General features: G+C 39.1%; 12 protein-coding genes and 1 pseudogene across 20 annotated transcripts in view; 4 read left to right on the top strand and 9 right to left on the bottom strand.

The window, feature by feature from the left end:
- Window positions 1–3,544: 3,544 nt before the first annotated feature.
- Window positions 3,545–6,032, bottom strand: LOC145482936 (uncharacterized). The gene is made up of 3 exons (XM_081461575.1): window positions 5,839–6,032; window positions 5,001–5,051; window positions 3,545–4,713 (listed from the first exon to the last, which is right to left on the bottom strand). The coding sequence occupies exons 1-3, from the start codon at window positions 5,990–5,992 to the stop codon at window positions 3,932–3,934; spliced, it is 987 nt and encodes a 328-aa protein (XP_081317701.1). The 5' UTR covers window positions 5,993–6,032; the 3' UTR covers window positions 3,545–3,931.
- A 7,229-nt stretch (window positions 6,033–13,261) lies between these two features.
- Window positions 13,262–17,483, bottom strand: LOC145487402 (uncharacterized). The gene is made up of 3 exons (XM_081466171.1): window positions 17,321–17,483; window positions 14,990–15,283; window positions 13,262–13,890 (listed from the first exon to the last, which is right to left on the bottom strand). The coding sequence occupies exons 1-3, from the start codon at window positions 17,400–17,402 to the stop codon at window positions 13,262–13,264; spliced, it is 1,005 nt and encodes a 334-aa protein (XP_081322297.1). The 5' UTR covers window positions 17,403–17,483.
- A 6,498-nt stretch (window positions 17,484–23,981) lies between these two features.
- LOC145482946 (uncharacterized) lies at window positions 23,982–27,165 on the bottom strand. Its single transcript, XM_081461581.1, has 3 exons — window positions 27,022–27,165; window positions 25,942–26,235; window positions 23,982–25,510 (listed from the first exon to the last, which is right to left on the bottom strand). Exons 1-3 carry the CDS (start codon window positions 27,101–27,103, stop codon window positions 24,876–24,878), a joined length of 1,011 nt encoding a protein of 336 aa, XP_081317707.1. The 5' UTR covers window positions 27,104–27,165; the 3' UTR covers window positions 23,982–24,875.
- A 963-nt stretch (window positions 27,166–28,128) lies between these two features.
- On the top strand, window positions 28,129–28,806 carry LOC145461172 (uncharacterized). Its single transcript, XM_081445665.1, has one exon. It carries the CDS (start codon window positions 28,129–28,131, stop codon window positions 28,804–28,806), a length of 678 nt encoding a protein of 225 aa, XP_081301791.1.
- An 8,896-nt stretch (window positions 28,807–37,702) lies between these two features.
- LOC145487256 (uncharacterized) lies at window positions 37,703–43,494 on the bottom strand. The gene is made up of 3 exons (XM_081465997.1): window positions 42,702–43,494; window positions 40,396–40,689; window positions 37,703–39,297 (listed from the first exon to the last, which is right to left on the bottom strand). The coding sequence occupies exons 1-3, from the start codon at window positions 42,781–42,783 to the stop codon at window positions 38,669–38,671; spliced, it is 1,005 nt and encodes a 334-aa protein (XP_081322123.1). The 5' UTR covers window positions 42,784–43,494; the 3' UTR covers window positions 37,703–38,668.
- A 6,181-nt stretch (window positions 43,495–49,675) lies between these two features.
- Window positions 49,676–55,984, bottom strand: LOC145482958 (uncharacterized). Its single transcript, XM_081461589.1, has 3 exons — window positions 55,745–55,984; window positions 51,338–51,631; window positions 49,676–50,313 (listed from the first exon to the last, which is right to left on the bottom strand). Exons 1-3 carry the CDS (start codon window positions 55,824–55,826, stop codon window positions 49,676–49,678), a joined length of 1,014 nt encoding a protein of 337 aa, XP_081317715.1. The 5' UTR covers window positions 55,827–55,984.
- An 866-nt stretch (window positions 55,985–56,850) lies between these two features.
- Window positions 56,851–58,199, bottom strand: LOC145464300 (uncharacterized; annotated as a pseudogene).
- A 502-nt stretch (window positions 58,200–58,701) lies between these two features.
- Window positions 58,702–62,463, bottom strand: LOC145465265 (uncharacterized). Its single transcript, XM_081449362.1, has 2 exons — window positions 62,304–62,463; window positions 58,702–59,527 (listed from the first exon to the last, which is right to left on the bottom strand). Exons 1-2 carry the CDS (start codon window positions 62,461–62,463, stop codon window positions 59,115–59,117), a joined length of 573 nt encoding a protein of 190 aa, XP_081305488.1. The 3' UTR covers window positions 58,702–59,114.
- A 504-nt stretch (window positions 62,464–62,967) lies between these two features.
- LOC145487383 (uncharacterized) lies at window positions 62,968–67,257 on the bottom strand. Its single transcript, XM_081466151.1, has 3 exons — window positions 66,591–67,257; window positions 64,909–65,202; window positions 62,968–64,526 (listed from the first exon to the last, which is right to left on the bottom strand). The coding sequence occupies exons 1-3, from the start codon at window positions 66,739–66,741 to the stop codon at window positions 63,844–63,846; spliced, it is 1,128 nt and encodes a 375-aa protein (XP_081322277.1). The 5' UTR covers window positions 66,742–67,257; the 3' UTR covers window positions 62,968–63,843.
- Window positions 67,258–70,678: 3,421 nt separating this feature from the next.
- On the top strand, window positions 70,679–80,138 carry LOC145482969 (E3 ubiquitin-protein ligase CCNB1IP1-like). Its single transcript, XM_081461601.1, has 12 exons — window positions 70,679–71,707; window positions 71,813–71,828; window positions 74,079–74,138; window positions 74,216–74,286; window positions 75,025–75,099; window positions 76,465–76,579; window positions 77,063–77,083; window positions 77,480–77,571; window positions 78,143–78,165; window positions 78,492–78,604; window positions 79,051–79,101; window positions 79,312–80,138. Exons 1-12 carry the CDS (start codon window positions 71,645–71,647, stop codon window positions 79,479–79,481), a joined length of 870 nt encoding a protein of 289 aa, XP_081317727.1. The 5' UTR covers window positions 70,679–71,644; the 3' UTR covers window positions 79,482–80,138.
- Window positions 80,139–80,745: 607 nt separating this feature from the next.
- LOC145466223 (acid-sensing ion channel 1-like) lies at window positions 80,746–86,415 on the bottom strand. Its single transcript, XM_081450259.1, has 10 exons — window positions 85,870–86,415; window positions 85,239–85,490; window positions 84,059–84,208; window positions 83,621–83,673; window positions 83,244–83,326; window positions 82,705–82,770; window positions 82,191–82,380; window positions 81,661–81,752; window positions 81,041–81,064; window positions 80,746–80,882 (listed from the first exon to the last, which is right to left on the bottom strand). The coding sequence occupies exons 1-10, from the start codon at window positions 86,413–86,415 to the stop codon at window positions 80,746–80,748; spliced, it is 1,593 nt and encodes a 530-aa protein (XP_081306385.1).
- A 1,974-nt stretch (window positions 86,416–88,389) lies between these two features.
- On the top strand, window positions 88,390–121,424 carry LOC145487502 (low-density lipoprotein receptor-related protein 4-like). Of its 8 annotated transcripts, XM_081466320.1 has the most exons (25): window positions 88,390–89,015; window positions 93,299–93,410; window positions 94,549–94,603; window positions 99,291–99,396; window positions 101,629–102,028; window positions 102,293–102,717; window positions 103,200–103,325; window positions 103,995–104,394; window positions 104,612–105,021; window positions 105,607–105,732; window positions 107,305–107,710; window positions 108,855–109,261; window positions 109,459–109,593; window positions 110,525–110,930; window positions 112,051–112,451; window positions 112,796–112,927; window positions 113,294–113,705; window positions 113,807–114,204; window positions 114,904–115,020; window positions 115,348–115,791; window positions 116,503–116,543; window positions 117,179–117,261; window positions 117,688–117,929; window positions 118,732–118,876; window positions 119,334–121,424. In XM_081466320.1, the coding sequence occupies exons 4-25, from the start codon at window positions 99,339–99,341 to the stop codon at window positions 119,809–119,811; spliced, it is 6,192 nt and encodes a 2,063-aa protein (XP_081322446.1). In that variant the 5' UTR covers window positions 88,390–89,015; window positions 93,299–93,410; window positions 94,549–94,603; window positions 99,291–99,338; the 3' UTR covers window positions 119,812–121,424. The 8 variants fall into 8 exon arrangements, with proteins under 8 accessions (XP_081322446.1, XP_081322454.1, XP_081322467.1 ...); XM_081466328.1 differs by lacking the exon at window positions 93,299–93,410; XM_081466310.1 differs by lacking the exon at window positions 88,390–89,015 and having other exon boundaries at window positions 89,028–93,410.
- An 8,606-nt stretch (window positions 121,425–130,030) lies between these two features.
- The window catches only part of LOC145487572 (low-density lipoprotein receptor-related protein 4-like), a 50,494-nt gene continuing 42,805 nt past the window's right edge, over window positions 130,031–137,719 (top strand). For both annotated transcript variants that reach the window (XM_081466402.1, XM_081466408.1), the window contains exons 1-5: window positions 130,031–130,310; window positions 132,080–132,205; window positions 133,506–133,905; window positions 134,717–135,147; window positions 135,544–135,666. In XM_081466402.1, the coding sequence (XP_081322528.1) occupies window positions 130,130–130,310; window positions 132,080–132,205; window positions 133,506–133,905; window positions 134,717–135,147; window positions 135,544–135,666 (1,261 nt within the window). In that variant the 5' untranslated portion in view covers window positions 130,031–130,129. The remainder of the gene's footprint in view (window positions 130,311–132,079; window positions 132,206–133,505; window positions 133,906–134,716; window positions 135,148–135,543; window positions 135,667–137,719) is intronic.

The following is a 137,719-nucleotide window of genomic DNA, read 5'->3' on the forward strand; positions in this document are numbered from 1 at the left end:
ACTTAAGTTGTCTTGTCCATTGAGTGCTGGCTGTTTGGGACTGACTTTGTACACCGGAGTGCCAACAGAATGGTTAGGCAATCTCTGTTCGATTTCGTGACCTCCGAGAAAACTGTTTCCTACAAAGGCTGGCCATAAACCTCGGGAGCCTTGTAGAGCAAAAGGCAGAAATTAATATGGAGAACTGACCCATCATGATTCACATACATTTTTTACATATATTTTGAATAATGATTTTTAATGAGGGAATCCAACTCGCCGGTTTTCAGTGGGGCCCTCAAAAACAAAAAAAGAAAGAAACATTATTCAATTAACAAAATTTAAAACAGCTTAATTATCAAAATAGATAACTACAAAACATATCGAGGTTTAAAATTCATTAAACTTAATGAAAATCGTATAAAAAGGTATTAAGTTTCGCTTTAAAAATAGATTTTAAAAAATTGTCTTTAACGTCAATTGAAAGACTGTAAGGTGTTTCAGAAAGACACTCAAATTGTCACTGAAACTTTCTCGCCATCATATTTTCATTATTTTATTTGCCTTTCTAACGTTTCTGAAGGTATTTATTATGAATGCTCTTTCCGTGCATGAAATGACACTTACCGGTTCCAGAGACTTGTTTCGAGGATACAGCCACTGCCAGTGTAATGGCGACAACAACGAAAAGCCAAAATTTTCTTGCCATTCTTGTACTTGGTTTAAAATTCTACAGATCCAAAAGCGATATTGCTTTCACATATGGAATAAATAAAGCTACCGACATTATAGAGCAACTTATTAGACTGAACGGAGAAGTACTTATTTTTACAACGGTAACATATTCTGTCCTAAAAAGCGTTCTTTCGGGCTTAAAAGTTCTATTATAAGTGACAATGCATTGAAGGAGTAAGATAGTTTAAACAGAAGTGGAAACGGGTACAAATTTCTTAGCTTCTTCTTTTCGCATGTTAAGAGTCAGATTTTAAGATTCCATTGTCAATACTTTTTCAGAGAAAATTGAGCAATTCATCTTCACAATTAGAAAACTTGGGTACAAAATATTTCTCCCTCTTTTCATCTAGCTACTTTATTTGGCTGCAACTAAACTTGGATTTCTCTTACCCAGAAACAAAACACTCTGATTTGAACAACAAATAATTTACCCTAACACCTCTTAAATGAATTTAAGTGCAAGGAACTCAGAATAGACTTTCGTATGGAAAGTAACTTGGACACTGTTTCTCTTGAGGCTGATGTAATGATAATGCTATTGAAATTGTGAAATCAGCTAAGATATTCGGCGTCACTGTAAGGAATGACCTTAAATGGAACGATCATGTCGATAATATTACTACGAAAGCGTCTCGACGAATTTACTTACTTAAACAACTCAAGCGCGCTGGCATAGACCGTAAGTCTCTAATTCAATTTTATCGTGCATGCATACGTTCCGTTCTAGAATATGCATGCCAGGCTTTCCATTCTAGCTTGCCAGCCTATTTGTCCGACCAAATACAGAGGGTTCAGAAAAGAGTCTTAAGGATCCTATTCCCAGAGGTTTTGTATTGCAAGGCCCTGGAAGATACGGGCTTAAAAACACTCTTTCATAGATGTGAGGAATTATGTAGCATTCTGTTTAAACAAATTGTAGAGAGTAATGACCAGCACAAACTAGCTGGCCTGCTGCCCGCGCGCAATGACAGTGAGAGATATAATTTCAGGACTAGGCGTATGTTTTCAATCCCGAATGTAAAAACAAAGAGGTTTAGAAATACTTTTCATAATGCACTATGCAAATAAACAACAATTGTAAATAGAATTTTATACTAGTTTGATGTATTTTATTATTATATAAATTTTTTTATGTATAGTTAGGAATTTTTATAGTTTGAATTTTTTAAACATGTAGTATATAACACAAGTAATTCAGCTTATAGTTGCAAGTTGTGAGTTTAATAAACGATTTATCAATGAATCACAATTTTGTACAGGCCTATATTAAGAGAAATACTTCAGTTCTCTTGCCTATATATAATTATATATATTGGAATAACCAAAGATGGGAACAGGAAAATGGGAAGGTCGAAGTTACCTGCTCTTTCAGTGAAACTCTAGTTTTGATGTAGTCAGCTTCTCTAGCAATAAACGCCCAGCATCACAAGATCCTTTCCAGAAAAATAAGAGTCCTTTGGAGGAACAGGTCATTTTTACTCAAAAGCACTGCGAGAATGGCACGTCTGGGTGCCCACAATCTTTTGAAACTGGTGTTTTACCAGTGGCACAATCTTCAACGACATCTCCTGCTGCTTGGCAGAGTTAATTTTTTAAAAGTGCTCTTTTTCTCCTTTCATTCTACCAAAAAGACACGAAGAGCCACTTTGCTTATTTTATATGCACATTTAGGCATCAGTCCCGCCAGAAATCAACTATTAGAGATGAGAAAATCTACTCATGTGGGTCATGTCAAATCCATTATTGGTATGGGAAGTGCATGCTTTATTTAAGACCTCTTGCGATTATCAGCAAGACGCGCCCTCAAGAGCAAAAGGTCGGTCCAAACGAGAACTAAGGCTCGGCCTTCAATATTCCAACTATAGAATATGATGTTGTGTTTACCCAATGTAGCTCACGTGACCGCGAAGCTAAAGAGGTCTATTCGTTTCTTCGTGCCTGCGAATGCCTGTTGAGAAAACTCCGTGCATCACAGATAGACTCCCTTGTTAGATATTGTATGGATCAAAAAATGAGAGTCGCGCGTTGCGTTTACGGACCGGTTGGTATTGACCAGATTTTATAATTTGAAGTAAGTTACCTAAGAAATTCACTTAAATATTTTCTGTGCATAACTCTTTTTCAGTCCCTCTCCATTTCATGCATAGAGTCAGAGAAATCTGAAGTTCAGTAATTCATCTTTTTATAAATATTAGTCATTGTTCTCGGGAAGTTGAAAAAAGGTACACAATAATTTATGGCCAAAATGGCTACCCTCTGAACATAAACGGAGAGGTCGTTTCAACGGCGTTGGTAAAAAAAACTGAGGCCCAGTAATGGTAAACATTTGTACCAAAATAATGCATGAAGGCGGTCAGTGTAAGACTGCAGACTGGGGGTAAAATGGACTGAGGGTAAAATACAGACTGCAGACTATACAGACTTTTTAAGTATCTCGAGTTATTTTTGATTCAGTTTTGTTTCATAATTAGTTACCTAGTTCAGACCGATGTCAAAGGCATTGTGAAAAGCTTTTAAAGGTGGTCTTATCGATAATGATGAAAAAGAAGCTTCTTCTAAGAAAAACAACCGATTTCAAGACAAGAGTGCAAAAACCATACCCTATTTGAGAGCAAAATGACCAAAATCGATACCTTTTTTGTGACCAAAACGGCTAACAAACCAGATACGCTTTGGGGCCGCACAAACCGATGGAGCTCATATAAATGTAAGGGAGTAATCCTCCCCCCGGGGGGGGGGGGGAAACAACAAGTAAGAGGTAGACAATCAATTTGAGTTAACGTATATCCACACGTAATATAAATTACATAACTGTGTGTCAGGGAATATTGCCCGGCCTTGCTTTTGTTTAATTGAATAATAACTTTTTCTTGGCAAAGAGTATAGACACTTCAGTGTTTATTTGCTTGAGAGAATAGTTTGCGTGATCCAGTTTTTTTTTTTGAATTAAAATTCTCGGCATTTGTTCAAAATACGGCCTAGCTAATGCTTTACATGATCTTGATGAAGATCTGACAGTTTGCATCGAGTGATTGCTCACTCAAACACATAGTAAATAAAAAGATGATGTTGCACTACTGAATTAAAACTTTTTCCACTTCAGGGAGTTAAACATGGTTTAAAGATATTTGTCTCAACTTCAGCTTAATATACGTTTTTCAGATGAATAACCAGGGCTATTAATTTTACTGGTACAGCAATTAGTTACGATATCAGTTTATCCCGCGCTTGGGCAAATTTCAGAGAGTTTATATGGGGCTTCATCGCATGCTTCTCGAAAGAAATTCAGTTCGTTCATCATTCCTTCGCAGAAAATCTCAAGAGCAATGCCCTCATCAAATGCGGTGACATTTTCGTCAACGAACCTCTCCGTTGAGCTTTGTGTTCCCGGTGCACGCAGGTTCTTCACAAACCAGTCTTCATAATACGGGTTTTTCTTGTCAACTGCTTTGATGAGGTTGTCAGCCATCCACGGCCAGAGCATGGTGCATGGTAACATGGCTACTGGTAGATATCTGGGATGTTGTTTGACCACAGCCTGCTGATAACCCATGTACGCTTGGACTGCTGGCCCCTCATGCACCGCCTCGGCACTTTCAAGAGCCCAGGTCTTGAGGAACTCTTTGTAAGAATCTTCGTACTTCGCAGCCTGACTTCTGTAAAAGAAAGCAAAGTCAGGTTTGCCTTGCTCTTCCATCTTCTGAGCAGCTTCAGAGTACACTTTGTTTGCATTGGCGAGGTAGGCAGTATCTTGTACCATGTAGCGTCCATACTGAGTGGGTTTAAGTGAACCTACAGCCATTCCTTGGATAAAATAGGTTTGCAACGCATGTTGGCGGATTGGAACGCTCAATCGAACATTTTCAAACAACACTTTGCTGAAAGACCGTGACGACCGGGGTCGCAAAACCTTCTTGGAAATGTCTTGGGATCTTTCTTGAAGAAGAGTATTTAAGTTCAATCTGATTCTGTTCGGAGTGTATGATTGGTCCTTGTTTCCTGAAAGACAGATGGATAGAGCAAAGATTTAACTAGCTCAAAACTGCTTTGAAAGGTATTTGTCATCGATCGTACGTTTTGGACACACACACACTCCTAAAGAGAATGTAGAAAAAAAAAAAATGCTTCTTCCTTGCACTTGTTATAATGTGAATTCTTACTACTCAATGATCGTGTCGAGAGGAACAACAAAGCTATTAGCCGTTAATAAATACTTAGAGAATTGTCCCAGTTTCCAGTGAACTCTCTTCGGTTAATCGGTCTATCGAGTGTTGGCCCTTCGTTACCTGGAGTGCCATCAGAATGGTTAGATAATTTCTGATCCAATTCTTGTCCTCCTACAAAAGATGACCATTTATTTCGGGAGTATTAGTATGAACTTTATTTGCAGAGGAATTTTTTACGGATTCATGAATTGCTTTGGTAAAGTGAAAACAGAAATTTAAAATGCCACCCAAGTGATTGCAGGTAGACTTTCCAGTGTGCCCTGCAAACCAGAAAATCCACATCTCGTGTATATAGCGTCGGTGAGACGAATTCGGTTACTTTTTCACAAAAGTAAAAAAAAAAACAGTTTCTTAAACCAAGATTAAAGCACGTATGTTTCAGTAGAACTTATTGAATAGGTCAGCGAAAGAATGAAACTTAAAATTGCAAATGGTGGAATAAAATGTCATTTAACAATGCTCTTCGCTCTACTTCCAGCAATGCCGGCGACGCCGGCGCAGAAATGGCTGCAAATCGGGCTTGAAACCTCTGTCATTTTAGTTAGAGTTTGGCGAGATCTATTCGTTTCTAATAAGATTTTCTGATTAGTTATCGTTCAATTCAAAGATCAGAAAATTATTAATTATGCAAATCCGCATTCCTGTCAAGGAGCTCTTAGTTCAGTGACAGACACTACCCTGCAAGTCCCCTCTAAGCCGCTGTGGGTCGGGATGAATCCACTCAAATTTGCAATTAGGAATCAATTAAATAAACATTCAAGACTGAAAAAAACTAGTTCGTAGAGATTAGTAACCAATGGAATTGATTGTGGCGTAACAAATGCTTGAACTGTCCGGAGTTCTACTTAGTTGTTTTACTTTGTTTAAAAGTGTGTAACTCAAATATAATAACTCATACCGGTTCCTGAGTCGACTTGTCTTGAGGATACAACTGTAGCGACTGAAACAGCGACAACTAAGAGAAACCAAACCTTTCCCACCTTCATTGTACTAGGTTTGAAAGTCAGCTTCAAAATGCGAAGAATGACTAAACGTGTATTGCTTAAAAGCATAGGCTAGCGGGCCAATATAAGAATGAAAATTTACTTCTATATTTAGACTGAGTATCATGTTCGCCCACAAGTTCTTTTCCATCTAGACTGATTTTAATTCAGGGGAATAAAAACGAAAGCAAAGAAAAAGAGGTCAGCTACTCATCAGTCATGTCATTTCTAATGTTTTTTCAAAAGAAATAAATATTAAAGAATACAATTTAGCCGAGTCTACTGGAAAATGATTGTGAATGAAAAAAACCCCGTCATGTTAGCGTGTTGCAATTAAGTCTCAAACCAGTTGGGATAATGGACCTGTTGTAAATAAATAATGTTGTTACACAATGACCCATTCGTCAAGATTGTTTGAAGAATGACGTTTTTATGAAAGACTTGCAAGCTCTTTTAACTGAATTGTTGACAAAGCCTCTTAATCTTAAGGAGAAAGCTCGAAAAATGTTTACTTTCAAATTGACCTCGTTTATAAGGGTTACATTGTTAAAGAACTCTAAGAAAGTCTTTAAAACACCGATATAGATTTATAGAATCTATTCATATTTACGTAAAATTTAGCCAAGTTCAACTAAGTTCGCTGTTAGCCCAAGATAAATAACTGCTGTGACTGAAAGAATCAACAGCTTAACTTCAGGACCTAGTTTATCGTTTGAAAATGACTTAGTAGTTAGGTAAATACCTCTGAAATGACGTTAAGTGGTCGTGGTGTTAGAAATTTCTTTTATTCCAATAAGTCAATAAAACCTGCTTAAATTCTCTTTTAGCAAAGACGCTAAAACCGTATACCTCTAAAATGGGGACTGCGAAAAGAAGAAAAAAATAAAGAAAGTAGGCGAATTATCTTTAAACTGATTTAATAATATATTATTGAACAACAACAGTTAGATGCATCGTAACACCTCTTAGAAACGTTCTTTAGCTCAACAAATAAAATATCAAAGTTGTTAATAACAGAAAAAATGTTTTGATGACGGACTGAGCCTTTTTTTGGCCCGGAATAAAGTTGTCGTAATAACAAGCTGTCCGTATGAGCGGGCTGGCCGTAGGGCGGGATTCCACTTTCTTGGAATATTTCATAACTTTTCATGTCTTTACATCTTCTACCTTTTTAACGATATTTTACAACCATGGTGATGCAGCATTTCAGCGTTACAGATATGCTACATGAGACAAATCTCTCAATTCCGACAAAGGTCGAGTAACAGTTTTGCAGGTTTTTAAGTTACTTAGAAAACTTGAAAAAAATCAACAACAAAACCACTGGCATTGCAATGTATTGTCAAGGTATGTTGCGCTGAAATCATCCCACACCTGGTGATTTTTAACGCCACGATGTGGCAATAAAAACATTCCTAAAAACTCTGTATCTTAAAAAGATTTTAAAGAAAGGGTAGTTTGAGACATGGAAAATTGAAACAATAAACAATTTGGATTATTGGAATTTGAATTTGTGGGCCTCATTGGGAAGGCAATAGTTCGAAGCCAAGAAACTGGTGTGCCCTTGTCAAAAAAAGGCTTAGCACGGTTTTTCTTACAATCACTCCAGAAAACAGAATCACCACCTGTTTTTTTCACCTTCCTAGCCATTCACATCTTGGTGCCTACAGTCTTTTGTAACTGGTGTTGTGCCAGTGGCAAAACCTTCAACAATACCTCCTGCTGCCTCCGGGTTTAAAAATTTAAAAGTACAAAGTCACAAAGAACTGATAAGATATTTGCAAAGAAAATCGTCCTTTTGCTAAATGTGGGCTGGCGAGAATCCCTAGCAAATGAAATATGAAGCCCTCGAAGCGTGTGAAAGAGTGTGCTGTGTGAAAGAGTGGGTATGTACATTCGTAGGCAGAAGTTAAAACAGCTCCAGTGCAGCACGTTCCTCCTAGGTCGCTATCGCGGGAATGCTGTACAAAACCGCCGATATTTTAGTTATAACTTAGCTTTATAATGTATAATGTCCCTTTCGTGTCATCCTTTACTTAATAGTATCTACATTCCTGGCACTCCTGACCATAGGCGTACGGGCCGCGGGCGGGGGCGGGGGGGCTGCAACCCCCCTCAGTTACAGAAACTTTTGAATTTTTTCGGGCAAAAAGTTGATGATTCGGGCAAAAGTACTTGAGAGAAAACAGTCTTGAAGGTAGTCAAAGCCAGGTTTGTAGGCTACGTTCTCTGACGTTTGCCTTGTCAAGACGGAGTTAAGGTCAAATGATCTAATGATCCAGGAAATCTGTTTTGAAAAAGCCATATATCGTTTAAATGTGTGTCATGGAAATCCACGAGATAGATATTATTTCCAACGACAAAACAATGAAAAAAAAAAAAAAATTAATAAAAGCAAACGAATACCAAGACTTTTTGTGGTGGCTCTGAAAAGGGCCGTTTTAAATGGCTCCACAAAGCTAGAGCCGTTTTAAAATTTTCTAGCACTTTTCGTACGGAGAAATTTTTTTCTTTTTTAAGTTTCTGATTTTGCTAGGCTGTCGATCGAGGTCATAGAGTGTGCGAGGTTTCAAAATAACTATCCTCGGAATGACAACAGTTTCATAGTTGACGTGTGAATTGTGAGCGTTCTTGTTTTCACTGCGATTTGAGTGCGTTTGAACAACACTCACGCTTTCGTGCATCGTGTAATTTTTTTCGGGCAATAAGGTCACGCTCCCCCCTACCCCCCGCCACCCAAGTCCGATGGTGACCTATGTGAGTTCAGATATGGCAGTCAAACCTGCATGCAGCTGAGGGAAATTTTATCATAGGAACAAAAAGTCAAAACCATTTACCTAGGATACTAGAACAAAGTTGACAAAGGGAGAAATGCTAAGAAATGACTCATCTTTAAACGGATTTAATCGCACTTAATTGATTAGGACTGTTACTCTTAAGTAATGTTTGCCAACCGCAAATTCTGGTAGCCTTCAAATGGCTTAAATGTCGAGTCGGACTGGTGTGAGCTTGAGTCATGAAAGGCCGGGAGCACCCCGCAAAACGACACGGAGTGACCTGTCCTTCTATTTCGGCACAGCTAAGGAAAAAGGACGCGCAAACACTAGGGGCGAGACTCAGTGTTCGCGCAGCCATTTTCCTCTCTCGACTGTTTTCGGTTTCTCACTCGACGAGTTAAGGAAAACGACGTTCTGCTCCGGTAACCTAGAACTACGACAGAATGTCTCGAGTTGAATGAATTTTCATGGTCGTGCTGGTGTAAACCTGTAGGTGGTTATATCGAAATGCTATCTATCGGATAAATTACCACGCAGTGGATAGTATAGTTGGCTTTGTTGACACTTTTTACTCATTTATCTGCTGGACAGCGCTATCCATTTTTTTGACTGGAACAACAATGCTCAGGTTAAATGCGACAAGGGAGACCTGAGGCAGAACGCTAAGCGCAAAATACAAGCCACAACCCGGAAATAGATAGCAGTTATCTGGTGTGTTGCGCTGTCGAAGACGTTTATTCTGCTTGCTCATACACACCGCGTGGATGTGCGTGCTTTCTGGATTTGCATAATGAGCTAGCCTACTTAAATATGCGTACACAAAATATAACATGCAATAAAAGAATCTTGAGAGACTGGGTTCAGTTATTATAATACACGGACGGCGGACTGCGGACTACCGACTAGGTATAGCACACGGACTGAGGTACAAAACGCGGACGCAGTCCGCAGTCCGCAGTCCGCAGTCCGCAGTCCGTGTTTTATATTGACTGAACCCAGTCCCTCAAAATTCTTCTGAGTGCTCGGTACAACTCTAACCATCTAACTCCATATCTGACTTCCGATTAGTCGAAATCTCGATCGAGCGATAATCGATACCCCTGCTGTTCGATATGGCATTGCGCTCAGGGAGTCAGACAAAACCTTCCAAGCACAAACTTTAACGTGCATAGGAATGAGGCAATCGGTTCTATTTTAGTCGATTCGATCGGGGAATTCAGAGCTCTCATGTTCTTGAGATCGGTCGGTTTTTAGACTTGTTCCGCAGGGTTTATTATCCCTGTGATGTTTAGTAACACATAAGTTCGGGGGGGGGGGTGGAGGGGGTGACTGACATATAAAAAGGACGGTTACCAGTCTCAAACAAAATGTCGCCGGAAGGAAAAGAGCAGTTGCCCTTCGTTTATCAAGATAATTGCATCTTTAAGCCTTACGAATTGTTTTTGATTATTGAAACTATCTGCCGGGCAGAAATGAAACCAGTGGCTCGGAGGTTTGTCCTTTTTCCGGATCATTTTGTCCGTGAATGTAAGTTTGCAGACGATCGATGAGGCATGTGCATAGCGACTTCCATGTGGCTTGATTATCTGCCTCCCCCGTCGCCTTAGGGCTGTTATAGCGAAGGCACTTTATAACAAGATAACTGACTAACATTAAAAGCTATTTTAAAAGTTAAATGTTAATATGGATTGGAATCTGGTGCTTACTCAACAGACCTATCCATTATGCTACGACACTCGTTGCGTTGTTTTCCTACTCTGAAATATAGCACAATTTTGTCCATCAAAATCTCATGAACGGTTTAAACTTTACAGACTTTTTTTTTTGCTTATATTTATTAACCGATAAAGGCTTCATAAAATAGTAGGTAAAGAAACTTTTGAAATAATGCCGCATCGGCGATTTTCAAACTTATTTTTACCCTTAAGTCTTTTCCGCTCAACACCTCCTTCCGGGCATTAGTTTTAAAATGCGTGTGTTAGTAAACCACCAAGTCATTTGAAATCTCAATGGCATCATTGCAGTCTAATTACATGATATTAATTACACCAGCGTTTTGAGCTGGAAAGGTTAAATGCTTTTAGAAATATTTTAGTCAAAAATTGGGTCAAAATATGGTTAATTTTTGACCTAAAACCGATCATGAACACGTTGACCGCGATATCTCTTAGACGTTAAAGAATGTTGTGATAATATTCTACCCACTGCATTACCACCTTATTATGTAACCCTACGAAGAATCTGAACAAAATCTGAGAGGGTCGATGTAGACTCATATTTTAATACTGCATGGTTTTCAAATGGATGCTCTTCTAAGACTTAACAAAAAATAAAAGTAATGCTGTCATCGGCACGCAAAATGTTCATAATTTATAATTTAGATTGATGATTATAATTTAGAAGTAGATCATAATTTAGAAAGGCTCTTGCTGCTATAGCCCATGCTAGTGGATCAAAACAGGACACGACTGCTTTGCTATGTGAAAGACGTTGGTTTTCTTCATTCGTAGGCAAAAAATGAAACAATTCTAGTGCAGCACTTTTCTCCTAAGTTGCCTTCACGGGAATGCAGCATTAAACCATCGATATTTTAGTTATCCCTAATTGAATTGAAGGCTATCGAAATTCAACGTATTTTTGATGAGCATTCGAACCTTCATGTGTTGTTTCTTCAAGTTGCATTTTAATCTCCAAGGTAGTTAAGTACCGTGGAAAGGAACATTGATAGCTTACTATGTCTAGCATGGTGGGTGGGGCTATCATGTTCTCCCACAAGCTAATCGCTGTTAGTTTAAAATTTCAAATGGCAGAAATCCTCACTGGAGCGAATGAATGAAGGTTGGGAAGAAAAGCTTGAAAGTTTTTATTATAGCTCAGTATTGACTGGAAAATATAGGGGAAAACGGTGGGAAGATGATGAGGATTGGGAGAATTGCATTGGGAAGGGCAATTAATTTTTCCCTTGAACTAATGAATCAATAACTTCTCGCAAACCAATTTAAAAGTACAAGGTCAGGTCAACGATCCGTTGTTTGACTGGTATAGCTTCGCTTTGTTATATATTGTCGCTTTCGGGTAATCATCTCCTTAGGCCAAGTTCAGACGCCGTACTTCACATGAGCCGAATCGAATGCTAATGAGGGAGAACAAAGGATTTTTCTCAATTGCATTCGATTCGGCTCATGTGAAGTACGGCGTCTGAACTTGGCCTTAGTTGTATTTCTTAGAGGAAGCCCTCGGGGTATACAGCCAGCCATCTTCTTGAAAGAGTAGCATGTCGCACTCCTGGCTGCTTCATTTCGCGGAAACGAAATCACCGGCGCGTGTACGTAGCCCGTTAGGCAGCTGCCCTCCGATGAAGCTTTACTATATCCTTAAGAAGAGATGATATTAGTCGAATCCGACAAAAATGTAGATAAACGTACGGTCAAATGTATTATTGGGTGGTAGTCTAAAGGATTATTTTGCACTCGAATGGCATCCCGTTTTCTTATTACCCTCTTCCGTCGTTGGCACTGTTCACTATTAGAACAATTTTACACTTTTTACCCAGGAAGTGAGGCCTGGGTTAAAACTTCGGCTCTTTTTTTTTCCTCGTTCAGTCACAAATCGCCGTCTGGTCTCTAAAGCGCATGCGTCACCTGTGTATGCGTGCAGCATATGGAAGTTTACAGAAGTTGTCGTCGTGAAAAGTTAGCGCGTATTTCATGATTTCTAGGGCGATGAAATCACATTCAAACGAACACACCGTTCGCGGTAGACCAACACTAAAGGGCGTTAATGGTTTTCGGAACGAGTTGGTCTGCAAGCCTTACAAGAGATCAATTTACGAGCGAACGTTTTGAGTGAATTTATCAAGAATCATGTTATACCAAAAGAGCTATCCGCATAACTCTGCAATTCAAAATGCCTGGCTTGCTTGAGAAACGCAAAAACAACAACAACAACAACAACAACGACAAAGGCTAAGGAAAATAGACTAAAACGTTTATAGGCTGATGTTAAGACCTTGACTCATTTCACACCCTAAAGGCCGGCAAACGAGTAAGAAGCAATCGATTCCAAGAAATGTGATCAAAGGTGGAATAGCTTGAGCACATCGATTCGATTGAACTTCGTACGACTTCAAATGCAGAACATTTAGCTCAATTGCAATATGGCTAGTGCTTCTCAGTATAACGACTGCCTGGGTACACGCAGCAAGGCGTCTAGTCTTATTATTCCTTTTCATTTTATCTTGCTTAACCATCCAGTTACTACTCCTCTGACGAAGGAAAGCATGCTGGTCTTGGAAACGATAACTTTATAAGCTGATTTGGCGGCAAGAAAAGCCGGCAGCTTATAATTAGAGTACTATGGAATGAGTATATTATAAAATGGGAATTATTCCTGGGAACATGCCTGATGACGATTTAAACAGGACCAAATATTCTAATAAATGTAGATGTGTTCAATGATCCCTTGAGGAACCGCTTTTACATGTCCTTAAGGTTTATCTCATCTCTCGTGCTCAGCTTCTTCCAACTTGGCAAACTAAATACTCGCAAACTGTTTCGACTTGCTATTGAGGCAGTACTATATCATTCTCAGCACGTCGACATTTTTTATTCCCTGGAAACAAATTTACCGCCTTCAAGAGTGGTGGTCTAAGGAGCCTTTCTAACTGAGAAACGCTCATCTCCGTCTGATGCAACAAGGCGCCGTCATCCATGTTGTTGCTCATGACCGCAAAGGACTCCGCTTTCTTCGCTACCCACAATTTTCCTAAATACTTGCCAGGTTCTGCCCAGACACAGCAGCCTGCTGTCCACACAGCACGAGGAGTGACAAGTTTTACATTTCCAGGGAAATTTTCCCTAGGATAAGGCAAAGCTGTGGTAGTGTCCTGCACAGGACTGCCGCCCTGAATCCGCACTCCGTAGTCAGATTTTCCTGTTAAAAGATACAGGGTTCCACCTCGAGGACCACACGTATTCTTAGCGTAATTACGTATTCGCGTCTCAAATGCGTGCCAGGGTCCGACGTTAGATGTCTCAAACTGTGGTACTGCGTTGGAAAGAGTGAATGTAGCTTTCATGAAACTTTTGTCGAACGTATTCAGCGTCAAGGGGTTCATGTGTCCTCGGCTTAGCGGACTTACAATCGTGTCCGTAATTGCTGTAGAGTAGGCGTCGTCCAGGCCACGGACATCTGTGAACATAAATATAACGTTAAGAGTGCCTGCCTGTAAAAATCAGACAAATTCTTAATTTCGCGGGAAGGGTCGAAAATTCGATTTCGCTCATATTTTAATAGCCGACGTTTCGGCGTCATCGTGACACCATTCTGAAGGCAAAGGGAATAAATTAATGCGAAGATTTGATTTCTATACTATACAGTCTCTACAAATAATATAATATAATATAATGACAAAGGATCACAAGTTCTTCAAGTGAACACCTTTGCGCGAATCGAGTCTGTTTGCACGTTTAGGGATGGTTTAAGTTTTTGTTATAAAAAAGCATCTCCTTAATGAGGCAGTTAAATTTGTTCGAACATTTAGCAAGCACGTGAAATTGTTCTGAAAGACAAGGAAATCCCCGCAAGCGTCTGGTAAGAGGTAAGAGGACGAAAACTTTGAAGTTAAAACACCGTTATATCCATATATATGCAACTAGTTTTTCGCGGTGTTACGGAAAAGCTGTTAATCTTCATTATATGTGAAATTTAGAGTGGAGCAATGTGGAGTTCTTGTAAAAGAAGCAGTGGAAACCGAACTTGGTTAGTGATATAAAGTGGGACAAATCTAAATTCGACACCGTCTTTCTTCACTCAAACTGGAGCAGCTTACGACGGTAATATTTAAGCAAAATTCCAATAGACATAAACGAGTTGAGTTGTGGACCAAAAATATAACAAATTTCGGGAATTTTGGACGCCTTTTACCCCGTGCTACATCCGCAAAAATCCACGCAGCATGTACGCGCGTGTGCCGCATGCGATGGCGCAATTTCTTCTAAAAATAGAAAAATTGTCCCATATCATAGGGACAGCCCCAATACTAGAAATGGCGCGCGCTTACGGTCTCCGTCCCCGATTATGGCTCCTGATACAGGATATTGCGGCGCGGTGCTAAGCCCATAGCCTTGAAATGGAGTTTTTTTTTCCGGCTGGCGTGCACTTGCGAGGAAACTTGCGATTCTCTTAGGCCCGCCAACGCAAGTCTCTACGCAAGTTCAACTTGGGACTTTTTGCAACTACTTACGAGTCTGTTTGACTAGGGCCTTAAGAAAACTTTCACAGGAAATACCTGGATTCCTCCAGTTGTAGACTTTGATATCGTTCATGCTAAACTTTCCAAGATCTGTAGCCTGCTCAGGAGTAACTTTGTACGCTGAATAGAAAGCGGTGTTTTCATCCAGATCAAAACACGACACAAAATAAGGAGGCTTTTTAGCAGGATCGTTAGGTAACTTCTGTTGTATTTCCCTTCCACGAGTAGCGATCCTCGAAAGGCCTGTGGGACGCTTGTTTCCTGCGAAAAATGGGGAGACGCGGTCGCCCCACAACATTCTGCGAACTCTCTTCCATTTACGTGGGGATCCTTGTAAATGAAAAAGTGAAAAAAAATAAAATAAAATAAATAAATGAAAAATTCAATCAATAAATGGCATTGACAAAGTAAATTAAATTTGATTTGCTGAGATAAAACGAAGGCTACAAAGTGAAACTGGGAAAGCTGCAATCCAGCTCGCTGGTGCCGGTCCAGGTGGCCGTTCGGCGAGACAAAGGCTATATTACTGCAATTTCCTTAAGCGAGGAGGGGTCTCTTGACCTTTGTTCTGTTTCCACAGAAGCCGGGAAATTTGTTAACTTTCGACTTTTCTTCGATTCTATCTCTGTACAGAGAATTAGGCTACGCTAAGAAGTGAGTCGCGTTGTAAAGGTGTTTCTTTTTCACTTTATAGGAAAACGACAAAAGATTTTGCAAATTAAGCAATTTTGCCGATTTTGCCGTTATATTTTCCCTAAAAGGAATTAATATCGTATAGGGCTTAGAGAAGGCGACTTGACTTTTTTCCCGCAGGTCACTCACAATAATAATGATAATAATCAAATTTCTATAGCGCTAATTATATAAAATATTCATAAGCGCTTTACATTTTAAAATATAAAAATGTAAAATATACATATTTATAAAAATTTAAAATATAAAAAGTAGCATTACAAATAAAAAAAATAGATGAAAGTAATAAAATTTATCACTGAATGGTATAGGCTTCTCTGAACAAACATGTTTTAGCTGTTTTTTAACAGAGTAAATGTTTGACGCCTTCTGAATGGGCTTTAGAAGCTTGTTCCGCATTGATGGCCCTGCATAGGCAAATGCCCGATCACCCAATGTCTTACACTTCGTTCGAGGCATAACTAACAACGTGAGATCGTTAGATCGCAAAGCGCTTCGAGGAGATGACTTCTTCCTTATAAGATCTGAGATATAACGAGGAGCCATACCATTCAACGCCTTGAACACAAATATTAAAACCTTAAACTTTATCCGGAACTCAACAGGTAGCCAATGAAGGTCAATTAAGTAGGGGGTGATATGATCAAATTTAGGCACTAGGCATACAAGTCTTGCTGCAGCTTAAGAAATTTTGTAGGCGGTTCAGTTGATATTGTGGCACTCCAGAGAGCAGTGAGTCACAGTAATCTAGGTGCGACGTCACAAAGGCGTGAACTAAAATTTACGAACAACAATTTATGTTGGAGATATTAGCTGTTCAAAGGTATTAGGTTACTCTAGCTTCCCCTCTTATGCCGTGTTTCACGAGAGAGGTTTACTACGGTTACTGCTTACCGAGGTTTCGTAACTAAACCGTAGTTGTCAGAGAAGCTGTTTCATACACGGAACTATAAATTAACTAAAGTAGGCCTCTTACAACGGGCGGTTTTAGGTTTCCACGGAAAGCCAGTGCTGAAATGTCGCACAGAGGCTATTGGAAAATTATACAATTTCTGACTTTACTCCAATGCCCAACGCAGGTCGTTGTCAATTTGTAGGCAGCTAAGTGATGTCGAGCCAAACTCTCCATAAATGTAAAGCTTTGTAGATGAATAGTAGAAAGAAAATTTTGATTTCTTGCTAAGCCTCTTCCCGCAAAAAACCTGCCGGCATCTGCCGCGGAGCCCGGGCTACGTAGATGTTTACCGGTACTTACGACAACGTCTGCTTTTCCTCGGCTACTGAGCTACGCCATGCCTGATGAGGCGTTTAGCTGTCCACCTAGGTTGGCTCACTTTGATTTTGCCGCCATTTACCGAGGTTTGCTACTGTGTTTACATGATTAAAAATTTCACTTCAGTAAAGTTAAAACAAAACCAAGGGAAACATTTCTCGTGAAAAATAGCCCACCTAGTAATTCATCAACTGTTTTCGGTTGTTATCGCGAGGCCGAGCAGTTTATAGGGTTTAATTAATAGTCAAGGGAATAAAGATAGCAGAGTTGGATTTATCACAGAAATCAGGAGTTTGTAAACCTGCTAACGCACACGGAATTTGCTGTAAACTGATTTGTAGGTTCGCTCTTATCTATCAACGTTTTTTTCCAAAAAACTATGTTTACAAGCTACCACTTACTTTTTCCACAAGTTTCCTTCGAGAATACAGCCGTAGGCACTACAACGGCAGCGATAATGAAAATTAAAACTTTTCCTTCCATCACTGTGCAGGGTTAGAAAGTGCTAAGAATCGAGACGTTTGTTCTTTATTATGTCATGGAATTTCAGTGAGAAACTAACGAGGCCAGTATAAGACCCTTACAACATCGTGTTGTTATAAGCTTTTAAAAAGCCAAGTATCGTGTTCTCCCACAAGTCAATTTACTTGAAGCGTGAAAGATGTAGTGAGATTCATTGAAGGGAATCAAGTGGTATTAAAGACATAAAGATGTGGTCATCTTGGTAAAGAAAGCCTGAGCGTTTTCTCGATTTTGCCGGTTGAGGAACGAAATTACAAACTGATTCTGGTGGTGTAGAAACACAGGCGGCCAAGACGTTGTATACGATTAATACGTGACATTATGCTGTTGGCGATTGCGTTACAATTTTAGCCGTTTATAAGACAATGTATGAGAATGCTTCGAAAATTACTCTAAATGCTACGGGTAGAAAATAATTTGAATAAAATGGCTTACCTTATGTTTGCAATGCGTTGTTTTGATGTCTCTGGGTTCCTGGAGGTGGTTTAGAGCCATTTAGGCGAGTTTTAAAACTCTCTTATCTTGATAATCTCTTGATCTAGATCAAACAAAAGTTTGTAGCCTAAAATGTTAGTATACCTCATCTAACGATTTATTCTAAATGCTTACTAGTAATTAAAGAGTAACAAGAGAAAATGAACCCTTGGTTCATGCCCTCACTCTTTCTTCTGCGGGATCATTTTTAGTCTCTACGGTTTTCGTACAGTTTGACGATTCGAAGCATTTTACTACCCAAAACGTAGTAGTTTTACTGCGTTTGGAAAACCTGTCGTATGGTAGGTTGGTCGTATAGTTGAATCTTGAACAGGTTGACGTTTAGCATTGAGAGTGACACCATTTTTGGATGTTCCGGTCAGGAGATAGAGGGTTCCCCTTCGAGTACCACATCAGCACATACTTTGAGCGTACTTCTTTAATTTTGTTTCAAATCTCTCCCAGGGTCCGCTGTTCGGCGTTTCATATTGAGGTAGAGCATTAGTAAGAGTCATTGTAGCTTTCATAAAGCGTATATCAAACGTATTTATTCCTAGAGGATTCATGTGGCCATGTGGCATCTGATTAGTGGTTCTTCGTCCGTTGTAATAGCTTCCTTGTAAGCGCTGTTAACTTGGATAGTGCTAGGAGCACCTGTAAACGTAAATAGATTTGGTTTCAAAGTGCCCAGTAGCGCCGGCTACCGTTGCTGATTAAGAACAAATAATTGGCATGCAAGGAAAGTGCAAGAAATTTTCACCCAAAATTAGAAACTTGTTATTCTAAACCCAATCAAGAAGGTAGTCGTTTATTAGAGTGGAGCCTAAGTAAAGTGTAAATATTTGGATGGGTGGGTTGGGGAGGAGGAGGCGTAGGGTGGAGGGTGTGGATGTAATGGGTGTCGACCCTGCCCATCCCAATCCAATCGTACCCCCTCTGCTGACTTGCTGAAAATTGCTGATCGAATTCTTCAGGCTATGCCAGAATTTTGGTCTATTTCCAATGTTCACCAAGATCGATGAGGCAAAGTAAATAAGTGGAATGAACCCTCGAAGAAATTTGTCGAAATTGTCATCCAGGAGGACAAGGGTTTCACTCGCATTTTTAGTATGTAAAGAATTCATAAGAATATGACTTTTAGTTTTCACGAATTTGAAAATGAAGAACGAGTCACTGAAACGTCATTCGAAATTATTATTGCTGATTCTTTTAAATTGTTTGTCCAAAGCATTCGTTATTAGAATAACGTGGTCATTATATCTAATATAGCCGTGACCAAGAATTTCACTAGTTCGATCTTTCGCTTCCTGTTACACTTTTTCTATAACGTCTTCAGTGGTTCCCCAAAGTTCCCAACATGGCGAAAACTTTCACGTTAAATCTTGTATACTCAGTTCTAAACAATAACGATTTTACATACCTTTAGGTCCCGGAGTCCCTGGAGGGTTTCTCTAATTGTTGGTGTCGATGGCATTTCTGGAATTTTCACCCAGATCTGCAGCTTGTTCTGCCGTCACTTTGTACGCGGAATAAAAATGGATATTCCTGGTGGGATCAAAAAGTGAAAAAAAAAAAATATATATATATAGGGAGAGGTGCCTGGAGGGTCAGTAGAAAGTTTCTGCTGTATTTCTCCTCCGGTGCCAGTGTTCGGAAGGCCTTCAGGACGCTGATATCCTACAAAGAAAGGCGGAACTGCGGTTCTGCGAGTTCTCTGCCATTTAGTTCGGGATTCTTCTAAAATAATAATAAAAAAAAGACAGAAAGACTCAAGCATTTTTTAATATGCTATCGGTAACAAAAATATATTTTCCCTATTTGATTAGTGGTCTTACAAAACAACATTGCTTCTTATTATGTGGTCGGTGCGAAACAAGAACGAACTGGTCGCTTTTCCTTCAGGCCTTTTCTTGTCTTCCAAGCTAGATTTAATCTAAATAATCTATCACATTAAGTTTAGTAGTCAAGAAAAGAAACTTTCCATACAAGTTATAAGAATATAATAATAACCTTTATTTTCCCTCGGCAGTGTTTATCACAAAAAGACTAGTGGGACCGAGCAAACAACTAAAGCAAATAATTCAAATTGAACATAACATTGTTACGGAATTCACCCGTATCCTGAATAAACTGTCTAGTGGCCGGAAGTTGTGTTAAACGTTTTAAATGGTCTAAAGGCTCAAAAGTTTTGCCATCAACTAACACTTACCGATGCTAGAATCTTCATTCAAAGATGAAACAGCTGTAGCTATTGAAATTTCGACAACAATGAAAAGCCAAACTTTCTCTAATAACATCCTGCCAAGTCTTACGCGTTTGAAGTTCAGCGTCACAATACGTAACCTCTAAATGGTGCTTATAACATAAAATGCTCCTTTATTTCTTTCTTGAGTGTCTGAAACTCAATCTAATACCAATTAGTAGAATTCTACTAGTATATTAATGCAAATGATGCAATCTGATTGGCTGAGCTACTCGTATACTATCAGCCATTATAGTTCACCACTAAATTTTCTCCGATTCTTATTGGTTTAAATTGATCACGTGACGCGATAGTGTTCATCCGTGGAGACACACTATCAGCCCATAGTGCCCGTCCGAGGAAAATACCCGGATGGATAGTACTCGTCCGTGTAAATGTTTCTGTAAAGAAGCGGGCTTACAGAAAGTAACCAATTGAAATGTATTAAGTGGGTTTTTGTCTGTTTTCCTTGTCAAATTTTACATTTGGCTTTAACGACCTTTCACGGCTTTCATCTAAAAAAGTTGAAAATAATTCACTATGAATTTTGAACTGGCGCGCGTAAGAAAATTTAGTGGTGAACGATAAAGACAATAGAGTGTTTATGTCTCGAAACTATCGGTCTGATAGTTGTCCCTTGGAAATTCGATGTTCTTAAAACTAGCATATTTGCCCTCGAAGCTTCGCTTCTCGGGCAAATATTTGTTTTAAGAACATCAAATTTCCGCGGGGCAACTATCAACCGATAGTTCCTCGACAGAAACACTCTATTGTTTAATTAGAGTGCAGCGGCTGTCGGTCGTCCACAAAATGCAACGTTTTTATCGTTTTTCCGAAGTTTTGGGAGAAAGTTTAGATGTAAATGGATAATTAAATTCCTGAAAAGACTAAAAGACGGACATTAGCGGTTTCTTGACGTTAAAAGCTTGAAACTATTGAAAAAACGGGTGCGCGCCTAAACAACTGCAAATTTACCAAGGACAAGTCAATGCGTGCGATTTTGTTAAAGCGTAAAGTTCAATAATGCGTAGAAAAATAATTAGAAACCATTATTTGCGTTTATTTCAGTTAGAATTACCTGCGGCGTCATCAACTATCACCTCATAGAAATTTCGAGCTCATGATCTAATTGTTAATTAGAGGTTGCATATTTTAATCTCCGTTTTTCTTTTTCTCCATATAACAGTTTGTCAAAGCCTTAATTAACTAATTAACCTAAACGCATTTAACTTGTGGGAGATCATATACCCACGCCCTAACGAGCTAATGTTAGATTCGCTTGTGATTCAAATACTGATTTCTCATAAAGAATATGACACGCTTTTAGGATAATGTGAAATTTAGCAATTTTACCGCTGTCGTAATCTTTGTGACCCTTTAATTTTTATTATTTTCCTCTTTGCAGTTTTGACTCCTGAAAACCCGGATTTCTCTTTCAATGTATACCTGTGTCATTGACAAAAACTCATCTTCACGCAGTTGAAGTTATTATTTCTACACTCAACAAGAATGAGAAATTAAATGCTTGTTTTACGAACATTCTTCAATATTATTAATAAAAAGAAATCATTTCAGATAGAAAACTATTTTTCTCTACACGCTAGATGAAAAGTGATTATTAACAATCACCGGTTTGAACGAGGAGATAAGACCTAGGAAAGATTTTCTAAAAACTATCTAAACAAATGACCAATTGAATTGTATAATAATGTTATTTAATTGAAAATGGCAACTAATAAAATGGTAGCCCAAAACGTTTTGTTTTCATCAGCCATTTTTACACCACCAAAATCATTTTGTGATTTCATGCCTTAGCCAAAATCGAGAAAAGCCTGAGGCTTTCTTTACTAAGATGACGATTATATCTTTATGCTTTTAATACTATTTGATTCCCTTGAATGATTTTCACTAAATCTTTCACACTACAAGTAAATTGACTTGTGGGAGGTCACAATACTCGGCCTTTTAAAAGCTAATATCAACACGATGTCGTAAGGGTCTTAGATTGGCCCGCTAGTTTTATTAAAATTCCATGACATAATTAACAACAACTTTCAAAGCCTGCACAGAAATGGAAGGAAAAGTTTTAATTTTCATTGTCGCTGCCGTTGTAATGCCTACGGCTGTGTTCTGGAGAAAGTAAGTACTAGCTTATAAACAGAGTTTTTTTTAAAACTTTGATAGATAAGAACGAACTTACAAATATTTACTGCAAACTCTCTGCGCGTTAGCAGGTTTACCAACTCCTCATTTATGTGATAAATTCAACTCTGCTATCTTTATTCCCTTGTCTATGATAAGGGAATAAAGATAGCAGAGTTGACTGAGCTCTGTCAACTGTTCGGCCTCGAGATCACATCCGACAACAATGGATGAATATAGATGAGCTATTTAAGAGGGGAAGCTAGCGTAACCTAATACCTTTAAACAGCCTGAATATCTCCAACATAAATTTTTCTTTCCACTGTGGGAAAAAAGTCCATTCCCCTTCTCTAAGCCCTATACGATATCAATATTAATTCCTGTTAGGGAAAATATGTTAACCGCAAAATCGGCAAAATTGACATAATTTGCAAAATCTTTTGTCATTTTCCTATAACGTGAAAAAGAAACACTTGAACAATGTGAGTCACTTAGCGTAGCCTAATTTTTTGTGCAGAGATAAAATCGCAATTCGAGCAAATTTCTTAAAAGAAAAGTCGAAAGTTAGGAAATTTCCTGGAAATAGCAGCGATATCTTGTCTCTCCGAACGGCCACCTGGACGGGCACCAGTGAGTTGAGTTACGTCTTTCCCAGTTTCACTATGTAGCCTTTATCTCAGCGAATCAAACGCCATTTATTGATTGAATATTTTTATTTTTCCACTTTTTCATTTGAAAGAATCCCCAGGTAAATGGAAGAGATTTCGCAGAATGTTGTGGGGCGACCCCGTCCCCCCACTTTTCGCAGGGAACAAGCGTCCCACGGGCCTTCCGAGGACCGCTACTCGAGGATAGGAAATACAACAGAAGCTGCCTAACGATCCCCCGAACACGCTTCCTTCTTTTGTGTCGTGTTTTGATCTGGATGAAAACACCGCTTTCTATTCAGCGTACCAAGTTACTCTTGAGCAGGCCAAAGATCTTTGAAAGTTTAGCCGGAACGACATCAATGTTAACAGCTGGAGAACTCCAGAAAAACAAACGTGGTGTCGATACAGCGATCATTTTATTTTGTCAATGCCCGCACTATCTGTGCTGTATTTTTTCATAAGTGAACACAGTGTATTTATGGTTTTAGCTTTTTATGAGAAATGTATGTTAGAAAGATAGCGATGCAAAGAAAACCGCCATTCGCAGATTTTTCTCTGTTACCGAAAGAACCCATTTAAATGCAGCGCATGCGTAGTGAGTCAAAAAATTGCGATTGAATGCGGAATTGATTTCTCGGAAATAAGCCTATTTCTCGAGAGCCACTCATTAGAATTTCACGAAATTTGACGCGAAATACTTTACAAAATGAGTAACTGGAGTATTGAAAAAAAAAGAAAAAATTAAAAAAATAACAAAGGAAATTCTAGATATTCCAGTTAACCTCCTACAAGGGACAATTAAAGATTTCTCTGTTAAACTATAATTAAAATGGTGTTAACTTGTGAGCATCGTTACAAGCTTGTTGCATGCAAGTGATAAAGAAAATCTAATGACTAGATTTTCTGTAAATAAAGAAAACCGATTTTAAAAGCCTCTTTATATTTATACATGTTGCTGTGGTAACGGCACGTGCGTCACCTTAACTATCAAAAACACGAAGTCTGTGTTGTTAAATTGCGTGTTGCCATTTCTGGCGACCAAAGGATCAAGGGTTTTAGAGTAAAAGGTGAATGAAACACGGGTATCAAATATTATGTTCAGCAACCTTAAGCCCTGGTCAAACAGACTCGCAAGTAGTTGCAAACAGCCGCAAGTTGAACTTGCGTATAGACTTGCGTTGGGTGGCCAAAGGGACTCGCAAGTTTCCTCGCAAGTACACGCCAGCCGCAAAAAAAAAAAAAAAAAAAAAAATCCATTTCGAGGCTATGGGCTTGGTACCGCGCTGCAGTATCCTGTATTTCACTGGCTAAAAGGTTGCTATAGCAACGAATGGACGACACTCACCTTGCACTGACTTGGGTTGGGTGGCGAAACGGTGACTGAAAAACTTGTGTCTACTTGCGTGCAAAGTTGTTGTGAACCAGATAGTCAGATTCAATCGGTGCCAAGTTATTCATATAGTTTTTTTTTTCTTATAGTATTTTATTATTTTAACACTTACACTTACATTTGTGTTTACATATTTTATCGTTGGACATTCTCACGATCTAATTTGTACTTATATATGTATATTTCATTCGCTTTTTCTACAACTTGAAAATGATCTCAGGGGGATCAAAACGTCGGTTTTTATCGCTAGTTTTATTCTAAAATGTGTGTCGAAAAAAAAACTACTTATAAGACTTATAGGATAAGTAAATTATATAACAGGAATTATGGGTTACGCCATTCCTGGGAACATGCCTGATGACAATATAAACAGGGCTAAAAATTCTAGTAAATATAGAGTGTCCACTGATTCTTTGCGGAACCGCTCTTTTATGTCCTTCAAGTCTATCCCATCTCATGTGCTTTTTTTAAAACGGGTTCTTCGAGGTTGGGAAACTAAATGCTCGCAAACTGGTCCAAACTGTATCGACTTGTTATTAAGGCAGTGCTATATCATTCTCAGCGCGTCGACAATTTTCATTCCCTGGAAACAAATTTACATCCTCCAAGAGTGGTGTTCTAAGAAGCCTCTCTAACTGAGACACGCTCATCTCCGTCTGATGCAACAAGGCGTCGTTATCCTTGTTGTTGCTCATGACTGCAAAGGATTCCGCTTTCTTCGCTGGCCACAAATTTCCTAAATACTTGCCAGGTTCTGCCCAGACACAGCAGCCTGCTGTCCACACAGCACGAGGAGTGACAAGCTTTACATTTCCAGCATTTCCAGGGAAATTTTCCCTAGTATAAGGCAAAGCTGTGGTAATGTCCTGGACAGGACTGCCGGCTTGAATGCGGACTCCGTAGTCAGACTTTCCTGTCAGAAGATACAAGGTTCCACCTTGAGGACCACACGTGTTCTTTGCGTAATTACGTATTCGTGTCTCAAAATCCTTCCATGGTCCGCTGTTAGATGTCTCGAACTGTGGTACTGCGTTAGAAAGAGTGAATGTAGCCTTCATGAAACTTTTGTCGAACGTATTCAGCGCCAAGGGGTTCATGTGTCCTCGACTTAGCGGACTTCCAACTGTGTCCGTAATTGCAGTAGAGTAGGCGTTGTCCAGGCCGGGGACACCTGTGAACGTAAATGCGATGTTAAGAACTAACTGACTACTAATGTTAGTAACATCTAATGTCGTGGATCCTAAAAATACTAGGCCTCAGATTGTCTTAGAAGTTCGGTTAAACCCGGGGGTAGCTCCCGATGAGGGAATATACGACGAGCCTCCAAATGGTTTTCTTTTAGGCTGGAGGTGAGCGAAAAGGTAGGGTTTTCACAAGTTGAGGTATAGGAAAGGGTAGGGAAAACGACGGTCATACAGACGCGCTTAAACGGCTGATTCGGCCAAGTTAAATGAAAAATTTAATAAAATTCGCTCGATTATTTTAATTCTTAATTTACAGTCGCATCAGTTCAGGTCTCCACGCAAGTTCAACTTGCGGCTATTTGCAACTACTTGCGAGTCTGTTTGACCAGGGCCTTAAGAAAACAGTCACAGGAAATACCTGGAGTTCTCCAGCTCTTAACATTGATGTCGTTCCGGCTAAACTTTCCAAGATCTGTAGCCTGCTCAGGAGTAACTTTGTACGCTGAATAGAAAGCGGTGTTTTCATCCGGATCAAAACACGACACAAAATATGGAGGCGTGTTAGCAGGATCGTTAGGTAGCTTCTGTTGTATTTCCCTCCCTCGAGTAGCGGTCCTCGGAAGGCCCGTGGGACGCTTGTTTCCAGCAAAAAATGGGGGGACGGAGTCGCCCCACAACATTCTGCGAACATTCTCCCATTTACTTGGGGATTCTTGTAAATGAAAAAGTGAAAAAAAAAAAAAGATAAATTGAATCAATGAATGGCATTGACAAAGTAAATTAAATATGATTTGGTGAGATAAAACTAAGGCTAGAAAGTGAAACTGGGAAAGCTGTAACCAACTCGCTGGTGCCCGTGCAGGTGGCCGTTCGGAGAGACAAGATATCAAAGCTCAGTATTTCCTTAAGCGAGGAGGGATCTCTTTACTTTTGTTCTGTTTTGGCAGAAACCAGGAAACTTCGTAACTTTCGACTTTTCTTTTAAGAAATTTACTTGAATTGCGATTCTATCTCTGTACAAAAAAATTAGGCCACGCTAAGTGACTCACATTGTAAAAGTGTTTCTTTTTTACGTTATAGGAAAATGACGAAAGATTTTGCAAATTTTGCCGATTTTTCCGTTAACATATTTTCCCTAACAAGAATTGATATTAATGCCGTATTGGGCTTAGAAAAGGGGAATGGACAGTTTTTTCACACAGTGGAAAGAGAAGTTTATGTTGGAGATATTAGCTGTTCAAAGGTATTCGGTTATTCTAGCTTCCCCTGTTAAATAGCTCACCTATATTCGTCAATTGTTTTCGGTTGTTATCTCGAGGCCAGGCAGTTGATAGGGCTTAATTGATAGACAACAGAATAAAGATAGCAGAATTGAACGTCTAACAGAAATGAGGGGTTGGTAAAGCTGCTAAAGCGCACAGAGATTGCAGTAAATATTTGTAGTTTCACTCTTATCTATCACCATTTTAAAAAACTCTGTTTATAAGCTAGTACTTACTTTCTCCAAAAGCTTCCTTCGGGAATACAGCTGCAAGCACTATTACGGGAGCGACAATGAAAATTAAAACTTTTCCTTCCATCACTGTGCAGGGCTTGAAAGTCAGTTTCAAAATGGTAGCTAAGAATCGAGACGTATGTTCTTTATTATGTCATGGAATTTCAATAAAACTAACGGGCCAATCTAAGACCCTTACGACATCGTTTTGATATAAGCTTTTAAAAGGCCGAGTATCGTGTTCTCCCACAAGTCAATTTACTTGTAGTGTGAAAGATTTAGTGAGATTCATTGAAAGGAATCAAGTGGTATTAAAGACATGAAGATGTGGTCATCTTAGTAAAAGAAGCCTCGATTTTGGTTAGGGAACGAAATTACGAAATGATTCTGGTGGTGTAGAAACGGCTGATCAAAGCAAATCTCTTTATCTATTTTCCGGCTACCATTTTATTATTTGCCACATTTCAATGTAAATGAATAACATTTTTATCAAGGCAACTGCCGATTTGTTTAGATAGTTTTTAGAACATCTTTCCTAGGTCTTATCTCCTCGTTCAACATGAATTTTAATAATCTCTTTTCATCTAGCCTGTAGAGTAAAAATATTTTTCTAACTGAAAGGATTTCCTTATATTAATAACGTTAAAGAATGTTCGTAAAACAGGCATTTAATTTCTCATCCTTGTTGAGTGTAGAAATAATAACTTCAACCGCGTGAAGAAGATTTCTTGTCAACAACTGAAAAAAAAAAAAATCCGAGTTCAGTTCTAGGAGTGAAAACTGCAAAGAGGAAAATAATAAAAATTAAAGGATCACAAAGATTACGACAACGATAAAATTACGAAAATTTCGTCCTTCAAGCGTGCCATGTTCTTTATGAGAAATAGAATTTGAATCACAAGCGAATGTAACATTAGCTCGTTAGGGCGGGGTATCATGTTCTTCCACAAGTTTGTTATGGTTCATTACGTCATACTATTATGTATTGCCCGGATGTGAACCCGCAGTCTTGTACACGTGAGAATACAGTTTGAGTTCCGCCATCTTGTGTGTTGTTGTAGTTGCATTTCTCATTCGAAAACATAACATTCTGGCAACGAGGACCGGATAATGCCGAGCCTAGGTAAAATAGAAGAGTTTGATCCAGACTCAACGAACATCGATCGCTATTTGGAGCGACTGGAACAGTATTTCGTCGCGAATGGTGTTCCAGCAGATTCGACAGACAGGCACAAACGCCGAGCAACACTGATTTCTGTTATGGGCGCCAAGGCCTACGATGTCCTTTCGGACCTATGCTCTCCGTCGACTCCTTCACAGAAAACGTACGCTCAGCTGGCAACTATCCTGAAGGACCACTTCGCACCCAAAAAGCTGGTAATTGCTGAGCGCTACAGATTTCACAACTGCACGCAACGCGAGGGAGAAAGCGTGTCTTCGTTCGCAGCCAACCTAAAACATCTGGCGGACACATGTCAGTTCGGTGCTCACCTCAGCGAGGCCTTGCGCGATCGACTCGTCTGTGGACTTCAAGGTAAAGAGATTCAAAAGAAACTCCTGACAGAGGAACACAATTTTGATGAAGCACTGAAGAACGTCCTCAGCCTTGAAGCTGCTGAAAAGGATGTCGCTGCGTTCTCTCACGAAGGCTCGACTCCAGTAAACAAACTCGGCAAAGGAAACCGCCGACGCTCCCGTCCACCCACACATCCAAAGTCTCCTGGCAAGGGCCAAGGCAAGTTAAATTCTCTCCAAACAACTCACACAACAGCACTTCAGCATGTTTGAGCTGTGGGAAATCTGGTCATCCACGATCGCAGTGTAAATACAGGCAGTATACTTGTCATTCCTGTGGAAGATCTGGTCACATTGCTGAGGCATGCAAAAGCAAATCTGCGAAGGTTCACAAGGTTGAAGAGCCAGAGCCACCCCAGGGCACTTCTGCATCTGATTCAATGGATCCATTTTCGTTCTCATTGTACAACCTCTGTACAGAGAAAAATGGCATTGAAATACCAGTTCAGCTCAATGGAGTTAACCTCTTCATGGAATTAGACACTGGGGCCGGAGTATCTATCATTTCACAAGAGACATTCAACAAGCATTTCAAGGGAACTCCTCTCAAACCTTCCAGCACTCGTCTACACACCTACACTGATCATCCAGTCCAGGTCACTGGTCAATTTCATGTGCACCTCAAGTACCAAGACCAGAGTGCAACCTTGCCACTGCTAGTCGTGGAGGGTTCTGGACCGTCCCTTTTTGGGAGAGATTGGCTGACCCAAGTGAAACTCGACTGGAAGAAAATATGCAGCATCCGTGTCTCTGACTCTGACCTGTCACAAGCTGTGAGGTCGAAATTGCACACTACAATTCAGTCCCACCCCAATGTGTTTCAGCCTGGCCTGGGAACAATCAAGGGTATCACCGCTAAGCTAGAAATGAAGCATGATGCTCAGCCAAAATTTTGCAAGGCACGCCCAGTACCCTACGCCCTTCAAGAAGCAGTGGAAGCAGAGTACAGCCGCCTGGAATCCGAAGGCATTGTCGAAAGGGTAGAGTTCAGCGATTGGGCCACGCCTATGGTTCACGTTCCAAAGGCTGACGGCACAACACGGTCATGTGGTGATTATGCTGTAACTGTCAACCCACAACTCAATGTTCCACGGTATCCAATCCCACTACCTGAGGACGTTTTCGTCAAATTGCGTGGAGGTAAGCGATTCACCAAATTGGATCTGAAGAGTGCATACCAACAGCTGCCATTGGACCCGGATAGTCAGCAGTATGTCATCATCAATACCCATCGGGGTCTCTATCGCTACAAAAGGTTGCCCTTTGGTATTGCTTCATCCCCTGGTATATTTCAGCGCACCATGGATATCATCCTCCAGGGTCTTGAGAATGTAGCAAGTATCCAGGACGACATCCTTATCACAGGGAAGGATGATGAACAACACATCATGAACTTGAACCTTGTTCTAAAACGCCTGGATGACTACGGGCTGAGACTGCAGCTTAACAAGTGTAAGTTCATGCAGAAGTCGGTCACCTACATGGGCTGTATCATCTCCGCAGAAGGTATGTCACCAACTGAAGACAAGATAGAAGCCATCAAGCAGGCACCTCGCCCCGAGAATACCACTCAGCTGAGAGCCTTCCGCGGTATGGTTAATTACCATGGCAAATTCATTCGCAATCTTAGTTCCATTCTCCAACCTCTCAATCAGCTGTTTCAGAGGAATCAAGAATTCATATGGCCCCCCCAATGCGAGGAAGCCTTTAATAAAGCAAAGTATTCACTAACATCTTCAAACGTTTTGGTTCATTATGACCCCAACTTACCAGTGGTTCTGGAATGCGATGCTAGCCAATATGGCATTGGTGCCGTCATTCTCCACCGCTTCTCGAACGGGGACGAGAAGCCAATTGCCTATGCATCAAGATCGTTGAATTCTTCAGAAAAGAACTACAGCCAGATCGAGAAGGAGGGTCTTGGTATCATCTTCAGAGTCACCAAGTATTACATGTATCTCTTTGGTCGCAAGTTCGTACTTCAAACTGATCACAAGCCCCTGCTGAAGATCTTTGCACCGGACTCGGCTACACCAGTGTTGGCAGCAGCAAGGCTTCAGCGATGGTCACTCCTGCTATCCTCTTACCATTACGAGATCGAGTTCAAGCCCTCTGCCGAAGTAGCTAGTGCTGATGCTCTATCAAGGCTCCCGCTGAGGTACAAGAAGGATGCAAGTGCTGAAGAGGAAATATTCCATGTAGCCAGCCAGCAGCTGAATAAGCACCCGATCTCGGCTACAGATATTGCTAGAGAGACTGCAAGGAACCCAACCACCGCGAGGGCCTTGTCTCTGACTCAGCATGGTTGGCCTAACAACTTCTGCACTGACCCTAACCTCAAGCCATACTTCCATCGCAGACACGAGCTCTCCGTCGAGCAAGGCTGCCTTATGTGGGTATGCGAACCATCGTACCACCAACCTTACGACAACCCATCTTGGATGAACTGCACAGAGCACATCCCGGAATCGCACGCATGAAGGCAACAGCACGCAGTCATGTGTAGTAGCCAGGAATAGACAGCGACATTGAGGAGACCGCTCGCAGATGCCAACAGTGCATTAAGACAAGGAAAGCTCCCCCAGTTGCACCACTATCTCCATGGTCATGGCCCACCGCTCCATGGCACCGTATACACATTGATTTTGCTACTCATCAATCCAATCATTATCTCATCGTGGTGGATGCACACTCTAAATGGCCGGAAATAATTGGTCCTATGAAAACTACCACTGCAGAAAGCACAGCCAACGCCTTGCGCAGCATCTTCGCAAGATACGGGCTCCCAACTCAAGTAGTAAGCGACAATGGTCCACCCTTTTCTTCTGCTGAATATGGAGAATTCCTGCAGAAGAACGGTGTTCAGCGAGTACTTGTCTCCCCTTATCACCCATCCTCCAATGGATTAGCAGAGAGATTTGTTCAGAACTTCAAGCACGCCTTGGATTCATCAGCCTCGGATCCTGCTCGCTCTATACAGCAAAGGATACAGAACTTCCTACTATCTTATCGCAGTACACCACACGCCACCACTGGAACTTCACCATCCAAGCTTTTCTTGCAGCGAGAGCTACGAACAAGGCTGTCACTCACTAAGCCAGACCTCAGTAGTCACGTGGCTACACAGCAAGGCAAGATGAAGTTTTACCATGACAGGCATACCAAGTCTAGAGAACTGTCTGTGGGCGACACTGTTCTGACACGTGATCACTTATCAAAGCAGAAATGGCAGTCAGGTACAGTGTTGAAGCACAGTTCCCCACATTCTTATCAAGTCCAACTGGATGACGGCCGAATTTGGAGACGCCATGTGGATGACGTTCTTCAGAACAATCCCACCGCTAAACCAGCAGAGCCTCCCACATCATCTCCGGATGAAGTACTTCAACCAAGTTCTGTTGTGGAAGTCTCACATTCTCCAACCACTGTTACACCTGAGTTTAATGTTCCAGTTCAAGAAGACTCGACCTGGATGGAGTCACCACCCATAGCTCCTGTCGCTCCCGAACTACGGAGGTCCACACGTGTTATAACACCTCCGCAGAGACTGATTGAACAGATGTGACATTACTTAAGTAAAAGAAAACTTTGCTTCGTTTCGTGACATTGCTCAAGAAACTTGTTTAGTTGTTTGAACTGAGCCTGACTTGCAGCTAGGTTATTTGTACAATCAGGAAGACTCACAAGGACTGTCTTAACTCTTATTTATTTCTTTTGTTTTTCTATGTTACTTGTACAACATATCTCAGTGGAGAGGTGTTATGGTTCATTATGTATTGCCCGGATGTGAGCCCGCAGTCTTGTACACGTGAGAATACAGTCTGAGTTCCGCCATCTTGTGTGTTGTTGTAGTTGCATTTCTCATTCGAAAACATAACAAAGTTAATTGCTTTTAGGTTATTGTATCTAGAGAAAAAACGGAGTTAAAAATGTGCAACCATAGCAATGGCTGTAGGTCATCTTCGAAATTGCGACGTTTTTAATACTACGTAGAGAAATTTAAAATCGTTATTTAAAACAAATTTCAGTTTTCACAACATAGAAACGAGAGTCAATAATTAATTGTTTACTTAAATAGTACACGCAGCCTCCTTGCACTTGTTTTGGGGATGTAGTGGCAACAAATTAACAATGAATAACCAAACCTTCTTGCAATGTGACCGTATTGTGGCCAAAATAAGACAGGGTGTTATGTTCTGCCACAAGTTCTCTCCCTTTTCCTTCTTAACTAGAGGGAAAACGTTATCGAGAAATATTATTCTGTTCATCACTCAGTCATAATTCATTCAGTCTCTAATCCTGATTTGGTAAAGGGCAAATTAACGAATGAAACTAAACCTAGAGGCTGCTATGGTAGTTGAAAATAATTGTAATTTAGAAAATATATTCTTGGCCTTTGACTTGTTATAAATTAGTATCCACGAGATGGATATTATTTCCAACAACAAAACAATGAAAAAAAAAAAAAAATTAAAAGCAAACGAATACCAAGACTTTTTGTGGTGGCTCTGAAAAGAGCCGTTTTAAAATTTTCTTGCACTTTTCGTACGGAGAAATTTCTTTTCTGTTATAAGTTTGTGATTTTACTAGGCTGTCAATCGAGGTCATAGAGTATGCGAGATTTCAAAATAACTGTCTTCGGAATGATAACAGTTTCATAGTTGACGTGTAAATTGTGAGCGTTCTTGTTTTTACTGCGATTTGAGCGCGTTTGAACAACACTCACGCTTTCGTGCATCGTGTAATTTTTTTCGGGCGATAAGGTCACCCCCCCCTCCCCCCACCCAAATCCGAAGGTGACCTATGTGAGTTCAGATATGGCAGTCAAACCTGCATGCAGCTGAGGGAAATTCTATCATAGGAGCAAAAAGTCAAAACCATTTACCTAGGATACTAGAACAAAGTTCACAAAGGAAGAAGGGCTAAGAAATGACTCATCTTTAAACGGATTTAATCGCACTTAATTGATTAGGACTGTTACTCTTAAGTAAATTCTGGTAGCCTTCAAATAGCTTAAATGTCGAGTCGGACTGGTGTGAGCTTGAGTCATGAAAGGCCGGGAGCACCCCGCAAAACGACACGGAGTGACCTGTCCTTCTATGTCGGCACAGGTAAGGAAAACAGACGCGCAAACACTAGGGGCGAGACTCGGTGTTCGCGCAGCCATTTTCCTCTCTCGATTGTTTTCGGTTTCTCACTCGACGAATTAAGGAAAACGACGTTCTGCTCCGGTAACCTATAACTAGACAGAATGTCTCGAGTTGAATGAATTTTCATGGTCGTGCTGGTGTAAACCTGTCGTAGTTATATCGAAATGCCATCTATCGGATAAATTACCACGCAGTGGACAGTATAGTTGGTTTTGTTGACACTTTTTGCTGATTTATCTGCTGGACAGAGCTATCCATTTTTTTGACTGGAACAGCTATACTCAGGTTAAATGCGACAAGGGAGACCTGAGGCAGAACGCCAAGCGCAAAATACAAGCCATAACCCGGAAATAGATAGCAGTTATCTGGTGTGGTGCGTTGTCGAAGACGTTTGTTCTGCTTGTTCATACACACCACGCGGATGAGCGTGCTTTCTGGATTTGCATAATGTGCTAGCCTACTTAAATATGCGCACACAAAATATAACATACAGTAAGAGATTCTTGAGGGACTGGGTTCAGTCACGGACCGCGGACTGCGGACTACGGACTGGGTATAACACACGGACTGAGGTACAAAACGCGGACGCAGTCCGCAGTCCGCAGTCCATGTTTTATACTGACTGAACTCAGTCCCTCGAGATTCTTCTGAGTGCTCGGTACAACTCTAACCATCTAACTCCATATCTGACTTCCGATTAGTCGAAAGCTCGATCAAGCGTTAATCGATACCCCTGCTGTGTGATATGGGGTTGCGCTCAGGGAGTCAGACAAAACTTTTCAAGCACAAACTTTAACGCGCACAGCAATGAGGCAATCGGTTCTATTTTAGTCGACCCGATCGGGAAATTCAGAGCTCTCTTGTTCTTGAAATCGGTCGGTTTGTAGACTTGTTCCGCAGGATTTATTATCCCTGTAATGTTTAGTAATACATAAGTTCGGGGGGGGGGGTGGAGGGGGTGACTCCCATGTAAAAAGACGGGTACCAGTCTCAAACAAAATGTCGCCGGAAGGAAAAGTGCAGTTGCCCTTCGTTTATCAAGATAATTGCATCTTTAAGCCTTACGAATTGTTTTTGGACATTGAAACTACCTGCCGGGCAGAAATGAAACCAGTGGCTCGGAGGTTTGTCCTTTTCTGGATTAATTTGTCCGTGAATGTAAGCTTGCAGACGATCGATGAGGTATGTGCATGGCGACTTCCGTGTGCCTTGATTATCTGCCTTCCCCGTCGCCTTAAGGCTGTTATGGCGAAGGCGCTTTATAACAAGATAACTGACTGACATTAACAGCTATTTTAAAAGTTAAATGTTAATATGGATTGGAATCTGGTGCTTACTCAACCGACCTATCCATTATGCTACGACACTCGTTGCGTTGTTTTCCTACTCTGAAATATAGCATACTTTTGTCCATCAAAATCTCGTGAACGTTTTAAACTTAACAGACTTTTTTCTTGCTTTTATTTATTAACCGATAAAGGCTTCGTAAAATAGTAGGTAAAGAAACTTTTGAAACAATGCCGCATCGGCGCATCGGCAAACTTATCTTTACCCTAAAATCTTTTCCACTCAACACTTCCATTAGGGCACCACGTGATTTGAAATCTCAATGATATCATTGCAATTTAATAACATGATATTAATTACACCAGCGTTTTGAGCTGGAAAGTTTAAATGCTTTTAGAAATATTTTGGTCAAAAATTAGGTCAAAATAAGGTTAATTTTTGACCTAAAACCGATCATGAACGCGTTGACCGCGATATCTCTTAGACATTAAAGAATGTCGTGATGATATTCTACCCATTGCATTACACCTTATTATGTAGCCCTACAAAGAATTTGAACAGGGCGATGAAAAGTGCAGTTTTTGTCACACCTCCTCTGAGTCAATAATTCATCTTTTTTGGTCATGCTGCCAAACATCTCACTTTTGGAATAAACTTACTGAATGGCTGAAAAACTTAAATTTACTTCCTAGAGATTATGCTTTGACAAATATTACAGCTTTGGGTCTGAGGCCAGATATCTCTCAATTTGCGCTTCTTATAAATTACTGCTTTCTCTTAGCACGATATCACATATGGCTCGCTAAAACAAAAGATGATCATCCAAATCTTACGCTTTTCATATGCACACTAAAATCACAATATGAGATAGAAACAAAAAGTGGAGACACGAAGAAATAGAAACCTCTTACAGGATATATGAGGATTTAATTAATATTTTAGATTATATTTTCTGTAGGGTTATCTATCTCCTACCCATTAATCTATTTCTAATCTCCTGTCAGATGCATAACTCATTTTACCTTTAATGTACCACATGCCTTTGGTCTGTTTTTTATGTTTCTGTACTACAACCTCAAGCTGTAATGATAACTAGCTAGTTTTCTTCTCAGTTTTTTTTTTCTTTGCCCCTTGTCGTCACTGTATTCTTAATTGTGTAAGTCGTGTAACTGTATTTGTTAGTAATGTAAGTCGTTTAGTTATTGTAATTTAAATAGTGTAAATAATTAGAGCAATATAATGTAAATAGAGTTAGTGTTATAAGTAAGCATTGGTTTGTGCTATTACAAATTAAAAAAAAAAAAAAAAAGAATTTGAACAAAATCTCACAGGGTCGACGTAGACTCATATTTTAATACTGCACGGTTTTCAAATGGATGCCCCTCTAAGACTTCACAAAAAATAAAAATATTGCTGTCATCGGCACGCAAAATGTTCATAATTTATAATTTAGATTGATGATTATAATTTAGAAGCAGATCATAATTTAGAAAGGCTCTTACTGCTATACCCCATGCTAGTGGATAAAAACAGGAAACGACTGCTTTTGCTATGTGAACGACGTGGGTTTTCTTCATTCGTAGGCAAAAGATGAAACAATTCCAGTGCAGCACTTTTCTCCTAAGTTGCCTTCACGGGAATGCAGCATTAAACCGACGACATTTTAGTTATCCCTCATTGCATTGAAGGTTTTCGAAATTCAACGTATGTTTGATGAGCATTCGAACCTTCATGTGTTGTTTCGTCAAGTTGCATTTTAATCTCGAAGGCAGTTAAGTACCGTGGAAAAGAACATTGATAGCTTACTGTGTCTAGCATGGTGGGTGGGGCTATCATGTTCTCCCACAAGCTAATTGCTGTTAGTTTAAAATTTCAAATGGCAGAAATCCTCACTGGAGCGAATGAATGAAGGTTGGGAAGAAAAGCTTGAAAGTTTTTATTATAGCTCAGCATTGACTGGAAAATATAGGGGAAACGGTGGGAAGATGATGAGGATTGGGAGAATTGCATTGGGAAGGGCAATTAATTTTTCCCTTGAACTAATGAATCAATAACTTCTCGCAAACCAATTTAAAAGTACAAGGTCAGGTCAACGATCCGTTGTTTGACTGGTATAGCTTCGCTTTGTTATGTATTGTCGCTTTCGGGTAATCATCTCCTTAGGCCAAGTTCAGACGCCGTACTTCACATGAGCCGAATCGAATGCTAATGAGGGAGAACAAAGGATTTTTCTCAATTGCATTCGATTCGGCTCATGTGAAGTACGGCGTCTGAACTTGGCCTTAGTTGTATTTCTTAGAGGAAGCCCTCGGGGTATACAGCCAGCCATCTTCTTGAAAGAGTAGCATGTCGCACTCCTGGCTGCTTCATTTTGCGGAAACGAAATCACCGGCGAGTGTAGCCCGTTAGGCAGCTGCCCTCCGATGAAGCTTTACTATATCTTTAAGAAGAGATGATATTAGTCGAATCCGACAAAAATGTAGATAAACGTACGGTCAAATGTATTATTGGGTGATAGTCTAAAGGATTATTTTGCACGAGAATGGCATCCCGTTTTCTTATTACCCTCTTCCGTCGTTGGCACTGTTCACTATTAGAACAATTTTACACTTTTTACCCAGGCAGTGAGGCCTGGGTTAAAACTTCGGCTCTTTTTTTTTTTCCTCGTTCAGTCACAAATCGCCGTCTGGTCTCTAAAGCGCATGCGTCACCTGTGTATGCGTGCAGCATATGGAAGTTTACAGAAGTTGTCGTCGTGAAAAGTTAGCGCGTATTTCATGATTTCTAGGGCGATGAAATCACATTCAAACGAACACACCGTTCGCGGTAGACCAACGCTAAAGGACGTTAATCGTTTTCGGAACGGGTTGGTCTACAGGCCTTACAAGAGATCAATTTACGAGCGAACGTTTCGAGTGAATTTATCAAGAATCATGTTATACCAAAGGAGCTATCGCCATAACTCTGCAATTCAAAATGCCTGGCTTGCTTGAGAAACGCAAAAACAACAACAACAACAACAACAACAACCACGACAAAGGCTAAGGAAAATTGACTAAAACGTTTATAGGCTGATGTTAAGACCTTGACTCATTTCACACCCTAAAGGCCGGCAAACGAGTAAGAAGCAATCGATTCCAAGAAATGTGATCAAAGGTGGAATAGCTTGAGCACATCGATTCGATTGAACTTCGTACGACTTCAAATGCAGAACATTTAACTCAATTGCAATATGGCTAGTGCTTCTCAGTATAACGACTGCCTGGTTACACGCATCAAGGCGTCTAGTCTTATTATTCCTTTTTATTTTACCTTGCTTGACCATCCAGTTACTACTCCTCTGACAAAGGAAAGCATGCTGGTCTTGGAAACGATAACTTTATAAGCTGATTTGGCGGCAAGAAAAGCCGGCAGCTTATAATTAGAGTACTATGGAATAAGTATATTATAAAATGGGAATTATTCCTGGGAACATGCCTGATGACGATTTAAACAGGACCAAATATTCTAATAAATGTAGAATGTGTTCAATGATCCCTTGAGGAACCGCTTTTACATGTCCTTAAGGTTTATCTCATCTCTCGTGCTCGGCTTCTTCCAACTTGGCAAACTAAATACTCGCAAACTGTTTCGACTTGCTATTGAGGCAGTACTATATCATTCTCAGCACGTCGACATTTTTTATTCCCTGGAAACAAATTTACCGCCTTCAAGAGTGGTGGTCTAAGGAGCCTTTCTAACTGAGAAACGCTCATCTCCGTCTGATGCAACAAGGCGCCGTCATCCATGTTGTTGCTCATGACCGCAAAGGACTCCGCTTTCTTCGCTGCCCACAATTTTCCTAAATACTTGCCAGGTTCTGCCCAGACACAGCAGCCTGCTGTCCACACAGCACGAGGAGTGACAAGTTTTACATTTCCAGGGAAATTTTCCCTAAGATAAGGCAAAGCTGTGGTAGTGTCCTGCACAGGACTGCCGCCCTGAATGCGCACTCCGTAGTCAGATTTTCCTGTTAAAAGATACAGGGTTCCACCTCGAGGACCACACGTATTCTTAGCGTAATTACGTATTCGCGTCTCAAATGCGTGCCAGGGTCCGACGTTAGATGTCTCAAACTGTGGTACTGCGTTGGAAAGAGTGAATGTAGCTTTCATGAAACTTTTGTCGAACGTATTCAGCGTCAAGGGGTTCATGTGTCCTCGGCTTAGCGGACTTACAATCGTGTCCGTAATTGCTGTAGAGTAGGCGTCGTCCAGGCCACGGACATCTGTGAACATAAATATAACGTTAAGAGTGCCTGCCTGTAAAAATCAGACAAATTCTTAATTTCGCGGCAAGGGTCGAAAATTCGATTTCGCTCATATTTTAATAGCCGACGTTTCGGCGTCATTGTGACACCATTCTGAAGGCAAAGGGAATAAATTAATGCGAAGATTTGATTTCTATACTATACAGTCTCTACAAATAATATAATATAATATAATGACAAAGGATCACAAGTTCTTCAAGTGAACACCGTTGCACGAATCGAGTCTGTTTGCACGTTTAGGGATGGTTTAAGTTTTCTTATGAAAAAGCATCCCCTTAATTAGGCAGTCAAATTTGTTCGAACATTTAGCAAGCACGTGAAATTGTTCTGAAAGACAAGGAAATCCCCGCAAGCGTCTGGTAAGAGGTAAGAGGACGAAAACTTTGAAGTTATAAAAGACCGTTATATCCATATATATGCAACTAGTTTTTCGCGGTGTTACGGAAAAGCTGTTAATCTTCATTATATGTGAAATTTAGAGTGGAGTAATGTGGAGTTCTTGTAAAAGAAGCAGCGGAAACCGAACTTGGTTAGTGATATAAAGCGGGACAAATCTAAATTCGACTCCGTCTTTCTTCACTCAAACTGGAGCAGCTTACGACGGTAATATTTAAGCAAAATTCCAATAGACATAAACGAGTTGAGTTGTGGACCAAAAATATAACAAATTTCGGGAATTTTGGACGCCTTTTACCCCGTGCTACATCCGCAAAAATCCACGCAGCATGTACGCGCGTGTGCCGCATGCGATGGCGCAATTTCTTCTAAAAATAGAAAAATTGTCCCATATCATAGGGACAGCCCCAATACTAGAAATGGCGCGCGCTTACGGCCTCCGTCCCCGATTATGGCTCCTGATACAGGATATTGCGGCGCGGTGCTAAGCCCATAGCCTTGAAAAGGAGTTTTTTTTCCGGCTGGCGTGCACTTGCGAGGAAACTTGCGATTCCCTTCGGCCAGCCAACGCAAGTCTCTACGCAAGTTCAACTTGGGACTTTTTGCAACTACTTACAGTCTGTTTGACCAGGGCCTTAAGAAAACTTTCACAGGAAATACCTGGATTCCTCCAGTTGTAGACTTTGATATCGTTCATGCTAAACTTTCCAAGATCTGTAGCCTGCTCAGGAGTAACTTTGTACGCTGAATAGAAAGCGGTGTTTTCATCCAGATCAAAACACGACACAAAATAAGGAGGCTTTTTAGCAGGATCGTTAGGTAACTTCTGTTGTATTTCCCTTCCACGAGTAGCGATCCTCGAAAGGCCTGTAGGACGCTTGTTTCCTGCGAAAAATGGGGAGACGCGGTCGCCCCACAACATTCTGCGAACTCTCTTCCATTTACGCGGGGATCCTTGTAAATGAAAAAGTGAAAAAAAAAAAAAAAAAATGAAAAATTCAATCAATAAATGGCATTGACAAAGTAAATTAAATTTGATTTGCTGAGATAAAACGAAGGCTACAAAGTGAAACTGGGAAGGCTTCAATCCAGCTCGCTGGTGCCGGTCCAGGTGGCCGTTCGGCGAGACAAAGGCTATATTACCTCAATTTCCTTAAGCAAGGAGGGATCTCTTGACCTTTGCTCTGTTTCCACAGAAGCCAGGAAATTTGTTAACTTTCGATTTTTCTTCGATTCTATCTCTGTACAGAAAATTAGGCTACGCTAAGAAGTGAGTCGCGTTGTAAAGGTGTTTCTTTTTTACGTTATAGGAAAACGACAAAAGATTTTGCAAATTAAGCAATTTTGCCGATTTTGCCGTTATATTTTCCCTAAAAGGAATTAATATCGTATAGGGCTTAGAGAAGGCGACTTGACTTTTTTCCCGCAGGTCACTCACAATAATAATGATAATAATCAAATTTCTTTTGCGCTAATTATATAAAATATTCATAAGCGCTTTACATTTTAAAATATAAAAATATAAAATATACATATTTATAAAAATTTAAAATACAAAAAGTAGCATTACAAATAAAAAAAAATAGATGAAAGTAATAAAATTTATCACTGAATGGTGTAGGCTTATCTGAACAAACATGTTTTTAGCTGTTTTTTTAACAGGGTAAATGTTTGGCGGCTTCTGAATGGGCTTTGGTAGCTTGTTCCACATTGATGGCCCAGCATAGGCAAATGCCCGATCACCCAGTGTCTTATACTTCGTTTGAGGCATAACTAACAACGTGAGATCGTTAGATCGCAAAGCGCTTCGAGGAGATGACTTTTTCCTTATAAGATCTGAGATATAACGAGGAGCCATACCGTTCAACGCCTTGAACACAAATATTAAAACCTTAAACTTTATCCCGAACTCAACAGGTAATACGTAGGGGGTGATATGATCAAATTTGGGCACTAGGCATACAAGTCTTGCTGCAGCTTAAGAAATTTTGTAGGCGGTTCAGTTGATATTGTGGCACTCCAGAGAACAGTGAGTTACAGTAATCTAGGTGCGACGTCACAAAGGCGTGAACTAAAATTTACGAACAACAATTTATGTTGGAGATATTAGCTGTTCAAAGGTATTAGGTTACTCTAGCTTCCCCTCTTATGCCGTGTTTTCACGAGAGAGGTTCACTACGGTTACTGCTTACCGAGGTTTCGTAACTAAACCGTAGTTGTCAGAGAAGCTGTTTACACGGAACTATAAATTAACTGAAGTAGGCCTCTTACAACGGGCGGTTTTAGGTTTCCACGGAAAGCCAGTGCTGAAATGTTGCACAGAAGATATTGGAAAATTATACAATTTCTGACTTTACTCCAATGCCCACCGCAGGTTGTTGTCAATTTGTAGGCAGCTAAGTGATGTCGAGCCAAACTCTCCATAAATGTAAAGCTTTGTAGATGAATAGTAGAAAGAAAATTTTGATTTCTTGCTAAGCCTCTTCCCGCAAAAAACCTGCCGGCATCTGCCGCGCAGCCCGGGCTACGTAGGTGTTTACCGGTACTTACGACAACGTCTGCTTTTCCTCGGCTACTGAGCTACGCCATGCCTGATGAGGCGTTTAGCTGTCCACCTAGGTTGGCTCACTTTGATTTTGCCGCCATTTACCGAGGTTTGCTACTGTGTTTACATGATTAAAAATTTCACTTCAGTAAAGTTAAAACAAAACCAAGGGAAACATTTCTCGTGAAAAATAGCCCACCTAATTCATCAACTGTTTTCGGTTGTTATCGCGAGGCCGAGCAGTTGATAGGGTTTAATTAATAGTCAAGGGAATAAAGATAGCAGAGTTGGATTTATCACAGAAATGAGGAGTTGGTAAACATGCTAACGCACACGGAATTTGCTGTAAACCGATTTGTAGGTTCGCTCTTATCTATCAACGTTTTTTTCCAAAAAACTATGTTTACAAGCTACCACTTACTTTTTCCACAAGTTTCCTTCGAGAATACAGCCGTAGGCACTACAACGGCAGCGATAATGAAAATTAAAACTTTTCCTTCCATCACTGTGCAGGTTTAGAAAGTGCTAAGAATCGAGACGTTTGTTCTTTATTATGTCATGGAATTTCAATGAGAAACTAACGAGGCCAGTATAAGACCCTTACAACATCGTGTTGTTATAAGCTTTTAAAAAGCCAAGTATCGTGTTCTCCCACAAGTCAATTTACTTGAAGCGTGAAAGATGTAGTGAGATTCATTGAGGGGAATCAAGTGGTATTAAAGACATAAAGATGTGGTCATCTTGGTAAAGAAAGCCTGAGCGTTTTCTCGATTTTGCCGGTTGAGGAACGAAATTACAAAATGATTCTGGTGGTGTAGAAACACAGGCGGCCAAGACGTTGTATACGATTAATACGTGACATTATGCTGTTGGCGATTGCGTTACAATTTTAGCCGTTTATAAGACAATGTATGAGAATGCTTCGAAAATTACTCTAAATGCTACGGGTAGAAAATAATTTGAATAAAATGGCTTACCTTATGTTTGCAATGCGTTGTTTTGATGTCTCTGGGTTCCTGGAGGTGGTTTAGAGCCATTTAGGCGAGTTTTAAAACTCTCTTATCTTGATAATCTCTTGATCTAGATCAAACAAAAGTTTGTAGCCTAAAATGTTAGTATACCTCATCTAACGATTTATTCTAAATGCTTACTAGTAATTAAAGAGTAACAAGAGAAAATGAACCCTTGATTCATGCCCTCACTCTTTCTTCTGCGGGATCATTTTTAGTCTCTACGGTTTTCGTACAGTTTGACGATTCGAAGCATTTTACTTCCCAAAACGTAGTAGTTTTACTGCGTTTGGAAAACCTGTCGTATGGTGGGTTGGTCGTATAGTTGAAACTTGAACAGGTCGACGTTTAGCATTGAGAGTGACACCATTTTTGGATGTTCCGGTCAGGAGATAGAGGGTTCCCCTTCGAGTACCACATCAGCACATACTTTGAGCGTACTTCTTTAATTTTGTTTCAAATCTCTCCCAGGGTCCGCTGTTCGGCGTTTCATATTGAGGTAGAGCATTAGTAAGAGTCATTGTAGCTTTCATAAAGCGTATATCAAACGTATTTATTCCTAGAGGATTCATGTGGCCATGTGGCATCTGATTAGTGGTTCTTCGTCCGTTGTAATTGCTTCCTTGTAGGCGCTGTTAACTTGGACAGTGCTAGGAGCACCTGTAAACGTAAATAAGATTTGGTTTCAAACTTCCCAGTAGCGCCGGCTACCGTTACTGATTAAGAACAAATAATTGGCATGCAAGGAAAGTGCAAGAAATTTTCACCCAAAATTAGAAACTTGTTATTCTAAACCCAATCAAGAAGGTAATCGTTTATTAGAGTGGAGCCTAAGTAGAGTGTAAATATGTGGATGGGTGGGTTGGGGAGGAGGAGGCGTAGGGTGGAGGGTGTGGATGTAATGGGTGTCGACCCTGCCCACCCCAACCCAATCGTACCCCCTCTGCTGACTTGCTGAAAATTGTTGATCGAATTCTTCAGGCTATGCCAGAATTTTGGTCTATTTCCAATGTTCACCAAGATCGATGAGGCAAAGTAAATAAGTGGAATGAGCCCTCGAAGAAATTTGTCGAAAATGTCATCCAGGAGGACAAGAGTTTCACTCGCATTTTTAGTATGTAAAGAATTCATAAGAATATGACTTTTAGTTTTCACGAATTTGAAAATGAAGAACGAGTCATTGAGACGTCATTCGAAATTATTATCGCTGATTCTTTTAAATTGTTTGTCCAAAGCATTCGTTATTAGAATAACTTGGTCATTATATCTAATATAGCTGTGACCAAGAATTTCACTACTTCGATCTTTCGCTTCCTGTTACACTTTTTCTATAACGTCTTCAGTGGTTCCCCAAAGTTCCTAATATGGCGAAAACTTTCACGTTAAATCTTGTATACTCAGTTCTAAACAATAACGATTTTACATACCTTTAGGTCCCGGAGTCCCTGGAGGGTTTCTCTAATTGTTGGTGTCGATGGCATTTCTGGAATTTTCACCCAGATCTGCAGCTTGTTCTGCCGTCACTTTGTACGCGGAATAAAAATGGATATTCCTGGTGGGATCAAAAAGTGAAAAAAAAAAAAAAAAATAGGGAGGGGTGCCTGGAGGGTCAGTAGAAAGTTTCTGCTGTATTTCTACTCCGGTGCCAGTGTTCGGAAGGCCTTCAGGACGCTGATCTCCTACAAAGAAAGGCGGAACTGCGGTTCTGCGAGTTCTCTGCCATTTAGTGCGGGATTCTTCTAATGTTTATCACAAAAAGACTAGTGGGACCGAGCAAACAACTAAAGCAAATAATTCAAATTGAACATAACATTGTTACGGAATTCACCCGTATCCTGAATAAACTGTCTAGTGGCCGGAAGTTGTGTTAAACGTTTTAAATGGTCTAAAGGCTCAAAAGTTTTGCCATCAACTAACACTTACCGATGCTAGAATCTTCATTCAAAGATGAAACAGCTGTAGCTATTGAAATTTCGACAACAATGAAAAGCCAAACTTTCCCTAATAACATCCTGCCAAGTCTTACGCGTTTGAAGTTCAGCGTCACAATACGTAACCTCTAAATGGTGCTTATAACATAAAATGCTCCTTTATTTCTTTCTTGAGTGCCTGAAACTCAATCTAATACCAATTAGTAGAATTCTACTAGTATATTAATGCAAATGATGCAATCTGATTGGCTGAGCTACTCGTATACTATCAGCTATTAGAGTGCAGTGGCTGTCGGTCGTCCACAAAATGCAACGTTTTTATCGTTTTTCCGAAGTTTTGGGAGAAAGTTTAGATGTAAATGGATAATTAAATTCCTGAGAAGACTAAAAGACGGACATTAGCGGTTTCTTGACGTTAAAAGCTTGAAACTATTGAAAAAACGGGTGCGCGCCTAAACAACTGCAAATTTACCAAGGACAAGTCAATGCGTGCGATTTTGTTAAAGCGTAAAGTTCAATAATGCGTAGAAAAATAATTAGAAACCGTTATTTGCGTTTATTTCAGTTAGAATTCTACTAAAACAATTAGATTATTCGCTCACGATTTCTATGAGGCGATGGTTGATGTAATGGGTGTCGACCCTGCCACGCCAACCCAATCGTACCCCCTTCTGCTGACTGATAGTTGATTCGGCCTGCGGCCTCATCAACTATCACCTCATAGAAATTTCGAGCTCATGATCTAATTGTTAATTAGAGGTTGCCTATTTTAATCTCCGTTTTTCTTTTTCTCCATATAACAATTTGTCAAAGCCTTAATTAATAATAATAATAAATAATAATAATATTTAATATTTCTAAGGCGCAAATTAACATGTGAATATGATCAAATGCGCCTAACAAACCATATGAGTAATATAAATTAAACGATATGCTAAACGCATTCAACTTGTGGGATCATATACCCCCGCCCTAACGAGCTAATGTTAGATTCGCTTGTGATTCAAATACTGATTTCTCATAAAGAATATGACACGCTTTTAGGATCATGTGAAATTTAGCAATTTTACCGCTGTCGTAATCTTTGTGACCCTTTAATTTTTATTATTTTCCTCTTTGCAGTTTTGACTCCTGAAAACCCGGATTTCTCTTTCAATGTATACCTGAGTCATTGACAAAAACTCATCTTCACGCGGTTGAAGTTATTATTTCTACACTCAACAAGAATGAGAAATTAAATGCTTGTTTTACGAACATTCTTCAATATTATTAATAAAAAGAAATCATTTCAGATAGAAAACTATTTTTTTCTACACGCTAGATGAAAAGTGATTATTAACAATCACCGGTTTGAACGAGGAGATAAGACCTAGGAAAGATTTTCTAAAAACTATCTAAACAAATGACCAATTGAATTGTATAATAATGTTATTTAATTGAAAATGGCAACTAATAAAATGGTAGCCCAAAACGTTTTGTGTTCATCAGCCATTTTTACACCACCAAAATCATTTTGTGATTTCATGCCTTAGCCAAAATCGAGACAAACCTCAGGCTTTCTTTACTAAGATGACGATTACATCTTTATGCTTTTAATACTATTTGATTCCCTTGAATGATTTTCACTAAATCTTTCACACTACAAGTAAATTGACTTGTGGGAGGTCACAATACTCGGCCTTTTAAAAGCTAATATCAACACGATGTCGTAAGGGTCTTAGATTGGCCCGCTAGTTTTATTAAAATTCCATGACATAATTAACAACAACTTTCAAAGCCTGCACAGAAATGGAAGGAAAAGTTTTAATTTTCATTGTCGCTGCCGTTGTAATGCCTACGGCTGTGTTCTGGAGAAAGTAAGTACTAGCTTATAGACAGAGTTTTTTTTTAAAACGTTGATAGATAAGAACGAACCTACAAATATTTACTACAAACTCTCTGCGCGTTAGCAGGTTTACCAACTCCTCATTTATGTGATAAATTCAACTCTGCTATCTTTATTCCCTTGTCTATGATAAGGGAATAAAGATAGCAGAGTTGACTAAGCTCTGTCAACTGTTCGGCCTCGAGATCACATCCGACAACAATGGATGAATATAGATGAGCTATTTAAGAGGGGAAGCTAGCGTAACCTAATACCTTTAAACAGCCTGAATATCTCCAACATAAATTTTTCTTTCCACTGTGGGAAAAAAGTCCATTCCCCTTCTCTAAGCCCTATACGATATCAATATTAATTCCTGTTAGGGAAAATATGTTAACCGCAAAATCGGCAAAATTGACATAATTTGCAAAATCTTTTGTCATTTTCCTATAACGTATAAAAGAAGCACTTTTACAATGTGAGTCACTTAGAATAACCTAATTTTTTGTGCAGAGATAAAATCACAATTCGAGCCAATTTCTTAAAAGAAAAGTCGAAAGTTAGGAAATTTACTAGCTTCTATTAAAACAGAACAAAAGGTTAACAGATTTAAGGAAATAGCAGCGACATCTTGTCTCTCCGAACGACCACCTGGACGGGCACCAGTGAGTTGAGGTACAGCTTTCCCAGTTTCACTATGTAGCCTTTATCTCAGCGAATCAAACGCCATTTATTGATTGAATTTTTTTATTTTTCCACTTTTTCATTTACAAGAATCCCCAGGTAAATGGAAGAGATTTCGCAGAATATTTTGGGGCGACCCCGTCCCCCCACTTTTCGCAGGGAACAAGCGTCCCACGGGCCTTCCGAGGACCGCTACTCGAGGATAGGAAATACAACAGAAGCTACCTAACGATCCTCCGAACACGCTTCCTTCTTTTGTGTCGTGTTTTGATCCGGATGACAACACTGCTTTTTATTCAGCATACCAAGTTACTCTTGAGCAGGCCACAGATCTTTGAAAGTTTAGCCGGAACGACATCAATGTTAACAGCTGGAGAACTCCAGAAAAACAAACGTGGTGTCGATAGAGCGATCATTTTATTTGGCCAATGCCCGCACTATCTGTGTTATTTTTTTTATAAGTGAACACAGTGTATTTATGGTTTTAGCTTTTTATGAGAAATGTATGTTAGAAAGGTAGCGGTGTAAAAAAAACCGCAATTCGCAGATTTTTCTCTGTTACCGAAAGAACCATTTAAATGCAGCGCATGCGTAGTAAGTCAAAAAATTGCGATTGAATGCGGAATTGATTTCTCGGAAATACGCCTATTTCTGAAGACCCACTCATTAGAATTTCAAGAAATTTGGCCCGAAAATACTTCACGAAATGAGTAACGGAGTATTGAAAAAAAAAAAAAAACATTAACAAAGGAAATTCTGGATATTCCAGTTAACCTCCTACTAGGGATAATTAAAGATTTCTCTGTCAAACTATTATTAAAATGGTGTTAACTTGTGAGCACCGTTACAAGCTTGTTGCATGCAAATGATAAAGAAAATCTAATGGCTAGATTTTCTGTAAATAAGCAAAACCGATTTTAAAAGCCTCTTTTTATTTATACATGTTGCTACGGTAACGGCAGGTACGTCAGCTTAACTATTAACAACCCGAAGTCTGTGTTGTTAAATTGCATGTTGCCATTTCTGGCGACCAAAGGATCAAGGGTTTTAGAGTAAAAGAGGAATGAAACACGGGTATCAAAAACTGTGTTCAGCAACCTTAAGCCCTGGTCAAACAGACTCGCAGGTAGATGCAAATCGCCGCAAGTTGAACTTGCGTAGAGACTTGCGTTGGGTGGCCAAAGGGACTCGCAAGTTTCCTCGCAAGTACACGTTAGCCGCAAAAAGAAAAAAAAAAGAAAAAAAAAAAACATTTCAAGGGTATGGGCTTAGTACCGCGCTGCAGTATCCTGTATTTCATTGGCTAAAAGGTTGCTATAGTAACGAATGGACGACACTCAACTTGCATTGACTTGGGTTGGTTGACGAAACGGTGACTGAAAAACTTGTGTCTACCTACGTGCAAACTTGATGTGAACCAAACAGTCAGATTCAATCGGTACCAAGTTATTTATATACTTTTTTATAGTATTTTATTTTAACACTTACATTTTAGCGCTTGTGTTTACATATTTTATCGTTGGACATTCTCACGCCCTAATTTGTACTTATATATGTATTCGCTTTTTCTACAACTTGGAGATGATCTCAGGGCGATCAAAACGCCGGTTTTTATCGCTAGTTTTATTCTAAAATGTGTTTCGAAAGCAAAAAACTACTATAAGAATTATGGGATGATTACATTATATAATAGGAATTATGGGTTACGCAATTCCTGGGAACATGCCTGATGACGATATAAACAGGGCTAAATATTCTAGTAAATATGGAGTGTCTACTGATTCCTTGAGGAACCGCTCTTTTATGTCCTTCAAGTCTGTCCTATCGCACGTGCTCTTTTTAAAACGGGTTCTTCGAGGTTGGGGAAACTAAAGGCTCGCAAACTGGTCCAAACTGTATCGACTTGCTATTGAGGCAGTGCTATATCATTCTTATCGCTTCGACAATTTTCATTCCCTGGAAACAAATTTACCTCCTCCAAGGGTGGTGGTCTAAGAAGCCTCTCTAACTGAGACACGCTCATCTCCGTCTGATGCAACAAGGCGTCGTCATCCTTGTTATTGCTCATGACTGCAAAGGATTCCACTTTCTTCGTCGGCCACAATTTTCCTAAATACTTGCCGGGTTCTTCCCACACACAGCAGCCTGCTGTCCACACAGCACGAGGAGTGACAAGTTTTACATTTCCAGCATTTCCAGGGAAATTTTCCCTGCGGTAAGGCAAAACTGTGGTGGTGTCTTGGACAGGACTGCCGGCTTGAATGCGGACTCCGTAGTTAGATTTTCCTGTCAGAAGATACAAGGTTCCACCTTGAGGACCACACGTGTTCTTTGCGTAATTACGTATTCGTGTCTCAAATGCCTGCCATGGTCCGCTGTTAGATGTCTCGAACTGTGGTACTGCGTTAGAAAGAGTGAATGTAGCTTTCATGAAACTTTTGTCAAACGTATTCAGCGTCAAGGGGTTCATGTGTCCTCGGCTTAGCGGACTTCCACTCGTGTCCGTAATTGCAGTAGAGTAGGCGTTGTCCAGGGCGGGGACACCTGTGAACGTAAATGCGATGTTAAGAACTAACTAACCGTTATGTAAAGATGATGTTGATGATTACACGATACTGCTAATGTTAGTAACATCCAATATCCTGGATCCTAAAAATAGTGAGCATCAGATTGTCTTAGAAGCTCGGTTAAACCCGGGGGTAGTTTCCCATGAGGGAATATACGACGAACCTCCAAATGGTTTTCTTTTAGGCTGGAGGTGTGTAAAAAGGTAGGGTTTTCCCAAGTTGAAGTGTAGGAAAGGGTAGGGAAAACGACGGTCATACAGACGCGCTTAAACGGCTGATTCGGCCAAGTTAAATGAAAAATTTAATAAAATTCGCTCGATCATTTTAATTCTTAATTTACAGTCGCATCAGTTTACATGCAATTATCCTTTTTACTCACGTCCACATTTCTCTGAGGGGCATGCAGCGGGTATATTATTACATAGTACGTTTTGTATGCCTTCGTCTATATTATATACTGAAACTGAACTTTCAATATGAATTAGTATTTCAGTGAAAACAGCGAGATTGTTTACCGAACTTCTGCATTCTTTACATTTTGTTTTGTTTGTTTATTAACTATTCTTAACAGAATGGGGCATAAAGTCCTGCCCAAACGCACTCACAAGTAGAAGCAGTCTACTTGCAACTCTGTTTGGCCTGGTCTTGCGTACACTCGCTTTGACATGCTATGACCTGCGCTCACTCTTTGCACGCAAGTAGAGACAAGTTTTCAGTCACCGTTTGGCCACCCAACCCAAGTCTTTGCAGGTCGAGTGACGTCTATTCGTTACTGTAGTAACCTTTTAGCCAATAAAATACAGGATATTGCAGCGCGGCACTATGCCCATAGTCTTGGAATCGTTTTTTTTTTTTTTTGCAGCTGGCGCGTACTTGCAGGGAAACTTGGGACTCCCTTTGGCCACCCAACGCAGGTCTCTACGCAAGTTCAACTTGCGGCCATTGCAACTACTTGCGAGTCTGTTCGACCAGGGCCTTAAGAAAACATTCAAAGGAAATACCTGGAGTTCTCCAGCTGTTAACTTTGATGCTGTTCCGGCTAAACTTTCCAAGATCTTTGGCCTGCTCAGGAGTAACTTTGTACGCTGAATAGAAAGCGGTGTTTTCATCCGGATCAAAACACGATACAAAATATGGAGGCGTGTTAGCAGGATCGTTAGGTAGCTTCTGTTGTATTTCCCTTCCTCGAGTAGCGATCCTCGGAAGGCCCGTGGGACGCTTGTTTCCAGCAAAAAAAGGGGGGACGGAGTCGCCCCACAACATTCTGCGAACATTCTTCCTTTTACTTGGGGATTCTTGCAAATGAAAAAGTGGAAAATATAAGATAAATTCAATCGATGACTGGCATTGACAAAGTAAATTAAATATGATTTGCTGAGATAAAACTAAGGCTAGAAAGTGAAACTGGGAAAGTTGTAACACAACTCGCTGGTGCCCGTCCAGGTGGCCGTTCGGCGAGACAAGATATCAAAGCTCAGTATTTCCTTAAGCGAGGAAGGATCTCTTTACCTTTGTTCTGTTTTCGCAGAAGCCAGGAAATTTCCTAACTTTCGACTTTTCTTGTAAAGTGCCACTGAAACGAAATTTTCGTACTCTCTTTTATTATCCCAATCTATAGTTTCAAACGTGCTTAAAGTAATGGTGAACTTTATTTCTGTCAAATCCTAACGGAAAGTGCTGTTTTTAGCTGTTGAAATCGACTTTTTGGAGCAAAACTGTGTCCGGGCTCTGGAACCGAGTTTAAGGGCCTTGTGACGTCACTGGTTGTATTTACGCAAGAAGCGCCATAGATTCTCTCTTGTTTTCACTTGATTTTTTCAAGTTTATTCTTCATACTGTCGATACCTACTAGTTTTCTACCTTGTAATTTCAGTCCAGCCTTGACAGGAAATACACATCATAAACATTGGAGGGCGCCAGAGAGTGTAGATTCATCAAAATAAATGCTACAGATTAGAATAGCTCAGTATACTTTTCGAACATCTTGAATACTCGATTGGAGATTTCGAAGACGAGTGTGGCAACTTTTATCTCACATCCTGAAGCCTAAACACGATATTTCGTCGTCTGTTTTCAGCCTGGTTCTGAAATTTGGATTCTCACGTTTATCTAAGGTCTATTAACAAGGTTCGAATATATCCTCGGCAACTTTACTGCATTAAAAGCCGTAAGCGCGTCAGCCATCCGCACAATCACGAAGTTATTAACGGTCCACAAGCTTTGAGTCGAGTACTTCTTTGCACACAGAGGGCATCTTTTTATGATACTAATAAGTGAGAGTTCTTGTGGTAGACAAAATGTATCTTTGAAAATTGTGATCCGCAGCAGGGTTTGCTTTATCGCCGCATACGGATCAACCTAAACAAAGCGGGAATTTTGCTTCTCTTTTACACGTATCTCCCAATTGCAATATTTCACGGCCGATGGATTACTTTGAGTTCTTTAGCACATACTTATGTCTATGATCTTCATTTAATAGTATCCAAGTTCAAAACAATTCGTTAAAACGTCACTAGTTTACACTCCTTTCGAAGGTTTATTAAACAGACTTTGAACTAATTTGCATATATGACCTTTCGCCGCCGACATTGTCACGCTTTCTCTCGTTTCCTGAAAACATACCTGTAGGGTCATGGCAGCTTAGTTTACCTTTATAGTTTAAATTCGCTCCCTCGTGTAAAAGAAGAAGGTTTCTTAAGTTGTTGTTGTTGTTGTAATAACTTGTAGGATGTAGCAGATACAACTGGACTAAAGGTCACTGTGGCACAATCTCGTCCGCTGTGAAACTCACAAAGTGTCCAGTTTCCTAGAAGCGAAGCGACTCGAAAACTCGAAGCGTTGTTGCTGCGATTCTTGCAGCAGCAGCAGTCCGGATAATATTTTCAAAAGCCGCTTTCTCTTGTTTTCATGTCTTTTTTTCTTTATGAGTGTAGATATTGTTTAATTGAGTGCTGGCCATTTCACCAAGAGTCCCGATCATTTTGCGATCTAAGAACTCCCACTCGTTTGCTTGCTTACATAAAATATCCTGCAAATATCCAATTAAATAGACTGGAAAGCCCCAGGATCGACTCTCCACCTCTTCATGTCTAAGGCTACTGTTATTATCTGCTTTACAGCTCTGAGATGTCCTTAAGATGTTTCTTGGGAGGCTTCGAACAGTAATCTCTTCTCCCATAATCACTCTAAATTTTCAGCGCGGCATGAGAGCAATACAACCAGTGACGTCACTAGGCTGTTTTGGCCGCGCCAAAATGGCCGCCAATTTTGGGCTTAACCAGCCAACTTCGAACGGCTGAAAAAGCAGTTTTCGCTCACCGTATGCGAAAAAAAGGTTTGCAGTATTTCCAAGTAAGGTTGAAACTTTATTACTAAGCAAAAAGCTCACATACAAAAATTTCGTTTCAGTGGCACTTTAAGAAATTTACTTCGAATTGCGATTCTATCTCTGTACAAAAAAATAGGCTACGCTAGTGACTCACATTGTAAAAGTGTTTCTTTTTTACGTTATAGGGAAACAACAAAAGATTTTGCAAATTATGCCAATTTTGCCGATTTCGCCGTTATATTTTCCCTAAAAGGAATTAATATCGTATAGCGCTTAGAGAAGGGGAATGGACTTTTTTCCCACAGGCCACACACAACAATTTATGTTGGAGATATTAGCTGTTCAAAGGTATTAGGTTACTCTAGCTTCCCCTCTTATGCCGTGTTTTCACGAGAGAGGTTTACTACGGTTACTGCTTACCGAGGTTTCGTAACTAAACCGTAGTTGTTAGAGAAGCTGTTTACACGGAACTAATAGAGTGTGTTCACGTGACGTCATCAAATTCTCAAATCCAAAACTAAAGAGTCCCTGAAGGTTTCATCCTCATCAGGCACAAGAGGTACTAAATTTATCTGTGTTTACAACTTTCCAGCTCAATAGCGTCCTTCGTTTGAAAACCAGAGCATTTTGAATTTCGGAGTTATGGCGGTGCGTGACATGAAGCTAAGATCGCGTTTGTCGAAAAATATGCACTTATCTCGTGACTTTTAGTTATTTTAGGAGTTAAAGTACTAGGAAAAGTGCTTGTGTAAATGTCCTTTGGTTCGGGTTAGATAATCAGTTGTCTAGATAGCCAAAGCAAGTTCCAGATGTTTACACTATTTTTCAGCCGCCATATTGGAGGGCTAGGCTCTGTAATTTTGCGCGGAACATTTCGACGAATATCTCAACTTTGGGACAACGCACACACCTTAAACTTGGAGAACTGTCTTCTTTATTTATCGTCTATAATATTACAATTTCTTGACTTTATCCCCTGAATGGTTTTTGATTTTATTTTCTATTGCGTGACAATGCACACACTCTATTGACTTAAGTAGGCCGTATACAACGGACGGCTTTATGTTTTTCACGGAAAGCGAGTGCTGCAATGTTGCACAGAAACTATTGGAAAATTATACGATTTCTGACTTTACTCCGATGCCGAACGCAGGTCGTTGTCAATTTGCAGGCAGCTGAGTGATGTCGAGCCAAACTCTCCATAAATGTAAAGCTTTGTAGATGAATAGTAGAAAGAAAATTTTGATATCTTGCTGAGCTTCTTTCCGCAAAAAACCTGCCGGCATCTGCCGCGGAGCCCGGGCTACGTAGATGTTTACTAGTACTTCTTCTCCTCGGGGCCGCTTTAAATTCTAACATATGCTTTTTTTCTCCATAGACCTCAAGTATGATTTTTTTTTCTGTCACTTTGTGGCAGGTCTTCTTCCAGTTCCGCCTGCATGTACACTGCTACTAAGCTACTGAGCTTCTAACTGAAAGAAAACGCTTACGACAGTTGACGATGAACGGGAAACAGCAGTCCGGGATTTCTTTGTCTAAACATGAGTTAATTTAGCTTTTTTTGCCCGTTGATTTGAAACCTACTTTGTTAGGAGGAATCTTTGTCTATTTTTCTCTTCTTTCGCTCTGAACACGGGAGCAATTGCCGCAAAGATATCGCGACAATGTCTGCTTTTCCTGCGTTACCGTCGGTTACTGAGCTAAACCATGCCTGATGAGACGTTCAAAGGTTGGCTCACTTTTGATTTTGTCGGCATTTACCGAGGTTTGCTACTGTGTTTACACGATTAAAAATTTCACTTCAGTAAAGTTAAAACAAAACCAAGGTAAACATTTCTCGTGAAAAATAGCTCACCTAATTCATCAACTGTTTTCGGTTGTTATCTTGAGGCCGAGCAGTTTATTAACAGGGTTTAATTAATAGTCAAGGAAATAAATAAACATAGCAGAGTTGGATTTATCACAGAAATGAGGAGTTGGTCAACCTTGCTAACGCGCACAGAGTTTGCAGTAAATATTTGTACTGTCGCTCTTATCTATCAACGTCTTTAAAAAACTCTGTTTACAAGCTACAACTTACTTTCTCCACAAGTTTCCTTCGAGAATACAGCTGTGGGCACTACAACGGCAGCGACAATGAAAATTAAAACTTTTCCTCCCATCACTGTGCAGGGTTTGAAAGTGCTAAGAATCGAGACGTTTGTTCTTATTAACAACGTTTATTATGTCATGGAATTTCAATGAGAAACTAACGGGGCCACTATAAGACCCTTACAACATCGTGTTGATATAAGCTTTTGAAAAGCCAAGTATCGTGTTCTCCCACAAGTCTATTTACTTGATGCGTGAAAAATGTAGTGAGATTCATTGAAGGGAATCAAGTGGTATTAAAGGCATAAAGATGTGGTCATCTTAGTAAGAAAGCCTGAGCGTTTTCTCGATTTTGGTTAAGGAACGAAATTACAAAATGATTCTGGTGGTTTAGAAATGGCTGATCAAAGCAAATCTCTTTATCTATTTTTCGAGCTACCATTTTATTATTTGCCACACTGTTATGCAATGCAACAGCCGATTTGTTTAGATAGTTATTGGAAAATCTTTCCCAGGTCTTATCTCTTCGTTCAACCGATGAATGCTAATAATCACTTTTCATCTAGCGCGTTGAGTAAAAATATTTTTCTATCTGAATTTATAGATTTCCTTTTATTAATAACGTTAAAGAATGTTCGTACAGTAAAACAATTTGTCATGATGATTTCTTGTCAACAGCTGATGACACAGGCATACATTGAAAAAAATCCGAGTTTTCAGGAGTCAAAACTGCAAAGAGGAAAGTAATAAAAATAAAAGGGTCACAAAGATTACGACAACGGTAAACGTCGCGCGAGAAACATCCTCGGAAGAACTGGGTATTATGTCTAAAAATACCTTAAGAGGGATTACCTTTGGTATAAGGCCTATATGGGGCATTCACTCTCTTATCTTGATAATCTCTTGATCTAGATCAAACAAAAGTTTGTAGCCAAAAATGTTAGTATACTTCATCTAACGATTTATTCTAAATGCTTACTAGTAATTAAAGAATAACAATGAAAAATGAAACTTTGATTCACGCCGTCACTCTTTCTTCTGCAGGATCATTTTTAGTCTCTACGGTTTTCGTACAGTTTGACGATTCGAAGCATTTTACTTCCCAAAACTTAGTAGTAGTTTTACTGCATTTGGAAAACTTGTCGTACGGTAGGTTGGTCGTATAGTTGAATCTTGAACAGGTCGACGTTTAGCAGTGAGAGTGACACCATTTTTGGATGTTCCGGTCAGGAGATAGAGGGTTCCCCTTCAAGTACCACATCCACACATGTTTTGAGCGTACTTCTTTATTTTTGTTTCAAATCTCTCCCAGGGACCGCTGTTCGACGTTACGTTTTGAGGTAAGCATTGGTAAGAGTCACTGTAACTTTCATAAAGCGCGTATCAAACGTATTTATTCCTAGAGGATTCATGTGGCCTTTGCTTAGTGGTTCTTCGTCCGTTGTAATTGCTTCCTTGTAGGCGCCGTCCACTTGGACAGTGCTAGGAGGACCTGTAAACGTAAATAAGATTTGGTTTCAAACCGCCCAGTTGTGCCGTCCACCGTTACTGATTAAAACCAAATAATTGGCATGCAAGGCAAGTGCAAGAAATTTTCACCCAAAATTAGGAACTCGTAATTCTAAATCCAATCAAGAAGGTAGTCGTTTATTAGAGTGGAGCCTAAGTAGAGTGTAAATATGTGGATGGGTGGGTTGAGGAGGAGGAGATGTGAGGTGGAAGGTGTGGATGTAATGGGTGTCCCTGCCCACCCCCACCCAATCGTACCCCCTCTGCTGACTTGCTGCAAATTGCTAATCGAATTCTTCAAGCTATGCCACAATTTTGGTCTATTTCCAATGTTCACTAAGATCGCTGAAGCAAAGTAAGTATTGGAAGCGGTCCTCGAAGAAATTTGTTGGAAATGTCATTTACGAGGACGAGAGTTTCACTCGCATTTTTAGTATGTAAAGAATTGATAAGAATCTGACTTTTAGTTTTTGCGAATTTGAAAATGATGAACAAGTCATGGAAACGTCATTCGAAATTATTATCCCTGATTCTTTTAAATTGTTTGTCCAAAGCAGTCGTTATTAGAATAATGAAGTCATTCTATCTAATATAGCTGTGACCAAGAATTTCACTACTTCGATCTTTCGCTTCCTGTTACACTTTTTCTGTAACGTCTTCAGTGGTTCCCCTAAGTTCGCGACCTGGCGAAAACGTTCACGCTGTATACTCAGTTGTAAATAATAAAGATTTTACATACCTGGAGGTCTTGGAGGCCCTGGAGGGTTTCTCCAATGACTGGTGTCGATGGCGTTTCTGGAATTTTCACATAGATCTGCAGCTTGTTTTGCCGTCACTTTGTAGGCGGAATAAAAAGGGATATTCCTGGTGGGATCAAAAAGTGAAACAAAATAGGGAGGGGTGCTTTGAGGCTCATTGGGAAGTTTCTGCGGTATTTTATCATTTAAGAAAACGTGGATTTATTTGGACTGATCGATTTAATTCATAACTGATATATTCTGATGATCAAGTCGGGTGAAAAGAGTCTTTTCCCTTTTTGTCGTTCGCCTGGTCGTTCGTTACTCATTTCGTCAACTGTTTTTAGCTTGACCAAAGGCATTAAGGTGGCTGAACACAGTTTTTGATACATGTGTTTCATTCACCTTTTTCTCTAAAACCCTTGATCCGTCGGTCGCCATAAATGGCAGCAAGGAAGTTCACAACACAAGCTTTGGTTTTTTGATAGTTAAGCTGACGTATGTGCCGTTGCCATGGCAACATGAATAAATAGACACAGGCCTTTAAAATCGGTTCTGTTTATTTGTAGAAAATCTAGTCATTAGATTTTCTTTATAATTTGCATGCAACAAGCATCTGTAATTTAGAAATTTATAATAGCCTCTACTCGGATTACCGTAATTCAGATGGGCTAATAAAGCAAGTTTGGCTGGGAGAAAAATTTGATGTTCTTAAAACAAAAATTTGCCCGAGAAGTGAAGCTTCGAGGGCAAATATGCTAGTTTTAAGAACATCAAATTTCCAAGGAGCAACAATCAGACCGATAGTTCAAAAACTCTGACATCCATAATAAAACAACTAGATGCTATAACTGATCTAAATTGAAGCTGTCCTCGCTACAAGAGATGCACGGAAGGTGGCTGGACGTTCACCGTAAGAGCAATCGAAGAACGGAACAAGCTAAATGGCGATCTTAAGCGTAGTCTAAGCACCAAGCATTTGAAAGGATCACTTTTTAAATCAATTTTAAAAAATAATTTACTACTCAATCATTTATTAGTATCTAGCAGTTTTACATTTTTACAAATTACATATTGTAAATTAGTCATATTTAGAAGTTGTACATAGTGATTTTAATCAATTTTCTTTTTGTGTCTATTTCGAGGGCCACTTCCGCTACCACTACCGCTACCGCTGCCGTCGCTGCTGCTGCTGCTTCTCCTGCTGCTGTTACTCCTGCTGCTGCTATTCCTCCTCCTGCTGCTGCTGCTCCTGCGGCTACTGCTGCTGCTACTGCTGCTGCTACTCCTGCTACTCCAGCTACTCCTGCTGCTACTCCTGCTGCTACTCCTGCTGCTCCTGCTGCTCCCGCTGCTCCCCCTGCTCCTCCTGCTACTCCTCCTGCTACTCCTGCTGCTACTGCTGCTACTGCTGCTGCTACTGCTGCTGCTCCTGCTGCTCCTGCTACTGCTGTTACTGCTGCTACTGCTGCCACTGCTGCTACTGCTGCTGCCTTCGGCCTCATCAACTATTACCTCATAGAAATCTCGAGCTCATAATCTAATTGTTAATTACAGGCTACATATTTTAAACTCCGTTTCTTCTCTCCATATGACAATTTGTCAAAGCCTTAATTAACTAATTAACTGTAATTAACCTAAAAGCATTTAACTTTTGGGAGAACATGATACCCCCGCCCTAACGAGCTAATGTTAGATTCGCTTGTGATTCAAATACTGACTTCTCATAAATAATATGTCACGCTTTTAGGATCATGTGAATTTTAGCAATTTTACCGTTGTCTTAATCTTTGTGATCCTTTAATTTTTATCATTTTCCTCTTTGCAGTTTTGACTCCTGAAAACCCGGATTTCTCTTTCAATGTATACCTGAGTCATTGACAAAAACTCTTCACGCGGTTGAAGTTATTATTTCTACGCTCAACAAGAATGAGAAATTAAATGCTTGTTTACGAACATTCTTTAATATTATTAATAAAAAGAAATCATTTCAGATAGAAAACTATTTTTCTCTACACGTTAGATAAAATGTGATTATTAACAATCACTGGTTTGAACGAGGAGATAAGACCTAGGAAAGATTTTCTAAAAACTATATAAACAAATGACCAATTCAATTGTATAATAATGTTATTTAAATTGAAAAGTGGCAACTAATAAAACGGTGGCCCAAAACGTTTTGCTTTGATCAGCCATTTTTACATTTTATCACTTTGTGATTTCGTACCTTAACCAAAATCGAGAAAAGCCTGAGGCTTTCTTGACTAAGATTATGGCTATATCTTTATGCTTTTAATACTATGTGATTCCCTTGAATGATTTTCACTAAATCTTTCACACTACAAGTAAATTGACTTCTGGGAGAACACGATACTCGTTCTTTTAAAAGTTAATAGCAACATGATGTCGTATGGTTCTTAGATTGGCCCGCTTGTTTTACTGAAATTCCATGACATTATTAACAACAACTTTCAAACGCTGCTCAGAAATGGGAAGAAAAGTTTTAATTTTCATTGTCGCTGCCGTTGTAGTACCTACCGCTGTCTTCTGGAGAAAGTAAGCGCAAGTGCTAGCTTATAAACAGAGTTTTGTTTTAAGACGTTGATAGATAAGAACGAACCTACAAATATTTACTGCAAACTCTCTGCGCGTTAGTAGGTTTACCAACTTCTAATTTAAGTCCGACTCTGCTGTATTTATCCTCTTGTCTATTAATTAAACCCTATCAACTCCTCGGCCTCGAGATAACAACCGACAACAGTTGATGAATATAGGAAGCTAGCGTAACCTAATTTTTCTTTCCACTGTGTGAAAAAGTCCATTCCCCTTCTCTACGCCCTTTACGACATCAATATTAAATCCTGTTAGGGAAAATATGTTAACCGCAAAATCTGCAAAATTGACATAATTTGCAAAATCTTTTGTCATTTTCCTATAACGCATAAAAGAAACACTTTTACGATGTGAGTCACTTTGCGTAGCCTAAATTTTGTACAGAGATAAAATCGCAATTCAACAAATTTTTTAAAAGAAAAGGGGAAAGTTAGGAAATTTCCTGCCTTGTGGGAAAACAGAACAAAGGTTAACAGTAGAACCCTCCGCGCTAAGGAAATAGCAGCGATATCTTGTCCCGCCGAACGGCCACCTGGACGGGCACCAGTGAGTTGTGTTACAGCTTTCCCAGTTTCACTTTGTAGCCTTAGTTTTATCTCAGCAAATCATATTTCATTTACTATGTCAATGCCTTTTATTGATTGAAGTTTTTTCTTTTTTTTTCTCTTTTTCATTTACAAGAATCCCCACGTAAATGGGAGAGAGTTCTCACAATGTTGTGGGGCGACCCCGTCCCCCCATTTTTCATAGGAAACAAGCGTCCCACGGGTCTCTCGAGGATCGCTACTCGTGGAAGGGAAATACAACAGAAGCTACCTAACGATCCTGCTAAAAAAGCCTCCTTATTTTGTGCCGTGTTTTGATCTGGATGACAACTACCCTTCTATTCCGCGTACAAAGTTACTCCTGAGCAGGCCAAAGATCTTGGAAAGTTTAGCTGGAACGACATCAATGTTAAAGGAGAACGGAAGACGAAAACCGATTTTTTAGAAAGTCGTTCTTACGAAAGCCCACGATACGTCGTAATCAAATCGCTATGTTTTAGGATGTGAACTAACTTTTTAACCTGATTGTAACAGCGGAAAGCTCCGTACCTGAACAATGTGAACGTCCGCCATTTTGGAAGCCATGTTGAAGGCTTGGGCGCACAGCATGACGTCACTGCGCACATGGAAAAAACACGCGAATTTCAAGTACTACGTTTTAACTGAGATTTTCGTCACATCGAATTATATATGGCACTGTAGAGCTTGAAATGGTACGTTTGTGCATAATTAAATCCTATGTTGGAGGATTAACTGAGCTCAACGAAACGCTCGAAATAAATCTCACAGCTGGCAAATTATTTGTGACCATTTGTATACATAAGCTTTCATGTTATTTAGTTCTCTTGGTGCTCTCATTCCGCGCACTTGACACAAACCCACGATAGCGATCTCTAAGACTTCACTTTGGAAACAAATCGTTTGAAAGAGAGGGTGCTGTGTTATACATCTAGAAGTCGGTTGAGCTGCATCTTTGTCTGAACCAAAATAATATAAACAGGTTATATCGCAACCATTTCGCTGCCATGTGAGCCTGGCACTCACGCCACGACAAAATACGAAATCAATGAAATAAATCAAACAACACTTTCTTCCCACCGAGTCCATGGCTGTTTATTAGCTTCCTAGTGCCAAAATAATCGACATCTGCTGAATACAAAAGTCATATTCACCTCAACTTGTATTCTTTTTACGGCTTCCTCAATCTCCTTGCAGCATAAACATCCTTTCTCTAGCTTGTTGCACTTCCCAGTTCGCACAACACTCGCATACACACCACGATGTATTTCCTCTTCGGCACTCATCTTGACTCTCGTGAACATCGTCTTCCGCCGACTCTGAACTGTCTCGCATAGGTTCAAAAGAATAAGGTTCGATCTCAGACATAATGCAAGCTAAATGCAGGTTCGACTCAAGATCGATTCTTCACAAATTTTGTTGACATTAAAAAATGCATGTGCGTAGTGACGACACAACATTTTATGGAAGTAACCGGAAGTGAAGATGTCTAAAATCATCGGCGAACGTTCAATTTTGAAAAATGACCACGGGTTTAGGACTCTTTTCGTCACTTTCGAAAGGCAAAATTCACGTTTTTTTGCTTTTTACTACAAATCTAAGCTATTTAATAGTTTTAAGCTCCCATATAAAATACGACTGCTAGTCTTCCGTTCTCCTTTAACAGCTGTAGAACTCCAGGTATTTCCTGTGAAAGTTTTCTTAAGCCTTGGTCAAACAGACTCGCAAGTAATTGCAAATAGCCGCAAGTTGAAATTCCGTAGGGACTTTGGGTGGCGTTGGGTGGCCAAAAGGACTCGCAAGTTTCCTCGCAAGTATGTACACGCCAGCCGCAAGAAAAAGTCCATTTCAAGGCTATGGGCTTAGTGCCGCGCTGCGGTATCCTGTATTTCATTGGCTAAAAGGTTGCTATAGTAACGAATGGATTACATTCAACTTCTATTGACTTGGGTTGGGTGGCCAAACGGTGACCGAAAAATTTGTGTCTACTTACGTGCAAACTTGCTGTGAACCAAACAGTCAGATTCAATCGGTGCCAAGTTATTTATATAGTTTTTATAGTATTTTATTATTTTAACACTTACATTTCAGCGCTTGTATTTACATATTTTATCGTTGGACATTCTCACGCCCTAATTCAATTTGTACTTATATATGTATTCGCTTTTTCTACAACTTGGAAATGATCTCAGGGCGATCGAAACGTCGGTGTTATCTCTAGTTTTTATTCTAAAATGTGTTTCGAAAAAAACTGCTTTTAAGAATCTTATGGGATGAGTACATTATATAATAGGAATTATGGGTTACGCCATTCCTGGGAACATGCCTGATGACGATATAAACAGGGCTAAATATTCTAGTAAATATGGAAAGTGTGCACTGATTCCTTGAGAAACCGTTCTTTTATGTCCTTCAAGTATATATCATCTCACGTGCTCTTTTTAAAACGGGTTCTTCAAGGTTGGCAAACCAAATGCTCCCAAACTGGTCCAAACTGATAAAGGCAGCAGGGGACTTGAGATTTGAGAAAAGTACGAGATCGAGTACGAGAACGACTTCATAATTCTAGTTTGCAGGTTTCACATCATCAAATCACATATCCATCTCATCCCATGAGCTACCCTCTCTACCTAAAACCAACATGGACAGCGAGGACTCTGGAAATGTCACTGGTTTGAAATTCGAAAATCGTACTCAATCTGGTATTCGTAGTCAAATCTAAAGGTCTCTAGTGTTATATCATTCTCAGCGCGTCGACATTTTTCATTCCCTGGAAACAAATTTACCTCCTTCAAGAGTGGTGGTCTAAGGAGTTTCTCTAGCTGAGACACACTCATCTCCGTCTGATGCAACAAGGCACTGTCATCCATGTTGTTGCTCATGACCGCAAAGGACTCCGCTTTCTTCGCTGCCCACAATTTTCCTAAAAACTTGTCGGGTTCTGCCCAGATACAGCAGCCTGCTGTCCACACAGCACGAGGAGTGACAAGTTTTACATTTTTAGGAAAATTTTCCTTGGTATAAGGCAAAGCTGTGGTAACGTCCTGCACAGGACTGCCGGCTTGAAAGCGCAGTCCGTAGTCAGATTTTCCTGTCAGAAGATACAGGGTTCCACCTCGAGGACCACACGTATTCTTAGCGTAATTACGTATTCGCGTCTCAAAATCGGGCCAGGGGCCGTTTTTAGATGTTTCAAACTGTGGTACTGCGTTGGAAAGAGTGAATGTAGCGTTCATGAAACTTTTGTCGAACGTATTCAGCGTCACGGGGTTCATGTGGCCTCGGCTTAGCGGACTTCCACTCGTGTCCGTAATTGCAGCAGAGTAGGCGTCGTCCAGGCCACGGACATCTGTGAACGTAAATACGACGTTAAGAGTGCCTGCCTGTTAAAATCAGACAAATTCTTAATTTCGCGGCAAGGGTCGAACATTCGATTTCGCTCATATTTTTATGGTAGATAGGCTAGGTAATAAGAAAAGTTACTGGATAGATTTTTTTGGCAAAATATCCTTTTATTTCAAAGAAAAATGAAATTAGGAAATTACGTCAAAATCGTCATTTGACGCACCATTTGATTAAACAACTAGTTCGAGAGCCTCGCATGCAAAACCACATTATTACCATTATTGGCCACCCAACGCAAGTGTCTACGCAAGTTCAACTTGCGACTTTTTACAACTACTTACGAATCTGCTTGACCAGGGCCTTAAGAAAACCTTCACAGGAAATACCTGTATTCCTCCAGCCGTAAACTTTGACGTCGTTCAGGCTAAACTTTCCAAGGTCTTTGGCTTGCTCAGGAGTAACTTTGTACGCTGAATAGAAAGCGGTGTTTTCATCCAGATCAAAACACGACACAAAATAAGGAGGCTTTTTAGCAGGATCGCTAGGTAGCTTCTGTTGTATTTCCCTTCCACTAGTAGCGATCCTCGAAAGGCCCGTGGGACGCTTGTTTCCTGCGAAAAATGGGGAGACGCGGTCGCCCCACAGCATTCTGCGAACTCTCTTCCATTTACGTGGGGATTCTTGTAAATGAAAAAGTGAAAAATAAAATGAAAAATTCAATCAATAAAAGGCATTGACAAAGTAAATTACATTTGATTTGGTGAGATAAAACGAAGGCTACAAAGTGAAAGTGGGCCGGGAAAGCTGTAATCCAGCTCACTGGTGCCCGGTCCAGGTGGCCGTTCGGCGAGACAAAGGCTATATTACTGCTATTTCCTTAAGCAAGGAGGGATCTCTTGACATTTGTTCTATTTTCACAGAAGCCAGGAAATTTGCTAACTTTCGACTTTTCTTTTAAGAAATTTGCTTCAATTGCGATTCTGTCTCTGTGCGGAGATTTAGCCTACGCGACGCTAGGTGAGTCGCATTGTAAAAGCGTTTCTTTTTTTACGTTATAGGAAAACGACAAAAGATTTTGCAAATTATGCCGATTTTGCCGATTTTGCCGTTATATTTTTCCAAAAAGGAATCAATATCATATAGGGCTTAGAGAAGGGGAATGGACTTTTTTCCCGCAGGTCACACACAACAATTTATGTTGGAGATATTAGCTGTTCAAAGGTATTAGGTTACTCTAGCCTCCCCTCTTATGCCGTGTTTTCACGAGAGAGGTTTACTACGGTTACTGCTTACCGAGGTTTCGTAGCTAAACTGTAATTATCAGAGAAGCTGTTTACACGGAACTAATTAACTAAAGTGGGCCGCATACAACGGACGGTTTTAGGTTTTCACGGAAAGCAAGTGCTGCAATGTTGCACAGAAATTATTGGAAAATAATAAAATTCGACTCTACTCTATTGCCGAACGCAGGTCGTTGCCAGTTTGCAGGGAGCTGAGCGATGTCGAGCCAAACTCTCCATAAATGTAAAGCTTTGTAGATGAATAGTAGAAAGAAAATTTTGATTTCTTGCTGAGCCTCTTCCCGCAAAAACCTGCCGGCATCTGCCGCGGAGCCCGGGTACTTAGATGTTTACCGGTATTTACGAGAACGTCTACTTTTCCTCGGTTACTGAGCTAAGCCATGCCTGATGAGGCCTTTAATTTAACTGTCGACCTAGGTTGGCTCACTTTGATTTTGCCGCCATTTACTGAGGTTTGCTATTGTGTTTACAAGATTAAAGATTTCACTTCGGTAAAGTTAAAACAAAACCAAGGGAAACGTTTCTCGTGAAAAATAGCTCACCTAATTTATCAACTGTTTTCGGTTGTTATCTCGAGGCCGAGCAGTTTATTAACAGGGTTTAATTAATAGTCAAGGGAATAAATAAGGATAGCAGAGTTTGATTTATCACAGAAATGAGGAGTTGGTAAACCTGCTAACGCGCACAGAGTTTGCAGTAAATATTTGTAGGTTCGCCCTTATCTATCAACATCTTTAAAAAAACTTTGTTTATAAGCTAGCACTTACTTTCTCCACAAGCGTCCTTCGAGAATACAGCTGTAGGCAGTACAACGGCAGCGACAATGAGAATTAAAACTTTTCCTTCCATCACTGTGCAGGGTTTGAAAGTGCTAAGAATCGAGACGTTTGTTCTTATTAACAACGTTTGGTATGTCATGGAATTTCAATGAGAAACTAACGGGGCCACTATAAGACCCTTACAACATCGTGTTGATATAAGCTTTTGAAAAGCCAAGTATCGTGTTCTCCCACTAGTCAATTTACTTGAAGCGTGAACGATGTAGTGAGATTCATTGAAGGGAATCAAGTGGTATTAAAGACATAAAGATGTAGTCATCTTAGTAAAGAAAGCCTGTGCGTTTTCTCGATTTTGGCTAAGGAACGAAGTTAGAAAATGATTCTGGTGGTGTAGAAATGGCTGATCTTTATCTATTTTTCGGGCTACCATTTTATTACTCTGGTGGTGTAGAAATGGCTGATCAAAGCAAATTTCTTTAGCTAATTTTGTTGTTGGTTCTTTTCCTTGCTTGAAACCCATGTTTCAGTCCGCCCCACCCCCGACGTGAAGATTTGATCTAAAGAACAAACCGCTTGGCATAAGGAATTAAAACTCTATCATTTAAAAGATGATTTCGTAATTAGTAATAGTAATTGGACCTAGTGGAGTACAATTCAGGGAGTAATCGCGCGAGTAATTTCAAAATCGGACGAGCGCGAGGCCAATTTTAAATTACGAGCACGATTACTCCCTGAATTGTTCGAAACGAAGTCCAATTGCTAATTAATCGTATCTGTAACAAATTTCGGAATTAAAAATGTCTTTTGAAAACGTATTTTCAGTGAGTTTTGAAAACTGTGCGAAACATCGCGAAAGAAGCCATTAAAGCGCGCGTAATTGACGTACGAATCACGTGGGTATCTAATTACAGGTATCCGATTACGAAAAGTTCAATTGGATACCTGTAACCTGGACACTCAGTGATCGCATGCCGATTAGTAATGGTAATAGGACTGCGAGTCCAATTCGATCTGTAATCATACAAGTGATAACAAAATCGGACGACCACGATGCGGGAGTCCGATTTGTTAATTACAAGTATGATTACTGAATTGGACGACACGATGTCCTGTTACCAATTAATCATAACCATTACAATTTCCAACAAAAGTGAAAGTTTCATTTGAAAAAGAGCTTTTAATTGTCATTTCTAAATGTCATGATTAAAAATATGGAGACTAGCTTGCAAAATGGCTGTTAAGTTTCTTTCAAAACAGTCACCGGAGCAGTCACCTCCACAATTTTACAAAGTCAGTCTCTTGAATTGGTTACTATAGTGATTGTAATCAATGTTGTGATTGGTGGATTTAGTAGAGAGGACTTAAAATGATTGGCTCATGTAACTGTCCGATTACAGGTGTCCGATTACAGTCAACTGTCCGATTAAACTGTCCGATTACAACTTTGCAGATCAATTAGAGTAAAATACACCAGTTTATGCACCAATCACATTTGAGGAAATTGTAATTGTTATGATTGCGTGATTAATAGGCGCGCAGAGAGCCAATCACGATAGAGAATTTTGTTATAGATGCTATTAGCTAAATAACTTTGAAACGCACTTAGCTGTCATGGCGCAATGCAAAATGCTTTTAGTTCCGTTATGTTAGTAAAACTTGCCTGCAGCTGAGGGGATGCTATAATTGAAGCAAAAGACGGGTCACAATCGTTTTCATAGGAGACTAGAGCAAAGTTTTCAAAAAGTGAAATGTTTAGAAATGACTCATCTTTAAAGGGATATAATTGCACTTAATTTATTAAGGACTGTGCAATAATTACCTGAAGAGGGGGGGGGGGGGTTGGAAAATTAGAAGGGGGGCATAGGAGAAAATGACAGCAAGAGAGAGGGGGGGTTGGATGTAAAATTTAATGCATACAGGGAAGAGCATTACTTTTTCATTCCTTTTTGCAAACTGGAAAAGTAGTGGAAGAGTTATTAGAGTTCAAATATAAATACTAACATTGGAATAAAACTTGCAAATTTATCAACTCTAAGGTGTTCTGATCTATGGACTGTTGCTTTTTTTTATCTGTCATGCAGTAGGAAAGGAATGCCTCTGTTCTTTATGTTAAAACAGTGCTACTTTATTTGCAGTAGGATTTAATAAAACAGGAAACTTTAATTAAAAGTTGCAAAAGTAGCGCTATAATGTTATTCGATGAAAAAGAAAGATGCCAATGTTAGCACACATGGCATCATAACTTAACAGAATGAAAAACCCAACTGAAATTTTAATAGCAATACAAATTTAAAGTATGGTAAATAAAACACTGTATGAGTGAATTGAGCTCTTCTGAAGGTCTTTGCAAGAGGTATGCTCCCAGTACAACGTGGACGGGACTGAATGTAAAAGTTATGTACAGCACCGTGAGTTCCTCGATGCAAAAGCCAAAAAAAGAGTAAGAGAAAGGAACACTTTTCCGCTTATTTCTTAGACAATTGAAAAAGATGTACAAGCGCTTGCCAACAAGCAGCTGAAAATGTATCTAAAGCAAAAAGATCTTCCGATAAGTGGAAGCAAGGCTGAGTTGATTGATCGAATTCGCACCCACGTACGCGGGAACCTTAGTGCCAGAGATGCTGTAGAAGATGAGGAATCTCCCAATTCATGCGAAGACGACAGACAAGCTCAGAGTCCAGTGATTCTGATGACTCTTCAAATAACTCTTCGACATGCGTCGAAGAGTCATTTGAAGTGATGTTTGTAACGGAGGAAGAACTTCAACAAGTAAACTAGATATGAGGGAATCAATGGGAGGAGACTTTTTCAGGGGAGGTGGGGTTAGCCTTAATATCATCATTGTGTGAGGGGGGGGGGAGGCTGAAATTAATTTTTGCTTTATGACTTAGTTTTGGGGCATATTTTACCCATTTCCCAGTCCCACCTCCCCCACCATCCAGGCAATTATTGCACAGTCCCTTAGGACTATTAATTTTCTCCTAGGCAAATTCTGGTAGCGTTCAATTGTTTTAAAAGTCGAGTCGAGCTAGTTTGAGCTTGAGTCATAAAAGGTCGGGAGTACACCGCAAAGCGACTCAGAGTGAGCTGTCCGCCTACGTAGGTGCAACAAGAGAAAAAGTCGTCACGTAAACGCTAGGGGCGAGACTCAGTGATTGCGCAGAAATTTTCTTTTCCCGATTGTTTTTGGTTTCTCATTCGACGAGTTAGGGATGAAGTTCAGCTCCGGTAACCTAGAGCTACGACAGAATGTCTCAAGTTTCGACAAGTTGAGTGAATTTTCATGGTCATGCTGGTGTAACCTGTCGCGGTTTTATAGAAATGCTATCTACCGGATAAATCAATGCGCAGCGAATAGTATAGTTGGTTTTGTTAACACTTGTTGGTGATTAGTCTGCTGGGTAGCGTTGTTCATTCTTTGACGGGAACAACTATGTTCAGGTTAAATGCGACAAGGGAGATCTGAGGCCGAACGCCAAGCGCAAAATACAAGCCATAACCCGGAAAAGGGATAGCAGTTATCTGGAGTTTATATAACCCTGGTTTGGAATTTACATACTGATATGTTGCATCTTACGACGAAATTTTTTTTTAAATTTTTTAAAGAAAATTTAGAGTTCGATTATGTCAGCTGAAAAGTCGAGATATGAAAACGGACCTCGGCTAGTCGATCTGTTAAACCATTGCATTGGCATTGCTTATCCGAGGACCGAATTGTTTATTATGGATTCGAAGCAGTTGTCAAAGTTGTCAGAGTTTGGACAAATAGTAGCGGACAGTTGCCACAGCTGTTACTTAAATAGACCAAGCGGTAACCGTTGCTAGTGGGCTTTTTGAATCAAGGTAAGAGAGTGAATCCCCCATATAGGTCTTCTACCCAAGGTAATCCCTCTAAAGCAAGAGATAATCTCTTGATAATCTCTTGATTTAACCTTGATAATCTCTTGATTTAAATCAAACAAAAGTTTGTAGCCTAAAATGTTAGCATACCTCATCTAAAGATTTATTCTAAATACTTACCAGTAAAAGAATAACAACAAAAAACGAAAATATGATTCATGCCCTCACTCTTTCTCCTGCGGGATCATTTTTAGTCTCTACGGTTTTCGTACAGTTTGACGATTCGAAGTATTTTACTTCCTAAAACTTAGTAGTTCGCACCATCGTTCGAACCTAATAAAACGCTGGGCACTCGGAACGATATTGGCCGAGAAAGAATGAGACGAGCCTGTGTTTGAGCATGCGTCATCTAGCCCGCGAAATTTTGCTTTCGTTGAATTGTATTTCCACGACAATTACACATATTTTGTGGAGCGAAGATTTATCCTTCAGGGCCAAACTACGGTAAGAATTATCTCTAAGGACTTGGTTGTGTCCCCGTTCATATAACACCAGCCTTAAACTTTTATTAACGATGTAAAGCACCGTGAGAAAAGCGTAGAGGTCAAGACAAACTTCCAGCCCACAGAGTGACGTGTTCACAATCAATTTCGAGATCACGAGGCCAAATTTCTTCTCAATGTAAGAGCTTACAGGTTTTATTTTAGCTTAGAACGTTTTAGTTTAATTGGAACCGATGATGATATTTCAATCCGTTGCAATAATTTCACGTAGGGCAGTAGGATTCCACGAGAATTGATTACAGTTGTGTATATTATCAGAAGCATATCACTATACAGTTGACAACCGAATCAGGTTTTGACGAAAATATTGCTAATAAGCTTAAAATTCCACGACGAAAGTTATCCTTAATGACAATTACATATGGCAGTATGTATAATTGTGTTTAAATAAATTGTCCTGTAGACATGTGAGTATGTAGTATAAAAATGGACCATTGGTTTCTTTTGTGGGGTGGGATAAGGGTTTAGACAATAAAAAAAATACCTCGGATCCTTGTGAATTTACAAAACCTAATGAACGCTTAATGAAGTTGGAAGAAAGGGCTCCTTGTTCGTGACACCAATTTATTATCTTATCTTATCTTTTTGTAGGTTTTGATGAAAGATTGAGAAAAGTCAAATTCCACCACACAGCATAGTATGGATAATGATCTTCTTTGCAACTTTAGAAAATGTAGAACAAGGCTGAATACACATGCTTGGGTAAGAAATTTTAAAACAGTTAATATTATATTATGTAAAACTGTTGCTCAATTTTTTCTTTGAAATATGTTTGTAATTCTAGCAATTTACATTTGTAATTTTTAGGTAACATCATGCTCTCGTATCCTTTTTAATGTAGCATTTGACCTTAAGAAAAATATTTGATGTATAACTGTTTAATTCTTAAAGGACAAAGGCTATATTAATAGGGCCATCAAAACTGAACAGCAGTGTTTGCTTTTTGGCCACATAGTACACAAAACACAACTTTGTTTTTTACATTTCGGTTGTAATGCAGCCACAGTGTAAGGCAAAAGAATTGCTTTGTAATTCTTCATTGCTTAATGAGGGGTCTCAACTAATTCACAGGTAAACCAATCATATAAATCTGCTAAATCTCCAGTGATTATTTTTGTCCATGTATGAATTTTATTATGTCAATTTTATTGTGAACTGCTCTTTAGCTTGAAAAAAGCAAAACGTTTGTCTCATTTTCTAGCCCATTCCAATGCATATTTTCTTGAATAATGTCCACTTTGTGTATTTAACTTCTTGTTACTCTTAACACTACAAGTATTTGTATGTTATTTATCATAATAGCAAACTTGTCTATTTCTGATGAGTTGTCCAAGTAGTCCCTATTGTGCAATTAATGGAGTATAAGGTGGACCACGTAGAACTGGTTTCAGTGAATTGCTTTTTCAGAACATTGTGCTAAAGAAAGCTTTTGGTTAAACTTCCAGTAACATGAATCATTGAGCAGATTATTTTTAAAATGAACCCCCCAGGCCCACCCATTGGAAAAGAAGGCTCCCTACTAAAACTGCTAGCCCATCTCACAGATAGCAAATGACCAACCCACTGAGATGTGATTGAGAATCAGTTGTCTCTTGGTTGACATGCTGGTAGAGACATGGTCTACAGTTGGTAAATTATTGACTGACTCACTTTGTTGTTCGATCAGGTCATGTTTACTACAGGTAGTGTTAGCCGACTCTATCGACCGATACTCGGTCGATATGTTGGCCAAGTATTGGCCTTGTATAGGCCAAGTGTCAACCGATACATGGCCAATATTTTGGCTGACAGTCAGCTGAGTGTCAATTGAGTATTGGTCGAGTGTCAGTTGGGTAAAGGTCATGTGCCGGTCAAAACAGTGGGCCAGCCGATATGTGTGTCAGTCGAGTGTCGGTTGAGTAATGGTCAATATATCTACTGATACTCGATTGACATTTCACCGATACTTGATCTATACTCAACCTACACTTGACTGACTGTCAGCCAATATATCAGCTGTGTATTGGCTGAGTGTCGACCGCTACTTGGTGATGTATCGACGGAGTGTTGGTTGATATAAAGATTATTGGTCCATTTTGTCAGCCGACAGTACCTACACTAAACATGATCCATTTCGTCTTCTGTGAAGTACAACCATAGTTGGCAAAAACACCAACACTTGGCCAATACATTAGAGATGCTTGGTCAATACTTGTTCATGATATTTTTGGTTAATTATGCAACTTTCCATATTTTCTCTCATTTGCATTACTGTAAACATACAGAGCTTCATGAATTCTTATATTAAGTTTCATTTATGCTTTAACAAATTAACAATGCCTTGACAAATCTTTTCGGGTAGCTGTATGTGTTTGAAAGAGTTGTCTTTGTTGCTGTTAAGATATGCTAGTGGCAGTTTATGTCTTCTTTACATTCGCTAGATGCTAAGGGTGAAATAAGATTCTGTATTTTTTAGGAGTTCTTTTCAAAATTTCTTACAAGCATCCTCATTTTGATAGTGAAGTCACCCCCCCCCCCCCCCCCCCGGTCTCCAGATGTGGAAAAGTAAGGGTGGAGCATTTGGTTATGAACCATAACTTTGGTTATGGTACCAGACAGGACTTTCAGATTGCAGTGGTATGGGTGGGGAGAAGGTGGGAGGCAGGTGAAACAAGGCCCGGCAATGGGTGGGGACTGGTAAGGGTACCCAGTGTACTCTTCTTTCTATCCAGTGCCCCATCCTGCAGTACAGTCTGGCCATCTATTTGAGAAAATAAGGTTTTGAAGTGATTGCTTATCCAGACTGCAAGTTATGTCCCTCCTGCCTTTCCCAAAAATGTTCCAGGAGTGGAGAGAAAACCGTTATTGCTGTTACTACTATTAGACTGCCATTTCATTGCAGGGCACAGTAAGTCATCCCCAGATGGCCAGGTGGCCTGCTCTTGCTCATTTAGTTGGCCAATTACAGTGGGAGTCAAGATTTAGTTCATCCTGTTCACTGGCAGAGCAAGCCATACAATTACTTTGCCTTTATCCCAATAAAAATAAAATCCCAAATGTTGTTTTCTTGTTCATGCCCTTGATGTTGAGAAAGATATATTTTGTGACGAAGATGGAACAAGAGAATTTAACAAGAGCCTTGTGTGCCCTGCATGTAAGTACCAGTACACAGATTGGTCATAACCTTTCTAAATTGGCATTTGAATGTAATATGTTTTTTCTCTTCACTAGGTGAAACTAATCTGTCTGCCAAATTTGATGTCATTCGTGTTGATCTGCAGGCCTCTGAACAATTCAAATCAGTAAGTTCATTTCCATTGAGATCTAAACTGCTTACACTACCAACCACACCAGGGGGGGGGCGGGGGGGGGGAGGTGGTACTGCCAGAAAAAAATGGGGGGGTGTGGGGCCCACTTTCCAGAACCCTTACCGTCTTTATGACCAAAATCTGCAATTTTCCCTACCCTGTTTATGACCTGACCAGAAATTCACAACCCTATTTAAGACTTGCCTTACAATTAGTTCCCTAGTTCAGATGAATGTTAAAGGCTCTTGTTGATGGTCTTATAAAAAGTTGCTTCTTCTTAAAAGCCATACCCAATTCAAGACTACAGTCAGTGCAGAAACTATACCCCAATTGAGACTAAAATGGTCAAGATCGATACCCTATTTCTGACCAAAACGGCTAAAGTGCCATGCCCTTTGGGGCCGCACATACCTATATAGTTCATATAAGGGAATACCCTCTCCCCCTGGCTAGCCTTTGGGCAGGCTCACATTGAAGCACCAGCACAAGCAACCACATCATGGTTTGTTATCGCAATTTGGGGCAGTTTACGTCTAAAGTTACGATTAGAGTTGTCTCAGTGCAATTCTTCAAATCACTGAACTGCTGGAGAAATCTGACAAAATGCTTCGGGGGAAGGGAGGGACCCTGTTATTGACTAGTACCCCACCCAAAGGGGTAACAACCCTTCAAGTCACTTCATGAGCTGATTACAGACTTCACCTACCTGTATGTTACATGTTGTTATTGTAGATGGTGTTGGCTGGCCAGAAACCTGAAGTTATTATGGAGATTTGTTCACGGGCTTTGGCATTTTGGACATACCAAGTATTCTTGTGTTTTTAACGTTCTCCACAATTAAATATTAGTGGCTAATAATTTTAGAGGTGTTTTTAGAATCACGTTTACATGTACGTCGTCTTTGTGGTCGATATGGTTCAAATTTTTCACCAGAAACTCGTGCAATCAATCAGAAAATTTACATTACGCATTACATTGTATTTTTACACTTACTAATTTCTCCGTGCTTGCACTGAATCAGTTCGATGTAAAACGTGAGGTTGTGATTCATTGTTAGTAACTGTTGTGCTTTTTGTTTCCGTGGAAAAGATTTTCTATATCTTTAAGAGAGTTAAAAGATGTCCCATTTGGTTCTAAAGGAATGAAGTGATAAATTTGTATATGTAATAGTACTACGTGCTGTCCAATTTGAAAATAATTGGATGAGAAAAATTCCGAGGACTGCCAAATTGGACGAGGGCGTAGGCCGAGTCCAATTTGGCAGTCCGAGGAATTTTTTGAATCCAGTTATTTCCAAATTGGGCAAGCATGTAGTCCTATTACCTATTAATTATAAAGCATCCAAAAACAGATGAACATTCATGGCGAACTTACGGTCTCGTAGTATGCTGTAACTAGTTTGCCGTTGTTCTTTAGGTGGCGGTCTAAGGAGCCTTGCATAACAGCAAGGCTATCTGGCTCGTATTTATCTCCGTTTTGCTGTCTTATCTCTGTATAAAATCGGTAAAGAACGTCGTCAAGCTCTTCTTCGGGAATCTCCTCAAGCTTTCTCACTTCGCTTCGCTCAGCACGCTACAGGTCAAGCACGTTAACCCAGGTTTTTGTGCTTCTTTGAGAGTTCTCGTCGTGATTATTCTACCTCATTTCGAGTAAATCAGTAGGATCTATCTCTGAAAACCTAGCTGAAGACTCCATTTCAAAGTTTCAGACGTCAAAAGGGTGGAGAGAAAAGTCGGGAAATTCCGCCATTATCAAAACCTAATAAAACTTAGCGGGCTACAATCGCTCGCTGACGTTTGATGGCAGTGATAATAGCTGCAACCTGATTGGCCAATACTCGGTTCTTTTATTTATCTTGACATTTGATTGGTTGCTGGAAAGTATCTAGATTTTCCTCATACTGGACAGTTTGTTCAAAGCTAAATTAAACGTTCGAGCAAAAACTATCCAGTTTATTTTAAATTGGACAGTTGGCAAGAATTAATTAAAAAATAGATCTGTCGGCAATATTGGATGTTGATGCAGCTATATGATTATTGATGTCAATACCGACTGATCCTGATGAATTTTAAAGCGCAGGGCTCAAACTGCATTGTGCTTCTCTACTGACCTGACCCTAACCCAAAGCCAGCTGTGATGAGTGTTTTCACGTATGTTTTCTGGTTTTTGTAGACCCACCAGGAGAAAATGTATCAGGACTATGTAGCTAGCAAGGCAAAAGAGAAGACGACTCAATTAGAACAGTACTATAATCAGGTTCTTTCAAAACTTCAAGCGGAACTCAACTGTATCCTTTTCTTAGAGTTAAGTCTTTTTGTAGGTCGTGTTTACAATTGTCAAGTTGTCTTTTTTTCATTGGAAAGCCAGCTCCGAGTTTTAAGGGTGGACTGAGCTGGAGTTGTCGGAAGCAGTGTCTTATGATGTAACGAAGAGAGTGTCCATTTTAGTGAATTCGTTGATAGGTTCTGTAGGAGATAGCTGTCTGACATGCAGAAGAAATTAATTATATAATTCTGCTGGAAAACATATCAATTGACAGAATCGGAATTGGAAGAAAGAGAGAGGAAAAAAAAAAACTTTCAAGTTAACTCATTGATGGTTAATGGCCCGTTTGTATCAGGGGTGAGATGTAAATCATGTTAACTGAGGGAAAAAGACATAAACCCCACTATCTTGGTTGAATTTTTTGCTAAGTGCACCGTCGTACCAACGGATTGTTACGTGTGTTCAATTTATTTTTTTCCTTGACTGCATTTAATGACGCGAACAGCATTAAGATCGCAAACGTCAAGTAAGTATTTCTCAGTTCATATTAAGTGACTTTCTTAGATATTAGTATTAGTCAGTATCATGGTGTTGACCAGGCGTGTTAACAGTTAGCTAGGTATTAAAGGATATGTGCCCTTACTTGGCAAAGTTACAGTTTTTGTTTTCAAATGATAAATTAGTGTGAGTAGTTAGAAAGCTTTCATATTAGCGTGCGGGTATAAAATTCTCTTTTAGAGACCAAGGACTCTGAATTCTTGGGGGAAGAAAAGTGGTTGTTTCATCAGTTGTAACTTTGTAGTCCAATGTACCAGTACAAACAATCTCGGTCTGAAATTCTGAGACTGGATATCAAGTTGCGATCTGAAAAATTACCTTTACTTCGAAAGAGGCCATAAAACAATATTTTTGTTCAATGCAGATGACAAGAAGGAGCTAGACGACACGAAAAAACGCTATAATGAATTATCAGAGAAACTGATGGAGAAAAATCGACAGTATCTCAAACTTCAGGTGAATTACTTTATGTGTAGCTCAGTGTCCCATAGTCTTAAAAACTGTTGGTTTTCTAACGTCAGCGTTGTGATTGGACGATTAGATGTTTTGAGCGGCGCCATGTTAATGACGTCACGATGCAACTTGTGCTAATTTGCCGTTGGTGCTCTAGTGTATGAAACTTGCAATTACTCAAGTTCACACGAACTGTTGAGGTATTTTTAAACTAACTCTTGCGTTTTTAACCAACTGTGTGCGTTTTGTTTTCCGTAACTGTGCCTTTGTCGTTCTTGATATCCATACCAAAAGGAAGAGATTTCTAAAAGAATCAGAGTTGCAGCATTGAAAGTGTTGATTTTTAAACAAATCGCCATTGTTGCATTATTGCTATTATTATTGCATTGTTATTTATTTTCGCGCAGATATCGTAATTTCGATTTTAGTTTTGCCTCTTTCTTATGAAGCTCTAAGAGTTAAAACAACGTAAATTTATTAGCGTACTACGATTGATACCAGGGCAATTACTAAATGTCTTTTTAATACAATTCCTCTAAAAAAGTGTCTGGTCTCTTTTTTTACTGAAAAACAGGCAATGTACGACTCGCTCAGAAGGTAAGCGCAAAGACTTTATTCAATATAACACTTGCAACATATTTATGTTACATCCAGGTGTGAGTGTGCACCTGTAAATAAGATATGTAAACTAAATGGTAAGTTTCATTTAAAATATCTGCTCGTTCAGACCAAATTGGTAGTTAGAGCGTTGGCCTCTGTTTTCCAACCTTGCCAACTTCCTAGCTCGTACTGTGTTGGGGCTAGGACGCTTTCCTATCACAATGTGACGTTAATTCGAAGAAACTGTATTCCGTCATAATGTACTTAGTTTAGGTTTGTCGGTGTTTTAGTGATTATGTGTAAATTTGTGCTTTTTATACCAGAAAAACCATAACACCATCAGTCCTAGAGGGACGCGAAGAACACTTTCTTGAGTCCCGTGGTTTGGGAGGACAGATGAAGCACGTATTCGAAATACCTCTCGGAACAGGTGAAGGTAAATTGAACAAAAAAAAATATCCATGGTATACCAGACAGTTGCTTTTTGAAAACTGAAATGATTCCTTGCCTCCAAAGTATTCTGCAGAAGACATCAAATTTTATTAGTTTTATATTCTAAAAGAATGCGTAAAATTCATCACTTTCGTGGTGGGTTTTGCTTCTGCTTTCATACGGTGGTAAAATAGCGCCAATGGTGCTTCTATCATCCCGGAAACCAATACTGAGAAGAGGGTACACTTACATGACCGATTTATCCATCAAAGTTTATGCCTTTATCTGAGTTTCAATCTTACACAACACGCCTCGCATATACAGAACTAATCGAGATTATTGCATGCAAACCTCTTTTTGTGCAAAGAATATATGAAAGCTAAGTTATTTGTAACAATACTGTTTTAAAAATACGGTATCTAACATTCTCGTTTCAATAAATTTCCTTAGACTTGCTTCGACGCACTGCCAGTTCTACTGATGTCAGATACCCTGCCGAAAGTAAGTAAACGCAAGTAGCACAGTCTTTAGTAAAAATCAAAGATTTTTACAGTATTATTAAGTAACTACCCCTTGTAATGAGAGTTTTCCATTACACTCCACCTATTTTGCCAAGAGAAAAAACACTACACCATTTTCTAAAAACGGAAGAAGCTCTTGTGATTTCTTGATATAATTCTGCTTTACGCAGTGCACATTTTTGTCCTTCAGGGGAATTTCATGTATTTGATCCTCCAGTTCCGGGGTCAGCCCGAGTCTCCACTCCGAGTCTCAGACCGTTGAATGATACGGACGCAGCGTCTCGCAAGTTTACTCTTGATTTCACGGGAACGCCTGGAATCAGCAAGAGACTGGGGCAGAAAGGAAATAACAAAGACTAACTGGGCTGACTTGTGATGCACGTAGTTTTACTAACCTCTCTAAGGGAGGTTTTGGTTGAGATTTTTATCAAAGTTTATCTACCAGGTTTTTTAAAAACCCTTTAATTTACCTATGAAGGATGTAACAAATATATATATTAGGGGTCAACAATTCTGTTAAGTTGTCTGGAATGATAAAGGTAAATTAAAAAAGAAAGTATTTGGTCGCTTTAACATACCATTTGAGTCTACTTTTGTTAAATTTTTAGAAATGATTTGGTGTCTTTTGTAATGATGCAATATTTTTAATAGGATACCAAAGCCACCAAAGACTTGTCCTAACACATCACTTCTGGCTTGAAGTGTATAGTATTCGAAAGCTAAGTTCCACGGGGCAAGGAAACTTATGCTTGCTAAACGCTTGATTTCTATGTACTTATTCATTTCTTAGTCTCATACTAGAGGTACATACTAAGTACAACTAGAACGCAGGTACAAGTCATGTGATCTTTGAACTGTCAAATAAGTCATTTTCGAATATTAAAATTCCTTCATGGCGCCGAGGCTTAAAGTGATAAAGCCAAAGAAAAAACACCATGGTTGAGGGATGAGTCAATAATTTATCTTGTTTCAGTATAAATCCACTAGCGTTCTATCACGAATGCCGTTCTCTGATTGGCTACGATACTCACTATTTGTTCTGTTGTAGATAGTAAGTAGCGAAGCAGTGTGCCCTTGCTAACAAAATGACGGCCGCTTCTTTACGTTTTCGAGGTGTCTGCGAAGAAGATGTAGATAAAGTTTTGAACGACTAGTAGATTTATACTGAAACAATTAGACTATTCGCTCTCGATTTCTATGCGTGATAGTTGACTTGGATTACGCCCTCGTCAAATATCACGCGATAAAAAGTTTCGCGCTCATAATCTAATTGATAATCAGCGCCGTAAGTCGCGGTACCGTGTTAGAATTTTAATATTATTGAAGTGCCTCTTGAAAGCCTTCTAGGAGTTCTGTTAGTTATTAACTGAGGCCCAGGTAACTAACCTAAATTGGTACGTATAATTAAAAACTGTATTCAAATTGAGTTTTGTTTGTCGCCTTAAAATGTACCAAAGCAATCTATCTTTTACAACCAAAATAAGAATTCCAAAATCTTTGGGCATATTGTAGGAGCCTACAGCTGTTGCTTGATATCTAGGCACTTCAAATAAAGGACTTCAAATTATAGCTTATATAAATAATAAAGTTTTGGAAATTTGACGAGGAAAAAGGCTTTCTTTGATTACTGAGAGGCATGAACTACTGGTCGTCGACGAAAGGAAATTCTTGTTAGGCAGAACATCAGAAACAAATCCACGAACTCGCACAATGTCAGCAAGCTACATCCTAGGAAAAGCCCCATGCTTCCGCCAATATCCGCTGGAAGACAGAAAATATAAATCATTGGTAGAATTCTATTTACTTCCGAGCACTTCAAGAGAAACAAAATGTTACATGTTTCTACTGTAAGAAATGAAGTAACCTTTTGGTCCGCTAGTTGTTCAGCTTGTGAGGTATAAACTAAAACAAATATTCACCAGTGTCGGTGACTCGTGGATATTCTGCAAAAACAATTGGATTATGAGCTCAAGATTTTTATGAGGTGACAGTTGATAAGGCCTTTGGCTCCATCAAATATCACCTCAGAAATCTCGAGCTCAATTTAATTTTGAAGTAGAATGCTATCATAGTAATGAAAACTGTATACCTCAGGAACATGGTGGAAAATGAATATAAAACCCCAAAGACTGTGATTGTACCATTGTCTCTAATGGCCAAATTGTTATGCAAGCATGTATGACCTCTGTTAAAGGTTCGATTCCAAATGATCGCTTGCAAAAACACTGGGATCTGATGAATAGTTAATTCGTTTCTCTTTCGTAAAACACGTCTTGCAGGTCAATAACATCACCTCATATTATCATCCCATTTAAACAAAAGTGTGTTCGTCAATTTAGGAACTTGCAGTAGAGTTTTCTCTGCTACCGGTGCTCAAAATTATGGGACTGCATGGTTGCCATTGATAACCATCGATCAATCATATATACCTCGGACTAGTTTCCCAAGCGACCCCAGAAATTCCAGCGCCGAAAGATAGTTCTTAGTCCCCAAGAGGAGACTGGAGTGAGGAGTCAAAATACAAAATGATTAGACTTACCCCCAAAATCGTTGATGCTGTAAGCTGGCTGTTCTATGGTAATCTGCATGGCAGTTGTTCCGTAAAATATCTGAACTTTTGCAACATTTTGTCTAGAAATTGAAAGAGGTTTTATAGAATAAATGTTAGCGATTCACACTCCTGTAAAGTGTTGCCAATGGCGGGTGTGCAAGATATATGGGGGGTGGGGGGAACCTGTTCTGTTTTTCGTATTTTATTGTAAAGAATTGAACTCCTGCAAGCAGTAAGTGAGTTGGTACCAATGATTATCTGTCTTCACTCACAAGTTAGAGTGAAAAGAGCTTCTACATCCGTTAGTTTCGGTTATTTCAGTGTTGTTTTTTCCCGGGTCAGTTTTCAGTTTTTTTCAAGCACGTTCTTCTTACTGCATTCTAGGTTATTGACGGTTCTTTGATTCATACGACTGTTCTTTACACCCTATTCAATATCAGTCTTGCGCTAAGATTTTGACGTTGCATAGTATCAACTACAATTTCGTGGATTGAGGTTACAAGGGTAAAGTGTCTCACCTAATTGTATCTTGAAAATTGCCTCCGTCCCCTTCCGAGCCTTGACCTGTAGAAAGCATAAACTTTTTGAATGCCGCGGTTGTATTATAGGTTTTGGATGGAAAAGTAGAACTGAACACCTGTACATCATATGAGACTTTTTCACATTCCAGGGGACATTCACAACTGGTACTATCCAAGAGCAAATTACCTGCAATCAATCAGTCAATCAATCAGTCAATCAATCGATTTGTCAATCAATCAATCAGTTAGTCAATCAATCAATCAATCAGTCAGTCAATCAATCATGTCTAACGCTTGACAATAAGTAAAAGCAAACTCGTTCTCGATAAGCAAACTTATCATTGATTAGCGCTGGAAAGCATGAGCCCTTCTAACAACAATGCACACAAACTATTTCGTTTATTATTACTTCCTCTCTAAATATTGTAATTTATTTCTTGTTTATACTTTTTGTCAACAGTATGAAAACAATCTGACAAAAGTTTATTTTCCGATTTGATTCCTTCCTTACTTTCAATATCTCCCGCACAAGAGACAAATTCTTTTGGTCCACAATACCTGGTAGCGTTCAGTTCATCTTTAAATAAAGAAAAAGACAGAAAAATGCATCATTCCCTTATGATACAATAGTAACGAGGGCCTGCCATGTGGGCGGGGCGGGGTGGGGGGGATGCCATGTTCTCTTGATCCCTTGAAAATTTCACTTTTTCTCCCTTGTCCCTATAAATAAATTCCATTGTTCCTTAAAGTTTTTTTTCTCAAAGTTCCCTTTAATAGAGGCGACATTCCTTTATTTTCCCCTCAAATTAATCCTAAAGTTATCCGTTGTTCCCTTGAAACAAATGATCATGTTTCCTTGTTCCCCAAAATCCCCTGGGAGGCCCTCAATAATAAATTGTGGAACGTGTCACTCCTTTACAAATCGATAGATTGCACAACTGAAGGTTCACGTGGTAAAAACTAACAAGCTCCTCATTCGAGTGGCTCAAACGCCTTGGCGGTAACTCCTGTTTCTTTGCTTTGGAGTGGTTAGCAGTATTGAGGACTTACCTGGATGGGATTTTAATCCATCAAATGCTACTTCACTGCGTTTTTTCATGTGACTTAACAAATCCACGATACCCGTGTATATTCTAGGGTGGGAAGGGGCACTATGAGAGTATATGCGGGGCCCTTGCAGTTGAAAGTGTCAAGAATGCGGGACGGTGACACCGGTCAGGCCTCGAACTCGGACCGCTAAATCCGGAGTCCAGCGCAACCATTAGACCACTGCGCCGCAGATTAAACACAAATATATATCAAACATTTATATAATCTATGCACTACCTAACAGATCCGTCCCTAATAACCGGCAATGACATTTATCGACCACAGTTCTTGTCAGGCACTCAAAGAAGCAGGCACTGTGGGAGTAATTCTGGAAATACCTGAGCTGCTTTTCTCCACATCTTGACTTGTATGGAGTTGGCAGACGAATAATCTGAAATCATGTATGAATTAACCTTTAATTGCACATGTACTAAAAAGTGATAAAAATAAATAATTTGGATTTTTCTTACGTTCTTTAATTTTACTTTTAATTATGTACAAGTTTGAATAATGAATTAGAGACCAGTGAATTACTGTCTTTTTATTTTGTTTTGTTTTCCTCCCGTTTCCTTTTTTTATTATTATTTTATTTCTTTTGTTTTACTTTTCGGTAGTGTGGAGCTATTGCAATTATCCCTGTCTTCTAAGAAATAATGTACATAAAGTGGGTATCATAAATAGAAACCTGATAAGTCTCCATAATTATGAAGGAATAAATTACGTTGGAAAGAAGCAATGTCTACATGCCAAAAAAACTTGAGTTTAATCGGACCAACCCATTGTTCGAGAACAGTTATAATCGTCTGCAGCGAAGAACCTGTAAAATCTCTTCGCTCTTTCAGAGCGGAACAAACGTTCAACACGGCTTCAATACCGAAAGAGTTGGTTAAAGCCATCTTAATGATATGAATCGTTTTCTCAGTGATCTAAAAGAATTTCGAAAAGTAAAAAACAAAAATACGACATGGCGCGTTTGACGAAAGGCCTGCTCTCAAACCACGTATGTCAAATAATAATAATTGTTTTTCTAACATGCTGACATGTTTTTAGTCCCTACGTACGTCCTCTGTCTGTGATCTTTCCGACGTAATTTACTCCTCCATAAGTTATCTAGAAACTGATCCGCCTACTTCTCTGTTTTTCGCCGCTTTATTTTTGACTTGATCCAAGAATTATAGCCCACTTTATGAAGAGCAGTGTCCAAAAAGCAGGTATACTACTCTTGCCAACCTTATATTCCTAGTAATCTGCTGTAAGTGACTTTTCCTATCGCTTGATATCATTCACGACGATTGTGCAAATTAAAATTCATTCTTCTGGAAACTAGCGCCATCTGACCTCGGATCTATTATTTTCCCTCGACTTATCAATTATCTTTATCTATCTGTTAGTAGTTATAACAAAAAAAATAGGTATGAGTCGCTGTTGTTGATCAAACTTTAAAAAAAAAGTTTATGTAAAATTAAATACCTGCTGAGGCAAACAGTTTTACTGATTATCTTAAGGTTTAGAGCCGCCAGTTACCTCCAAGAATTTTTTAATTTTTTTCCATTCCTCACGCGTACTGCCAAATGCAGTAGAACTCGCATTTAGCCTGAAAGCCTGATTGAGTACCTTGACCTATTCCTTACAGATAGGAACATAATTAAAATACTATTGCTTGTTTTGCTTTCGTGCTTGCTGCGTTGTGACAGCTGAGAAAACTTTCTGACCCAATTTGTTGAAGAACTTTTTGTCTCTAACATAAAGGTTCATTTTCATCATCTCGTAGGTTCACGTGCAGCTGTACGTTGTGAATTTGCATAGAGTAAAATAAACTAGCAATTGTATGGACGTCTTTAAAAAAATAAGAGAAAGAGTTATTTATGGAGATCAATAATTTTGGTAGATATGAACTAACTGAATTAAACTGGATTTGTTTTGGATTTTCTTCCCGCGGACAGTGATAATCAATACCTTGTGTCGTTTGATGGGAATTGCAGCCAAAATCCCAGGCGAGATGTCCATCCCGTGGTTTTCAACATCTGGCCATTCGTTTTGATCGTGAATCAACACACGAAACCCGGTACTGTCTGTGCTGTACGGCCCGTAATACTGATTTGGTTGCGCCATTAGGGAGAGAATCAACGCATTCGCTCTACCAGCCGCATTTATAAGACGTGATGGATATCCTGGCTTCCCAGAACTGAACGTATAGCACAGGCCACGCTAGCGGAAAAGGAAAAAAATATATATATGGAAACAAATACATTGCAAAATTGAGAGCAATTCGTAAATGTGTTTTCTTAACTTCAAAAAGTGCTTTAGTGCCTGTGCAAAATCCCCTGAAAAAGGTCATTCAACATGAAAACTATTCCAACCACAGTGATTATGGGTACTGTTCGCTTCCGTGCCGAGTTCATGCTTTCAAGGAGATTTGGAACTGTCCTTATAACCCAACTTATGAATTAGAAATAAAAAAGGTATGCTCAATATCTCTAATGTTTCATAAAGATTTTCATCTAAATTATTCTTTTATTAGTAAGTATTTAGGCCAAAGTGTATAGCAACACGTTTGAAAAAAAAAAAAAAACCCAATTAACTTTACCTTTGGAAACACTGCGGTGAAAAATTCATTTGAGGAACAAGGTTTCTGCTGAAAAGTACAATCCAAAAGCATCTCTGATATGTTATGGCCCGCCTCCCTCACTACCTTGTCGAGATCCAAAGTAAATGTCTCATTGCTATCGTTTATCAACTTCTCTTTTGAGTGCACTTTCGCCAAGCTGTCCATGAATATCTGCGCCTCTGTTCCAATGATTTTATCTTTGCGAAGCATGTTAAGGTTGCAAACTGTTACGGCCGGAAACGGGATCAGTTTATCGCTTTGATGCTCCCTCGTGGTTACAGTATCTTTTGCAGCGAGCTTGCCGTACCTTTCAATGCATAGCGAAATTAACAAGCCAGCCCCTACAACCACCAAAATAGCCCACAATATCCGCCGGATTAACATGAATGGACCTGCTACAAAGTGAAGGCCGTGTAGAGTGGTATATGAAGCAAATTCACTCAGCAGTCCGATATCCTTTACATCACTTGTCTCTGAACTTTCACCTTCTTTCTCCTCCGCGTTGATTTGAACATCAGTCGTCATTTCCTCCAGGCTTTGAACAGACCTGCGCCTTTAAATTATTAAACCTTTAAATCTTGTTGACGTTGCTGTTGGCTTTGAAGTATTCTTAAAACAAGAAGTCTGTAAAATCTTGCAGTTGTATATTCATTACGGATTGACTGCCTGCACTCGCTTTATTCGAACTGAAATTTGGGTGTTTCCGATTTGACGATTTATCATGAATATTTAATCGCGTTTAAAATTAAGAAAAAGCGTTGAAATGGTTTCCCAGCTGTTAAAGGTACACAAAGCTTTTTTTTTCGTAATTTAGATAGTTCAGAAGCAACATGGTATAAGATCAAACAACTGAATCCCATGTTTCATATCATGTTTCTGCCTCGAATGAGGTCAACCTACTACTTCAGAATTGGAAAAATCGTTGAAACCAGGATTCGTTTTTCTCTATCACTGCAGGTGCAGCAGAGCGAAGTGGCATACTAATCTGGGCAAGAGCGGGAAATGTTTATCCTTGCTGTGTGTGTTTACAGTCTGTCTCGTTTTCATGTCTCATCAGACATTAACACGAGACTTCAGTAGGTTGCGCGTTGAGAGACGTTGAGTTACAGTTGTGACGTTGCATTCCCTCTTCAAATGCTCTTCCAACGCTCTTCAAACAAAGGCTACAGACAAACACGTTAAGACCTCTGTGTCGACTTCTTTATCTAAAGCTAATACAAATTCTTAATTTAAGAGCTTCGAGTGTTGAGTACTGAGATCCAAAATTTTGAACGAATGTGCGAATGATCAAAAGCTCCACACGATGTATTAAAGAAAGGAAACGGTAAGGAAAACGCTGAACTTAGAACTTAGATTCTGATGGGTCATTATAACCACTCTTTATCTTTTGATGCTACATTCATGGTATAAAAACACTGCTTAATCATTGGTGAACACGTTGTTATCAATTTGGTGACACAATAGGTTACCATAGCAGCAGTATGACCGGCCAAAAACACCCTTTATTTCAGCTTTAGGGGCTTATACTTCAAAAACGGTAAGGTAATTTTTTTTTGTATTATCAATTTTGATAAGCATGATAAAACGCAACTTTTGGCGAAGTTTTTTAAAACAACTGTACATAGGGTTCAGAGCCACCTTAAATTTTCAACACTTTAAGGTGGCTCTGAACCCTATTCACAGATTTTTTTTTAAACTTGGCCAGAAGTTACGTCTTATTATGCTTATTAAAATTTGATAATATATAAAAAAATTTTCACCGTGCCGTTTTTGAATTGTAAGCCCCCAAAAGCTGAAATTAAGGGTGTTTCTAGCAGGTCATACTGTTGCTATGGTAACCTATTGTGACACAAAATTGATAAAAACGTGTTTACCAATGATTAGGAAGTTTTGTGATACCATGATTGTAACATCAAGTAATAAAAAGTGGTTACAATGACCCATCAAAATATAACTGCTGGAAACTGTTCTGAGCCACCTTAAAGTGAAATGTAAAACTAAAAAGTTAATAACAGAAGGTAAAAATGGGCGAAAAGAAGAAAGTAAAAGTTGTCCTTGCGTCTGTGGGGACTCGAATCCGCGACCTCTTGGCTAAGAGCTATCATCCGTAGGAAAAAAAAAGATGGCGATTAATACATTTACCCATTATTCTCAACGCACGAAAACTTAAAAAACGCTCATAAAAACATGTAGAAGAGTTCGAAAATCCGAAAACCGAGTATACACAATATCGTTAGCATAGGGACAAATATTGCAAAAGTATGGCTTTCCTTGTACTTTATGGACTGTGTAAGGCTCGTATGGCATTGTGGTAAAGTTTTTTTCCTATAGAGGATTGTGATTCCATTGCGCCGCGTCAGCACTCACGTGATCCTGCTCGTGAAGAAAATCATTTATAAATCAAGCATGTATTGAACTGCTTAATTATCCAACTACCACAGCAGACTCAAGTGAAGTCGTGTAAGTTCAGTCAATCGTTCTTTATCATTGTTTTTTTTTTTTTTTTGACCGTGCGAATAGCTCGTTATTAATTGAATTAATTGAGTTGACACTGTTTACTCGCTAAGTGATTTGTTTCATGATCAGTGGAAATGTTTCTGATTCCCAGATAAGTTTAGACCTTATAAACACTCTTTCATCACATTTTTTCTGAGTTCAGCAGCGGTTTATTGCCACTTGTATTATTTTATGTAGCATTTCCTTATCAACTTTTTCAGAATGATTCTGACATATGCATTTTGATTGACATTTTCCGCTTTGAAAAACACACGTATTTCTAACAACCGTGGAATCTTTGTCGCTGATTTCGGGGGGCCGTTATTTTCAAAACCTTTACACTAACTGCTTGGAAAACACTGTCTAACGGCAAGACTTAAAAATAGCTCGCCTGGGCAACTGGCTGTTTGACAAATAGAAAATGTAATTGGATGGTGGAATTCTCGGTAAACTTCAGCTGTCCATCTTTCCTGATGTGTGGTGTCGGGCACAAAGACTGACAGTTCAGGTTATTATTCATTGTTCTCTTTCAATTTTAAGTGTCTTTGCTTTGCATCATTTCACAAGCGCAGGACAAGATAAAGTCTGTTTGTACTGTTCATTTCTCGTGTGCAATTTCAGCAACTAAGGTAGGTCATTCCCTCTCTCAGTACTCTATAGCTATCTTCCTTTGTGCTTCGTACACTCTACTTACATAAAGCAAGATTACTTCCCCAGTGAGAATGAGTCTTTAGATTAGATGGTTTGAATCCCTTTTGGATCGCTTTAAAGATCAATAATCAGGTTTTTTTTTCAAGCTTAACCAATTGGCTGTATGAAGTTACTTTTACAAAGTTGCATTTAACTAACTTGTAGCTATAGATCTTTTGATGTACTTCTAGAAAAATCTAGGTTAGTGCAGTATGAGCATATCTATAGGTGTGTGCATGTTAATTACGGAATGATCTTATAATTTAAACATGGATCGCTGGAACAATGGAGGCGAATATAAACTGATTCACAACTATTCTTCATTTTCTTGGAAAGTTGAATGGCCTCATGTTAACAACTTGAAAACCTCTTTTATAGAGACACCTATTTTTTTTTTTCTTGTAACTTTCTCCGAAAACATTATTGCGTAGTTAAGTTTTCCATTCGAGTGTTTACTTTGTAAAACTGCATCTTTTCGGGTCAATGTCACGGGTTGTGTTTTAATAGTCAGTCCGTGAATAGATATGGCAGGCTGACTCAGTCATTAATCCGTTTTTCAAAAGCTGACAACCTTCAATCTTGACTCACTTCCAGTTCTTTGATTTTGTCCTTTGAAAACCTCGACTGTTGCCTCGAGGCTGTGATTGAGACCAGCCGCGTTAGCAAAACCATGTTTACTTAAATGCTCTTATTTTACGTCACTGTATCTGTGTCTGCCATGACACCGGGCTTGAGATAGAAGTAATAATAGCTACATAAATAATAAAAAAATAATTACAATGTGTATTCAAACGGCCAAAATTGCGACAAAAAAGATGAAAACGACATAGTCCAGGCTGAACGAATAGTCTAACTATCTCTGTTACTAATGCATCGATTATGTCACAGAAAAATAAGTTCTCGACTAATCAGGGACGTGATTAAATTGACAATTTAATTGCTTTTATGCAGAACAAACATCAAATTGAATTCCCAGTGTGTTAAAGGGCATTGCGTGCTTTATACTTGCAATTGACGCAGTGCTATCTTAAAGTAAATTCGTGTTCAGTTTTATATTTTAAATGGAACACTTGAAATATCCTAAGAGAAGGTCAACATTTTGTGAAGGGTTTGTTGCAAAAGATTTGTGGTCACGCTAGTCCTTTGTTAGCATTGTCATTGTTATTGCATAAGATAGTGCTATAATAAATTCAAATTTTAACATAATCATTAGGTAACTGAAGATAACAAGTCATGACAACAGTCCGGGGGGTCACACTCTATACAATTCATTGTGTTTGGACAATAATTATCGCTTACATATCACGAAGAGAACTTTATCACCCTTTGTTAATATCATTTACTAGTAATAACCAAACGTCAGGAAATGCGGGCGAGGACGATGCTTAGTGCTTTGAAAATGTGTCAGAGTTGTTCTAAGTTGTAATCAGTGGCGCATTGAGATTAATTTTTAATAGGTGCGTTATACATGGTTTTTGGGGTCATGACATATTTTGGGGCCTGAAGTAAGATGTTCTGCTTCGCAGGGCTAAAATATTTGCCCATAAGGGTAGCTTAAACGTTCAGCAGCAACCCCTTTTCCTTTTTGCCAATTTATGTGCTCAAAAGTGTACGTGGAGGTGTTGCAATGAGCAATTTCACTAAACCTATGAAACAGTCACCTGCAGTATAAAATTCCATGATACACTAGCTTTGTCGTTTTGTTTTGTTTAGTCTTACTTAAACGCTGTAATTGCGTGCTTTTTTTTTTTTTTTTGGTCACAAAGGCTTTTACACATAAATCATTTGTTTGTCGCGCTTTGTCACGCTATACTTAACTTTACAACTCCAAGACGAAAGCAGATCACAACTCGCTCGACTCTAAGGACGAGAACAGATCACAACTCGCATTACTCCACAGGACGAGAACAGATCACAGCTCGCTCGACTCCAATGACGAGAACAGATAACAACTCGCTCGAGGTGGACTTTAAACGCGACATGAACACTGAACAGGAAAAGTCCCAAGTTGACATGCTGCTATGCTTGAGTTTCACGTGATCCAAGGTCCAAATACGCGTGATGCGCGTGATAAAATCGCTTTCTTTGCATTCCATACATTCTTAATAAAAATAATAATTTACCAGTTGATATAGTGCATATTACATATTCTGATCAATAGCGCTTTACAATCACCATGGAAGTCCACCCGAACAAAGCAAAAATCGAGTCAGGGCCAAACTGTACATTGGTTACTGCTCTTCTTTTGACTGAGAACTGAGTATTCTTTAAAACTGTTTCTTTCCATTTTCAATCTTTTAAAATACATTAACACTTCAATGATGCAAAACTCTGATTTTGAAGATCTAGCACACTAGCCGACTCGGCGGCCATCTTTTAAAATATTCTTGTTCGCATGGAAATGGATTCTGATTGGTTTACGAAGATTTATCGATCGATTTTGGGAGAGCAAATTTGCTCCAAAATCGAGAAAAGGCGCACAAGATAGGTCGCGGGCTCTTCTTGCGCCCGCAATAAGTGGTTTCCCCAATGCATTTTAGCTGCAATACCAAGATAATGTTTTCCTGCTAACTATGAAATAACGTTTGTTATTCCCTTACCAGTGGCTTATCGATAAATCAGCAACTTTTAACACGCCACGTCGGCTGGATGTCAACTTTATCTTACCCAAAAGTAAATTAACCGCATTTTGTTGGACAACATTTTGATATTAGGGAGCTTAAATAACTACGACGATGACAACGCCGAGGACGAAGCCTAGTCAATAATGAATTTATCTTTTACCGGCGAAAGTTCGCAATTGTCGAGATCTGTTCAGTACGCCAATGGCTCTAAAAACGTGTTCGGGCTAAATATGCATCGTCGTTCGCATTCCTCAGGATACGCAGAACTTGGTTTATGTTCACGTTCTTGTTTTGTAGAGGACGGCAAAGAAGTGTCGAAGATTTATAACGCATATGCACAGCCATTGTTTTGCTCTTTAAACCTCTTGCGCACTTTAATTAAATGAATTTGGACAACATATTTCTTGTGAGTCAAGAAAACATAAACGGAAATGTTTTATTCATCATCTTATTCACAGCAATATGGCAAAAAAAGTATTCTTTGAAAGATGAGATCTTGCTGTGAACACTTCCCTTAACATGCCTTAGCAATGTCGTGACAAGTTTGGGTCTTTTAGAAACTTCTCGGGCAGTATTACAGGCGCCCTTTAACCAAAAATGCATACGATCGTTTACCGGCCCAAATTTTGCTCGTTAGAGACTTGGATAGGTCAATTGGACAGAATAACAGAGAAAAAAGAAAGTTCTGGAAAAAACTGTGCTTTTTTCTAAAGGAAGAATATTCATTTTCCAGTCAACAGTATTTATGGCAAACATTAAAAAATATTCAACAAAATAGCATGAATAATAAATAGGAAAATGCACAATCCTTACTACGCTCCATGAAAACTGAAACCTAAATTGCAGCGACGGAAACTAAAGTTTGTCATGGACCTAAAAAACGAAACCTTATAAAATACAAAATTTGAAATCTAACACTGATATTTCGAAACTGAAAGCTAAACACCAAATGCCAAAAACAGAAATCTATCAAAATAAAGCTGAACACTCAACTGTCTAATCATTTTAGATGAATTTAAGCAATGTATAATATAAACACCACTGAAATGCGTTCCAGGTGAGTATTCGGCGAAAACATGATATCTTCAAATACGAGAAAGTATTAAGTTCACGTGAAATGATCACCGTTCTTATAGTTACATACTAAATGAAACCTTTCGTAGCGAAAGTGAAATAGTTTGGCATTTCATTGGTGTTTATAAAACATAACATGGCCTTTCGCTGTGCTCAGTCGTAGAACATTTTTCAACAAAAACGTTCGTACCTCTGCATAGGTATATAATGGAGGGTATTACATATCTCCTCGCGGCGCGAAGATGTCAATATTACTTTCGATGCATTGGTACAATAATGTTGTTAACTCGAGAAAATAAAACTCGTATCGTCAAGTCACCGTGTAATTTTCCTTTTATTGTACAGAAAATAAAGTAATTGTTTGCAAAAAAACAAAACAAAACAAAACAAAAAAAAAGTAAAAAAAGGGGGGAATGATGTCATCATGATCGATATCCTAATTTGTTAGAAGATGAAATATACGTCACTTGGGTCCCGGATGTAGGTTCTTATAAATTGTATGAGTGGTGTATTTTCTACTATAGGCATTTGTGTTTAACCAGATCAACTAAGAAGTCCGTGTTCTTGCAACGTAAGAGCGCCTGGATTACAAACCGACGAAATAACAGTCAAAATTCTCGTGGGCCCCAAATTCAGGTATGCTGTATCTGGCTCCTTGTAATCTACGCAACAGGTAGAATTAAGTTAGTTACCCAAGTAAGACAAAATAGGTTTTTGCTATTGTCTTTAAGCTGTAAAAGCACTCTTGGTGTAAGAGGCAAGCATACGATTAACTTACCACACAACATACACTGAAGAATTTCCCAGGCCAACTGTCAATCTGATCATCCTGCTGCTCAAACAAACAACTGAAATTACATTGTTTGCAAATTCAATCCAAGGAAATGCTATTGTGTTTTGCAGTCTCACTGATATAAAGTTGCTAACTTCTACATATCTCAAACTCGCATAGTTGAACGTTCCTTCAGATCGATGAACAAGATTCCGGACTCATCGAGATAAATTTCCGTGCCACTCACACCTTTGAAAGCAAATTTATAAGTTTATGAAAAGAACATCAATCTTTCACAGGGTAAATTTGCGTGTTAGACGCATCCCTTTGAAATGATTGCTATTAAATAGTAATTAAAGTGCATTGTATTCAGGTCTTTGGCATGAAAATTCAATGGAGCAATATTTCGGAATGTAAAGTATCACATTCTAGCACTGCATTCAGCAGCATGCTTTCTTTCTCTCGTTATAAGTAGCACTTTCAAATGATGTTTAAAAAGGTTACGTAAGTCTTCAGCGAAAACGTTATTACGTAGATAGATTTGCCCCCAAGCTGTCTCCAGAATTTAATGCAAATTTTCCACATATTGTCTAAGAGAGGTTGTTTCAGGATCTTTGAAGCGTGGAACAGTTTAGCTTTAATTTGTTTATGTAGTTATTTCAAATTCTTTATCTGAACAGCACCTCTCGACAACTATTGTTTGTCGGCATCTTGCAGGTTTTACACAATGCGACTTGATTCAAATGAACATATTGTAGCATCGCCAACCAACAGCATGCTATATTTTTCTCGTTATAAGTAACACTTTCAGATGAAGTTTAATAGAGTTATTCACAGTCTTCATCGAGATATTATTGCGTAGATAGATTTGCCTTCCAGCTGTCCCTAGAATGGAATGCAAATTTTCTTTGTACTGTCTACGAGAGTTTATTACTGAAGCGTGGACCTCTTTACCTATAATTTGTTTAGGTTTTTATTCATTGGTTTCTTTCATTTCGCTAGCGCAAGACAAGATAAAGTCTATTTGTACTGTTCGTGTACAATTTCAGCAACTAAGGTAGGTTATTCCCTATCTCAGTACTCTTTTGCTATGTTCCTTTGTGCTTCATACACTCAACTTACATAAAGAAAGATTACTTCCCCAGTAAGAACGAGTCTTTTGATTAGATGGTTTGAATCCCTTTTGGATCGCTTTAAAAATCAATAACCAAGCTTTTTTTTTCAAGCTTAACCAATTGGCTGTATGAAGTTACTTTTACAAAGTTGCATTTAACTAACTTGTAGATCTTTTGATGTACTTCTAGAAAAATCTAGGTTAGTGCAGTATGAGCGAGGTGTGTGCATGTTAATTACGGAATGATCTTATAATTTAAACATGGATCGCTGGAACAATGGAGGCGAATACAAACTGATTCACAACTATCCTTCATTTCCTTAGAAAGTGGAATGGCCTTATGTTAACAACTTGAAAACCTCTCTCATAGAGATATCTATTTTTTTCTTGTAACTTTCTCCGAAAACATTATTGCGTAGTTAAGTTTTCCATTCGAGTCTTAACTTTTTAAAACTGCATCTTTTCGGGTCAATGTCACGAGTTGTGTTTTAATAGTCAGTCCGCGAATAGATATGGCAGGCTGACTCAGACATTAATCTGTTTTTCAAAACCTGACAGCCTTCAATCTTGACTCACTTCCAGTTCTTTGCTTTTGTCCTTTTGAAAACCTCGACTGTTGCCTCGAGGCTGTGATTGAGACCAGCCGCGTTAGCAAAACCATGTTTACTTAAATGTTCTTATTTTACGTCACTGTATCTGTGTCTGCCATGACACCGGGCTTGAGATAAAAGTAATAATAACTTCATAAATCATAAAAAAAAAAAAAAATTACAATGTGTCTTCAAACGGCCAAAATTGCGACAAAAACGGATGAAAACGACATAGTCCAGGCTGAATGAATAATCTAACGATCTCTGAAGCGTATCACAATTCACTTTATTAATACATCGCTTATGTCAAAGAAAAGTAAGTTCTCGACTAATCAGGGACGTTATTGAATTGACAATTTAATTGCTTTTATGCAGAACAAACATCAAATTGAATTCCAAGTTTGCTAAAGGGCATTGCGTGCTTTATACTTGGAATTGACGCAGTGCTATCTTAAAGTAAATTCGTGTTCAGTTTTATATTTTAAATGAAAGACTGACATATCCTGAAGGAAACGTCAACATTTTGTGAAGGGTTTGTTGCAAAAGATTTGTGGTCATGCTAGTCCTTTGTTAGCATTGTCATTGTTATTGCATAAGACAGTGCAATAATAAATTCAAATTTTACTGATAATCATTAGGTAACTGAAGATAACAAGTCATGACAACAGTCCGGAGAGTAACACGCTATACAATTCGTTGTGTTGCTTGAATTATTTTGGACATTATCGCTTACATATCACGAAGAGAACTTTATCACCCTTCGTTAATATTATTTACTAGTAATAACCAAAGGTTAGGAGATGCGGGTAAGGACGATGCTTAGTGCTTTGGGTTACTAAAAATGTGTCAGAGTCGTTCTAAGTTGTGATCAGTGGCGCATTGAGATTAATTTTTAATAGGTGCGTTATGCATGGTTTTTGGGGTCATGACATATTTTGGGGCCTGAAGTAAAATGTTCCGCTTCGCGGGGCTAAAATATTTGCCCATAAGGATAGCCTAAACGTTCAGGAGCACCCCTTTTCCTTTTTGCCAATTTATGTGCTCAAAAGTGTACGTGGAGGTGTTGCATAGAGCAATTTCACTAAACCTATGAAACAGTCACCTACACTATAAAATTCCATGATACACTAGTTTTGTCGTTTTGTTTTGTTTAGTTTTACTTAAACGCTGTAACTGTGGTTTTTTTTTTTTGGTCACAAAGGCTTTTATATATAAATCATTTGTTTGTCGCGCTTTGTCACGCTATACTTAACTTTACAACTCCAAGGACGAAAGCAGATCACATCTCGCTCGACTCTAAGGACGAGAACAGATAACAACTCGCTCGAGGCGGACTTCAAACGCGACATGAACACTGAACTGTAAACGTCCCAAGTTGACATGCTGCTATGCTTGAGTTTCACGTGATCCAAGGTCCAAATACGCGTGATGCGCGCGATAAAATCGCTTTCTTTGCATTCCGTACATTCTTAATAATAATAATAAGTGTGGAAGTGGATTCTGATTGGTTTACGAGGATTTGTCGATCGATTTTGGGAGAACTGAACTGAACTGAACTTTACCTAAGACTCGTCAAAATTTGATGGTTTTTCACTAGTGCCCGCCAAGGTTACCGGCTGGTGGGTCAAAAACGACTTCTATATAAATTTTATTAAGGAAAAACCTCTAAACTGTTAGCTACTCGGAATTAAATTTACTTTCTCTTACTGTTTTTAATCGGCTTTCATCGTTTCTATACGCTTGAATTTTCAGATCCGTGCTCTTCGTAATTTGCATAATCCGTAATCGGCCCGTGGGCATTACGGCTGCATAATGACCTCTCGGATCTCGCTCTTAGCCAATCAGAGCGCGCGTTATATCGGCCACAAGCCAAAGCCATATAATAATAGTGTAATACACGGCTTAGGCTTCTTCATTTGCTTTATGATATAGAAGTAATGTGGCGAAAAAGAATAAAACACGCTTTTTCCATGTTTTACACTCTATTATAATATAGATAGGTTCCTGTGCGTGCTCGGATTGGTCGAAAACCCATGTTTTATCAGAGTATAAAACATAGGAAAAGCGTGTTTTATTGTTTTTCGACACATTACCTCTATATCATAAAGCCAATAAAGAAGCCTAAGCCGTATATTACAATGTGATAAAACACTCCGGACATTCGAGAACACTCGAGAAATGCGGCTCGTGTTTTCTACACTTCCCTCGCGTTCTCAAAAGCCCGTCGTATTTTATCACAGTGTAATACACGGTTTAGGCTTCTTTATTATATTTGTTAAATAAAACATGGGTTTTTGACCAATCAGAGTGCGCGCAGGGTTCTATGTATATAATTATAATGGTGTTTATAAAACATAACATGGCCGTTCGTTGTGCTCACTCGTAGAATATTTTTCAACAAAAAAGTTTCATATCTCTGCGCAGGTATATAATGGAGAATATTACATATCTCCTTGCGGCGAGAAGATATTAATATTATTTTCGATGCATTGGTACAATAATGTTTTAACCCGAAAATATAAAATTCATATCTTCAGGTCACCGTTAGATTTTCTTTATGTTATATAAAAACATGATTTTTTTACCAAAAAAAAACAAACATCAAAGAGGGGGAACGACGTCATCGTGATCAATATCATAATTGGTTAGAAGATGGAAAATACGTCACTTGGGTCCCGGATGTAGTTTCTTATAAATTGTATGAGTTGTGTGTTGTCCACTATACGCATTCGTGTTTAACCGGATCAACTAATAAATCCGTGTTCTTGCAACGTAAGAGCGCCTGGATTACAAACCGAAGAAATAACCGGGTCAAAATTCTTGTGGGCCAAATGTAGGTATGCTGTATCTGGCTCCTTGTAATCTACGCAACGGGTAGAATTGAGCTAGTTGCCCAAGCAAGACAAAATAGTTTTTTGCTATTGCCTTTAATTTGTGGAAAACTCTTGGTGTGAGAGGCAAGCATACGATTAACTTACCACGCAAAATACAAGAATTTGCCCGGGCCAACTGTCTGATCAGCCTGTTAAACTACAGAAGGCTCCTGTTTGCTCAAACAAACAACTGAAATTACATTGTCTTGCAAATTCGATCCAAGGAAATGTTATTGTGTTTTGCAGTCTCACTAGTACTGATATACAGTTGCTAACTTCTACATATCTCAATCTCGCATAGTTGAACGTTCCTTCAGGTCGATGAACAAGATTCCGGACTCATCGAGATAAATTTCCGTGCCACTCACATCTTTGAAAGCAAATTTATAAGTTTATGAAAAGAACGGCAATCGTTCACAGGGTAAATTTGCGCGTTAGACGCACCCTTTGAAATGATTGTTAGGCTACTAAATGGTAATTAAAGTGTATTGTATGCAGGTCTTTGGCATGAAAATTCAATAGAGCAATGTCTCGGAATGCAAAGTAACACATTCTAGCACCGCATTCAGCAGCATACTTTCTTTCTCTCGTTATAAGTAGCACTTTCAAATGATGTTTAAAAAGGTTACGTAAGTCTTCATCGAAAACGTAATTGTGTAGATAGATTTGCCCCCGAGCTGTCTCCAGAATTTTCCACATATTGTCTAAGAGAGGTTGTTTCAGGATCTCTGAAGCGTGGAACTGTTTAGCTTTAATTTGTTTATGTAGTTATTTCAAATTCTTCATCTGAACAGCACCTCTCGACAACTATTGTTTGTCGGCATCTTGCAGGTTTTACACAGTGCTACTTAATTCAAATGAACATATTGTTGCATCGCCAACCAACAGCATGCTATATTTTTCACGTTACAAGTAACACTTTCGGATGAAGTTTAACATCTGAAGTTGCTCCAACAAAGTTATTTACAGTCTTCATCGAAATGTTATTGCGCAGATATATTTGCCTTCCAGCTATCACTAGAATGGAATGCAAATTTTCTCCGTACTGTCTACGAGAGTTTATTACAAAAGTACTTAAGCGTGGACTTCATTACCTATAATTTGTTTATCTCAAACCCATCTAATAAACAGCTAGCCTACTTGACAACTATTGTTTGCATCTTGCAGGTTTTACACAGTTTGATTTCCCTGGGGTCCTGATTTAAACCAGCTGGGATGGCAAAAGGTTGTTTACTAGCAACCATTGCTCTCTGCCTTGTTTTCGTCGTTGAAGGTACGTATACGATACTATCCTGGAAACGAAATTCAGACTCGACAAGAACATATTGCTCCTCTTCTTATTCCTACAATGCTTATTGTGATAATGCAGTGGGTGATGCTAACAAACAACAAGCTCGTAAATGAACATATTGGAAGGGAATGGACTTAAAACTGGGCCGGAATATGAGTTAACAGCCTCAAATTGTCGGCAGTGAAGTACATAAATTTTAGAGACACTAATTAGCCTTTTTTAAGTCCTCCCTCCAAGAATTATTTCCATGAGCTATATCGCGCTGCAAAGACTGATCCTCTAAATTAAGAAATCGGGGATATTTCATATTTTGTGTTTTGCTTTATAACATGACTGGCAAGCCGGAAAAAATTCTTGCAAAATTAATAGCTAATGAATCTTTGACAGTTGATAGCTCCGTAGCCCGCGGCTCGCATGCGGTTGGCGGTCAGTGACGTTCTTAAAAGGTCATCAAAAAGTCCGCCTGCAGTTTTGCTTATACTCCATATAACTGGATTTTAGGATTATCAATCGGTTTTACTTTAATAACACTAGAAGAAAGAAAAGCTTTTTAGGCATCGAAATTCTGAGTTGAAATACTTTCCCCTTTTCGGAACGCCGTCATTGGTATATTATAGGGTATGTTTCTATTTAGTAAGCACTGTCACTTCATACTACCGATTAAGACCACGGGAATTTCAAAACGTTTGAAGGACGGACACTATTTTAACATAGGTCCGCCTTTGCCTCCTGCATGGAAAGCAAGGGAAGCCTGGTGCATTCCTCGCACCTCAGTAAAGTTCACGACAAAAATTCAATTCTTCATTTTAAGGTTTGTTTTCATAAAACAATGAAGCTTTAAGCATAATGATTAGTATGCAAAAAAACAGTTGTGCTACATCGGCGCTCAAATGAAATACTACAGAAGCTTACAGAATGCTCCAACTATGGGCCAACTTCCAAAACATCATGATCATCTCTTGAATTCCACTTCAACTTCTTTATTGTACACTGTAAATATAAAAAGGTAAATTATTGTTACACATGGCTAGGGTAGAGAATAAAAAAATATGCGCGTGGTAACCAAGCAGCCATTGGATTTCGAGCTGGTTACCTCCAAGATAAGCTAAATTCACTACACAGCAGGGGCAAATTTCATCATGAGCGCAAGCACGCAGTCACGTATTCGCCGGAAAGATTGGTAGTGTGTATGATTTCTGTAACTAACGCCTGCGTCATCACGACTGGTTGTCAGAAAACAAACTTTCTGTGTTTTGTGACTCACCAAAAGGCCATGTTTTGTGGTCAGAATGGTTAATTCACCTTTTCATTTGTGAAAACAAGATGTAAATTTGAGCAATGTAAACAAATACAAAACATTTGGCGACGGGCTGTCTTGTTGGGTAGCTGGTCAAAACTTTATTTTCTCAAGAAATATTTGTTGCAAGTGTTGCTGATCCGAAATTGAGTTCTAAGTGTCGTTGACAGTTACTAATACTAATACTAACACTGACACTGACACTAACACTAACACTAACACTAACACTAACACTAACACTAACACTAACACTAACACTAACACTAACACTAACACTAACACTAACACTAACACTAACACTAACACTAACACTAATAATTAAAATAATAATAATAATAATAATAATAATAATAATAATAATAATAATATTCATTACAGGAAGCTCTCTCTCCTACCGGTGATGTACAGAGAGGTCCTGTTCTAAATATATTATTAGTCACATAAATAAAAGAATAAAATATGTTCTAAAACTAAAATAATACAGAAAGACAAAGAAATTACATAACTGAGAATGATTCCAAAACTTTATATTTTTATATAATTTATATAACTTATACTATATTTAAAATCGGATATGGTACACGAGTTTCTTAAATTTCTATCGAAATTATTCCAGTCTTTGATGGTATGGTAACAAGTTCTTTGCTTTCCCCAATTTCGTTTTACAGATGGGAGTCTGAAATCGTCTTTGCTGCGTGTACTGTAACTATGAACATCACTGTTTCTTAGCAGCTCTATACTGTGGGAAGTTATTCCATTAAGGCATTCATAAACAACGAGGCAACGATGAAAGAACCTCCGTTGTTTTAAGAAAAAATCAGCACCAAGCTAAGAACACTTGCATGGGCAAAATTTCATCGTGTTACATTCCTGTTTTCTTTCCCTGAGTTACATTTCTGTTTTCTTATAATATTCAGGTTATATCAACTGCTCTGAACCATGCTTGATATACAGTGCGACTTCCGAAATCAACGCCATCGAGTTAAGTACCCTCACAAGAGTCCATCTTGTATCAAATCTTCAGCGGGCAGTTGCTCTGGATGTCCATGTGAGCGAGAGAACATTCTACTGGAGTGATATCAACCTTCGTGTCATCAAACGAATGAACATGTCAAGTGGGATTGTCGAAGATATCGTTACAGGCGACCTGGGAAGTGTCGAAGGCCTTGCCGTAGAATGGGAAGGTAACTTACTCTACTGGGCAGACTACACATACAGCAGAATTGAGGTTGCTTCGGTAGATGGTTCGAACAGAAAGTTGCTCTTCAAAGAGGAAGTAGACAACCCGCGTGGAATAGCCTTGTACCCAAAGAAAGGGTGGGTATTCATAGTATGTATTATCAGGTGAAGGTAATTTAGCCAGCTTTGAAGTGCAGCTCTCCTTTCGATAAGGATAGTCTTTCTTAGTTAACACAAGACAGTTCGTTAGTTGATGTAATTAATGTATTTCTGTTAAAGTATTCTTGCGTAATTTTTCATACGACTTCTAGGAAGACCATTTCTAAGATACGATATCGTGTTTAGATAACAGTTGATGAGTGCGAAACTGTTTTCATATTAATTGTCATCTTTCTTCACCAGGTTGATGTTCTGGACAGATTGGGGATCACCACCGAAAATTGAACGAGCAAGTATGGCTGGTCTTAATCGAACCGTTCTTGTCGATCTCAGTACTTCTTCTCAGTTCTGGCCAGTTGCAGTTTTCGTGGATTATACAGAAGATCGTGTCTACTGGATTGACGCCTACGATGATGTGATTGATTCTACTGACTTAAATGGGCAAAATAGACGAAAGCTATCCGATTCAGTTCATCCTACAAGAAACATTCTTCCCTTTGACTTTACCGTGTATGACGACACACTTTACTGGGGCGACTGGTATAGTGATACTATTGAGAAGCTTAATTGGACAACTGCGGAGTACTTGGGTGGATTTGGTGTTTTGACTTCTGACCGAGTATTTGGCCTCGCTTTACTAGACAGGTCAAGGCAACCAGCTTCAGCGGGTAAAGAAAGTTTTGACTTTTACAATTTATAATTTTTGCTATAAATGAATATTTTTGGTTGCAACTTGACCACCAAACACTAAATGATAATTCCAGACAATCCAGAACTTATCGAGGGTCCCCGAATGATTTTGACGAACTTCAACTACCTTGGAGACTAAGGGTGTACGAATGATTCGAATGTTCCAAATATCTCCGGGCAGAGTCCAGCTTATTGTGAAGGTTGCTACTCATTTTGCGTTTTTTAGTAAACAATAAAACAATTAAACTGAAAATAAACAATAAAGGAATTGAACTGAAAGTAAACTGTTGATTGGTATATCAAGAAACATCAACAATTTCCCATAGACCTCTCGCGATAAAGATATTCGTACGGTTTGGAAAGGTTAGCGTTCAAATCAGGATATAAACAGAATGATTGTGTTATTTAATACCTTAATCTGAATGTTGCCATGGTCAAAGAACTGAGTTTCTCGTTTTAGGAAATCAGCTTTGCAAAATAAATAACGGCGGCTGCAGTCACTTATGTCTCTTGACGCCTAATGGATTTGTGTGTGCCTGTCCGGATGGTCTGCCATTGTTACCTGACGGAAAAAACTGCTTAGAAGGTAACAATCATCGTAATTTTTCATTCAAGTGTAAATTAGTAAGGTTGCTTCGTTATTTCAGTGTTTCCTGTGCAAACTGTTTGATCTTTGTCCCAAATGCGAGAAATAGCACACCGTCAAGTCAATATATAACAGGCTTTCGTAGTAACCCTAATTTATTACATGGCTAGCTCCGAGAGCGGGCAAGATGAACCAAATCCCACACTGTGATTGACTACCCGAGCGGGCAAGATGGCGCTATCTTGCACGTTCGGGTCTACCCGCTGTGTCCCGCAAGAAAAAAATTCCGCGAAAGCCACATAAAAAGTCTTTTATTGACCAAGTTTGTTCGGTCAAGATGGTTGGATATTGGCCTAGCCTTGTTTTTTTTTTTTTCTTTTTTGCGAGTTTATGGACCTCGACTCCGTCTCGGTACCGTAAACACGCAAAAAAAAAAAAAAAAAAAAAAGACTCGGCCAAAATCCAGCCATCGTGACCTCGCGCTTGGTCAATAAGCCACATCCATCGTACCTGTTTCTCGTACTTCTTTTCTTTCTCCTCTCTTCTGTATTTCATTCCAAAATTCCATTTTTCCTTTTAGTTAGCGCGTATTATATATCCCGGCAATTAAAAAAAGAAACGTTTAAGAAGCTTGAACATTTTTTTGTTCTTTTTATTTTTCCATTTCAGACATCACAAGATTTTTTCTTTTTGCCGAGGGAAAGAACATAAGGCAACTTGAGTTACATCATAACTCTAGTATTTCATTGAGAATACCCCTTACAGAGCCCACTTCAAGCCCTGTGGCCTTGGATTTCAATTTCAAGGACGAAAAAGTCTACTGGACAGATGTAGCGAAAGACACGATCTCCCGAGCATTTCTGAACGGATCCTCTCAGGAAACCATAGTATCGACTAGACTCTCAAACCCTTATGGACTTGCTGTGGACTCGTTTGGTCAAAACATATACTGGACGGACGGCACTGAAAATGTGATTGAAGTTGCATCCTTGAATGGACTGCACAGACGCGTTCTCATTAAAGATGATTTGCAAGATCCAAGAGATCTTGCTCTGGATGTTAGCAGAGGGTATGCCGAAAAGTACCGCTTTATATGTTTTTGATTTAATGTTTAGTGGATAGTGTCTATAATTGTTAAAATAAGGATAGGAGAGAAGAGGGGAGGATAGGAGAGCAATTTAGGAGAGGATGGGAGAGCAATTTAAGTTTATCGGTATGTTGAGTAAATTCTGAGCATTTCGAGCTATCATCCAAGACTTTCTTTTATGTGTTTCTTGGACACGCAGGTTCATGTATTGGACCGACTGGGGACTTGACGAAAGAATAGAGAAAGCAAATATGGATGGTGCAAACCGAACAATAGTTATTCGCTCGGGACTATACTTTCCTAGCGGCCTTGCCTTGGATATAGTAAAGAACTGGCTTTATTGGGTAGACTGGCATTACGACAAGTTAGAAGTATATGAGTTTCCTTCCAGGACGAGAAGGGAAATAATTTCTTCTCATTCTGTAACGTTTCTAAGTAATCCTTTGGGGCTGGCACTTTATGGGGATCAGCTATACTGGGCAGATAGAAACTGGAAAGGAATCTACCGCGCAGATCGAGACACGGGAGGAAATGTCGTCAAAATCTTGTCAACAAAATCTTTGCCTACGCTAATTCACGCGTATGACAAGAACAATACTGTTACTCCAGGTATTTCAAACTTCTGCTTTATATTTTTGTTATGTTTTGCCCCTAGAGTACCGGAGTCCACTCTAGCTTTCTTAGTGCGAAGTAGGAGAAGGTGTTTCAAATGACTTGCAATGATCGATGCGCAGGTGTTTTAACATTTTAGTTATCAAACTTCTCTCCCAAACAGTTGAGCCATTTTGATTCTCTTAGCAACACAGTTTATCCTATAAAATACAAGAAATGTTTAATGTTTGACGTCTTTAACCTCAATTCCTGCAGAACAAATATTAGACAATGGCTTGTTAACGACCTAAGCGTTTTAACTCTACTCTACACACAAGCTATAGCTAAGCGCATTGGCTGACTGTATCGTGTACTCCATCTCCTTTGCCTCCTTTGTAAAGGCTCTTAACAAAGGTCTATAGCAACCTTAAGATTTGCATAGCGTCCTTCACATGTAATTCTTATCCCTAGCCGTTTGTAGTTTGCTATGTTCTGTAAAAAAACAAAACAAAACAAAACAAAAAACAACTACTGTTCAGATTGTAGAATTTTGTTATTGTCTATGCTGAAACATCTAAAATTGAGCGATGCGATATTTTACAGTGACAGACGAGTGTAACATCAACAATGGCGGATGTAGTCATCTTTGCCTTCTTACCCCGGTGGGGAAAAAATGTTCATGCTCAGATGGCTTTGTTCTTGAGGATAACGAGACAAGCTGTGTCAAAAGTGAGGACAACACGTAGGGGCCAAACCACCCCCCCCCCCCAATGTTTCATGAAGGCTATATTTGCTTGGTTTATATATTTCTGAACCAGGTTTGGCAGATGAGCTTTCTTTGTTCTCCAGTTTATTTTAATTTGGAAGTTGTGACAAAATGTCAGATTATGACGTCATAATTGATGACGTCACCAAAACGTGCTATAATTTTTTGCAAAATCTGATAAAAAGATTATGTCATTGGAAAGGCCTTGACTTTAGGAGTAAAATGCCGGAAACCGTTTTTTGCTATGATGATTATTTTTTGAGATATGGTAAATTAAATATTTTTTTTTGTCCCCCCCGGAATTTGCTTAGTCATACTGTCCTTCTTAATTCAGTCTCTCTGGTTTATTTTTTTCAGTTTTATTCTAGGAAGGCTAATAATCTAGAAGAATAGAAAGCTTGATGTTGTCAAAAATCGTATGGTTTTGGAAATTTGATTTTCGGCTTTGTTAGGATGGTATTAACAGTAAAAAAACGGGTGACGTCACAGGTTATGACGTAACAAAACTAATTTTAACGCAATAACACTAGAGGGATAATTTTTCATTCCGATTTTCTTCTTTATTTTGGCTTTAGTCATCTGGCACATCACATGTGCAACATAGCTGCATTTACTGGAACAAAATTACGGCTCCAATTTGGGGATTTTTCTCAAGGGGGGCACCCCATATTTTGCAGAGTTATTTTTCATATTTAAAAATGCCATATTTCATTCAATTTTTGTGATATGGACAAAATTTTTTCAAGTTTCAACTCCGCTTGATGTGCTCTTTCGAACACATTGTAAAAAATATGCATATTAAAACTTCAAAAGTGGCAAAAAACATGACGTCATCACTGTGACGTCACAACTTCGACATTTACTGACATTTTTCACGTAAATATAATTGGCAATAGGTCTCCTGCTCATCTGCCAAGTTTGGTGTAGAAAGAGTCAATACTTTTTAAGTAATGCGAAATAATGTAAAATACCCAAGAACTGACGAAACATTTGGGGGGTGGTTTGGCCCCTACGTGAAATTGTTATAACAGATGAAATAAAGTAATGCTGTATATGCAGAACATGATGTTTACTATAATTACAACCACTGATATGGTAAAATAAAATAACTTCAGTGTGTTTAATGTATTCAAAAGGGTTTTTAGCGTCTACTTCAACGCACTTCATTTGGTTTGGCCCATTCTGCTGGTGGTCATAATTGAAATAGTGTAATTTCCATTTAGATGTTTTCCTTTCTCTCAAGAATCTCCGATTGCAATTTTCAAGGAGGCTGAGGACCATCGACACGGCAAATTTCGGCTTCAATTAATTATGTCGAACCGAGCTCAAGATTGAATCGCTGGCAGACTTGAAATAAATTAATGCGCTTAATTTCCCCTGTTATCCCCCGCTATCGGGTTAGAATATGACACTAACGGGTTAAACGCGGATGAACCTCTTGTAGCTCTTCGTGATAAGGCTTAGAATTGTTGATTCACAAAGCATCTATTTCTGAATGTATCGAAGACATTAATCTATTAAGTGTTTTTCCGCAGCTCCTGTGCAGCCGTTTTTGCTGTTTGCAGATGCCACTAACGGTAGAATAATGAAAGTTTCGTCACAAGACTCGGGATCGTTGACCTCTTTGCCGTTTGAAAACTCGATAAGTCGTCCAGTCGCTCTGGCCTATGATATAGTAGAAGACAGAGTGTATTGGACCGATATAACAAGGAACACCATCTCCCGGGCATTTCTGAACGGTTCCTCGCAGGAAGTTATTCATGATTCAAAACTGGCTACACCAGATGGATTAGCAGTGGATATTATCGGAAGAAATATTTACTGGACCGATACCGGTACCAACAAGCTAGAGGTTTCCAAAATGAATGGCTCTTTACGCACGGCCATTGTGACAAGTGGTCTAGATGAGCCTAGGGACATTATCCTGGATGTTGATAAGGGGTAAGTAGTATAATTTTTCCAATCTGAATAATTGTTTAACATATTTAAACATTATGAAGGGACGGAATTTTGCTTTATCTATCCATTCCTCAAAAAAAAGAAAAAAAATGGCGGGTTACAATTTCCCTCTAAAGACCTTTCAAACCCAAAGGTTTCATATTTTAGGAAGTTTTGGCAACGACATGTTAACAAAACGGGCTACACATAAAGTAGTACCAGCACATATCTGTCATTTGTAATACCAAACCTTACAATTTCTTTGAAAGACTCAAACTTACATTTACCCTGAATAGCTGCCTCAAGCCTTAAGTATGGAATACTTAGCTTGAACCTTTATTCCATTTTACCTTTCAGACTAAGTGTATTCTGTCAGCTAACTCCATCTGAAATTCAAATCATCGCTTTAGGTATATTGGTGTGTTCAGTTGTCCAGCACTAAATGGCGGGCGGAAAGTTAATACAAAATTTAATTACACGACTAATATCATGGGTGACAAATTACTCCTTAATTTTTCAGAGTTAATTTATACTCTTACATGTGAAACTATAAAATTGCCATGGCGACGTTTGGCGCGAAGATTCTTTATACAGTAAACAAATCAAACCCCACCAATATAAGCGCAATTTGTTACTAACGATATTAAGGGTAATCAAATGGTGTTCTCGTAAAATTAAGAAATAATTTCACTTTTCACCATTTTGATTACAATTACACTACTATTTGCAATGCTGACGTTACTTGCATTGGCGACTTTGCTTAAAAAACAGTAACATCATTTGCGATACGGGCTGTTATACAATGCTAACTTAACGCACAATACTAACTTTACATACTTCTGAATAATGTTCATCTTACATTGCTTATACTTATTTACATCGCTTGAACCTTTCTTACATTCAACGTTACAAACTTGTAAGTGCAGTCAAAATTCAAATCATTGCTTTAGCTATTTGTTTCTACAGTTTTCCAGCACTAAATGACCGAAAATATATTTTCATTTTCCTCCTAGACTAGTGTATTACAGTTAACAACAACAACAACAATAACTCATATCTTACATTTGGTGTCTATACAAATGATTTCATCTTAATCCATAGAAACTTTATTAAGAACAATGAATCTAACCATATGATGTTTTTGTAGAGTGATGTACTGGACAGACTGGGGTAGTTTTCCAAAGATAGAAAAAGCTGAAATGACAGGCCAACAACGAAGTGCTATCGTGACTACTGGATTGCGGTGGCCAAATGGGCTTACGCTGGACAAGGACAAGAACCGTTTGTATTGGGTGGATGCCTACCTCGACAAGCTAGAATACCTAGATCTAAATCAAACTAAAAGAGTGACCTTAATAAGTTATTCCTTTTACCTGTCTCATCCATTTGGACTTACAATACTCGGAGATAAATTGTATTGGACTGATTGGAACTGGAATGCTGTTCATGAAGCCGATAAAGAGACTGGCGGTGACATAACTAGGTTTGTCACGGGTATTGGACGGCCCATGGACATTCACGGCTACAATCTGAGTGAATATTCATTACCGCAAGGTTGGTAAGGAAAGATTTAAGTATGTATTTTCTCTGTTGTATTAAGTGTGTATCTTTACTTTTTAGCATTACAACGCTTAAGTTCATTTGGGGGAGGGGGTCATCAAACTACAGCCATGTACCACTACAGATTAGTGTAAAGTCACTATGCTGAAAACACGAATTTTAACTCTTTTTTTTTTTTTTTTTTGCCTCAGGAAACTCTATAGCTAATTGCCTGTTTGATAATGGTGGCTGCAGTCATATTTGCTTACTCTCGCCGACTGGGGGTGGGTGTGTATGCCCTGGTCACCTTACTCTGGCTGGAGATGAGAAGACTTGTGAACATCAAAGTAAGTTTGAGTGCTAAGAAATTTCTTGCCAACAGGCTTATCAGTTGATAAGTTCGCCAGCCTGAGTTTGCCCATCTGACGCAACAATCAGCCAATACCCATTTGTACCCCTGAGAGTGGGCAAGCGTAAAGGAAAGTAATTGATCTAAAAACACAATTCACAGACCTGTTCGGGCTTGGACAAGAACCTTTCGGTATATGTGGAGTCGGACAAGTTCGAACATATTTATTTGATACCCGTAAAGCAATCATCAGGCAACTGTCAAAAATAACAGATACATTCCAAGATATATGAATTTGTTAAAAAGAGAACAATGCCTTCTTCTTCCGTGATTGGTTGTGCTTTGTATATTTTTTGGGGAAAAAGCGTCTTTTATAATTAAATCACCTGGTTTGACAGTCTCTAGAATTATTTCCAATTAAACCTGATATCATTTATCCCAAAGGTTGACATATAAAAAAATATAAGTCAACGTTTTTCCGAGCTTTGATTTAAGAAGTTGTTGTCCAGAAATTGCATTACCGAGCACCTAAAACTAAGAATTTCCTCGGGATATGCTTCCGAAACCCCTCAAGTGACTCGCGACTTCGATACTCCGTTAACGTCCCTTTTGGTGCGCACTCCGAGAAATAAAATTAACAAGTCAATTCTCACGTTTTATCACTCTACAAAACAGACTGGAAAAACTCTAGATTCTTTAGTAGGCTCGATGTTTCCAACCGTTAAGTTATTGCTACAGTATTTTTCTCGAGCAACAGCACACTTGCCTCTTTTTGAAAAAGATCGTGTTTCAGGCGTTTATTTCCCAACAACGTTAAAAATGACAAAAGTGTTTGGGATGGGAAACATTTCTTAGTTGAAAACTTGCCTTCTCATCATTCTCCCACTATCTTTACCAAACTTATAATCAAGATATTTTTGTGTTTTAAGTTCCTCAGAAGTTCTTGTTGTTTGCCGATGCTAGTCAAGCAGAAATACTTGTATTGCCCCTGAATGAATCCAACGCGAAGGCACAAGCTGTACCAATAGAGTTGAACATACGTCGGCCAGTTGCCCTCGATCTGGATCTGACAGAAAACAGGATTTACTGGACAGACGTTACTCTCAACACAATCTCGAGAGTATTTATAAATGGATCATCACCGGAAGTTTTAGTGTCCGAAGATATTTATTCCCCTGATGGACTCGCTGTTGATCCACTTGGAGGGAATATCTACTGGTCTGACACTGGTACTAACAAGATTGAGGTCAGTAGAAATGATGGAACAATGAGGAAGACACTGATATCCAGCAACCTAGATGAGCCAAGGGATATAATTCTTGATCTCATCAAAGGGTAAATATATTTTTTCTTTATCTTAAATCTGCGTACGAAGTTTAGTCGTTAGAAGTAATTTATCTGACACGAAAGACCGTGTTTAACCACATTTCCAAACACCGAGAAGGAGTTGAAAATACGACGCGCAGCGGAGTATATTTGACGAACGTCGATGTTTTTGGAAATGTGGTCAAACACTGTCTTGAGTGTTTGATATATCTTCTCAACCGAACCTAAAACTAAGGAGAAAACGGAGAAAAAAATCGTAGAACCTATGCTGATTAGGATCACATATCTATTTTATGGCCTTATATCACTGCTGGGATGACGAGGATGAGTGAGTGATCCAAACACCATCAAGGCCATGATTTATTTAATCAATGTCAATTTAAATCAATTTTGGATTAAGAATTTTACAGTCTAAAGCTGGATATCAGCGTCTTTAGTACATTAATTGCATGCTCATTTACACCGCCTTTCTCTTGAATAATTGTAATGATGTAGTTAAAGAGTCTGCCGGTCCAAAAATAAATGCAGCCTAACCCAGGTTACAACCAGAACATATACTTTATTCTCAGTTAAGTAACTTGATTAGCTAGTATGTCTCCTTTCCCTGCATGATTTAACAACAGTAAATAGACTTTTGTGGCTTTTAGTTTTTGACAACAGACGGGCTTCGCTTGCTCAGATCATAACAAAACAGAGACCAACCACGCGTTGAGATACAATTTGGCCATGAGTCATCGCACTTTTTTTATCAATTTTAAAAAACGATCTTGGATAAATAAATGAGACAAATCAATGACTAATCTATTACCTATGAAGCTCTCTAGAGAAGGTGGGGGCATAATGATAAAGGCGGTCCAAAAGTTTAGGAGAAGAACGGGATGAGGTGGGTTGAATTCGGAGGTCGGCTCAAGGTCTGTAGACGGAGAGGACGAGGAACAAACGATATTTTATTCTTATCCCACCAGTGTGTAGTCAAGGCTATGCATTTTTCCGTGCAAGCTCGAGACTATTGCTCAGCGTTAATTTCTTTTATTTCATCTGTAAAATGCTTGCTGCTTAATAGCGCCTTTTTGTCTGTCGTAATTTTAATTGTCATAACATCGTTTGGTTCCTGCAAAATAATATTTAGGAGGATGTATTGGTGCGACTGGGGTGACGATCACAAGATTGAAGTCGCCAACATGGATGGTAGAAACAGAAGTATACTGTTTCAAAGAGGACTTTACTGGCCAAACGGGCTGACATTAGACGATGCAAATAGACGGCTTTACTGGGTGGATGCATGGTTTGAAACCATAGGATACTACGACTTAGGAAGTCATACAATAACAACTTTGATGAAAAACAGTTCAATCTTACCACACCCTTTTGGTTTGACGCTGTTTGAAAATTACTTGTACTGGACGGATTGGACTTTGGATGTGGTGTACCAGGCGGAAAAGGATACACTTTCAGATTTAAAGGTTGTACTCGGTGGTCTGAGTCAACCCATGGATATTCACGCGTATGACACAAATAAAACTCTCCCAGGTTAACAGCACTAGCTTATAAGCCATTGACTCTTTCTCTGCTAGTTAAAACTCGTTTTTTAAATCCAGAGCACTTAGCAAAAATATAGTTTACATTGCATTAGTATTCGTAATACAGAACCTGCAGCAGTACAACAGATAACCGTCCGGCTGTGTTTCCCGTCACAAGAGCATCACTGTCTTCTAAACCACCACTAAGTAGCGTTTATCGGTTTTTTCAATTTATAGTTAGGAGTAAGATTGAGTTCACAAGAAAGTCAAGGTAAAACCAGTCACATGCATTCAAAAAGGCTCCTTGCCTTATGCTTTTAAAATCATTTAGGTTTAACTTTGTTTCATTATTAGATCATCCATGTTCCCAGTCGTATGGTGGCTGTTCACATCTTTGCCTTCTAACACCGGGTGGATATCGCTGTTCGTGTCCTGATAACCTTACTCTTTCGGAAGATGAGAAGACTTGTGTTCCGCACAACTATGGTAAGCATGGCTAGTCCTACTAGTGTGGCAATTTATACCTGATATCCGCAGTAGAGGCACAATAGTCCACTCGGTGGCAAAAAGCAAAAATACTAACTTTTTAGCTAAGAGCTCATCCGCCTGCTTGCTTGAAAGAATTCCTAATCTTTCTTGCACGTTTGAAGTTCAGCTCTTTACACAGTTTCTGTTCCTGTTTCGAACAGATTTGACACACGCCTTATACTTTATAAGTAACGAGCTGTAGCTAGGTTTCAACATTCCTAGTTCTGTTAACACTAATAATGGCTTGGTCCCCTTGGTCCGCAATTTCGCTTTCCTTAACCTCCTATAAAATTGAGCTTACTGTGAACTACCTCATTTTTGAAGTTTTCCAGAAATTCCTTGTCTTCGCCGATGGCAGTTATAGTCAGGCAAAGATATTTATGCTTCCTTTGGATGGTTCCATTGTGGGACCCACAGCTTTACCAATAGAGCTCAGCATGACTCGCCCGGTTGCGCTTGATCTGGACATCACAGACAATAGAATTTACTGGACAGACGTGACCCTGAATACAATCTCGAGGGTGTTTATCAATGGATCGTCACCTGAAGTCATTATTTCGTTGGACGTTTTCACACCTGATGGACTTGCTGTTGATCCACTGGGAGGGAATATCTATTGGACTGACACGGGCACAAACAAGATTGAAGTCAGCAGAATGGATGGAACAATGAGGAAAACTTTGATAGACCAAGACTTAGACCAGCCGCGGGATATAATTCTCGATCTTAACAGAGGGTAAATATCTGCTTCTGGACTATCTGTTAGTCAAGTAGATTAATGAATGAATAGTATTCTATTTCAGGTAGATAACTTGCGTCGCTAAATCTTTTGTGCAGGTTGATGTATTGGTGCGACTGGGGTAGCAAGCCCAAAATTGAACTCGCCAACATGGATGGTCATGGAAGACGGGAACTTGTTACAAGAGGACTATACTGGCCAAACGGGTTAACATTAGATGACTTGAATAACAGGCTTTACTGGGTAGACGCATTCCTTGATGTCTTGGAGTACTACGACTTAAAAATTCATAAAATAACAACTTTGTTAAAGGACGGTATTCTGCTACATCCGTTTGGTTTGACGTCGATTGATGATCAGTTATACTGGACGGACTGGTATAACCCTGTTGTGTATAAGGCGGACAAGAGAACAGCTTCAAATGCCAATATTCTCGTCAGTGGTTTGAGTCAACCAATGGATATACACGCATACGACAGAAATAAAACTCTTCCAGGTAAAGACCTCTTACAAACTTAAGCGGGAACTATCATTGACCATCATTCTTTCTCAGTTCGTTCCCACTTATTTGTGTTTTTTTTTTCTTCCGCTTTATTGTTTCGTTGCTTGATTTGTTTCCCAGTACGAAGGTAACCTTTAAGTTCATTTTTAGCAGCTTTTAGTGCCTGCACTACACTAAATTTCTAAATGACTAAACCTTAAAGCTTCTTCAAGAAAAGATGGCAATGATTCCACACATCACACTTCGTGAAGTGATGTACTGGGCTGAAAGTGACATAACAAAACAAAAACACTATATTTTAGTCAGGGATGAAACCAGAATTTAACTAATTATGAATTAGTTAGCTCTCTGTTAAACCATAAGTAGAACATCTGATTTTATTTGGCATACGTGGATATAGTTATTAAAAATACTACACAAGTTTAAAATCAGAAATTATAGATACATCAAGTTCGTAGTCGTGGCCGATTGGCTAAAGCCGATAGCGCTTCTTTTGTTGAATTAAGTGGTAGGCGAATCAATATTCTTTAAATTATGCGAGTAATTTCTCCGGAATTTTTGTCAAAATCTTCTTTAAATTTGCATTTTTGAAGTGGAAATGGGTAGCCCATGAATGGTTGGTCATTATTTCTCTAACATTTTAAATTTAATTACGATTCTCAAGCATTGTGCTTCCTTTTTTCTCCCCCCCAGATCATCCTTGTTCCTCTTCTCAAGGCGGCTGTTCTCATCTCTGCCTTGTAAGACCAGACGGATATCGCTGTTCGTGTCCAGATTACCTATCATCTGGTGAAGTTTGCAACTCTTCGGGTAACTTAAAAGAAACATAATCCTTTCTGAAAACAGAAATAATTAGTTTAATACTTCTTTAATCAGTCCTTACATAAAGTCAAACATAACGTAAGGAAATCTCTCTATTTTCCATTGGTTTCATGATTAAGAAATTAGGGGAATTCAAATATGAAATAAACAATGAGTTGGTATAAAGCAGGTCATTCCAAACAAAAAGCAGACAGCGGTACTTTTATCCTCAACAAAATCCCTTGGCCAAAAACCGTTTCACAGGAAGAAAACCATGCCAAGCTACCATTTTGTTTATATTTTTTAAAGAGTTGTGTCATCTTACTTTCCTTTTAGTTTTTATATTATCTTCCTCGTCACCAAGTACATCCGCCTCCCAAACAAAAACTCCTTCATTTACCACATCAAGCTCACCCGTCCCGTCTACCAGTGTGCAACCAACTACTCTGAGTCCTAAAACTCCTTCATTTACCACATCAAGCTCAACCGTCCCGTCTACCAGTGTGCAACCAACTACTCTGAGTCCTAAAACTCCTTCATTTACCACATCAAGCTCAACCGTCCCGTCTACCAGTGTGCAACCAACTACTATGAGTCCTAAAACTCCTTCATTTACCACATCAAGCTCAACCGTCCCGTCTACCAGTGTGCAACCAACTACTCTGAGTCCTACTGAGTGTCGTCTCAATACTTGTAAGAATGGAGGAACGTGTGTTGTACCAGGCTACTTTTGTGTGTGTGCAAAATATTACGTGTGGAACCTATGCGCTGTTTATGTTGGTAAGTGCGTGGGTGTGAGCGTGGATGATACGGTCCCAGTAATAACCAATATCGTGTTTTGTTTTGGTAAGGTAGATTTTAGCTACTTATTCACATATAGCAAGTTATTAAATTTCAAGTTTAACCTCAATTATCAATTCGAAGGAGACCTTACTGAATTCCACCGTCAGATTATTTCATAAAAAATCATTGTTCTGAATAGCTTTCGAGAATCCGGATCCTTTTTATGAACTGCACGCGGAATCTTTGAAAACATGTCTAAGGAACTGTCTTCGCCCTCCTTCAGTTCAAGAAGCGTGATTTTTGACGGAAGCATTGGATAGAGGTTAATTTGGCAGCAGTGTGAGTCCTCACTGGTCAAAATGCCCGTGAAAGAAACATTAAATTTTTTCTCCGTCTTCCCTTATTATCTGTTTCCGCAGCGGCACACCCGGCAGTGAGAAATACAACTGACCAGGAACTTTTATTAGAATGTACAAAGTACAAGGCCAAGGTAGTTCTGCAAAGAGGACGAAAACGTCTACTAGGTTGGGCTCAACCAAACCTGAAAAAGGGAGAGTATTTAACCCTGTTTGTGTGCAATTAACGCCTAATGTCTGTGGACAAAAAAGATTAGAGAAAATTTGTCAGATATTGGGTAGAAGTGTATTAAAATTTCTTAGTTAGTTCCTAGAAAACTAACACTCAAATTTTGTTGTTGTTTTGGTTTAGGTTCAAGTGCTGTGGAGATGGAGCTAACGTTTTCAAACGAGGTACGGGTGCTGGTTGTTTAATGACAATCTATCAGTTTGAATTCAAAATTGTCCTGTACAAGTGATGTGCAAAAGAACAGGGAAAACTAGCTCTATTGTACGGAGTGGTAGTGTGGTAACTAACTATATTCCCAACTTGAGAGTGTCACAGAGTAGAGTGGAAAGTCTACTGTACGAAACATCTAGGAGAGGATTAATTGGTTCGAAAAGTTTTCCTAACTTTCTTTCGCCCAGGAAGCGAACAATTGCATCGGGTAACACAGAAAGATAATACAAAGTATTCGTTTTAACCTAGTGCCGCATCAATCCAGCGCTTATCTCCGGATTCTGTAGCATGTAGCAGCTGGAAGTATATTTACTTCCCCCTGGATGGATTGTTAGTCCATCACAAGGTTACCCCCTAGCATTAAATTCGCTGGTACCCAATTATATAGCTGGACAGAGAGGCACTCCAAAAGTCACGTGTCTTGCCCAGGACACAACATGATGACCACGGTCAGGGCTGGAAACCGGACCGCTCTATCCGGGGACCAGCACACTACCCATGAGGCAACCGTGCCTGCACACACGGCGTAGTATATCTCAAATTCCGCTAAACTGATAATCTATTATTGATTGTCTTGGCTTTATTACAGAAACAATGGATTGAATTTAACTTCAGAGTTGCAATCGCAAAAGCTTGTACAGATTTCTTTTGCAAGAGTGGCGAATGCAAAAGGTAACACCTTTAAATCTGCCTTTAAAGCTCGACAACGTTCTTTGTTTTGTCTAGCTCTTTGTTAGCTTTTTCTGCCTTCACCGAGGAAAACCCTCACTCAATAGGTGGTTACTCCCGTTTGCGCACCTAACCAAACGTTTCGGCTACGTAATTGCACGATTGTAGCCCTGCCAACACAAATCTTGCCGTTTTTCCCGCTCCTTACATTTTGCCCGGATTAATTAACATTCATCTGTATTAACTACGGTTTTTCTAAGAAACGTCTAGTCGGAATCAACGTTGCAATTTCCCGCGATAAAGTGTAAACTTCACCTTACCTTCCCTGGTGTAACCTCTATATCTTCCCAGGTCCTAGTCTTGTAAGTCTAGTTTTGCTCTTAGTCTCTGTCCATTACTCTCTTATCAATTATTCCTCTTCTCTTACAGCACGTCTGGGCGAGTTAAGCGTTCCGAAAGGGCAAAATTTATTCAGGATTCTGATGTCAAAATACTTGGACTTTCTCCTAATGGAGAAAATACTTGGATAATTGAGTTTGCTGTCCTATTTCCATCTGTGGATGGGAAGGCTCCACAACCGTCCAAACCTGAAGAACTGGTTCAAATGGTCGATAAAAACAAAGAAGTTCTTCAGAAGGCGGTTGGAGGATCAATCAAGCGGATAACAATAAGTAAATAATTACTTTTTCAGTGAATATTATAATTTCAGAGATTAATAGGTCAGTAGATAGGCGGGTAGTTAAGTAGGCAGGTTGGTAGGTAGGTATGGTTGGTCTGCCTGTTGTTGCTGGTTTGGTTTTGGTTGGTGAGTTGGTTGATAGTTAAGTTGGTTGGTTTGTTGGCTGCTTGTTTTGTTGGTTATCTGGTCGCTTGGTTGCTTGGTTGCTATTTTGCTTGGTTGCCGGATTGGTGGATTGGCTGCTTGGTTGCTTGCTGGTTACTTGGTTGCTTGGTTGATTGGTCGCTTGGTTGCTTGGTTACTTGGTTGCTTGTTCATTAACGCTAATGCCGTCCGTTGGGACGGCAGAACAAAAGACTGTCGAATGTGAACTATTCTTTTTGAATGCATGCTTAAATTTTACTGTCCATGAATTAATATTCGAATCGGTGTGTTTCTTGAATGTAGGTTGTAGGATTCGGACTCGAGTTTTCCCTTTTCATGGGGAAAATAGTTCGTAAGATTTAGTATCGTCGAGACAAGTTGGTTGATAGGTTGCTTGGTAGGTTGGTTGGTTAGTTGTTGTTTGGATGGTTGTTTGGATGCTTGGTTGGATGCTTGGTTGATTGGTTGGCTGATTGGTCGGTTGGTTGGTTGCCTGGGAGGCTTGTTAGAGGCTTGTTAGAGAACAGTCAGACCATGCACGCACACGATTGCTTAGGTTTTAGTTGAATACGTACCAGACCATTGGTATTTGCCTTTAAGCATTCAATAGCAACATGCCATATCGCCAACAACAATTGTTTCTTTACAAGGAAAACAACCAGAGCAACCGAAAGAAGGCGCAAAATCAACCCAAGATGATAAAGGAACGCCCGTAGGCGCGATTGCTGCTGGTGTTGTAAGCCTTGTCATCGTGTTGATATTAGTGGCTGCATTTGTTATCTACCGAATGAGACGGTAAGGCTTCCTTGTTATCTTGATGTAGCCAACCAGTGTAATGTGACTCTACTAAAACACGGGCGAACTTCATTTAGCGTCACTTCTTGTTAGCATTACCCCCAAACTAAAAGAGGTCAGGTGGCGAGGCAAGGGAGTACTGAGCTCCAGTTTCCGATATCTGAAGTGACTAGGAGTATTACTACTCCGTCCGCATGAAATAGGCTCCACCAGAAATTTGTTACGCTGCTCCAACAGTTTGCGGAACTCACTCCCATCCACCTTAATGACACTATGAGAGTAAAGCGTTTTGTCCCAAATCCCAACATGATCCGACCGGGGCTCAAACTTTAGGGCTCAAAGTCGGATCTCTCGATATCCCTATCAATCCGACGTCCAACGTGCTGACCGCTGGATTGTTCCACCGCTTATCATAGAAATGAATGCACTTTATAAAAATATTTATTTTGTCTTACAGAAAGAGAGCGCATAATTCAAGACCAGCAGACGGCATACAGTTGGAAAATGACTGGGTGACTAATAGCAACTCTCACACTGCATTTGATAACCCAGCTTTTGGCCAAGACCCAATATATGATTCCATTTCACAAGCAAAAGGTGGCTCAGTGACTGAAAAAATAAGACAATGGAACAATGATGACGGCAGCAACGGGACATCTAATCCAACATATGATGTCGCCAATGATGAAGATCATGGAATCGAAGATCCTGAACCACCATATGCCTCTCTCGAGAAAGAAAAGGATGATGACGGCAGTAACGGGATATCTAACCCAACATATGATGTCGCTAATGATGGAGATTATGGAATCGAAGATCCTGAACCACAATATGCCTCTCTCGAGAAAGAAAAGGAATCTAATCTCCCACAGGACGCAGCAACGGACGACGACAACTATGCGAAAATAAAGCACGAGGATGAATCGCACGCTTGAGCCATAAAAAAAAAATGTTGTTGTTACTAACGGCCACCTTTGTGTGTGAGCTGACGGTAATGATTTTAGTATTGATCTTTTTAACTGCACTGTTAAAACAGGAAACTGTGACATAACGCATATGTTCATCATCAATGTAATTTGATTTCCTACTAGTACTTTAAGGAAACGTTTCGTTGAAACGGCGTATCTTAGTCGTCGTTTAACTTGAATTTACTAGTCTTTGCATTAATTAGCTTTAACGAAACTCCTTCAAACAGCTCATTTTAAAGCGATCAGGACCAAAGCAAAACCAACCGTGACTTGGCTTGCGTGTGTCTTCTTTTGCTTGGCCCCGTTTAGAGACGAGATCTGATTTGCTTATTTTGTCATTTGAGTTTTTCGTGATTGGCCAGAGGTGATTGCTCTGGTCTTGGTTTTACACGGAATGAAATTGAAAACAGTTTTACATCTATATTTCACTCTTTATGTATATGTATTTGTTTTGCTTTTACCTTGACCGGATTTTGTGGTTTCAGTTTCAAGAATTTCGTGAGATCACGCATAGCAAACGTAAGAGGCCATTGGTAGCATAATCAAGTTTTTTTATCCTAACCGCTGAAAAGGACTATGTGGGTGACCAATTACACGTTCCCGTATGAGACATAGAAAATGTGTGGTCGGGAACACGACTAGGTGTACGTTTAGGAAAAGCGTTTTTCTATTGACGTTAGCACCCCATCTGGACACTGGAACGTTAAAAACAGGGGTAAAGAGAAACTCAAATGTATTCATATTTACCCAAAGTAGATTATTTCAATAGTTTAGTCAAGAAGGAACTTTTAAATGTATGTTTTTGATATTTAGTTTTGATTTATTACTTTATCCTACCATATCAAAAACGGATTCATTGGATAATGCAGTTCATTGGCTCACCCATCGTGGTATACGAGAAATTACAACATGCTCTTCAAATATGGGGGGCTATTTCCATTTTGGTTTAGTTTAGTTTTCTAGACTTTCATGGTAGTGTCTTTAATAAATCATCACACTTGCGTTTGTAAAGGGGGCTATTTCTATTTTGGTTTAGTTTAGTTTCCTAGACTTTGGTAGTGTCTTTAATAAATCATCACACTTGCGTTTGTAAAGGGGGCTATTTCTATTTTGGTTTAGTTTAGTTTTCTAGATTTTGGTGGTGTCTTTAATAAATCATCACACTTGCGCTTGTTGCATATGGGATGATCATAACCAACTCGCGGCTACTTGTCTCGTTGACTATCTATCATCTCATTTCCAACGCGCGGACGTGGAATAATTTTTGAATATGTCAAGTGCAGAATAACCATGTTTACCTGTCAATTTCAACTTAGTTTAACATTGGCTGTAAACAGGCTTACAATGCTGAGTAAAATAAAGTTTAGGCTTTAAAATTAATGTTTGTTTGATTTTTGGAAGGGTAGTCTTAGAACGCCACTTCTTCTTGTTTGGGAGGGAGTTTTAACACATTTCCAATCCGTGAACAAAGTTCAGTGTTTTAAGTTGCATCAATCAAGTATAAAAAGACACTCCTGTCGTAAGAGGACATAAGAGCTTCAAACTCTAAATCCAACACAAAATTAGTAACACTGAGGCTATTATATGAACAGAAATTACAACAATACAGTTTGAATAACATAGAATTATTCTTTGTCACATTGTTGTAAATGCGTCACTTAAATTTCTCTCGTACTTCATTTTTGTTACTTTCATATTTACACGAACTATCTCTGTAATGTGTTTTTTTACTTCCATTTTAACTTCTTCCCCCCCTCCTCCCCACCTTCCCCTCTTCACTATTCTCGACAGGAGCAAACAGTATACCTTCAACCAAAGCAGTTAAAATGCACTTAAAAAACAATGATAACTCGGACCAGTTTAGAAGAACCTGCCCAAACCAGCACTTGCAAATCAGCGCTAAGTCCGCAGAGTTTTACGTCGCTTTGTCGCACATTGACGGAATCGCAGAAAGAATTGCAAGAACTCTAACGCATTCAATGTCAATACTACCCAGGAAACATTTTATAATATGACTGTTGGTTCCCTAAAAACAAATCTGGTTAAGATCTGTCAACTGGAGTTATTTATAGCTGATAAATATACACCTTATCTCGGGCAGCGATCTCCGGCCTTTAGATCGAGAACAAAACAACACAAAAGAGCTGTCAATGAACTCTCTAATGACGCAGCACTATACGGTCTGGTAGGTTGGAAAACCAGGAATTCGGAATTCGGAATTCGGAATTCGGAATTCGGAATCCGGAATTCGGAATTCGGAATTTTATTTAAAAAAATAAAAAATAAATTAAAAAAATAAATTAAAAAAAAAAAAAATAAATAAATAATAATAATAATAATAATAGTAATAATAATAATAATAATAATAATAATAATAAAAAATAATAATAAATAAATGTAAAGAAAAAATAAATTATTAATTTAAAGTTATAATAAAACCTAGAATCTGAACTCTGGACTCTTGCGGCTTGACAATCAGACGGTTGCAGTTGAGTCACGATATGTGGTCACGCAATACCTTACTTTTAAATTATAAAAAAATATACAGAAAACAAGAAAAAACCTTAACAAGAAACACCCTCACATTCCCTGTACTTTGTTCTTTGTTTCTGAGTAAAAGGTGTGTCACACAAGAGATTTGAAGCTTTGTTAAAGAAGTTATGAATTTGGACGAGAAGGCATAGTGATTGGAATTCGGAACATTGGCTTTTTTTAAAAAAGGTTTAATTGTTCTTTCTTTGCATGATAGTATATTGTACATTGAGTTTTCTTGTCTTCAATTATTCCTAGCGGCCTATATTAGTAACGCAACCCTAAATAGTTAAGCTGGCTGTCACGTTATTGAAATATCGTTTCTCCGAATCTCTCCCATAGCTCTTGTGCCATGGCATTAGAAATAATAAGTCCTCCCTCCATCCTGCTTAACAAAGATGTTAAGTGAGATATTGTGAAGTCGTGGTTACGGTTCTTCAGACAGGGCAAGTTTATGTGGTAGTAGTGGTTTTGAACTCTTGACATTCTCCAGCACTTTGATCCATCTTCATAAACAAATGGATACCAGTCACTCTCTTTCCGCCCAATTACGGCAACAGAGTCGATAGTGTTTTCCGGTAAATCCTTACGAAAGAAACCCTCACACCCTTTACAGCGCGCAATGTTTCCTTTGAGTTTTGTTAAAAAGTATGGGTTGTGACTGGGTGGAATGGGAGGTTTTGGTGGTAGTGGAAAACCTGGAGGTACAGCGACATGTGGATTAACGGATGCGGTTTGAATAGGTAGTGAATTTAAATATGGATAAGTGGGTGGCGGATATCTGCAAGATTGAGTAAGCCCAGAATGTTGTACGGGGGGAGCTGTAGGAACCGATAAAGAGGGTCGTATGGGTGGATGTAACGAGGCCGATGATAACGAGACGCTGCACGATGGTCCTTGGTCGGCTGTGATTTGTATTTGAGGAAGATGAGGTGTGCTTGATACAGACAGGGAACTTGGCGGCAAAGAAGAGCTATATATTTGAACGTCAGTTTTTGCTTGCCTTCGACGTCTTGGGGCGCTCGGTTTCCTTCCGGAAGCTTTTACGTTTACATCTAGCGTGGCAACAGCTGTTAAGTTGTTAGGTATCTTTTGTTTCAGATACCACTTGACAAATTCGTTCAAACTGTTTTGTTTTTCGGCGACACTAACAACATGCGCGCAAATCTTTTTAGGTTTGAAGTTTTTGCACGTGCAAGTTATTTTCCCATTGCTGGAAACTTGAACAAAGTTTGGCGCGTCACCAAATTCTGATAACACCGAGAATGCTTTTAAAGAATTATCTCTAGATGGGGCTGGAAGAATGGTATCCTCTCGTGAAAGAAGTCGCCCAGCTTTCTCCCATATGTGAATTGCAATGTGGCGATCAAGTTGATCTTGCACTGAAGACGCGGGCAAGGAAAGATCGTTTTTAGTTGGTAAGTGTACTACTGTACTAGATCGTGCAGAAAACATGCGACCCTGGCTCTGATTATCTCTTGGCTCATACATGTCCTCAATCGACAGGGCATAAATGTTGGCTACCTTCTTTTTTCTCTGCGCTTCGCTCATTCCAAACCAGTCTTCCTTTGAGATTTCTAAATGTTTAAATGACTCTCTGAACTCATATTGCCCGGACCCGCCAAATACACCTAAAATAAACTCTGTCTCTTGATCGTCTTCGATGAGTTCCTTCATTACTTTGGCAAAAGTTGTTTCCCCTAATTCTTTGCCGCGTGTTTTATGTCGCAATCGACGATTTGTGTTTTCCGAATCATTCGTATAAAACTTTTCAGGAGGTAAACCAAGGCCAGCTCTAGTTCTGACACTAGCGATCATGCAGCTTTTCATCAAGTCAGATCTTTCTAGCATCCATAGATGGAATTGTGATGTTTCACTCTTCTCCCTTCGTGCTCATGGCTCAGAGAGAGAAGCAAGAATTCCGTCAAATTCTTCTTCACTTGTCGCGTCTAGAAGACCTTTCTCATAGACAATGCCTTCTTGTTTGCCAAAGATTTCTGCAAAGTACTGATGATGATCGGGTAAACCGAGTGAAACTAGCTTGGACTCCACGTTTTTTCGGAGGTGGAGGAAACATCGAAGATGAATAGCTTGTGGAAAATTCTCGGATAGGGCTTCAGCGAGAGCAGTCTCCCCATCTGTGCCAAAAGCTATTTTTTTATTTATTTTTTATTTTTTTCTTTAATTAATTTTTTTATTTTTTTAAATAAAATTCCGAATTCCGAATTCCGGATTCCGAATTCCGAATTCCGAATTCCGAATTCCGAATTCCTGGTTTTCCAACCTACCGCCAAAAATACTTCTTAAATAAGATTTTCTCTTAATCTTCAGAGAGACATAGAGCTGTCAAATAACAAATATTCCACGAGCTAGCGTTGGATACTGAAGGTCAGATAAATAGCAAAGGAGGAGCGTAGTGCCGAGTTTGATATAACCATCTCGTATCCACAAGGGCGAGTGGAATAATTGTTTTATTCAATTCTTTTTAATTTTGAAATCGCATTCGGATGATGGGAACGTTACAACTTTATCTAAAGGAAGTAAGGGTGCGTAAAAAAGCGACCAAACTTGTGGAGGGCTGGTTACTTTGTGAGTTAAATGAGGGCGTGCGTAAGGCGCGTGACTGTCTTTTTATTAAAAAAAATAAAAAAATAAATTAAAAAAAATAATAATAAATAAATAAAAAAAATAGCTTTTGGCACAGATGGGGAGACTGCTCTCGCTGAAGCCCTATCCGAGAATTTTCCACAAGCTATTCATCTTCGATGTTTCCTCCACCTCCGAAAAAACGTGGAGTCCAAGCTAGTTTCACTCGGTTTACCCGATCATCATCAGTACTTTGCAGAAATCTTTGGCAAACAAGAAGGCATTGTCTATGAGAAAGGTCTTCTAGACGCGACAAGTGAAGAAGAATTTGACGGAATTCTTGCTTCTCTCTCTGAGCCATGAGCACGAAGGGAGAAGAGTGAAACATCACAATTCCATCTATGGATGCTAGAAAGATCTGACTTGATGAAAAGCTGCATGATCGCTAGTGTCAGAACTAGAGCTGGCCTTGGTTTACCTCCTGAAAAGTTTTATACGAATGATTCGGAAAACACAAATCGTCGATTGCGACATAAAACACGCGGCAAAGAATTAGGGGAAACAACTTTTGCCAAAGTAATGAAGGAACTCATCGAAGACGATCAAGAGACAGAGTTTATTTTAGGTGTATTTGGCGGGTCCGGGCAATATGAGTTCAGAGAGTCATTTAAACATTTAGAAATCTCAAAGGAAGACTGGTTTGGAATGAGCGAAGCGCAGAGAAAAAAGAAGGTAGCCAACATTTATGCCCTGTCGATTGAGGACATGTATGAGCCAAGAGATAATCAGAGCCAGGGTCGCATGTTTTCTGCACGATCTAGTACAGTAGTACACTTACCAACTAAAAACGATCTTTCCTTGCCCGCGTCTTCAGTGCAAGATCAACTTGATCGCCACATTGCAATTCACATATGGGAGAAAGCTGGGCGACTTCTTTCACGAGAGGATACCATTCTTCCAGCCCCATCTAGAGATAATTCTTTAAAAGCATTCTCGGTGTTATCAGAATTTGGTGACGCGCCAAACTTTGTTCAAGTTTCCAGCAATGGGAAAATAACTTGCACGTGCAAAAACTTCAAACCTAAAAAGATTTGCGCGCATGTTGTTAGTGTCGCCGAAAAACAAAACAGTTTGAACGAATTTGTCAAGTGGTATCTGAAACAAAAGATACCTAACAACTTAACAGCTGTTGCCACGCTAGATGTAAACGTAAAAGCTTCCGGAAGGAAACCGAGCGCCCCAAGACGTCGAAGGCAAGCAAAAACTGACGTTCAAATATATAGCTCTTCTTTGCCGCCAAGTTCCCTGTCTGTATCAAGCACACCTCATCTTCCTCAAATACAAATCACAGCCGACCAAGGACCATCGTGCAGCGTCTCGTTATCATCGGCCTCGTTACATCCACCCATACGACCCTCTTTATCGGTTCCTACAGCTCCCCCCGTACAACATTCTGGGCTTACTCAATCTTGCAGATATCCGCCACCCACTTATCCATATTTAAATTCACTACCTATTCAAACCGCATCCGTTAATCCACATGTCGCTGTACCTCCAGGTTTTCCACTACCACCAAAACCTCCCATTCCACCCAGTCACAACCCATACTTTTTAACAAAACTCAAAGGAAACATTGCGCGCTGTAAAGGGTGTGAGGGTTTCTTTCGTAAGGATTTACCGGAAAACACTATCGACTCTGTTGCCGTAATTGGGCGGAAAGAGAGTGACTGGTATCCATTTGTTTATGAAGATGGATCAAAGTGCTGGAGAATGTCAAGAGTTCAAAACCACTACTACCACATAAACTTGCCCTGTCTGAAGAACCGTAACCACGACTTCACAATATCTCACTTAACATCTTTGTTAAGCAGGATGGAGGGAGGACTTATTATTTCTAATGCCATGGCACAAGAGCTATGGGAGAGATTCGGAGAAACGATATTTCAATAACGTGACAGCCAGCTTAACTATTTAGGGTTGCGTTACTAATATAGGCCGCTAGGAATAATTGAAGACAAGAAAACTCAATGTACAATATACTATCATGCAAAGAAAGAACAATTAAACCTTTTTTAAAAAAAGCCAATGTTCCGAATTCCAATCACTATGCCTTCTCGTCCAAATTCATAACTTCTTTAACAAAGCTTCAAATCTCTTGTGTGACACACCTTTTACTCAGAAACAAAGAACAAAGTACAGGGAATGTGAGGGTGTTTCTTGTTAAGGTTTTTTCTTGTTTTCTGTATATTTTTTTATAATTTAAAAGTAAGGTATTGCGTGACCACATATCGTGACTCAACTGCAACCGTCTGATTGTCAAGCCGCAAGAGTCCAGAGTTCAGATTCTAGGTTTTATTATAACTTTAAATTAATAATTTATTTTTTCTTTACATTTATTTATTATTATTTATTATTATTATTATTATTATTATTACTATTATTATTATTATTATTATTTATTTATTTTTTTTTTTTTAATTTATTTTTTTAATTTATTTTTTATTTTTTTAAATAAAATTCCGAATTCCGAATTCCGGATTCCGAATTCCGAATTCCGAATTCCGAATTCCGAATTCCGAATTCCGAATTCCGAATTCCGAATTCCGAATTCCTGGTTTTCCAACCTACCATACGGTCTATACGTAAAACCGTCAAGATTTCGATCTCAATGATGTAAAATTTTCAGCGGTCACAAAGATTGTTTTTCTGACAAGCGTATCGCTCTTTTCGTGAGTTGAATAGCTAATCCATAGTGATGTTCTCGGTTTTCTTAAAAGCATCTGATTTACACAATACGCACTGTTTATTGCTGGTGAAGGTTACCGTATTTTAACTGAAACATCCATTTTTAAAGTTTTTAGTCCGTGACCATAAATTTTTAAGCTTTTAAAGAATTGACTTATTTACTCATATGCACTTGATTACTCATCGTATTTTATCTCAGAAGAAGTATTTGATGGTCACCTTATAAAAACAGACAGAAAAGTCTTAAATGATGCCTCGGTAGAGCACTTCGGCATGAATTTCCTAGTCTGATATTTAATTTTTCCTGATATTAAAACTAAATCAAGTAATAATGAAATAAGTTTCTAAAGTATCTCATGAGACAATTACTTCTTCTGCGAATGATAACAAAGATTTTAATCAAATGGACGTTACTCGTCTCACCTGCCATTAATGTCATGGATTATTTATCACCTCATATTCAATCACCTCATACTGGCACGTGAGAATTATCGCTGCGGCTAAATGACCGGCAGCCGGTCAAAGTTTTAAAATCACTAAATGACCGGTAGTCTGAACTTTTTCTCAAATTTTAAGAAATCGAAGGAACCCATCCAATTCAAACTATCATAGGTCGATTAAGAACTGCCAAGCGATCCAGAAGAGCTGTATACATCGCAAGGTTAACGCTTGGTTTAGACTCGGGTCAGAGAGCGAGACCATGATTTGTGACACTTCATTTTTTTTTTTTTTTGATCGACTGCCGTCACGGTTTCCAACTCACTAAATGACCGGCAGTCTGATATTTTTCTCAAATTTAAGGAATCGAAGGAACCCATCCATTCTCATACTTCTAATATAGAAAAAAATTTTGGGTCGCTTGAAACTTCTCAGTCGACATATTGTAAGATAGCTTGTACATGATCGGTTCGCTCGATTCCCTTAATTAGACTCGGACTGCCGGTCATTTAGTCATTTGAAAACCGTGACCGGCAGACGACCTAAAAAAAACCTAAGTGTCACAAACCAAGGTTTCGCTCTCTGAGCCTAGCGTAAACCAAGCGTTTATTAGACTTGCGATTTACACAACTCTTCTAGGTCGCTCGGGTCAGTGGGATGGGTTCCGTCGATTCCTTAAATTTGAGAAAAATATCAGTCTGCCCCTCATTTAGTGATTTGAAAACCGTGACCGGCAGTCGGTCAAAAAAATCTCAAGTATCCCAAACCATGGTCTCGCTCTCTGAGCCGAGCGTAAATCAAGCGTTAGACTATACAGCTCTTCTGGATCGCTTGGCAGTTCTTAATCGTCATATGATAGTTTCAATTGGATGGGTCCCTTCGATTCCTTAAAATTTGAGGAAAATATCAGACTGCCGGTCATTTAGTGATTTTAAAACCTTGACCGGCTGCCGGTCATTTAGCGACAGCGGAGGAGAATTATTGTATATTACATTTTGTGTACGCATATTTAAGTAGGCTAGCACGTTATGCAAATTTTGTTTTTGCATGAACAAGCAGAATAAACTTCTTCGACAACACACTACAGCTTTGTCATAGAATAATTGCTAGTAGGTACTTGGAGCTGACAGCTGATTGGACGTTGCATGTTAGTATATCATTCTTTTTCGCAAACTAGTTTCAAGCCTGCTCCTAAACTGTGTGATTGAAATTCGTTCCATCCTGAATTTGTTCTTTTGTTTACATAATAATGAACATTCCCAAAATACCTTACACAGCTTGTGGTTTAGAAGGGTCACAGTCTTTGTGTTGGGTTGCGATAAACACAATCGTTCCTGTGAAGGAGATATATTCTGTCGCCCTGTAAAAGGGTAAAATAATAGTTTCCCCCTAGAGCAGTTTTAGCTACTGCACTTTGATAAGCTTCCTGCTGACTATTGTATCATTTTCTGTTATCACTTGCCAGTCACTGAATCAATAACGATAGGAGAGTCATGCTTGCTAGTATGCAAACAAAGTCTACGTTTCTGCATCACCCAGAGAGACAAGATATTAGTTTTTGCAGGACAACTTTTCGATGCTGGTTTGTTAAAGAAAAGAACTTAAATTGTAAATTCAGTGCTCAACTGTCTCAGTTTACTTGATAGCTCTGAAAGCATTTTTCTCTTTAGTCAAGGAAGCGTGAAATGGAATGTTTTATTCATTATCATATTCATTCAGTCATTTTCACTCTTTGTTTTTATTGGGAAAAACAATCTCTTGACTAATCAAATAACGAATCGAACGGGCAAGTCTAGCTGGTGTAAATCGAACTACACTAGTTGATCTGAGCAGTTCTTCGCAGTACTGGCCAAATGCGGTCTTCGAGGACTATACTGAAGATCGCGTCTACTGGATTGACTCCTACGATGATGTGATTGATTCCACTGACTTAAATGGGCAGAATAGGCAATTGCTCTCTGGGGACATTCACCCTTCACAAAACATGAATCCCTTTGACTTCACAGTCTATAGCGACACGCTTTACTGGAGCGACTGGAATACTGACGGTATTGAGAGGCTCAATTGGACTTCAGCAGATTACATAGGAGGACTTGTCAGTTTGAAATCCAACCAGCCTTTTGGCATCGCCTTAATTGACCAGTCACGACTACCATCTTACGCAGGTAATGCAAATCGACCTCCACTTACATTATTTAAGCCTGATGACATGACATTTTCTGTTGTTTGTTACCTCTTCTGAGGGATAACTTCATGTGATCTGACCTCAGATTAATTGGGCAAGACGATGCGTTACAACCTTGTTTGCACGTTTTTGCAAGTGACTATGTATTGGTTCATTGTGACGCTGCATGAACGAAGAAATTTTGTGTTTGAACAAAGAGTTTCATGAACGATGACCAAAGAGTTTCTGGGTTTACTAATGCATTTGTGTATATATGAAGCTTCTTAAGCAGCTTCAAGCAGTGATCTTTAAGCCCTGTGGTCCTACCTCTGGTGGGCCCAACGTTTTTTTGGTCCCTTACAGAAGGTTCAACAATATTATCTATAATTTCTATCCTCCAGTTGCTAAAATTTTCAATCCTTATTTTTGTTGTCTATAATCTGGTGTCACATGATCACAATTAGCCCTTTCGGGTTATTCTTAAGTAAACTCCTTTGAACTCGATCCTTGACCACTTCTTCTATTGTTTTTGGCTACAAATCATTGAACTTCAACTTAAAATGGTCAATTTTCTGGTAATGCTTCAGTAATTTTAGGTTATCGACCACTTTGATCCCAGACGCACAAACAGTAGTTTGATGGTTCGGCATTGAGTTCAAAATTACCAAAGCCTAAATTTTTGACGGTTGTCAGTTACAATCCGTAATAATCCCAGTCAAAAATAATAATAATAATAATAATAATAATAATAATAATAATAATAATAATAATAATGACCGTCGTAGTGTCCCTTTAAACACCCTTGTAGCGTTTCCATTTCTAATTGCCTTTAGGATTCTCCTTCTCTTTAGAACACCATTATTATGAGGTCTCGTACATTTTGAAGGTAATTTCGTGAGTCAAAAAATGGCTCAAAAGATCGTGGGTATTGACAATATTATATTACAGTGCTCAGGTTTTCTTTAAATGCTCAACATTCCCATATTCGACTTATAAGTGAGATAACAACGTGAAAACGTAAGATTCCTTCTGGTAGGATCATGATAGGTGTAGGATTCTATCTCAAATAGGCTTAACGCTATTCAGAACGGGATTTTTCTGGTACCGGGGGTGGTGCTTTTGAGGTCCCCCTCCCGTAGCTCTTAAGTGTTGAGGCTATGAAAATGAAACTTGAAGGAATTTATAGCACATCCAAAAATATTAGAAATATAGAAATATGGAAAGAGAAGTAGGAAATGATCATTTTAGAACAGCCCGCCATCTTGGATCGCAAGATTTTTCCAGCAGATTCAAACTTAGACAAACCCATCAAAAAATTTAGCTGAAAGGGTAAGGCCTCTACAAGGGTTTTTTTTTTTTTTGCTTTAACGCTTTCGCAGTTACAGGCGATAGGCATGACCTTGTAAGACAAGCCAGCTTACAATAAATTATAAATTGTAGGACTATCATATAGCTATTACTAAAAGAAACAAAGCTATTGTTGCTGCTATTCTTACGGACCTTTTAAAGATTTGAAGGAACGCTTAAAAATGCTTCAATTGCCACGTAATTTGATCCATAACCCGTATTCAGTACAGTGATTTTACCATTCCCGTGAAATAGTTAGTAAACAGTTACATACTATTAGACACTAATTCCATTGTTTTCTTTCGTTAGTTTTGGCTATTTTTGACTAATTGTTAATGATGTTTCTTCATATGTTATATCAAACTCTCTATCACGTAATGTGATCTAACCTTCATCGAGTCATAAAGTTCAGTTACATTTTAGGAAACCAGCAATGCAAAGTAAACAATGGAGGCTGCAGTCACTTATGTCTTTTGACGCCTGATGGATTTTCGTGTGCCTGTCCGGATGGTTTGCTATTGTTATCGGATGGAAAAAACTGTCAAACAGGTAAAAACGTTTTGTTTTCATCAATTTATCATTCGCCTTTAATTTAAACTTTGCTTTTCTTTAGACGTGACGAATACGCTGCTCCATATATTTCATATCCTCGACATGGATCCCTTTCTATTTGCATTATTTTTTTATTTATTCACAGTGCCCCCAATTAGCACAACAGTGCTGAATACATTTTCCATACAAGGGACTACCCCCCCCCCTCCCCTCCGGGATTTACGCTAAGGAAAAGTGAAAAATGAAGGCTTTAGCTCTTGCTATATCACAGTCATCCGTATCCATTTTTGAAAGGACACCATTTCCTTCATCTCTAAATCTATTTCCACCAGTATCCTTAAAGCCACGTCAATGCATTATTAGATTTTATTTGCTATCATTAATCACTTAGGCCCGGTTTAAACGTCGCATTTTACATGCGCTGAATCAAATACTAATTTTAGTCGACTCGAATGAATAAGTTCGGCTGATTTGATTTAAACGTCGCATTTTTTTGCCGAGTAAAATTGCTGATCGCGAGCGACGTGTTCATTCCCAGCTGACTCCGCTCCAAGTTTCCCACCAATGCGGCTGACAATGATAAGGAGCACATTTTGCGTTAAGATCATTGATACCTTTAAACCACCATCCGAGCAAACAGAATGGAGCGATTTATAATGCACATGGCAGTGCATTACCTCTTAAACTCTGGTTTTCATTTCACCCTCCTGTTCAAATTCAAGTTCATAGACCTCGCTCTCCATCTTCTACATAACTTTGCTAAAGAGAAGTAAGAACCACCGCACACACTATCATACTCAACAGTCGCCATATTACTTTCCTGCTCCGCATGTCATGTAACACAGAGCGGTTTTTGCTTGAAGGCCTAAACTTAAGTTTAATTGGTGTTGCATAACTACATTACACGATCGGAGCGAAGCAAGAACCCCACATACTGGTGTCTGCAACCGCCTTCCTTCTACATGATACATCTCCTGCTACATCTGTCGCCAAAAATTCCCTTCAGCTTGTTGTGCGCATGTCATGCAGCACAAAACTTTGGAGTTATGGGTAAAATATAATTTAACATAATTTATGAATTAGATTCGGCCCATGTAAAATGCGGCGTTTAAATCAACTGTCGAACTTCAGTCGTATATTCGACTGGATCAGTCGAATATTCGACTGAACTTGCATTCAATTGAAATAGGTCGCACTTAATTGATTAAAACGTCGCATTTTACATGTAGTTAATACAGCAATTAGATTCGGTGCATGTAAAATGCGACGTTTAAACCGGGCCTTACTTCAATTTCAGATTTCTCAAAATTTCTTCTCTTTGCCGAGGGACGCAGCCTGAAGCAGCTGCCATTGAATTATAGCACAACTCCTTTTAGAATTCCTATTACTAAGGAAAATATCTCAAGTCCCACAGCCCTGGACTACAACTTTATTGACCGAAAAGTCTACTGGACAGACACGGATCTGGACACAATCTCCCGCGCGTTTCTGAACGGATCCAATCTGGAAACCATAGTCTCAGCTCGACTCGAGACACCTTATGGACTTGCTGTCGACTCATTTGGCCAAAACATATACTGGACGGACAGCAGTGAACGACTGATTGAGGTTGCATCCTTGAATGGACTATATCGAAGCGTCCTTGTTAGAGAAAACTTGCAAAGTCCAAAAGATATTGTCCTGGACGTTACGAGAGGGTATGAAAGTTCTATAATCTGATTCAATGTTGTTAGTCTGTGAGGAAGCAAAATATTCTGAATAAGCTATCGATCCTCACGCGAAAAAAAATCGCCAACAAGTTTATATTACATTAGAAGTGAGTAGATCACTGAAATTCTAATTATATTTGACACTCTTCTTAAGGGTAACCAATTACAGCGCGGTATCTGTTTTGCTAAGCGAGTCATTTTAAAAATGAAAATAGGCAACTTGTGATGCATATGTTGAGTTCGGTTGTTTTAATAAACATAAAACAGGTTTCCGTATTTTAAACTTATTAAGGCTTAAGTATAATTTAAACATTTTGTTGCCGTAAAAATATCTGCCTTAGTCTTTTCATCGATAAAATACGAGTCCTTGACTTTAGATCTGAGAGCCCGCTTAATATGGACACCCTAATAATTCGGACACTTTGGCATGTCCCCTTGGTGTCCGTATTAAGGGGTTCCACTGAATTCGCCTTTGCCACGATTTTTTCTCGTCAATAATGATGTACTTTTACTACGTAAAGACTAGAAACCACTGAAACTCTACAAATTAAATAGGTTGTTTATAACAGGTAGTTTTTGACAGAAAATAATGGGATTTCTCGGCATAACTTTACACTTTTGAGATTTGGTTGTCATTTGGTTGGTACTGTTATGATTCCGTCACTGTGTAGGTGACAAGGTTCTTTGAAAAGACAAAATCATATATTGGTTTTTAACAAGGCTTTTCGCCATTTGGCAAAGTGGTTTTGATAGTTTTGCTTTGTGTAGTTAATATACTATACATTTTTTTAAAATTCAGATTCATGTATTGGACTGACTGGATCTCTCGGAACTACAATTCGAAAATAGAAAAAGCGGACATGGATGGTGGCAACAGAACAGTGGTTGTTCAATTCGGAACTGACTACAGATTCTCTTTTCTTAGTGGCCTTGCACTGGATGTAACAAAGAACTGGCTTTATTGGGGAGATTTTTATAATGATAAACTTGAAGTGTATGAGTTTTCTTCAAACAAAAGAAGAGAAATAATCTCCTCTCATCAGGAAGCTTATCTAAGTTATCCGTTTGGGCTGGCGCTTCATGAGAATCATCTTTTCTGGACTGACTGGTCTTATTATGGAGTGTACCGAGTGGATCGAAATACGGGGTTTAACGTAGAAAAAGTCCACTCTTCCCAATCTCGACCTATGTTAATTCGCGCCTATGACAAAGAGATTGACCTCATTCCAGGTATTTTTCAATTTGAGACTGACAATTGATAAATACCAGTAAAGCTCGGCTTCTTGAATATCTCTAACACTATCGCCATATCAGTTGGCTTGCGAAAGGCTGACGTGAGGTACATTTTTGTTACTTACCAATGCATCAGTAAGTCTAAAGAATGACCACAACGTAAAAGAACTTTGAGCAAAGGTACAATGGATTGAAAGAAGACTTTCTTAATGTCACAATATTATGTCATCCTTACGCAAGACTACCGCGCGAGAGCACTGGTTTTTTTCAGCGCTTCTTCCGCAGTCTTTTCTCGGCGCGCAAAATGAGAGCCGAAAAAACCGGATACTCTAGAACGCTCACACTAGATAGAAAGCATGCAAAATTTATGATCTTTCATATTTTTTTTTTCAGTCACAGACCAATGCAATCATAACAATGGGGGATGTAGTCAGCTTTGTCTGCTGACGCCTTTTGGAAGAAAGTGTTCATGCTCAGATGGTCTCGATCTTCGAGATGATGGACAAACTTGCGACGGTAATATTAAAGGAAATTAAGTATATATAATTTAACCGGGGAATAACCCACATACTTATCTGGAGAATTCTGGGTTTGACATGAAACGACATTTTATGTTCAAAATAGCACAACTATTAACCTACGTTGCGACCCTCCGCAGGTGATGAGCACGTTGCCGGACGTAGGGACACATTTTTGGCGCCAACTTAAAAGGTTGAAGCCACAAAACGTTTTATATTTTTCACTTCGAACAATCTGATACGGTCTTTGGAATTTTTTCGTAAATATTCAACGCTGTCTCTAACACCGTTTCCAACGAGAATAGTTGCCTGAAGTCGCCCTTTCTTGTTAACATACATTGACGTCTGGACTGTACGGCTTTTCTCGCCTGCTGAATCCTGATTGGTCAATTCAAATTTCAGACTCACCAGCCGCATGCAAGGCATATGATCGTTCAGTACACTTCATACCCGGACATTGTCAATCTCCACTTTATACTTGCGTTTATCCAGATAACATTTTCTATTTTATGTGAAATAACCTATTCCACACCCACGAAACGAAATATTACAACCTAACCTAACACAACACATTGCAAAGCATAACAGAAGCCTATTGTACCGTCCTGATTTCGTGTGATATCAGGTCATTGAAGCGATAAAGCTAAGTTTACGGCCAAAACTTGGTACGGTAAATATTAATGGTACCTTTTCTTGGGGTTCAGTGGAATATTACTGATATCAGGCTCGTTTGGTCTCACAATGAATCGGCATGGCTCAACCAAACTCGCCTGATATGCGCCGAATAGTACCAGAAAGGTACGATGAGGTATAATAGAACATAACGCCTTTCATACATTACATAATAAATTAGTAACTAAAATTAATAAATTGCCTGTTATTGATAGTACTAATGATTTGTCAAAGTTGCTGTGGATCCACGAGGCGATAGCTGAGTGGATCCGTAGACTGCTTTGACAATGTTATGACGAAATTCACTGTCAAGAACAGGACAGATGCATAAGAAACTATTGTCGGCCATTTTGAATTATAGTGTTTCAAATAGCTATTATGGGATGCTTACGGGGTCAAATACATAACAATTTGCCAACTGAGCATCCCATAATAGCTATTTGAAATAATAGAATTCAAAATGGCCGCCGTATCGCCGAAAAGATCCATTGTCCGCTTTCCCTCGTTGTGTCGCATTAAATTGATGTGTCTGTCCGCTTATTAACAATGAAAATCAGCCAATGATCGCTCGAGAATTTCTGCAGTTATTTTAAAATTGACCATGGAGCCCGTTCCGCATATTGTTTTTGTTCTTTTAAATGTTTTTCGTTAGTATATTAATAGGCTAAGTGACGTTCCTGCAAGCGCGGTCCATTAGCTTTCAATGACATTCATTAGCGTGTCACTTGCCACATCTGAAAATAGCATAATAAGCAGGTTCTTATCGCAAATTTGATTTTTCTTGCTCGTGAGAAAAGCCATACGGAAGTCTAATTGACTTACAACAGTTTACGAACGCGAATTTAATTCCAAGATATGTAGCGAGTATATTTCAAGGTGTGTGCGCCCCGTCCGCCCTCTGTGCGCTCCGTCCGCACCGGCAAAACAAATAAGCCCAGTTTTCGAAACGGTTTTTGTCAAACACTTGCTCACCGCAAACGATGCTAGGCCCAATTAGCCACTCTACCCTCACGAGACTCGGAGTAATACTACCTGACTTTTAAAATACCAGCGATTATTGCCAAAACTTGAGATATATTATTATATCTCTCAGTTAGTACGCGCGCTGTGATTGGTCAATTTAGCGTGCCGTATTCTACTGTACGGCCCGCTAAACTTTAAAGCTGTTTTTGTTGCCAAAATGTTTCGTGATTTATCGGCAAGTGCTCTTAACTTTTTCTAGCAAGTAAAAGTTTAAAACTTTCTGTTGACTACAATCATGGACAAAAGTGTTGACACATTTGAGCAAAACAAACGCTTTCTATCAGCGTCCTTCCGGAATTTCAAAAAACATTTTTTTGTCGATAGCCAAGCCCCCCTCTCCCCCTTTTCAATGTGGA

This window comes from Orbicella franksi, chromosome 1 (assembly GCF_964199315.1).
Source record: "Orbicella franksi chromosome 1, jaOrbFran1.1, whole genome shotgun sequence".
In the NCBI taxonomy this organism is placed as follows: domain Eukaryota; kingdom Metazoa; phylum Cnidaria; class Anthozoa; order Scleractinia; family Merulinidae; genus Orbicella; species Orbicella franksi.

Bases quoted from the DNA above. Each gene is read 5' to 3' on its own strand.
- LOC145466223 (XM_081450259.1), bottom strand. From the start codon at position 86,415: ATGACGACTGATGTTCAAATCAACGCGGAGGAGAAAGAAGGTGAAAGT. The intron at 83,327-83,620 runs GTATTTCCAGAA...TTCCCACCCTAG, and splicing joins TGTGGAGAAAAGCAGCTCAG to AATATACACGGGTATCGTGG. The intron at 80,883-81,040 runs GTGAATATTTGT...TCTGTCTTCCAG, and splicing joins TCCACGAGTCACCGACACTG to CGGATATTGGCGGAAGCATG.
- LOC145487402 (XM_081466171.1), bottom strand. From the start codon at position 17,402: ATGGAAGGAAAAGTTTTAATTTTCATTATCGCTGCCGTTGTAGTGCCT. The intron at 15,284-17,320 runs GTAAGTGGTAGC...TTCATTTACAAG, and splicing joins GAAGGAAACTTGTGGAAAAA to GATCCCCACGTAAATGGAAG. The intron at 13,891-14,989 runs GTATTTCCTGTG...TTATGTTCACAG, and splicing joins CTACAACTGGAGGAATCCAG to ATGTCCGTGGCCTGGACGAC.
- LOC145487256 (XM_081465997.1), bottom strand. From the start codon at position 42,783: ATGGAAGGAAAAGTTTTAATTTTCATTATCGCTGCCGTTGTAGTGCCT. The intron at 40,690-42,701 runs GTAAGTGGTAGC...TTCATTTACAAG, and splicing joins GAAGGAAACTTGTGGAAAAA to GATCCCCGCGTAAATGGAAG. The intron at 39,298-40,395 runs GTATTTCCTGTG...TTATGTTCACAG, and splicing joins CTACAACTGGAGGAATCCAG to ATGTCCGTGGCCTGGACGAC.
- LOC145482969 (XM_081461601.1), top strand. From the start codon at position 71,645: ATGGATAATGATCTTCTTTGCAACTTTAGAAAATGTAGAACAAGGCTG. The intron at 74,139-74,215 runs GTAAGTACCAGT...TCTCTTCACTAG, and splicing joins GAGCCTTGTGTGCCCTGCAT to GTGAAACTAATCTGTCTGCC. The intron at 74,287-75,024 runs GTAAGTTCATTT...TTGTTATTGTAG, and splicing joins CCTCTGAACAATTCAAATCA to ATGGTGTTGGCTGGCCAGAA.
- LOC145461172 (XM_081445665.1), top strand. From the start codon at position 28,129: ATGCCGAGCCTAGGTAAAATAGAAGAGTTTGATCCAGACTCAACGAAC.
- LOC145482946 (XM_081461581.1), bottom strand. From the start codon at position 27,103: ATGGAAGGAAAAGTTTTAATTTTCATTGTCGCTCCCGTAATAGTGCTT. The intron at 26,236-27,021 runs GTAAGTACTAGC...TTCATTTACAAG, and splicing joins GAAGGAAGCTTTTGGAGAAA to AATCCCCAAGTAAATGGGAG. The intron at 25,511-25,941 runs GTATTTCCTGTG...TTACGTTCACAG, and splicing joins TAAGAGCTGGAGAACTCCAG to GTGTCCCCGGCCTGGACAAC.
- LOC145482958 (XM_081461589.1), bottom strand. From the start codon at position 55,826: ATGGGAGGAAAAGTTTTAATTTTCATTGTCGCTGCCGTTGTAGTGCCC. The intron at 51,632-55,744 runs GTAAGTTGTAGC...TTCATTTGCAAG, and splicing joins GAAGGAAACTTGTGGAGAAA to AATCCCCAAGTAAAAGGAAG. The intron at 50,314-51,337 runs GTATTTCCTTTG...TTACGTTCACAG, and splicing joins TAACAGCTGGAGAACTCCAG to GTGTCCCCGCCCTGGACAAC.
- LOC145465265 (XM_081449362.1), bottom strand. From the start codon at position 62,463: ATGAGTGCCGAAGAGGAAATACATCGTGGTGTGTATGCGAGTGTTGTG. The intron at 59,528-62,303 runs GTCGATTATTTT...TATGAGCTCGAG, and splicing joins GACTTTTGTATTCAGCAGAT to ATTTCTATGAGGTAATAGTT.
- LOC145487502 (XM_081466320.1), top strand. From the start codon at position 99,339: ATGGCAAAAGGTTGTTTACTAGCAACCATTGCTCTCTGCCTTGTTTTC. The intron at 102,029-102,292 runs GTGGGTATTCAT...TTTCTTCACCAG, and splicing joins GCCTTGTACCCAAAGAAAGG to GTTGATGTTCTGGACAGATT. The intron at 109,262-109,458 runs GTTGGTAAGGAA...TTTTTGCCTCAG, and splicing joins TGAATATTCATTACCGCAAG to GAAACTCTATAGCTAATTGC.
- LOC145487383 (XM_081466151.1), bottom strand. From the start codon at position 66,741: ATGACATACCAAACGTTGTTAATAAGAACAAACGTCTCGATTCTTAGC. The intron at 65,203-66,590 runs GTAAGTGCTAGC...TTCATTTACAAG, and splicing joins GAAGGACGCTTGTGGAGAAA to AATCCCCACGTAAATGGAAG. The intron at 64,527-64,908 runs GTATTTCCTGTG...TTACGTTCACAG, and splicing joins TTACGGCTGGAGGAATACAG to ATGTCCGTGGCCTGGACGAC.
- LOC145482936 (XM_081461575.1), bottom strand. From the start codon at position 5,992: ATGCTTTTAAGCAATACACGTTTAGTCATTCTTCGCATTTTGAAGCTG. The intron at 5,052-5,838 runs GTATGAGTTATT...CATCTTTTGTAG, and splicing joins ACAAGTCGACTCAGGAACCG to GAGGACAAGAATTGGATCAG. The intron at 4,714-5,000 runs GTAACGAAGGGC...TCTGTCTTTCAG, and splicing joins CCATTCTGATGGCACTCCAG to GAAACAAGGACCAATCATAC.